Below are 128,607 nucleotides of genomic sequence, written 5' to 3' on the forward strand. Positions count from 1 at the left end.
CGCCCGCCCGCCCGCCCGCCCGCGGGGAGGGCGGCGGGCAGGTGCGCGGCGGCTGCGGCGGCGTGAGCCAGCGTTGGGGCCGCGTCCGCCCGCCACCGCCGCCCCTCCTCGCTGGCTGCTGCTGCCGCCGCCGCCGCCGCCTTCCCGGCGCGAGCACCGGTTCCCTCCCGCCGCTGCGGCTCGCTTTCTCCTCCGTTCCGTCCTCCCAGCGGCTCGGGAAGGCAAAAGCCCCCCGGGGGTGCCCGTCGGTGGGTGCGTGCCCCCCCCCCCCCCAGCCCCTGCGCTCGCCTCCCCACCGCGGCAGCCGTCAGGCAGCAGCCCCGCTTAGCCCGGCCACCATGGCGCGCGGGAGGTAAGCGAGCTCCCTTCACCTCTCCTTCGAAGCGGCGGGGCCGCCGCCGGGTCTCGCCCTCCCGCCGGCGCCGCACCTGCCGGGGCGCGCGCGGGTCCGCCGCCCGCCCCCGAGCGGCGCCGCGGGCGGCTGCGGGGAGGGGGCGGCAGGCGGGTTCTTCCGATGCCGGCGGAAAAGTTGCGCTCGGCGGAGGCGGAGTGGCTCCGCATTGTTGTGTTTGGGCGCGGGTGTTTCCCTGCGGGCGGCGGCGTGGCGGGTGTACTTCCGGGTTCGCACCTTTTTTTCCTTCGCCGCCGCTCTGCGCCCCCTCCTCCGCCGGCTGCCGCTGCCCTCGAGCGGAGCCGGAGCCGTCGCCGCCGGCTCGGCTGTCAGCACCTGAGCCGCGGCTCCCCCCTCCGGGCCGGGCCGGGGGGGGGACGGACACACAGGGGCCGGGCCGCCTCGCACGTCAAACACCGACGACGGCGGCGGTCGCCGTAGAGGAAGGGTGAAGGGACGCAGCCTCCCCCCCGCCGCCCAGCGGGGCGCGGGGCGCAGCGCCCCGCCGAGAGCCGCCAAGGGGCCGAGGGAACGGCCGGGCAGCGGCCGCGGGGACGCTGCGGCAGCCCGACGCCAGGGGGCGGCCCGCGCCCCGCCGCCGCCGGATGGCGGTGACCGCCCGGCGAGCCGCTGCGGCCGGTGGGGAGGGGGGAGCGGCGGCGGCGGCGGGCGGGGACCGGCGCGGGTCGGCCGCGGCCCGGCGGCCCGGGGCGGAAGGGAAGGCCGGGGAGGAGAGCGGACGGACGGCGGCATGGGACCCGGCGGGCGGCGCGTCCGCCGGGGAGCGGAGGCTGGGGGCCGCGGCGGCGCGCCCCGAAGGGCGCGGGGTTTGGCCGCCCTGTGGTAACTACCCGCCGGGGCGGGCGGGGGCGAGGGGCCGGGGCGGGCGGCGCCGCCGGGTGTCACGCGCAGCGCCGTGTGCGCGGTGCGGGGGGTTTAAACGGGAGTGGTGGCGGGGCCGCCATTTTGAATGGTTCCCCGCCGCGCCGCAGGGAGCGCGGGGTCGCGGCCGCCCGCTGCCCGCCCTCGGCGGCGGCCGCCCCCCGGGGCTGCGGGGAGAGGGCCGGGGCGGTGTGGAGGTGCGGGGCCGCGTCCCCGCCGGCGGGGGGACCGGCCGGGCGGGCGGGCGGGCTTTCCAGGTAACGGTCCCATGTAGCCTCACGGCTGGCTCCGCGAGGCGGAGTTGCCGGTGCCGACGGGACGGAGTGCGAGGGAGAACAAATAAAGTGCAGAAGTGCCTCCGAAAAGCCTCGTTTTCTCCGTGTCTGGTTTCCCGCCCGGGGGGAGAGGCGGCGGAGTCGGTTGTGCCGGTGGGCGTAGGCCGGGCGGGCCGGCCGCCGCCGTGCCGAGAGGTACAATGGCATCTCCCCCCCTCCCGCTCCGGGGCTCCGCCGGCGCTGAAGCTCTTGTGGCGGTGCGTCGGTGTGGGTTTGTGGCCGAACGCCGGCAGCTTCCCTCGGCTGCGGTGGCGCGACCGTAGCGCATCCTACGGTGAATCAGACAAACGGCTAGTAAATTAGAGATAAGCAAACAACAGCGGTGCACGTAAGCGTTTTGCCCGAGCTCCTGCGAAGTAAATCGGCGTATCTAAGTAAATCTGAGAAGTCCAGGTTAATTTTAAATCTTTTTGCTCTAACGCGAGGGAACTACCCATTTTAATCTGATCAACATACTACCTAAAGGGATTTGATTCGTTTACTTGTTTCTCTCTTACCAGTTGTTAGCTTGTTAGTGGTTGTGAGTAAATTATGTATGACGTTCTTACAGCAATGGGATGAAATAGTAGTACGCTCTGCCAGTTTGTTTACAGACTTCACGCTTTTTCCTTATATAACTGCACTTGCTGTTCTTTTTAAATAGGCCATGCGCAGGGCTGGGTTTTGCTCCCCATCTAACAGCCTGTTTTGGAATTTCACGTCTTGCATGGAAACACTATTAATAACTGCAAGGACAGAGGAATGTCCTGTTGTGAACAAGTCATCAGATACTAAGAAAATAATTATAGTTAAATTTGGTTGCAGTTCATTTAAATACAGCTGTGTATAGTTTTAGTGGTATCCGGACATAATATTCTACTAAAGTGCAATAGTGCGTGTTTACTCTTAGATCGATACCTGTATGCTGTGCTTTACAAAGCTACAGGTCATTTATTTTTTAAAGCACACTAAAAAAACCTTAAAGCTTCAGAGGAGGCAACACTGACAAGCTTGTTTGGAAAACTATTTATAAGATACGCAACTGAGCTATAGTTCCTTAAAGAGTGATGATTCCCCCCCCCAGTATAGAGTAGTAAGAATCAATATTGAATTAAATTATGACCTTAATTATTAATATAGCAGGAAGCCGAGTTTCCTTTGCTGTAGTGAAATGAATCATGTATGTAATGGCAAAAGCAGTGATTACAGCTGATGTTTGCTCTGCGTAGTAGTTACAAAAATGCAGCTGTAGTAAAAACTCTGCCCATGTGTGTATGACAAATACAGCTGTCTTCTACTCTGTTTTTAAAATATGTTCTGTAAAGGGCATGTGCTGCCATCTCAGTTTTGATGAAACTTTTTTCCTTTTTCTTTTTTTTTTTTTTTTTTCCCCAAATATGAAAATTCATTAGCTGGCATGGATTAAAAATTTCGGAAACTGCATAAACGGTGATCAATAAACGAAGAGGGAAACCCCAAGCCCTCTCCCTCCTGGGCCTGCACGGCTGCCGCCCAAGCCATTGCTAGGATGCAGTGGTGGGTCACGAGCAGTGTTTCAGATTGCACCCGCAGGCACAGCAGTGAGGTTTAAACCCCAAGCGGTGAAAACGCTCGTTCCTCCTCTTTTTCCTTTTTTTTTTTTTTTTTTTTTGTAACAGCGTGGCGGCGTTTCGTCCGCCCCGCGGCGGGCAGGGCGAGGGCCGAGCGGGCGAGCGAGTCTCCCACAGGCGCCGGGAGCAGGGCGCCGGGGCGGGAGGAGGTGGTTTCCGAAGGAACCGCTCCTGCCTCGGTGCGGACCCCCAGCGCCCCGCGTTCCGGGCCCGGTGGGCGGCCCTGCGGCGTGAGGGGGAGCCCGCTGGCCGGGCGGGGCGGCGGCCCCTCGGCGGGCCGCTGGCCGGGGTGCTGAATGCCGCCAGCCATCTTGGGGCCGGCCGCCGCTGCCCGCCCTCCCTCCCGGGGCGGGTCAGGTGTCAGGGGCACGGCTCTTCTCTTCGCCTCGTGTATTTTTTTTGCGTCGTTCTCGAGGGGTCACGGTAGGGAAAGGCTTTCGGCGAAAGGCTGTATGTCACAGGCTGTGTCGCTTCGGTGTTGGGCGCTGGAAGTAAAATCAGGGGCAGAAACACTCTGGCGCTTTCTTCTCTAGGAAAGGAGCCTTCCCGGCGACAAAGATTTTCTGTAGACACCTTGCGAAGCGTAATGTTACCTGTATGAAATGGAAGTGCCGCTGAAACCGGCAACTAGGCAGGAACTCGCTCTCTGCTCTTTTTAACCACAGGTTCGGTTTATGAAAGGGCGGTCTGAAAGCTAGTATCAAAACAGCATGTCATCAGCGAGAACGAAATAACCGCTGATAGTATGGGGAAGGTTCAAGAAAAAACACGTATCCATTAGCAGCAGTACGAACACAGGCATGAGCTTTTTTTCTTTCTTCCTTTCTTTAAGAAAAAACAGTTAAATTTCTAAAGGCGTGCAATCCAGATTTTTTTTTCCTAAACTCACTTTAATGTGCTTCAGCATCTCTAGTACATTAACCAAAAAAAAAAAGAGGCTTTTTTTCACCACAGAGACAAGTGTTCATTTTCTGTAATTGCACACTGAGTGTTTCAAATGCAGTTGCATAATCAAAAGCAAATATGCTACTCTGGTTTGATGCGTAGAGGCTAAAAAAAGACGAAAACAACCTGATGTGTTTCATATGGGAGGATAACAATTTTAAAAATATATAGACTTTTTAAGATTCTGCTTCTAAAAATAGCATGAATTGATATGCAGGGTCTTCAAATTAAAGGTCAGAGGTGACAAACCGGGACAAAGGTCATGCAGCTCATTTTCAAGCAATCAGTTTCTAGTTTTTTCATGGTTGAACAAAAGCTTAATTATACAGAAAAGCGAGGACTGTAATATTTAACTAGTCAATTTTAACAGAGAAACAGAGGTAGTTTCACACAATTCCCTCTGTTCTTGAATGTGGCTGTAATATGGAATTATTTGTGCTACTCTTACTGATATAAAAATGGGTCTGTCTAAATTTAAACATTTAAATTCACTTCTTTATTTAACATTTAATCTAAAATCTGTATTTAGTATTTGTGCTTGAGAACTAAGAGAAGAGAGTGTAGCCATCTTCTGCTTTTTCAGTGATCTCAGCACAAAAAAAGATGTCTATCCTGATGATACATGCTACGATTTCAATAAAGTTAAATCACAGGTCCATGCATTTTGGCATTCATGCACATACTTCTTATTTCAAGCAAAGCACTTTCCTTCCCAAATATCCTACTTCCAGACTGCAGCATTCTCTATGTCACTGTGCAGTAATTACACAGACCTAAAACCTGACCGTTTAACTGGTACGTGTATGTGATTATCATTTTATTATATGCAGTGTAGTATTCTTTCACTAATTAAGATTCAGGGTTCTTAACAATTTGAAGAGATTGTTTCAACGTTTATATTAATAATACCACATTTACACTAAACCATCTTTTCATAAATATTCTATAGATATTTAAAAAAATATTGTATAGGAAACATCTGATACATATTTAGACCACATGCGGTATTGCAACACCCAAGGATAATGCCCAGAAATTATACTGTTAAAATTTGTACGCTCACTAGTATTTCTGTATCGCATAGTAGGTTTTCACTTTTCTTTCAGACACTGTGTCTCCTGTACCTACTTCAAATACTGATGTGTGTACTGGTTTTAAAGATTTTCATCTTTGACTTTAGAGCTTGTGAATTTTTAGTTATATATCACTGATGTTCCTGTGTACTTTTTTGTGGTTTGAATTAATGAACTATCTGCACTAAAGTTTATAAAAAATGACCATTGCATGACTTTATTTGTTCAGTTGTTTTAAACAGTGACTTGGTCAGAAAGTACGATGTACAGGACTGCTGTCCACTTCAGTTAAAATGAGAAAAATGTCATACACCCTGTATTACCCATACTTCTAGGGAAGTAAATATTGGTGTTTAAAATACAGACGCTAATCTGTTGTTTTAGTTTTATAACCTTTGGTTTGATTGTTTTAATCCACAATATCCATAGCAGTATTTGGTGAGTGTGTTATGAAATACAAATGATAAAAAATTTTCCATCTTTATTAACACTCTTGAGTGTTAATTCAGTGATAATTCAGTGATTTAGGGAAAAAAATTCAAGAAAGAAGATTCTGTGTTTTGTAGGTAAATGGCACATACAAATAAAACAAAAATTCTGTGCAAAGGAAAGGATATGTGAAAGATGCATACATTCCATGAAAACAAGACTTAGATTAATGTAAAACATCTCAGAAAGGAGGTCTGAACAAAGTGTACTAAAGTTGGCATAAAACCAAATAAAAATCTATAGAATATATTTTCAAAAATAAAACTTGATGTAGTGCCATCACTTTTGAGGGGATAATGTTAAAGTCTTAATTGGTTAGAGTATTTTTATAACCTAGATGACAGTTGTTGTAAGTCATACCATTTGTTATAGAAGAGTTTTAATCTTGGTTTAATAATGGTTTTAGACTGAGGAAAAAGCATGTACAATTCTGGATTAAAAAAATGTAATGTCTACACTGAATGTGAACAATACACATTCAATTTAGTGTAACCAGGGAGAACGGAAAAAAAATTTCTTTAAACTAAAACCTTAAATATTGAATTCACTTTCTTGCCATAATGCCTCTTTCTTAATTTGGCCTTTAACATGTATCTTTTCAGGGCTTCGTTTGGCATCGTTTTGTTTGCAAATAGTTTTTGAGTGGGAAAATAAAATCTTATTCTCTCTCTCTATATATATAGTTTCTCATAGAAATAAGTACAAAATAAATTGTTGATCAAGCTCTGAAAAAATATGTTGGTCTATCTATGATTTGAGAATTGTGGCTTTTAAAGGTTTTTTCCTTACAAAGTACTGATACTAATTAGTTTAAAAAATACAAAGAAAAGTCCGTCTGAAAACAAATGTAATAAGATCACAAGGTAGTTTTCTTATTGTTTCATTTGTTGTATAGCAAATCAATATGTGGCAATTTCAATATGCGCATGCTAACATTAAACTGGGAACAAAATAGTTTAAATATGAAGGAAGTAGAAAAACAGTAGTAGTAAAGGGTGATGTGTTTTATTTTTAGATTGTGTATTTAAAAAAGTTCATCTTTGAATCTTGCAAAATACTGTTTGAAACATACTTATTTTACATTGCTTTCTATTAAATAATTATTGTAGTTGCTTAATATGTGTACATTCAAATGCAGACTAAATGAAATTGCAGATTATACTAAATCAAATACACTAAATATGAGAATTGTATACACCTAATTTAAATCCTTAAAACAAAAATAATCTTGGTCAGCATGTTCCTTTAGTACGTATTATTGAAGTTTTAAGCTAAATAAATCCTAAATAGTTTTTGATGCCAAAATAATTGTTGATATTAATATAATAATAGTATTTCATTTTGAAGAGAAACTTTGATCCTGTTTAAATAGTTGGCAGGCTTTCATTGCTCCGGTTCTGATACAGTGGGCTTTATGACTCCTTTTGATTGCCCAAAAGAATCAGATTTGTAACAATGGTGGAAGTACATTTTATTTTTCTCTGTTCCTGTTCTTACTGTAGTCAAATGACTTTCTTACAAGTAGTTAAAAGGTGCATAACTGGATGTTTGATCTTCAAAAATATGTACTTCATTTCTTAAAAACTAATGTATGCTTAGCCTTTTTTTTATATCCTAGAAAAGCACAGCTGGACTATTGCCAAGCTATTTTATTTACTTCAGACTGTAATTACCCTCCTTCAGATCAGTGACAAAATGGGGTGAAATTAGTAAAGAAAGACTAAATTTTAATTTGCTAGTTGTTCAACTGATTTTCTTGAATCAGCCTTTTTAAAATGTTTCAGCATCTCACATGCACTTGCTTTTATCTTCACTTGCTAGAAAAATATTGTAATGGTGTAGGAAGAAAAGTATAGAACAAAACCAAAGAAAATTACGGCTAGACTAAGTATAAAAAAAGCTTTGAGCTTTTTTTTTCTCCTGTAACGACATAAGGATGTTGACACCTGAGTGTACATTTTCAGGAAATTATAATTTTTCTTATTTATACATTTCAAACTAACTATATTTTACTGAATGAAACAAAAAGAGAGTTAAAACAATGAAAACATCTCAGGAGGAAATCCATTATTTAGAATTGTACATTAAGGAATCTATGTACATACTCTTAGAACAAGTTAATTCGGAGTGTAAGACAACACTCATTTGTGATGTTTGAAATCAAAATACTCTGTGCATAGTGCTTCTACCAGCAGTCAAGAACTACAAATGAGAATAAAGTGTTAGTTAATTTTTACTGACTGGTTCAAAAGATAGACAGCAGAGTTTGTTAATTAAAAAATGCATTTTCTAAGTTAATGTATCTGACCTCTGGGTGTGTGTATATGTATTTAAAAAGCTGATGGTTTATGCTCTTTCTGTGCTTGGTTTCTGTACATAAGTTTTAAAATTTTGTATATATTTTGCAGCATTCATCCATTTAAGTCTTCACTCCTGATGAGTTAACTAAAAGAGCTCCTTTAACATCAGAATGTTTTCTCCTGTTCCTTTGCATCACTTTCATACTTGTTTGTTACAAAATAAAGTATTGATGGGTTTCGTTTTCAAGTTCTTCTGCACTCCGATTGTACTTACAGTATCCAGCATTCTTTCAAAAAAATACTGCTGGCTTTGCTCTGTGGAAGAAATCAGTCCCCTGGCTGCCACTGACTATGAAAGAAACAGGTTTAACATCTGAATTTTTCTTTTCAACTTATTTTTGGAAATCATGTAACTTATGTAAATGTAGTAACTATGTCTGCTTTACTTTAATCGGAGCAACTTATGTTTCTTTATCTTTTGGCAGGAAACTTGCTTAAGCTAATGAATTCAAAACAATGCTTATCAAAGACAATGATTTTCTTTTTAAATAGGTAAAAGCTTCCTAGTATTTTCCACTGACCAATAAGTTATCAAAAAATAAACTATATAAGCTCTTAAGTAAGTTGAATTACAGAATGGGCTACCTGTAAGGAAAGGTGGACCACCTTTGTTGGATGTCTGTCAGTGTGTCTTTAACTGGTACTACTCTTTTAATGGTATTTCCTATCCTGCAATAATTCCATATGGTGTTCTGTTGCATTATTTTTTGTGCCTACTGTTACAGTATCTTTCCACATGCTGTGAATGCATAGTTAAAAGGACTGCTTTCAAAGCAAGTAACTTTTTCTCTGAAACCGTCTTGCAGCCTAGTACATAATTCCTAAACAGCATTTGCTTGGTTATTTGCAGTTACAGAGTTCATGTAAATGCCAAGATAGTTTCAGACCTAAATTCCAAAGTATTTTTCTGTTTTGTACAGCATAAGGAGGCATAGGAGAGTTCACCATGAGCCATTTCAGAGCCCAAACCTGCTTCCATTTAAGTCAGGGACTGATTTCTTATGGCTTTCAGTAGGATGCAGTAAAATACATGCCAAATAGTTTCTCATTTAAACTATCTGGTTTAAATGAGTTCATGGAATTGGAATGCCCAGGCTTTTCTACATTAACGTCCCTTGTGCCAAGTTTTGTGTGTCATATTGGGAAGCTTTTTATAATAACTATTAAAAAATTACATCTCCTTTTTTCTACTTAGTAATCTGACATTATGTGACACTCTATGTGATGCTTACAAATGTGTTATGAAATGGTGATACTGGAAACAAGAATAACTTGAGCTTGTGCTGTTTTCTGGTACAATTTTTAAGAACTGTACTTTTCCCCTTTGAGTCCTGACACCACTCCCCCAAATATTTATTTTTAATCCCTTCCTAAACTGAAGCAGAGTACATGCCAAAGCCAAGAACGGATCCTTTACTCTATGCTTGCATATTTCATTATGTTGCATAAATAATGCAAGTAAATCCGAAAGACACAAAAGCCACATAGCCACAGGTTGGCAGAACAAAGAACCAGACACAAGAGATTGGGCTTCAGTGCTTGAAGGTGTAAAAGCAGAGCTAGGCAAAAGTCCACACAATTCCAGCAGAAAAATTAGTTACTACAAAAGAAGAGGAACTGAATCAGCTTGCCAGTGGTATTGCACTGAAAAGAAAGATTGTACCATGCCCTTTCTGATTCCTGGTGTTGGAGCGAACTCGGGATAACTGACTGTAGGGGAAAAGAAGTTAGAGAAATTTGATTCCCATTTTGTCTTTGGTCATTCTTCTTCTGGCTTTGCTCACTCCTAGTAGAATATCCCATTTTTTTAGTAAGAGAGCAGGATAACTATCAGGATGTGCTCTTAAACTGGAAAAAGACAAACCTCAGATTTCTCTGAAAGAGAAGAGAATTGGTCTTATATCTGAACAGGAGGATAATGCAATTCCTTGTTTGTTTGGGGTGGGTTTTAGTTAAAGTAGATTATTCAAAAGACAGTAGAGGGTGACAAGAGGACAGGCTTGTAGCAGGTGAGTTTGTGCATGCTCCTATCTAGTCATCTTTCATTTATTAAACAAACTGGACAGCCTAAATAACAAGCTTGCTCCAAAACCGAGGTCTTTTCCTTCATGCTTCCTACCATCTGCGGTACTCATTTTCTGCGTGGTATTTTTGTTGGCATTATACAGAAGTAGCCAGGCCTTGCTCAACTAGATCAAAAATACACCTTTCATGTAGTTTCAATCAATCACATCTGTATTTTTATGACTAATTGTGTTGTTCAGATAGAGGCCTAGAATTGAATGTTATTACGTATTATGTTCTGCAGTTTTATAACTGACATAATTGAAAGCATTTTTCTGTTGATACTCATAAATTGGCATCAAGTTAGAATTTTGACCATGAAAAAATCCCAAATAATATTTTTATTGTTTTTTTTTAATCATACACAAAGTATGACGGTTTAATTTGTACAATTTAAGCGTAGTAAAGACAACTCACTAGTTCTTAGGTTACCTATTGCAATTAAATATTGATAAAGGAAACAAACACCTTCCACTATCCTCCAAATCTGTGTCTTTTCCCTCTGTTGTCATCATCTGCGTAGCTTTCATAGGAGACCAGTGAAAGGGGCAATGCCTTTACAGTTGCTTGAAAAAAAGGAAAAAAAAAGCAACAGGTGATTTTTATCTTATGCCCTGGTTATCTCATTGTGGTTCTGATGAGCTAGGTAAGTCTCAAACAGTTAATAAGTTTACAGGTCACTTCACAGAGTCAATGCCCTGGCATTTTATGGCCTTCTAATGAGCCGTTAAACTGGAGAAGAGGTAATTAAATGTGGTACTCTGGTACAATGTACGCAGTACTGACTCCAGCTCTCTGATTTTAGGTTCCTCAGAAGACGATGAGGTCATTCAAGAAGGTCTCCTCAGGCTCAGGTCAGTCTTCTCTAGCGTCTTACACGGCTGACTTAGTGTCTCTTATTGTAAAACTGAGGTGTCCCCCTGACTCTGATGAACTTAGTTCTTGGGGCGGTGGGGGAGAAATCATTGATTTTGTGCACAAGCCTCAGAGTTCTTGCTTGATTGCAGTTTGAGTGTTCTGCTTCTGTAAGACAAATAAACGATTATATAAGGAAGGTTTATTTACAGTAACCCACCGTCAGGTACCCGGAGTAAATCCTAGGCGCCCGCACGTCCCTAAGAACGCTGCTGGACGGCCACCGCAGCGTACGCGCCGGTGGCCACGCACATCTCGGTTGCTGACTGCACCTCCAACTCCTCGAGTAATTTCCATGCCGCTGTCACGTTATCGCCAGGCAGCCCCCCCCCCCCCCACCCCGATCGCGACGCCGCTTCTCAAGCGCAGCCCAACCGGCAGCGGTGCCCGCCCGTCCCGGGCGGCGGCGGCGGCGGCGCATGCGCGGGGCGGCGGGCAGGGGGCGCGGAGCTCCCCCGCGGAGCGGCGCTGCGTGCCCGCGGGAGGAGGGAGGGCTGGCAAGCCATCCGTGCCCCGGCTCCCCTACAACGGGAAGCGCTCGCTGCGGCGGTGGATAGCCCGGGGCTGGCGCTGGCAGGGGTCGGGTTTTACCTGCGCGCTGGGGCGGGAGGGGCTCCCCGTGTCACCGCCGCAGGCTGCCGTGCGGCGGGCGAGAGCGCCTGGGCTGTTTCGCGGCGGGGAGGATGAGCGCCCCGCCGGGACGCGCACACCGAGCCCGGCGCGGCTGTCCCGGCTGAGGAGACGGGCTGGAGCGAGAGCGCCGGAGGTGCGGCGCCGCCTGCTCGTCCTCCTCCTCCTCCTCCTGCATCGCGGGAGGGGAAGCGGCGAGACCGGGCCGCGGTTACTTGGGGCGGGCAGCCGGTCCCTCCGCAAGGGCCGGTCTTCCCTGCGGGGTTTTAGCCTTGTCAGACGGTCTCCCACGACGACTGGCTAGAGCCTCCTTAAATCCGCAGGGGAAGCGGTCGCTATCAGTTGCAAATCCACAGCTGAGAGACTGTTAATGTACGTGAGACCACATCCTGCGGCAGAGCTCTCCGGGTGGGTGCCTCCCGCGTCCTCCTGCCCTCGGATCACGCGCGGGATTAAGAGCAATTTCCAGTATTTTATACCCACCCCCCTCCCCCGCAAGGCGCCGGCATTGCCGGCAGAGAACCACGGACGGCAGGCTGTGCGGCACCGGTGGCCGCCGCGTTTCATTTCAACAGAAAACGCCAGTAAAGCGCTCGTTGGAAACCACGCTCCGGCCGCCGATTAAAACAGCGGCGCCTGCAAACGGCGGCGGGATCCTTCGGTGAGGGCCGCCCCGTCCCCGTCACGGAGGCAGAGGCGGGCTCCGGGGAGCCGCCCGCGCCCGGCGCCTACCTCAGGTGTAACGGCTGAGGAGCGCCGGGGCAGCCGTTGCGGGGCTCCCGAAACCGAGCTGCAGGCGGGGGGTGAGGCGGGGAGAGGCGCCCGCTGCGCCTAAAAAACGGCGTTTCCCGAAAAGAGCCGTCTTTCGGGACGGGCGCGGTGCGAAGGCACCGTTATAAAACCGGTAACTTCATACGCCGCTGAGGGACGTCGAGCAAATCCCGTCCCTCATCGCCCCTAGCCCGCGGGGAGCGCGCAGCTGGGTCGGAGCTGTGTTTTGTTAAAAAGATATTTTTAAATAATAACCCCGCGGGAACAATACGGAGGGTAATAAGACCCAAGCAGGGAAAAGGGGAGAGCTGGGCGGTGGGGTGGGCACGACCGACCCTGCTCTCCGAAATGCGCGGGAAGGCATGTTCTCCACATTCCCCGGCGGAAAGAAACCGCGTTTTCTGGAAGCGTTAAAGCAAAAGCCCAAAGGCAAAGCCCCGCGCCGGGGGAGGGTTGCGGGGACAGAGCCGCGGGCGCTGACAGAGCGCGGCCGTTGGGCGCCGGAGCCCTCACGCCCGGGCGGGCGCCCGACTTTCCTCGGCATCCCGGCAGGCGACGAACGATTGGAAACGGCCGCCCCCCCCCTCCCACCTACCCCCTCCTCTTCCCAGAGCGAGACGGCCGCTGCCGAAAGGAAAGCCCGCCGGGTGGGTTGGCAACCCCCCGCCCTCAACCCGAGCGCTTCACGGCGGCGGAAAGGGAAGGCGGTTTTGGCGCCCAAACTGTAGGTGAGAGGGTTTTGGCGGGAAGAGCTTAGCACCGGCAGAGACCCTTGGCCTGGGGGTCGGTGCGGCCCCTCAGGGGCCGCACCGACCCCCAGGCCAAGGGTCTCTGCCCTGAGGAAGCGGCCGGAAAGCCCCCCCCCCCTCCCCGCCCTCGTTCGGAAGAACCGGTTTCGATAGATAGGAAACACGACGGGCGTCTTACTCGGTTAAAACATCAGCGGCAGCGTTGCGCGTGGGCCGGCGCTTAGTCGTGCGTGGGGCGGCCGCGGCGCAAAGTAACCGAGCCCACGAAGTGAAGAAGATGGGGGGGGGGGGGGGTAGGGGGTCTCCGGCGCCTTTCCTGCCTGCCCGTCGGCGAGAAATGTTGGCCGTGCTTTGAAATGGGAAGTGGTGGCAGCACCCCGAGCTCTGCTTTCAAGTGTAAAACACGCGTTTTGTTTCAGATGCACGCCGGTCGGTCGTTTGTTCGGCTGCCTTTTTTTTTTTTTTCCCCCTGTTTTGTTTTTTGGAGGTGGGGTCTTTTTTGTTGTTTTGTGGAATAGGAGAAACCAGAGTTAGGACTTTAAAAGTTTTAGGTAGGTGACAAATTGGAAATCCAACACCATTGGTTTTGGTTACATAGTTTCAAGTGAGCTCTTATTGTGCGTTTAGAAAGACAAGGATTCCAGCTTCCTATAGCTGTCTTTACCAAAATTAGCATCTATTTAGCGAAATGTAAAGATAGAAATATATTTTTTAATATGTGAACTATTACCATTAAACTATTTTTTCCACAAACTGGCTTGTTCTGTAGGGGTCCCCCCCGCTTTATCCTCTTGGCTCCCCCCGCCCCCCCCGATTCTTTGCGAATGAATTTTGGAAGGGTGTTAGTGGCTTGGGTTCTTTTTTTTTTTTTTTTTTTCCCCGAGAGTTCCCAGCTGGCAAGAGCTCTCTACCTTCCACGAAACTTGAAAGGCTGATGTCCCTTGCAGGAAATGAATGAGTCGATAACATCTGACACCAGTGACCAGTCCAGTGACCCCAACCTTAATTCCACTAATACTGGAGGCCTGAAAATCTCGGTAAAGACCCTTTGCAAATCCCCCCCTCCATTTTACAAAATCTGCATTTATTTTGCAATGTAAGAAATACTTTGCAGCAAGTATCTTTACATTCATTTATTTACATGTTTTTGTAGTCTTTCATTTATTCATCGAAGAACCTATAGTGAATTTTCTTTTAACTAAAATTTGCTAACAAGACATTTTGTCCATTTAATGAACTCAACCAACTCGTTTGTGTCTGTTTAACCAATATTCTAGCCTCTAAGGAATTTTTATACCAAGTGTCAGTAAAATAAATCAATCTGGAAAAAATAAAGACTTTTAAAACGGTATTAAACAGAAGACTTTCTGTCTTTTAGAAGGGAGGGGCAGAGAGAGCTCGTATTTTATAAATGTGCCATTCTGCTACAAGAAATGTAGTCTTGGGCACTTCAAGTAAGTGGTGTGAGCATTTTTTTTCTTCCAGTAACCTTAATTTCTTGTGCATAGCTGGGGTTTCACATGTGTTAAAATCTCGTACATTTATTATATATTAGACACCGTCCCGGTCATAAGATCCAAGCATATAAAATTACTGGTGATTTAATATTGTAAAATAATAGCTATTGTAAAGGGGGAAGGGAAGTTACGAACAAAAAGAAGTGGTATGTTGCACGAATGCGTAAGGCAGGTCAGTGTAGGAAGTCGACCTCCACTGTTGAAATAACCTATAGGAAATTTACGGTTGAAGACTGCAAAGGAATTTCAGGATTTAAAGCTTCTGCTCCACTTGCCAGGCTGCTTGTATTTGTACACTTTTGCCCACCCTCCCTTCTCTCTAGCAAGCGATCAAACCGAGCACCTTGGTATTTCACACAGAAACGAGGCGCTAGCAGGGGAATTTACGCTTTCCTGAAAGGCAACAAAAGGAGTAAACAGGCCCATCGGGGCAAAGGCGTCCCCCTTAATTGGGCAGACTGATCGACGCCACTTCCCAAACAACAGCAAGTGCTTTGCAAACGCATAAACCCCTTGTATTCAGGTTCTGCACGGATCGGTTTGTTGCTTTGGCTTTTGTTTGTGTGTGTCCTTGGGATAAGAGAGGATGCCGGGGGGGGGGGGGGGGGCGGGGGGAGGAAGGGGTTTTAATAAGAAAGTAATTGAGCCCAGATTTTAACAAGGTATAGGCAACGTTTAAAGGTTATACAATACTGGATGTAAAGTGAGGTTATACGTGAGTAGGTGGTGGCGAGGACTGAAGAGGCAAAATCTGATGTTTTCATACCTTCATCTGTACCTTTACGCTGAAGGAGACAGGACAGATGGAAAATAAAACGGAATCTCACTAATTGGGGGGGGGGGTACGTTTCTAAATTTTTTTTTTTTTTTTAAATAAGCGTTCGGCCGTGAGTGCCCCAATAGCAAGGGCTTGCGAGCACGTAGGTAGCTGTGTACCTGCGGCAGCGAGGGGGAGTGCCTTTGTGAAGGGGCGCGCTCGGGCTGTTACCAAGCCCGTTACACGGAACACATTTCTTTTGCGAGTTGGATCCCCCTCCCGCTGGCAGTGAGGACTTAGAACAGCAGTCCCCGGTCAGCGTTATTGCTCCCCTCTTTGTCTTCTTCCTCTGGCTTTTTTTTTTTTCCTCCGCCTTCCTCCTCTCCAGCAAATCCTTTTCTCTACCAGTCCTCCTCCTCCTCCTCTCCCCCACGCTCCTGGGGAACAATCGCTGCTGATTGAGGTTCACTCCAATACTAGGCTTGAAAACTGGGCTCTTATTTAGGAAGTCATTAATCACATCCCCTCCCCCGGAAAGAGATGGCGGAGAAACCTGTGAAGTGCAATTCCTCGCCCCATCCCCCTCCAGAAATGTTTTGAAACGCTAAACCTCCGCACATTTTGGGCCATATTAAGGTGATACCGCCTTTCCGGCGCGCTCGTAGTTTGAATGCGAAGCGAGTAACGTGCAGCAAAGGCAGGAGCGGCGGAGGCGGCCGGCCGGGAGCCGCGGCACACGCACCCACACCCACGCACACCCTCCCACGCCCACGCACACGCACGGAGAGGCAGATTTCCGCCCCCCCCTTCCCCGGGGCGCTGCGGGGGCTTTGGGCGGCTTTTCTTCAGGTGGAAACGGCGATCCGCTTATACACATGCCCGTATTTTGCGCAGACGGTAACACAGATGCCTCCCAACATACCTAGTGCATGTCTATACACGTGTGTCTCGTCTGTAAGCATCTTGCGTTCGTGCGTGTACGCGTACCCCACCTAGAGCGAGCACAGATACCCTAATAATCTCATCTGCACGTCCGCCTCTGCCTCTATTTGTTGTTCTCTGGGCTGTATCTAGGAACACAGGGATCTTCCTGCGTATTTGTGCATGCACGGCAGCGCAGAAACCCCAGAATAATACGTCATCTCGATTTCCCGTAAAGAAGCGTGCAGATTAGCTGTCGAAAAAAAGACGTGTTGGAAATTTCTTGTTCATTCATAAATTATTTTGGTGGGTCAGCCTAGTTGAAATGGCGATTGGCTACTCCTGCCTCCTGCCAACCCCTTAAGGATCCGATGTGAAATTAGTAGCAAGAAAGCATGTAATTGACCAAGTCACGTGTGCGCAGGGGGCCAGAAACGGAGCGAGAGAGAAGGGGAAAAATCAAAAGAGGGAAAGCACATTAGACCATGCGAGCTAAATTTGCGATCGTTCAAAATCAGGATGTTAGATTAATGCAGAAGACCACTTCGATCCACAGGGAAAGTTTTCATCTCACGAGTTTGGAGCAGAGGGCCCGTGGGGCAACATGGCCGAAGGTTAATTTTCTTTTTCTATTGTTTTACTATGATTTTCGCTCGCTCGCTCGCTCGCTCTCTCCCTCTCTCTCCCCCCCTCTCCCCCCACCCCCCTTTTAACCCAACTATGCATTACCCTTTTTTAGCAGCTCGCGCAAGGGGGCTTTCTCCAAACCCATTGTTACCCAGCTCAGAAACTGTTCCGTACCGCCCACACCGATTCACAACTTGAAAAGCTTTCAGGGGGCTATTGTTTGAATTGTTCCTGTTTGATTAAGCACAGTTGCAGTGGTGGGATGAGAAAACGGCCGTACACCTGTCCCAACTTTAATCGAAAGTTTATTCCAAGGAGGGATGGATACACGTTGGAAAATAGTGGTTTCGGCGCTGCATGTGCAATAACCAGTTGTGCAATCTACCCAATTTTGCTTATTCTCTCTCCTCCACCCCTCCTCGGCCGGCCTCCCCCCTCGCCCCTCGGTCCTGCGCCTTGCGAGGAGAGACTAATTGGGCTGAGAATTTCTGTTGAGAAATGGGATCGGTCTTAAACCAGCAATATTCAAGTAAAGTATCGCGTACCGTGCTGTAATGTGGCTGAAAGATGGAGTTAAATGGAAAAATACACGTATGTTCAGAAACGTGGGCTGCCCTGGGCAAAGAGAGAGGGAGAGCCTCCGTATGCAGTGTTTCCTCTCTGTAACCTCCGGTGATTTTAATTTTTTACGTATTTTGGGGAGAAGGTTGTTTATTTTAGGATTTAGGGAAAAATAAGCTCTTTTCGCCGTTTGCTTTTTGACTTTGTTTTGTTCGCCTTTTTTGCCTGTTTCTTCTGTAGTAACTCCTTTATACAGTGGCAAAAGGATGTTACCAGAATTTAACTCTTTGCTTTGCATCTTGTCCCCCCCTTCCTTCTTTTTCTCCCCCCTTCCCCCCCACTCATTACCCCCACCCCCCACCCCCCCCGCCTTTCCCTCTTCCTCAGCAGGGGCGAGTAAAGGTGGAGACGAGCCCGGGAAGTTGCCGGAGCAGGAAGAAGAGGAGGAATCCCAGGTTTTGCACGGAACCGGCCATTGCAAATGGTTCAATGTGAGAATGGGATTCGGGTTCATCTCCATGAGCAACCGAGAGGGAAGCCCCTTGGAGTCTCCAGTTGATGTCTTTGTACACCAAGTAAGACCCGTTTTTGTCTTCCATCTCAGCCTGCCACATTTGTTTGAGCTCAGTGGGACTCCGGTTTCATGTGAAGTAACCTATTTTTCCTAGGTATTTAGGTACATCTGTAATTAAAAAGTTGCCTTAGGTAGTGGTTTTGTTGGCAGCATACAATTTGAGTAAATAAGGTCGTTAGATTGCGTTTAGTCTCTGTGGCTGGAGATTTGTGCAAAGGGATAATGCTGTTTCTTCCTATCTTCCTCCTTGGTTCGAAACTTCTGCGCGTTTTATTTATTTTCAAATGCCACACTTTTATTTTTAACAAGATTTATCATATGTCGCCAGACTTGCCAGGAGCAGATATGCCTTTCCTTGGAAACTGATTAAAATTAAGCTCGGAAAAGGATAAATAAATGTCGGGTTTCATTCAGATAACGTTTGACTACAATTTTAAACGCTTTTCTTGTAAACCTCGGGTTGCTTTTTAAAAGCTCATCTGAGATTAGTGAGTGAAATTAAGACATAATTATAGTGTTATTTTGCAGTAATTCAGACCTGAGAGTGTCCCTGTGGTGATACGCTGAAGTGTGCATCTGGCTTGGTCGGTTGGTTTTTAAATATTCCTTCCTAGAAAAAAAAAAAGTTACGATTAAGGAATCAGACCAAAAGCAGCGTCTCTGTAAGGCTGGTGGGGACTGAAGGGGCGTGTGGCCGTTGTTTTATTTTTAAGCACAGCAGCGTGAACGGTGTTCATATTTTGAATGTGGAAGCTGGTATGAATGCCTTCACGCAAAGGAGTTTCAGATGGAAGATACGTGCAGAGTGATAAAGTTAAGAGAACTTTTCCCAAGGTCTGTAGCGTGGTTTGTGAAGAAGGAGCATGTGTAGACCTTCCCTGGTCCTTCGGTTAGTCTCCAGTTACAACAACGCTATTTTGAATTTCACCCCTCGTCTCTGTGATCAGAGAACAGAAGAGCGGTATCAGGTAAAGAGACCATTTTGGGTTTGGCTAGGGCCATGTTAGGAAGGCAAAAAGGCATCTTAACTTTTTACGTGGTTGTCCATTTTCTATGACGTTTGCAATGACGGGGCAGGGGGGTGTTCCATGTTTCTGTAGTGATTCCCTTTTAATGTTCCATTTGATGGCCCGGCCTTATTTTGTGGTAACTTTCATCAGGCGTTTTTAAAGAATACACCTTTCATTAGGTTAATAAAAAGGTGACTGAAACTTGGAAAGAATGCTGCTGCTGTGGCATGTTGCCTTGCTCCTTGCAGTGGTGGAGTGGATTGCTGATCCTGCCGTCTTACATGTACCCTACGCCTAAGGGCCTGCATCAATATTAGCTGCTTCTATTTGGAATTATGTACAAAGTGTAGAATCCAATAGTGAACTTACTAAATTTTTACACTTCCTGCTTTGTACTGGCATATGAGGTGCCCCCCTCTTTGCTGCTGCCTTTTCTTTGTAGAACAGAATGAATGAAATACTTAGCAAAGAAGGACCAGTCTTCCTCCTGTTTTTTCCCCCTTTCTTCCCTTCTTTGTACCTTTTTAAGTCACGAAATTGCTCTTTACAGTTCTATAAATTTACTTTATGGATAAACCCCCTTTTTCTTCATCTAATTTTGTGTTAATACATGTCATTCTTTTTGCTTGTCAAATAATAGAAGACAAACATTTGAAGCATAGCAGTGTTGTTAATAAACACCGGATTTGGAAACAAAGATATTCTTAGAGCTGTCGAAATAGAGAAGTGTAGAACTGCATGATAATGTGATACATTTAAGTAATACTAGACAAGGTGTGCTGTTCCATAATGGAAAGTAGTCATAGAAACTAATAAGAAAGTATGTGGTAAGTTTGGAAGTCGCTATTCAGTTGTGTCCCCTAAAGGAGGGGACAAGAAGGAAATGTTAGACATGTTTGTTTACACTTTAATAATCTACAGTTTGCCGATATCCTTAGGTTTCTAAGACATATCACAGTGTCAAATGCAGTGAAAAATAGCATGTTTCATTGCACATAAACTGTGCACCTCAGTCATTTTGAGTATTACTTAGAGATACATCTTACTGAGCAAAGCTACTGGTATTCTGCAATGGATTGTTCTTGCAACAAAGAAAATACGCTTCTTACCTTTTTCTTTCTCATGAAATCTAGGATATACATAAACTTCATAGTGACATGAATCTTCTTTCCATCAGTCAAAAGCAGAATTTTTCTGTTTAATGTAATTTCAGAGTACATTTTAGATAATTTATATTGCTATATAGAATGATCTGTGTTAGCTGACTAGCTGACCAGTGGTAACAACAGCAGCCAGAGCATAAAAATGTCTTTAAATCAGTAATGTTATTTAACAGTGCTGCTAGTACAATGGAGGCTGTTGCCTGGACAGTGATTGGATGCTATTCCTATTAGTTTTATTAATTTGAAAAATTTAGTCATGTGAAAAGGTCTTTTCAAGGCAAAGATGTTAGTTTATTAATCTGTTGAAACAAAATATTGCTGTTCAAAACTGCTTTGAAGACACTTCATAATTTATTTAAGTGCGTGCACATAGTATTGCATGCATTCACTCATTCTGCAATGTTTGTAGCTACTAGTATCATTTTATAGAATCAGTCTAAGCACAGGAAAGAAGCTTCTATCTTACTTAGTCCAAGTCCTTTCAAAGCTAGCTTGAACCCTGCAACAATATTTTTACTTCCTTATCTTTTACCTTTTCTTGGTGAGGTTATGCCCAGTTTATGAGATCTTGCCATGAACAAAAACTTATTGGATGTCAAGTCAAAATTCCTGTAATAGTTTAAGCTCATTATACCTAGACTTTTGAGCTTGCAATGAATAATTTTGCTTTCTTCTTGGAGTTCCCCCTTGGTTGTGTGCAGATTGTAGTCAAGTTTTTATAAAGTCAGTGCTTAGCTAATTGTGTATATTGATATATTTTCAGAGGACGATGCTTTTGTTTGGACTTCTCTTCCCCTTCACCCAGTGAAAGTTCTGTTCTGTTCATGAAACAGCTGCAGTATTGAGTTTTTAACTCTACCTTTTAAGTTCTTCCTTCACTACTAATCATTTTGATTGATCTTCTCTGAACTACCTTCAGGTTGTTGTTACCCTTCTGGTAATGAGGTACCTAGAGCTAGATGCATTATTTAAGGTAGAAACACGTCAGCCATTATATATGTGCATCTGTGTGTGTGTGTACAATGTAAATAGGGTACACATACAAACATCTACACTCTTGTCCTTTTTAGCTTTATTCTGATACAGCTTGTATGTTTAAGTCATGTGTCTTCAGTCATTCAGTGTCATAAAAATTATAAGTCCTAAGAACTATTTAATTTTTCCAAGACAAGCCATGCCCAATGCAGCAATGTGCCTAGTCCACTGTGTTTCTTTTACAAAAAAATGAAGAGTAGCGATGTTAGTCCTTTGTAACTCTGTTAAATCCAAGGAATGTGCACCTTACTGAATTTGGCTCAGTATTGTCATTTGGACTTTTAATAGGTTAGCATGGAATGAATAATAGAGCTTGCTTCTCTTTTATGATGTGAATTCTGCACGTAGTTATATGTGAACAGCTCTTGTTAAATTTTAGAAAAAGATCTATTTGTCAAAGGGTAGAACAGACTGGAGAGGTGGAGTGAAACCTTTTGTGGTGCACATGAAAAAAAGTCTTCATTGCTAAGAACTAAGAAGAGCTCAAGCTTTCATAAAATCGGAGAAAAGGATGATGTTTGTTAAAAATTTTTTGCATGTTCAAAATTGTACACAACACTTAGATACATACAACTTTTTTGGGTGCTGGCAGTAAGGCAAAAATGCTGCGGATTCTTCTTTGCACACGTTTTGTATGGACTGTGTTAGAAACATGTCTATTTTCCTTTGCTGAGTGTGAAGCACAGATGTCACAGATGATAACGAAGGGTAGGGTGCTGGATGTAAATAGATGCAATTAAATACATGTTTGTAAATATCAAGGGTTATAATTTTACGTTCTGTTTCTGAGTAATCTGGTCTTTCAGGATGAGATGGATTGTTCACTTCAGAAAATGTTTGTTGGGACCTGGCTCTGTAGTCCAAAATTCTTAACGTGTTAAGGGTTTGATCCAGGATTTCTGAACTGGGACCTTAAACATGATCCTTCTTTGGGATCCTCTTTTATGAGATGGGGAGAGGAAGGAAGGGAGGAGCAGCATGCAGGAGTTGGTGTATTTTGTTTCCTCATTAAAAGGAACATGGTTGGTCTGAAATTTTTCACTTTCATCTGAACTTTCTTACTGTTACTGCAAGTTACTGCTATTACAAGATTTGATAAAAATGGAAGAGAGCCTTTCTTCTTTTCTCATTGAGTCCTTCTGCACCACAGTATCATTTGTATATTATAAATTTTGCTTTTATTGTTGCAAGTACCTATAACAAAAGAGGGAAGGAAAATTACTGAGACTAGTCAGTTATGACTGTAAACAGAAGAAGAAATGGAAAATTAGACACGTAAACAGCATCTGAAAAGTCTTTTCCCTTAATTTGACTGACCATCCTTTTTGATAATGAATCAGATGCCTATTCTTTAAATTCCTAGTATTTTAGCCACAGATTAACTACTTTTTCTAGAATAAAGTTGTGCATGGCGTGATACACTGAATGTTGACTTTCTTATATTGTGATACATGTGAATCTGCTTTTGCAAGGATGCATTCATTCATCTAGCACATCTTTTCCATTTCTGCATTATTAGGAGCCTGTAAAAAAGCTACTTAATTGCTCAGGGGAACTGGAAGTTCTGGGCAAGCAAGTGGGGTCAATATTATATTGCTCCTTATTGTTAAATATGACATAGCAATGCCCATTTCAAATACAGAAGTCTCCATGCAGAGTATGCTATTACAAACTTGTTATCTTTGACTTCTGCTGAGGACCAGGCAAGCCCAGTCCTAATCAAAACAAAAGTGGCTAGCAGGATTTAGAGAGGGAAGCTGAGGAAGGAAGCGAATGGGGAGTAAACGTGTGTCTGCAGTGAGCATATGTATCAGAGATCCGGCAGAGATCAGACCTGTGCTAAAGATGTGGGTGTCAAAGTCTGCTCAGCAGTCTCAATGCATGTAGAATTTGTAATGGGTAACTGTTGGAGATCTGGAGCCAAGCTTTGGCACTCACCAGTTGTGTTGGAGCATGCAGAGGAAAATGAATTATGGGGATGGTGGATTTGTGGTGTGGAGTGGTACAGCCTTGTTTGGGATTTTTTTTTTTTTTAATTTATTTTGGCTACTAATTAGGCCCAGTCCTGCATTTCAGGTCCTACCTATGGATGCACAGGCAGATGGCAAAATATTTAACTGGGGGCTTGATGGTTTAAGATGGTTGTCTGAAGAAACCTGCAATTTGGTATTTAAGTTATGGAGCCGCCATCTGTGGAAATGCCTTCCAGATTTCATCTGTTTACATCTAAACCCAACATTACAGTGCATTTTTATCAATAGATGTATGTAGTGTTTAAGTGAATGGCAAGTCCCATTAAACCTAAATGGTGTTGAATCAGATCAGATTTTGCTGAAGAAGCTTAAACATTAAATGTTGACAAGCAACAATCACAAGCGGCCCAAAGACAGAGGCCTGCAATAGGACTATTTTGTCTTAAGAGAGATTTCCCTTTTTAGCAGAGCAGTAAGTACACCCTTTCCAGAGCATGCTGTCCTCCTTTTCTCCAAGACTGAGGAAGTTGTGCATAGGGGTTGGGATACTGGAAGGAAGAGGTTATTTTGTCTGGGGCACAAACATAAGATACCAAAGCAGATATATGAACCAAAGCTAAAAGGAAATGAATTGTCAAATTGGGAAAAATGTTGTTGTTGTTGCTTGTCCTGGTTTGCAACTACATTACTGAGGTAGTAACTATATCTAGAGCCATCCAGAGTTTTGTTTCAGATTCTTTACAAAATATACTCCCATGTAAATATTGTTTAATTCATCTTCCCTGTGTAACCCATCTCAGTAAAGGCCTGTCGTCTTTCCCCACTGATTACCAACAGAAGCAAAATTAGGCCCATCAGTTTCTACAAAGGTGTATAAAAGTGACTGTAAAGGTATAATTTAAGTAAGATCCTAGGAACCTAGAAACTGGAGGGTAAAGGCCCTTTATGGTGTTTCTTAAATGAACACAAAGAAATAAGGACATACCATTTACATTTTTCATTCCCTGTATTTAAGGGTGCTTTTTCCCCCCTTTTGTTAAATCGGCTGAAAGTTAGCATGACTGATAGAAAGGTATTATGTGATACTTAGCTTTTTCTAAGGGACAGTTACTCAGGACAGGTCTGGACTAGCTTTTGCTTTGTGGATACCACTGGTGAAAGCAGTGAATCCTTAAATTGTTCTTACATTAGCAGAATATCAGTAAACACCTCTGCATGGAAGGTGGGGAAGTGCTCCTGATTGCTAAAGCATATTTAGTTGAAGAAATTGGTGTCCAGGCTTTTCCTCAGATTATTCTGGCTGGTCCTGACTTAAAATGGGGGGTTAACTCCTTGGGAGATGGCTAGAGTGAATTCCAGATCCCCACTCCAGAGGTGGCTCAGCTGCTTGCAGAGCAGCTGTGGAAACTGCTGCAAGTTTTACAGTCTGCTGTATTAAGGAAAACTGGCACTGATTTTGATTTTTTTCCTAACATGCAAAGCTGTAACATGCAGCAGGTCAGCAGCTGCTCTGCAAGCAGCTGAGTTGGCTTTGCAGTAGCAGTGTGGTGAACAGGTGGAGGTTGAAACTCCTACAGCCACCCTTCTTGGTGGGAGTCCTACAGCCATGATTTTACTTTTATATTTGGCAGGAGTACCGCTGCTTAAGTAAGCTTCAAGAGCTTTTATAGCACTCTCCCTGTTGGGCTAGCATAAGTGCTTGTGAAGCTGCACAGCAAACCCAGCTGGGGAAATTTGGGGGTTTGTATCTGATTTTTATCATTTTTCATATCAGAGAAACCCCATGATCCCCACAAATAAGTATGGGCAGTGTTGGCACCATGCTCAGGGCGGCTGAGGATGCAAACAAGCAGCTGCCAGGGTGAGGTGAAGGTCTCCTCTGATGCAAAACAGCAGAATACTGGCATTACCTTCAGCTGGGGATGGGAAGACAACAAAGTGTTAGTGACTTTTCAAGAAAAAGGGCACTTGTGAGTATTGGAATGAGTACAAGCATCTAAGCTGTCCTTGGAAGTGGATTGTTTTGGGAATCTTTTTTGGGTCAGTCTTATATGTTTCACTTTTTCTTGTTTTATTGATTACAATTAAGCTGTGGCATTGAAATATATTGAATTGCAGTTTTAAAACAGCACTATTTACAAAACAATGAAAAAATTAGGAGGCATTTTCGATTGTCATTTCGATGACAATAACTTGTGTTTCTTCTACAGAAGAGAAGTAAGTATATTTACAGGGCATGTTCATAATAATTTGGATATATCTTTTTAGGAGATAGGTGAGAGAGCTTAGTGAAATTAGTTGATAATCTGAAAAGTATAGCTCCTTAATTATTCCATATGTATAACTTATATATTTGAAAAGTTATTTGTCTGAGAGTGTGTAGAATATCCTTGTTCTATTATCAGTGCAGGAGTTGAGAAAATCACACAGATACTTTCTATTCCAAAATTCTAATCTAGTGCTAGAATTACATTTTCTTGAAGGAGGGAGGCTGAAAGGTTTGTTTTGGTTTTGTTAGCATCACAGGTTAGTATTTTCACCTGTTAAAATTGGTTAGCAGGTAAAATCTGAGTGAATGCATATATAATCAACATTTGGAATATATGAATTTGCCTACAAAATAGAAGTAATATTCCATGACTACTACAGATCTAATGATGCTCTGTTAGAAAATGCTAATGTTGTTATTACATTCATAAGTGTGTACTTCTCATGAACAGAGCTGATAGTGGCTTTTCCATCAAAGATAATCTGTTCCCAGAGAGGCCCTCTTCTAATTAGTCATGGTAATTTATAGGTATGCAGCATAGAGGGATTTTTTTTTTTTCTAGATTGCTTTTATTGTAGTGCCACTTGAGGCTACTTTAACATTTGTGTTATAACTTTCTTTGTTTATGGTCATATAAATACATGCACCAAAATAATCCCTGGGCTGAAATTGAGAGTAAAAGCGATAGTCCTTGTGTACTTTCAGTAGACTAGAATAAGCATGAACTTGCCTTTTTTCAAAGTGCAGGTGTCTTTAAAATCTCTTAATAGTGCACATGCGCTATAATTTAAAAAATGTTTTATTTCATTTTACAACTGTGCTTTGCAAGCTAGTAATCAAAATCTTGGTTGGTTTTATGGGCTGTTTGTAATAATACAATCTTAGTGGAAATATGGGGTTTTAAAAAGCCTCTGCTGACCATGTGTAGTAATTTCTGAATATTCTTAGACTTGTTATATTGGAAATACTAGAAATATATAAAAGTTTTAATATAGGACGTACCTAATAGACCCAAGCTGGCTTCTGTAGACTTTGGATTACACCCTTAACTACTCCCTGTCTCTTACATGAATGCTCTTACTGGAAGTATGTAGTTTACATCCTTTTGGTTTTGTAAGTGTGTAAGTGTGCTTTTTGTGCTCGAAAACTTGAGGGCCGTATTGTGATCTGATTTGTCCCCTGTATAGTGCCTAAAATACAGAGTAGTCAACTAGGGTTTGGGTCAGTGCTGCTAATTAAAAGTTAACTTAAAATGATACAACTTAACGTAATGTGTATGCATGAACTTGACATTTATGAAACTTCTACATACTTTTCACAATATGCTACTTTTTTGTACTGTGAATGTATAATATTCAATGTCTTACCTAAATTGACCTGACCACTAACCTGCCGGTCTGCTTTGACGCAAAGCTCTTGGGCTCATAATGATGTGGGTTTTTTCATCTTCCTGTTGAAAAATGGCTAAGTCCCAAATCATTCCCTCACAGGAGGAAAGAGTGGTAGAAGTAATATGTGAAATGCTCCCAATGCGAAAAAGACCCCTCACCGTGGGTGCAGGCAGGTTGCGTTGAAGGGGACCCAAGCTCACCCTTGCAGTGAAAGCACCTTGGGATCTTGAACAGCAGCTCTTCAGTGCTCTGGAGACAGTTGGGGCCACCTGTACAGGGCCTTTCAGTTCTGGCAGGGGTGGTGGGAGGCGGTAGGTATTGCGAAAACTTCTGAAGAACTTTGTAACTGCAGTATTGTCTGTCTGTGGCAGTATTGTGAGTCTGTGCTCACAAGGGGAGGGATGGGAATCCCCCTGCAGAGTCCTTCACCATGTGCCTTTTTCCCAAGCCCCTGTGTTAGGGAGGTAGAGACCCTACCCAGATACAAGGGGGGTCACTGACTCGTGGGGAGGGGGAAGTAGCTGAACCCTCTGTCCAGGCGGGAGCGGGGGGACAGTTTACAGATTTGGAGGCATAGTATGGTCCTCAAATATTTGTAAATGCGGTTAGTCAAAAAGTTTCCATTTCGCCACAGTGTTTAATAGCTCTCCACTACAGTGATTAAATTCTCATTTGGCTGTGCCAAACCTGCTTGCTTTGTCTGCTTCATTGCTTGTTTTGGGGGGTTTGTGTGTGTCTTAATTAAAGAAAGCATGTTACGTTTGTAATAGTTGTTTTATATGAATCAAAATCACATTTGCTTAATGACTTCGTGTAGCATGTTTTGCAAAAACCTGTTTAATGTATGGGAAATGTAGGGTAGAAGTTAACCCTGTAAGGAATGCGTGGTTTCTTGTATAGGGATCTGTGTGGCTGTAGCATGCACGCCGATTTTAACTAACAGGACATTCAGCAGGGCATCCTGTTCATTGTGTGTGATTCAGGTTTGGAAACTATTGAAACCTAGAAACAAAGAGAAAAGTAAAACAATTTTGAAAAGTGTTTTTAATTGGCTTCAGGAATTAGTGATAATTGTTAAAGATAGACATTACTTGTAAGGTCATTGATCTGGTTGTGAAGCAGATGCATGAACAAACAGTATCAGAAATGAAGAGTTTCTTTATAGAGAACTTCACATGTCACTATCGACTTTAAAGGACTAGTCAAAGAGGACTGTGGGATTGAACTGTAGGTGATAAGAGAGCAAAAGATTTTAGAGGTGCATTGTCAAGATGAAAATCATGTTCAAGATTTTCACGCAGAAACATAGTACATCTGAAGATTAAATCATTGCTTAGACTAGTTGGAATAGGATTTTGTTAGTATTAATTCATGCTTTTGCAAACACTTAATGCAGCAGTAAATACCACATCTTTCACTAAGGAGTGCTTAATTCTCCTGGACTATAGTCCACTAAGAGAGCAGGCTATCAGATTCTCCTCTTAACAATGCCTTCTCTTCCTCAAGAATTAAAAAATTCTACTAAACATTCAAAAATCTGATCTATCAGATTTGAAAATGTTTAAAATCATTTAAATTCAAAATACTCTGGTTGAGAAGGTTCCTTTAAATTTGATCTATGCCTACATTGTCTTCAGTAGAAATTAGCAAAGACCTTTGTAAAAAAAATAAAAATGCTTTTTCCATTTTATATGATGTATTTCCATTTAATGACTACATAACATTTTTGCAAGACAGCAAATACTTTTAAAAATTAATCTGCAGTCTGCTTTGAGCAACAAAATCACTTTATGTTTAATAATGTGATTGGTGGATTCAGTTCCCCCAAAGAATTTTTACATGATTCTTCATTAATTTATTTTCATGAAGCAATTACATATTTTTTTTAATGGGAGGTTATTTTATTTTTGTAATAAAGTAGTTTCTTTATTGATAGTTTATTGGAAAGTGATAGCCCATTCCATGCTTATGTGGGTTTATCCTTAATCTTCTTCACACAGATAGTACCTCTTTCTTGGATGATCATTTCTTTAACTGGTGACAACTGTAAATGGACCAAGATTAGACTGTTAAAATGGCTACAGCTGAAGCATTGTCCTTTTGCCAAAGATTATTTTTAGTGTTCATTATTTGATAGTATAATCAATATTTAACATTATCTGTGATTGCCTACATATTAATAGTTTTTTTCACATAGGAATCAGTAATTTTTAAAAATTATATATAAAGCACTACTATGCTTTTATAGTTATATTTTGTTTTCCTTTTATCCATATGTAATTTAGTATTTATTCTTTATTAATAGTATGTCCATTACAAGGAAGCTAAACCAGCACTGACCACAACAGGTGTCATGAAATGCACCTACTGTATATTATATTCTCTTGAGAAGTATTGAGGTAATTGGCATAAAATGATTGATTTTGCTGTAATGTTTCTGTTTTTAGGATGATGAATATAACCTATTTGTTAAATTATTAAAAACTGGTAAACCTTAGCTTAGTTTCTGCTTTCTTCCTCCATCTGACTCGCATTTTAAAGGTACAGGATATTTTAGCTACACATCAAGGACTAAATGTTACTAAGAGATGAAATGTTGAGCCAGGTGAAATCAGTGAAACAGTTTTCAAGAAGTTTCAATAGGTATGCATGATTTCTCTCAAGGATTTTTTTCTGATAGAGTCATTTAGGAGCTTAGATATTTAAAAAAGAAAAGTTTAAATAAATGCAAGGGGGTTTTGCATGTATAAGCTATCATTCAGTGTGCATGTATAAACTATCATTCAGTGTGCTTGTTTTTACTGTTTGCAAGTGCTTCACAACCTTTAAAATGCCCCCAAAACTAATTATATAACAGTATTATTTGTATGAACTTATCATATTGAATGTTCATCTAAATTTCTTGCAGCACATTCAGCTGTGCCACGTACATCAAGAGAAATGTGACTCCTCTCTACATCTTACGTGGCGGAAAATACTCCATTGGCTTCCTTTGTTCATTTTCACCAGGGTCTTCGTTAGTTTAAGTGTAGCTTTTCCATTTTGCGGACAAAGCTTTTGAAATTCCTGGCATTTCAGGTCTGAAAGAGGACTAACTTGGCAGATAATTATTTACTGATAATATGCAAGAGAATAGAAATGTGTACTGATCTGTGGCTTTCTCCACTTAAGTTATCATGTATAAAGTTTAGTATGGGTTTTTTTGTTGTTGTTTAATTCCAGTGGTTTAGCAAAGTTAATCTGAATTTGTGTGCCTTGCTAGCACATTGTTCTTCTAGGCACACTCGCATCTTGTTACCAAATTTTTAAAGATGATGGACAAAAAAAGCTAATTATCTCCTTTTATTAAATCTGCATGGAACTAAGTTATCAAACAATAAGGGTACATGCTAAATACATATGAAAGACAGTAATCCTTGCTTCCTTTAAGAATTGGTTTGTTGAAAAATACTGATTACATTATTGTAAAATAATTGCAACACATGTACTAGACAAAATATCTTTGTGTCAAAAGCAGATGTGCAGATTCTGAAATGTCTGGTTTCTATGAATTTGACTGATTTTATAAAGAGCTTTCTGGTAACAATGTTGCTATTAAAATGTTACCATTAAAAAGCTACATTCAAGCATTAAGAAATGAAAGTAGCAAAATTAATTTAAATATTATGCAAAAAACCCCACTACACAATATTCATTATTAATTAATACAAGATCTCTTAAATATTTGCATGCAAGCCTTGTTTTCGTCTTCTACAGTGTTCACGCCTATTTCAGGAAAGACATTTAACAATGTAGGTCAGTCTGGATTCTGCTGCATAAAGGAATGGCAGAGACCGATGCTAATTGTAACAGTGGTTTTTATATTTGTCAGTCCCCTTCTGGATCAGTGCATTGCAAATCCATATAATTAGTATCTCGAAGGGGCCAAAAGTAAAGATTCTGGGTCTTAATTTTTTCCGCTTGCCGAAAAGATTTGCCAGTTGGCTGTTGACTTCTCTGCTGTGCTACAGTTGGCGTGGATGGAGGAAAACCTCTGGTCTTGCAAAGAATGAGCTATGATTTTTTTCTTGCATGGATGTTGTATTTATTGCGTGTTCAGTTGGCAATACTCAAGTAGGGCAGGTTGCTTCTAACACAAAAGTTGTCTTGGACTGCTGTGGTAATGAAGGGACTGCAGGATAAATGCTGTCAGTACCTCTCTTCCTTTAAAACGTGCATGAAGGGAATCGGTGCAAATTTTTGTTGTTGTTGTTGTTCTTACGCCTATTTTTATCTACGATCATCACTGTGAACATAAACAACAGCAAAGCATTACCACGACAGGGAGCAAAACACCTGAAATCCCGTTCTCAGTTACAGATTTATATAAAACGCGGGTTAATGGTTTGGCTGATGTGAAGAGGGATGATTCCGTTCTGCTCCTTTCCGTGCCAGTGGCAGAGCAGGCGGGAAGAGTGGTGGTGGTGGTGGAGGGGGGTGGTCTCTTTCTAATGCCGCAGTGTAAACCCACTGCCGGTTTTCACGCCTGGCTGAAGAACTGAGGTAGATGAATTTAGGTAGGCGACTAGGTATTTGCAAGCGAGGTCCACCGCTGCTCCGGGGGTTTCTTTCTCAGCAGGCCGAGTACCTGGGAGGCGGTGGGCCGGCCGGGCCCGAGGGCCGCGCTGAGGGGCCGCCGGGCGGGCGGGAGCCTCCTTAAGGGCGGCAGGAATGCGCGGCCTCCCGGCTCAGGTTGCAGGCCCTCGATCCAAGCGGGGAAGCCAGGGTCAGGGCTATTCATTGCCTATCGCTTCCTCGGGCCGTTTATAACCCAGTCCTCCCCTGGTGGTTAACTGCGGCCCAAGGAAGCGATTGAAGCGAGGGAGTCAAAAAGATTTTCTCCTTGTTGCTCTCGTAATACGGTTTAAATTGTTTTTTAAAAGCAAAGCTAAGGTAGCTCACAGCGCAGAGGCGTGGTTAGCGTCTTTGAGAATCGAAATGAGGATAGATCGAAACAGCCGTCGGAGGGCCCCGGCTGTGGAGGGGCAGCACCTCTGCCGCCCCCGGCCGTAACGCTGCGGCCCGTCTGCGGGGCAGTAACACCCGCGCTTGCCGCCCGCTCCAGTGCTGGCGCGGCGCAGCGGGGACGATCACGGCTTCCCGTGCCGGAGGAGCAGTTTACCGCCAGCCACAGAGCGAATTAACCCGCGGCAAATGCCACTTAACGAACTGGCAAAGGCACGGGTTCTTCCCGGAGGTTTGCCACCGTTCGTGCCGGCGCTTGGCAGCATCTGTTCCTACGGGGGGCTACCGCAGGCACAAACACTGTTAAGCTGAGCCGGCGTTAAGGCGAGCGCCCAACTCTTTCTTGTAGCTCGGCGTCCCACGCAGGAGGCCCGGCCGGGCCCGCGGGGCCACCCGCGCCCGCAGGAGGCGCGGGGGCTGCCCATCAAGATGGCGGCGGGGCCCGGCGGAGGCGCCCCACCTGCGGCCCCGACCATTAGCCGCCTCCCGGGGCCGCTTTACGGCCCGCAGGCCGCACCCCGGGAGGGCGGCGGGCGGCCGATGCCACCCTTTGTTCCGCGGCCGCGAGGTCCTGCCCTTTCCTCCGCCCCACGGGAGGAAAGCGCGCCCGCGGGCGGACGGTAAGGTGGTGTCACACGTGGGCAGCCCGGGAGGCAGCCCGCGGCCAGGGCCCGGCCGCTCGAGGCGCGGTGCCTCGCCCGCACCTCTCGTTTTAACGGGGCTGCAGGCACGAAAGCGCGGAGAAGGTCGCCCTCCCTGCCCCCGTTCTGCGGCGCGGGGGGCCCGGGGGAACGGCGGCCTCTCCCGCCGGGTAGCCGGTCACCTCTGGGGCTCCGGAGGAGGCCCGGGCGGGGGGGGGGGGGAGCTGCCCGGCCAGCCCCTTCCCCGGCCTGGGAGCCCACCCTGCCGGGAACAAGGCGCTGTAACGGAGGGGCTGCAGAGCTTGGGGATGGGGGGCGGTGGGGTCTCCCCCCCCCTTCACATGAAAAACGACTTTGAAAAGAAATGCAGCCTCCTTTTAAGGAGCGTATGAAACCTGAGCTAAGTGTTGCATTTGTTGTTTGCTCCGTTGGTGCTTAGGGGAAAAAGAATACTGGACCGAGAATTAAACGTGGGTATGATAGAAAGTTAGACATCTAGTGACTTTCTTAGACCTCCCAGGAAACAGCCAGGCTTCCCCTCTTGATGACCAAGCCAAACACGCTACCAAATAACACGCTGTGTTGGAGTACTGGTATTTACAGAAATATCTGAGATTTTAAAGCGAATCCATTTTTACCGGCAACGAGTATCTTTTCTTAAACTTGTTAAAGCTTTTCAGTGGCGTTTTACCTCGCGGCTTACAATTTCTCTTTAACTTCGGAGTGTTGTAACGTGACAACACAAAGGCTTTGCAAAATATTCAGCAGAATTATCTGCTTTTGTTTGTTCTGAAGGAGAACACAGTCCTTCATGCTAAAAAGTCATTCGAAAAGATTAATGATTGTAGGATTCCGATCTTGCAAACACTTGTTCTTTAAAGTAAGAACTATTCATGTAAATAAAAGGTTTTAAGATTAGGACCTTAAATATGCGACTTCTATAACTATTCACCCCTTAAAAATTATATTCTGCTTTAGTCTGGCCTTGGGCAAAGTTCCGCATGGAACTCGATGGGATTTTTTTTTTTCTTGTGTGAGAACTATACTTTCACTACTTAAAACACTTTTTTTAATTGAGGAAAAGATAGGTAGTTTATTAGGGTTTTTTCTTCTTAAAACCACAAAAAAGTATGTGCTTATATATACTTTATGTAGTATATATGAAGTGTATGTATTTCTTCCACAACAGTTCTGCTGCAAAGGAAATAAAGCGATCTTTAATAGCGCGGGTTTCAGTATGTTGATTTTTCCATTTATGTGGGTGAGTTGTGTGAAACGGTTCTACAAGGTCTCTGACGGTAGTTTATAATAGTATAATTAAGACCAATATTTTTTACATTTGAAAATATAAAATGCATTTCTACGCTGTAAATGGCGTGTAATGATTCACCCTTCTGGGACAGTCTTTCTTATGGGGATGCCCTTGGTGTAGTGCCATTGACTATGACACATTTGTATCAGTTGCTCCTTCCTCCCCCATCAGCAGCCAGCTCGCTGGAATCTCATGGTTTTTTCTGATAACATTTTTACTTGCAAACCATTTTTTTAGATGCATACGTTATGAAGGGAATTTGTACTGACAAAACCCTAAGGTTGCTTTGGTTGTTTAAAAATAGCGCAGGGATTAAAGGCTGCTTTACTTGTATTGTTAGCTTCAAATAGGTGACACATGCTTTTTGAAAGTGTTTGTCAAGCAGAAGTATTTCACACTTCAAGTACAGATAATTTTGTCTCAGGTTTTCTATAGTTTTAATTAATTAACGTGCTGTCTGGCTGCGGATTTTCAATTGAACATAGGGTTGTTTTACAAAATGTACAGTTTTTTACTGTACGTGTCAGGTAATTGGAATATTTAGATAATGTTTCCTTTGAGGTTGGCAACTTATTTTACCCTTTCTATGTAAATTTATTTGTCTCTTTTTAAGGTTAGAGTGAAGTGTTGCTTTTAAAACTCTAAGTAGTAGAAATACTTTTCTAAAATCACAAATCTCAGAAAGCCCAATAATTGTCATTCCATTACACCAGTGCTTTAGTGTCATTTTGGTTGATGCACACCAAACTTGTCATTGCTGTTCTTGTGAGACCCAGAATTACGCTGCATGGTTATTTTTAAATTAAGTAAGCATCTCTATTAATCTTTTAGGAAAAGTTGTTTGCTGAAGATGTGATATCATGCTAGGCTTTTGTTTTTTCCCTGGACAAAATCCTTGCTTGTTACAACCCTGCAGTTTCATTGTTGCCTTAAGCCACCTAACTAGACTTTTGCTGGAAGAGGCAATCCCACCCCTTCCTCGACCCTGGCCTCCGGTTCCCACCTGGACCCCTGTGTCAATTCTGCTGCCTTGTAGCTGCAGAAGGAATTACAATCCTTTGCTCTTTGAGCTGAAAACTAATAATTTATTTTTCATATTTGAATTTCATTTGTATCAGCAAGCTCATACGACTTTGGTTTTGCTACTTGAAAATTGGAGCTAATTTGAGGAAACCAGTGGAAGTGTGCAGGCTGAGGAAATGCAGAATATGACCCCTCCGTTTGGTGTCAGGACAGTGGTACAGTGTAATTTTCAAGGAACTGAGCCAAAATAAAATGGGAGGTCTGTTCCTGAACTTCTCTTCAATCTCATTGAATTAACTTGCTAGCTGGGAAAAAACATCAGAGTGAGATTTTGCACGACTGCATTTCACAGAACCTTCGTCTTCGTTGGTGTACGTGCATCATGACTGCACCTTGTATCAGTGCTGTGCTTGGTCTGGCATTCTTTTCCTTAGAAAGAGATGTTAACAGTCCAGTCCTGCAAATCGAGGATATGATGTCTATTTCTGTAACTTTTTAAAAAATAGAAGTATATGAGAGTGAGTTTCCCATTGTCATTGTTGACATTTAATTTGTGACTGCCCTGCTGTGTGTAACTAGCAGGTATAATTGAGGCACACCTTCTACTTAATATTACAGGATGATCCCAAGTTAAGCTCCCTTGAAGAGTCTCCATGACTTAAACTTTCTTAGCAGGTCCTACATAATGCATATTATCTGAACTCAGTGGCTACTTTGACTAAGGTTCAGGGCCAACCAGTGCTACATCAAATAAGCCATAAACAGCTTCTCTCCTGGTGCCCAAGCTCTGCTTCGAAACAGGCTGTGGCAGTAATTTTTGTTTCTCTTTCAAGGGCGTTTGAAAAATATTTTCACCAAAATAAACCACTGAAATGTTCTGAATGAACTGAGAAGTGTTTTTAAAGAAATACTTCTTTTCATGCACGTGGATGTGTATGCCATTCATAGTATTAGTTCAGTGCTGCAAAGCACTTGTTACCTGTGCCATACCTATGGGCTGAAGAAGTCAATTGGACTTCATCAGACTTGGCTGATGATGATCGAGGTCCAGAACTGAGCTCTGTGCAGGACTCCCTTGCGCAGCAAGTTGCAGGACGGGCTCTCAATTTGTCTGAGAGCAGGTAGGACTGAATTTTGTCTGTACAGGGTCAATGAAATTATGCCGCGTGCTGCGTACACATAACCTGGGCAGATTTAGTAGATACACTGAGAATGTTGAGGTCTGGGTGCTGCTAATTTAACATAAAGTTAGAAGGATGTTTTAGCTAATAAAAAGCAATAGTGATTATCTTCAGATTGTTTATTGACACAAGTTGTGCTGTGGCTGGTTCAGGTGTACCATACTACGGATACAGTACGTTGCTACTGTACATTAGAGTCCACCCTTCTCCCCGAGGGCTGTTTGGTGAGGAGGTAATACAGATGTACATAAATTGAAGGAGCCTTTATTTATATATGTATATTCTATATATATTATATATAGAATTTCTGTCAAAGGTGAGTGGCCTCAGGCAGCCTAGGATGGACAGGGTAGGAGTGTGAGAGATCTGGCAGCTCTTCAGGGCACTGCTGACAATCTACACTGGGCAGGGTCAGTGTGGTTTGGGAGAAACTGCTTTGTGTGGCTGTTTTTAATTGAGAAAAATGTACGCCCTGAAATTTGGGGAAATATTTCTCTTATACAGATAGATTGCCACTGATGAATGGAGCCTATCCAGTAGGAAAGCTCTATCTTTAACAGCATTTGATCAGGATCATCACAATAAAGTTGTCTTTCATGTATAAAATTATATGTGGTTTGAATTTGTAGCTGCTTTTCTTGTAAATGCATCTAGGTATTTATTTTAGAAAGAAAAATTGCCAAGTGACACTAAAAAAAATTCAGTTCAGCTGCAACATATAACTGTGAGGAAATCATTACACGTTTCAGTAACTTTCATTTATTGCATAGATTAATGGTTCATTAAAGTAACTTGGCACTTTGTCTTGCAAACGATAATTTGTGCACCTTGTGCACTGATATTACATACATGGTCTGAGTGGATCACGGCTATACACAGTTGCCTTAATATAAGACTGACCAAAGTAGGTGTGGCTGTTTCTGGCACACAGATAAGAATAAGGAGGATCTCAATATTGGGTATATTCTAACAAGTAGAATTATTTGGCACATTATTCTAGCAAAGACTGAGTTAAGTTAACAAAACAGCATTTATCTTTATTTGTAGGTTGTTCTTCGGGTCATTATTGATTTCCAAATTTCAGGTAGTTATAATAAGTTACCACGGTGACATTAACAGTAAGCAATTTATCTTTTTTTTTCAGTGGTTGGGGGAGGGTATGTTGCAAACAAATGGAAAATTTAATGTAAGAAAGAATAAGCTGCCGGTGAGAAAATATTTTTAAAGGGAGTATAAGCTGTGAAAGTAATATTTGAAATATTTACAACTATAAAATGTAAATTTAATTTCCATTTAAAGGTATTTGCATAGCACAGGATTTTCTTTATTTTACAAAATGAAACGATATCTAGCTTTTCTGAGCAAAAATATATAAATCTCTAATTTCACAAAGAGGAAACTTTATAAACTTATTTTCTCTCTCCCATCAGCTTAGCAGCATTTTTACCATAAACTCTTGATTTCTTTACAAATAGGATATAACCTATAGTAAATAAATAATTTTAGAATTGCCCCTGGAAATGTGGGGAGGTTGACCAAGGAAGAGTTTTTCTTTAACACCTTTTTTTTTTTATTCTCAAGTAGTGATAAGGAAACACTACTTCGGGAGAGCTGAGCAAAATGCAGTGTACGCTGTAGGCATTTCTGCTGGCTTTCCTTCATCTTCTGCGGGTGCCCCTCCTCCATTTTGTTTTCCTTTTTCACTGGTTTTCTGGTTGTGCTCTCTCTTGACCCCACTGTGTGAGCTTGTAGCCACACAGGACACTGGTAAGATCAGAGAATACTACTGTTGGATTAAAACAAGAGTGCGTGAGTCAGGAAAAAGACTGGAAAGGCAGCAAGAGAAAAGTGAAGGTCTACTGTTTTATCTATAAATTAATGCAGTAGTCTTAAGCCAGGACTTGAGGTTTTGTACAGATTGTTTGACATTTAATATTGAAAGATAGCACAGCTATTTGTAAAAAATCCCTAAATAGATTTTGTTAAGATCTGGTTTTCTTGTGATTTGTTATCACAATTCAGAAAAACAAGAATAGTTAAAAGCACTCTCAGTCTAAAAAGGCAAGCAAGTGCCAAATAGAATGATGATTTCCTTTCCAATTTTCTGCATTTCAAACAAGTTTCCCTAAGATAAACCCTTGAAAACCATGTAACACCATTGAAATATTAATCGGTCCTTATGAATGAATGCCTTTTATTTATTCCTAAGAAATGACACCTCTGATCTGTGCATAAATATACTTTTTTCATTCAGAAGTTGACCTTAACTTAGTATTTTGTAATAATGATATTTTAAAACCTTATATTAACATATTTAACCTATTTCTTAGAATTAGTATTCTAGGTTCAGTGTTCAGTAGAACAGTGCATTCATCTACAGAATATAAGCAGAAAATACTTGTACTTTTGTGGTAAAGTATGCTTATACCTGGCTAGTTGAGTAGATGATGAAGCTATTTAATAGCGTTTTAGAAAGTGCTTCTTTAGACAAACATAAGAAACCTACATTCCTCTTGTCCTTACGCCTCGGAAGTAATATCCATCTTTAGTTTGATTTTCATCTTTCCTTTGATAGGAGTTTAGCACTACCATTTGTTAACCATGTCATACACCTGAACACCAGGGAACGTATTCTCCAGTCAGTATTACATTTCCATGTTTATCAGTCATCATACTCCACGTACAACGAGGGGAGGCATTCACAAGTCTTGTGAAATAGGTACAGTATCTGATTATAGAATCTCCTGAATACTCTGTTCAGTAACTTTAAACAGTCTTTAAAGAGAAAATACGTGTTGCATTAGTTTGCTATTTTTCTGTACCTGTGAGTCTGCTTTTCACATGTCTGACTATGGATTGAGTTTCTTGGCAACTACTGCTTGATTATATTAAAAAGTTGTGCAGAGACTTCTGTCAGGATCTGGAGATGAGAGAGGATGGCTGCTGAGCCGTGCTCACAGATACCAGGATACAGGTTCTTGCTTAAATTAAGGCATGGGCCAGCTTAAACACAATTGCTGCAAACACCTGCCTGCCTCATCAGTAGCAGAAAGTCTCCCTTACTAACCACACTGGTTTTACTCACTTTGTGGGCTTTAAGACTGCATATAGTGATAAATAAACCAGGATCAGGAGCCAGCTGAAGCAGTGGAGCGTGATCCTCTGTGCAGTGTAAGAGGTAGCACGTTGTTCCCTATCGTTTTTTTCTCCCCACAGCAACTGCTACTGCATCTGGCACATCTGGCAGAAGAGTGCGTGCCTGGTGGCATCGCTCTGGTCAGCAGTCTGAGGACAGCAACCCTGTCTTTTGGGAATAGGGCAGAAATGGGAAAGGAAAGAATTTTGCCAGATGAATGCTAAATTGTGCTGTGCCACCTTCCTTCAGAGCCAGGGAATGATGCCCGAGCTGTTTAATTAGCAACATATATGTAGTCTGAGACACAGGGGGATGGAGAGGCAGGAGAGACTTTGAAATGGGTGCATATGTGGCTGCCAGCAGATGTAGTCAGGAGCCTATGAATCACAATTTTTGTGGTAACGGTAAAATTTTTGTAGCCCACACAGTTTTGTTGAATTTTTTTTATTTATTATTTTTCATTTTCTCCTCACCTTTCTGTTTAATAATAACAGATTGTAAAGATGGGTATTTCTGTTCCCTTTCCAAAAGGATTAGGACATAGTAAATTTTAAGAGATGAGAGGCCCTATAGTGGGTAGGTAAACCCACACAGAGGTTAGTTTGTACCTAGTTAAGGACAGCTTTGCAATAGATCTACCCCGTGCAAGTGGGATGGAGGCATTTGGCAGCAGTGTGGTTTCATGTTGGCTTGAACCACAGGTGAAAGTGTCCTGAGCTGCGTACTGTTTAATGTGATTGAGTGAACTACTTGTGCCATGTGGGAGGTAACAGCACACGTGCAAATGCCATGTGTGGATGCACTGACTCATGTTAATGTAATTACCTCACTGTAATTGAGTTAAGTACAATTGATTTAACAGTAGTGAAGATGAGCCCACAGTTACAGTCTAAAATGTGAGTTCATATTTGATTGTCAGGGTTACTGATTCTTGCAGGAGGCTGAAAATTTTCTTCATAATACAGTGAATGAAGAATATGCTTAACTTCAGCCACATCCACAGTCCAAGTGGAACTTACCCAGATTGGTAGTTTTTGTTTCCTTGTATATATTTTCCAAATACGGTGTGAGCTATTGATAATACACCTTTTGCAGAGTGGGAGTTATCAGCACTTTGTGCACAGCACCGTTTTATTTGATTAGCTGTTCTGTAGGCTGAGTTCCGATACTGAGGTAGAATCATCTTTTCTTGTCACTTAATTGCTTTTTTGGGGATCTTATGGCAATAATTTCTAAAGCCCTGTGGTTCATTCACTGCTCTGCAAGCTTGATCTTTTCTCAGAAATGTTTTTAATTCCTGCTTTATATTAGTTCCCAGTTACTAAGAGGCTCAGCTATTTACCCAGACTTACTCCAACAGTAGTTGCCATCTCTAATTCAGTATGTTAGCATTTACTAATCCGTGATTTTGGAGGCAATGGATCTGTGAAGATGGTATGAGAAAGGTCTTGAAAAAAATTATCTTGATTGGCTCATCAGCTAAAGAGCTTATCAGACATGAGTTGTATAGATTTGGTATATTATGTTAATACAAATAGATCTGCTTCCCAGTGGTTTTTTCAATTAAGAATTTTTTTCTCTTTTGTGTAGAGGTCTGTACTGGTCTTTGTAGTTATTGATAGTAAGGTTTTGTTACAAATTCCAAATTTTCCAGAGGAGTTCATCTGTGTCCCTCTGAGTTCTGACCATAGCATGTGACTACTTTAATGAAACATCCCACAAAAATATTTTGACATTACTATTATTTACTAAACTTTGTTTATCTTTTAAAGGTTTAGGTGACTGGTACTCTCAGGGTCTGATTTGACATTGCAGTTTAGCCCATTTAGGTTAGCTGCATGGGAAGGAGCAGTCTTACCTGCTTTGCTCTTTCTGCACTGGCCCAGGCTACAACTTGAGTCAGTTCAGCAAGGTAAACCTGTTTTAAAAACAAAACAAACACACATACACCCACCCGCCGCCCCCCCCCCCCCCCCCCAAAAAAAAAACAACAAACAAAAACAAAATCCCAAAACCAAAACAAACAAACAACCACCCTTTTTTTGTAGAATTAATTTTGTGCTGGCATTGCTACCCAAACTAGTGATGACCCAGATGAATGCCAAGCCTGGTACATGAGGTGGAGGAAGGAATCTGCATCCGCAGCTGGGAGGAGGAGAAGAGAGCTGTTCCCTTTTCCTGAAAAGGCCATTGTTTAAATTAAAAATGACAGTAATGAGTTTATATGAGTAATTCTAACGTTTTAGTTTTGTTGTCATTCCAGAAGTACTCGGTTTCTGAAAAGAGGATACTCCGTATATATCTACATAGAGATACCCATATCCCTGTCTTTGTCCACACTTATTCTTTGGAATTTAGTAAGATATTGTAGATTCAAACTGCTGTTTAAAGAGCCAGGTATTTTTATTTTATTAACAGTTCATTTGTAATGTTTTGGTTGGTTGGTTGGTTTTGGTTTTAGGAACGAAAATGTCATATTTGGCCAAAAAACTTGCCTGGATGGCTTCTCGTATTAAGTGAAATGGAGCAGAAAACAACAGGGACAAAACCAAAATATTACATGCAATTGTGAGTACAGGTTGTTACAGCATAAAACACAGCAAGAATACGTTACAAATCTAAGCACATGATTAAGCATATATTACCATTTCTTTATTAGAAATTCCAGTTAAGCCCTGAAGTTGAAGCATGTTAAGGAAGCTAAAAATATTCCTGATGTTTTGATAGCGTATGATTGTGTCAGAAGGTTTTCAAGACTTGGGGGCAGGCTGTATCAGGAACGATGCAGTATTACTATTTGATCTAGAAAAAGGAACACAAAACAGATGGAACAAATGTTTTTATATATAATGAGTCATTAATAATGCATCGTGATGGGGGAGAGTTTTTCAGATTTCAGAAAAACGTCATGATGGCCATCTATCTAGTAGTGATAGTTTAAACTTTGAGATTTGGTGGGTGAAGCTCCTGTTGCCTCAGCTTGAGTTTTATCCTGGTTGGAAGCAGGAGGCATTTTGACCAGTGAAAAAATTAGCTATTCCTATGAAGTCAAGGGCTTGGACACCTATGGTTGTTCAAACATCAGCAACCGTAATTGAGACCAAGCCTTGTCTGAATCTTTGTATAGACAAACCCAATGTTTCTGCCTTTATGTCTTATTCTTGGGACAGGGTGGTGTGAGGCAAAAACCCAAAGGGACCAGTGCAAGGAGGGGGACTCTGTGTTGAAATAAACTAGTGACATTTGCAGTGCAAGCAATCCAGACCTCTGGCAGGCAAGCTCTGGGCTCTGTATGTACGGAAACTTTTAAAAATACTCAAAACCCTGTCCTCCTAGCAAAATTCTTGCTCCCAAAACAAGGAAGCATCACGTGTTACAAGCACTGAGGCAAGCTGCCTTGCTAGCCCGCGCCAGCCTCTCCAGGCTGAAGCCACAACCCAGCTGCCTCCTGGCCCCGAGTCATCCTTGTAAAAGGATCCTGTGATGCTCCTGCTCAGTGTCAATCCCAGCAAGTACAACTCGGCTTACAGGCTGCCATTTTATTCCCTTAAGAGCAGTGATGTGGTAATCCGTGACCAGAAAGTATAACAAACTTCAAATAGAAGTACAATTTTTATAGAACAAAAAGCAACAGAGAGAAAAGGATCTTAAAATCCATAAGCCAGAGAGCATGTGAATGAAGTGGTATGCTATGTAATTTCCTGGGCTAAGTAACACCCAGTTTCTCTATACGGCTGTGGTGGGGTCCCTTTGGGCCAGTCCATCTTTCTAGTTTCTGAACAGTGACCCTGCCCTTTCCATTGAGAAGGGCCTTTCTAACTCTTCAGTGTCTGTAATTTCCAAGCGGAATATCCATGTTACTTCATCCTGGATCCTAGCATTTGTCCAGATTGTTACTTGCTGCTTTGCTGGGCTGTTCTTATGTGGAGCACTGCTGGAAAGCTTTCTGTCACTGCCCTGGCCATGTGCTTATTTGACTGATCATATGTAGCTGGTTCTCTGTTCCTTTCACCAGACAACAAATGACTTTGCTATGGGTTTTGATTTTATATGTGATAGGCCTTCATTCTGTATCATATCAGGCAATGAAAAATGGATTGGATAACTGTGTTATTTCCCAGGTGAGATAACTGTGGCTTAGGTGTCTGCGAGTACATTCAAAGTATATGTTTTCTTTGATGAGAAATAAAAGGGTTTAGATGCCCATTTTCCTTCTGCGCCCTTTGGAAGACAGGGCAGAGGGATTGTTAGTTTTTAAAAGCTGCATCCAGGGGACAGAAGTCAATCCTCATTTCTACTCTCTAAGAAAGCTTTTCATTCACTTTAGGTTATGTCATTTGAGGAAAAAAAACAGGTCTTAAGCAGTGCTGGGGTATCTGTTTGGTGGTTTACATTTCTTTAACCCTCTTCTAAATCAACAGCTGAACTGAAAATACAAACGTTTTACTGATACAAGACTAATTCTTGCATCTTCAGCTGTTCCTAGTTTTAGTTGCTTACAGGAGGGAAGCCTGAGGTCTTGAGTCTGTGGAGAACCATGCATCTCCCAGCTCTGTATCTGTTTTTATGGTGTCTCTTTTCTATGCATTTAAATGTCCTAACTCTGCCAGGAGCTGTCCCCTCCCTCTCTTTCAAGTTTCTCATGCTTGTTAGCCTCAGGGGCTTGATTCTTTGGAAACACCGAGGGGTGATTAATCAAGCTAATTCATGTTGACTTTAAAAAAACCAAACAATCTGACTTTAATTTTGTGTCGTCCTGACGTTCTGTTTTCTTGTTAACATTTTTTTTAAATTTCTTATCTCAAAAATATCTTGCTGGTCTACATAACAGACAATTTATACACCTGATTACTCAGAAGAATATTCCTGTGTCCACAGAACAAAGCCAGCCATAAGAAATCCCATATGGTATATGAACTGCAGAAACTTCACAGGTGACTAATCATGAACATAATCTTACGTTTTCCTTGCATTCTTAAAATAATTATTCACATGACATAGTGGTCATGTCTAAGTGGTCTGGGAGGTGCAGAAGTACTGTGTAGCTATAAAGAAAAAAGCTGGTTTACTAGTTTGTCCTTAAGATCCATTGAATTGAAGGAGTATGCGTTTAAGAAAGTGAGATAGATTCTGTAGGATTGGCTTCAGAATGATTCACATGTGTTCACCTGAACAGATGTAGGAAAGTCTCCTAAGTTTTGGGTTGGCTGGTTTGGTTTTTTTTTTCCCCTGTCTCTCTGTCCATGAGCACATTTTGCTCATGAGCAGAATGTTTTGTTTACCAAGCCTGCGTGGTCCTGTCGACCATGTTACTTACCTGTCTCTTGGAAGAGGCGGTTGTTCATCTGTCATAACTGTCCTATGCGAGTTTTTCCCTGGGGTGTGGAAGTGCACTTCAAGCTCATGGTGTCCAGTCTCCTGACCAGCTGTGATCGTGTCACGGTGCCTGCTGGGTGTGTTGCTGCACAGCTTGCCAAATTTTCATGCAGAGCTTTATGCAGCCTCATATCCAGACTTAGATAATCATTGTGTCCTCTGACACTGAAAAGGTGGTCCAAAAGCTTTGTCATCTTCTCCCTGCTGCGTAAGGCAGTGATCAGCTTCTGGAATTAGTGCACTGCTTCTTTGTGGATACAGCCATTAGTAGTGTATTTTTTGAACCTGCAGAATACCAAACAAGCAGATTTATCAGGTTAAATTTGTCAGCATAGTGAACAGAAGTGCAAGAGTTCTGTGACAGAACATTTTCTTAGACCATGCCTGTCTAATTAGAGACATATTTATTGCGTTATCCAAAATTGCTGGAACTTTTTTCCCCAGAGGAGGTCTTAGCCTCGCTTGGGTATCAATAACTTCTTTGTCCTTCCGTCAATGAAATTCTTATCTGCTCATCTATTTATGCCTTTAATCCTACATGTGTTTTATAAGAGAAAACGAGACTCTCCATTGTTCATGTTTCCATCTGGCTGAGGCAGGCAGGTCTGCTCCCCGGCTCATCCCTGTGCACCCGCTGTACAACCCCAGGGGTCTCGGGCCTCCTCTCTCAGGGCAGGAGGGGGATGTGCAATCCAAATCTCTTATTTCCTCCCTGTCATTGTATGGAGCCTGGATGACTATTAACAACCGGTAGATCCTGCTCGTCCCCTTTCTTATCTGTAGCAGTTTTGAGTCTCCACCTGAAGATGGAGATAGTTTTTGACTAAATGCGCAAAATTTGACTCTGCTTTAGAAGTGAGCATGTTCTCCAGCTATCCAAGCCTGGTGGAAATAGAGCACAGCATCTACTCTGTCTTCTCACCACTGGTACTTATATTGTTTCTAATTCTATTGCAGTACTTTCAGGGGTCTAATTAAGGTGGAACATGAGAGGCCTTTCAGGTGGGACTGCCATTCGTGTTGATGATGGCCTGCTTGCTTCTACTATATTTTTGGGACTGCAGAGGACAGTAGTAACAAATCTTCCCTGAGGATTCACTGTGTTCCTACTCAAGATTTTCAAGTTATTTCACATAACAATTTCATCTACCATCTTCCAAACACGCATGTACCAAAAACTTGAGTCATTCCCACACATAGGTAGTTTTTCCTAGTAAGTTTTCTTCACTGCATCTCCAACTTCACTGCATCTCCACAGCTATTTGTAGCTATAACTGAGAGTCAAGGACTGCCCAAACAGGTGTTGACCCATGCTCAGGTGAATCTACTGGTAATCAGTGGAGTTCATTTAACCACAGCTTGAGCAATTGCTCAGTAGCCTTCCTTCTCCTGTACCTCTGCCGAATTCTGCTCATTTGCTGTCCCAACGGGCAATCTCTGTGGAAGCTGCTGGTGCAAGAACTGCTGGGCATATGCATCCTGTGTAGGTAGTCCCTGGATTAAAAAAAAGCCTTTGTGGTTAAATACTGCAAAATACCTGTTTCCCTCCGTAGCTTAACGTGTACAAGAGGTGTTTGCAGAACTCAAGTTACTGGCAAGTAATTTTTTCAGTCAGCAAGGGCTTTCTAGCTAACCTTTTATTATACTTTGTAATGGGCACCTTGTGTGGCCTAGTGTTTCATTTGGCCTCTGATTTATCTATTTGATCAAGCTAGGTTTTGGAGTTGGCTTTAAATTACACATGCATTTGCACGTGCACACATGCACATAGACGTGTATATAAACTGTGATACGAGAAAATCAAGTTTGTACAGTCAAGGAGGAAAAAACTTAGAAAATACTGAAGCTGAAGTTGCAAGTCTAACCCCTTTTAATTTCTCTCCTTTAATTTGTACTTACTTGATTTTATGATCACCTACTACCTCCCCTCCCATAAAGTGTTGTGCTTTCAGATACAAATGGCTGCATCTTACATAGTAGCCAGAAAATAAGTGTTGGTGTGATTATGGTCATAAGATATGTCACTGAAAGGAGTCTAAATAAAGAAACAATACACAGAATTTATTGTTTCCCACAACTCAGCTGTGTTTCTTGCATTGTAGTTATTATGTGATGTACCTCTGATTTTAGCCTTTGGAGCTTACTCTTTCAAACAGTCCAATAAAAACAGAGCCTGGAATTTGTTTACTTCTGGTATTAAAAGCAAATAGCTCAGGGAGCAGGCCACTTTTATTGGACCTGTAAAGGAGTAATACAGATGGTAGAGATTTTGGGCTGTATTTTGTTTATCATGGGTTTCAGTTTTTCGGGGGTACTGAGATATTGGCGTGTGGAGGGTTGGCAGCTTTCACTGATGTTAGGCAGTCTGTGAGACCAGACCATTGCATTAATGCAGCAAAAAGACTGAGTGGAAACATAAATATGTAGTAGTGAAAAGACTTCAGTTTCTATACAGTTCTGGGTTTTGTCCCATATGAAGTGTAATGTTATGAGGAGGAAAAGTCTTTGGCCAGAACTGAGAGGAATAAAATCATTATGCAGAGGACTGTTTTAATGTTATTACAGATGGGTACAATAGAAATAAACTTATTGGAAGTTTAGAAAACATAATTACTGCAAACCCAGTGTCCCTGGTCTTGCGATGCCTTTGCCTGGAAAGGGTATTTGGAAGAGAACATACTCACTCGTCATTTTGTGTTCCCTTTGGCAGCCAGGATCTGTACCCTTGACAGGCAGAGGAAATCTGAGCGTGCCGCATAGACCTCCTGTGCCCTGTGAAACAATGTGCTTTTAGTATTGAAGGAAGGACAGGGGAGAGTCTACAGCTCAAGTCATGGTGTTGAAAGGATATTACTAGGTGATGCAGCTAAACCATAAATGTGTGTTTGGAAGGATTTCTCCTGTGGAATGTTTGCCTTATAACTGCATCAGAACTAGTCACCTGCCTGCATTTCATAATGAGATGTGTCTGGCATGTCTGAAGTGTAAGCAACCCACAAAAGCAAACAAATTCAGAATTGGCAGGCTGATACTTTCTGGGTCTGCTCTCCCCCATGAGTGTTGATGGGAGCTGTGTCAGCAGATTGTAAGAGGAAAGACTTGTCCTTAAGGAACCCCTTTGTGTCTTCCTGCTGCAGCTGGTCTGACCCTCTTTCAGGAGGCCTTGGGAAACATTTACATTCTTTGGCAGAGCATGCTAAAATTAGGGCATAAAAATGACAGATTCAATATTGGAGTCTTAAATAATATTTAAGTAGTCTTGCATTGTGTAATCTGAGCAGAAGCCAACGTTACTGTCATTTGATTAATGCAGTTGTATGTATGATATTCCAGTTTCACAATTACTTTCTCAATAAATATAATCATAACTACAGTAATAAGATACTATTTTAAAAGTAAAGTTTTTCAAGTATTTCTGAGTACTTCCCCAATACCTATGATAATAAATTTAAATAGTTTACCTTTTACAGTTAAAATCCTTTGTCCTCATCCATAAAAATCACTGTAATCTGCCTCCCATTTACTTTAGAAGGGTTTTGCCTTAAATGCTGTTTTCTCATTTGTATCACTGTAAATTCAGAGGTGTTTCATTGAAACAGGGGACGTGTCCTTTGTAACAGAATATAGCTTATGCTTTGATAACAGAAGTGGCTCTGAACCAACCATTTCTGTCAGCTTTTAAAATGCAGCTGTTTAGAGAACTAGTTCACAGTAAAGTTACGAATTAAATACTCTCCCAAATAATAATTTAAAGGTGCTGCTAAGTTCAAGTTACTTTTCCAATCATCAACGCTATCTTCTTCTACTGCTGTGTATATCTAAAAAATAATTTAATTTGAAGTTACCTGCTCATTTCCTGTTATGTCCAGACTGTGTTTGACATATATTACTAGTTTCACTGCTTTCTAGTACCTTAACTGTCATGTATTTAGATGATCTGCCACTCCCTTCCCTCCAAAAAAAGTGATAAAGGTTTGAAGTATAAAATAACCTTGTGCTCATTCTTCCTCCAAGACAAAAGTGTTCTTTTATTCAAATATCTGAATATCTAATCAATATTTTTAATTCTGATAAAATTGTATCTAATTAAGATATAGCTGACTATAACTTTAAGTTGGTAGAACTGATGGGATACTAGATTATCTCGTACTAGATTTAAAACCTCGAAAAATTAGTAAACATATAATCTGCTGTACAAGAATAGCTAAGGAAGATTAACCATAATAAAAAAGCCATAGAAATACTAAAGAACTTGAATCATAAATCAGGAATTGTTAATACAGTATAAATATTGCTGTTTAATTTTGCTCTTAAGGAAAAAGTGTTTTGGTTTTACAGTATAGATAATGTTGTGAAAATAACTACAACTTAAAAATAAACCAGCCCCAATAAAAAATTCAGCCTATTTATCACTTCTTTGCTTTACAAACAATGACATTTGAATCCCCCCAATTTTGTCAGATATTCTTGTCTTATTTTTGTGCACGTGGTGACTTGTATTTTAGTAAACAAATATTCTAACCAGTATTTTATTTTTGTGTTTCACTTACATATTGGCATTTTAAATGAATTAAATTAAAAAATAAATAGCAAATGTAGGTTCTGACCGCCAAATGATTTAGCAGCATTAGTGTATTGCCTATTGATAAACTATGCTTTCTTGTGTCATTTGTGGAGGACCTTGCACATTGCAACGTGCCTGTACCATAAAAGTAAAAACAATATTTGCCCAAAAGTTTGAGAGTAGTTCGAGAGGTTCCTGTTTACAAGATAATGGATTTTTAACTTAGGATTGCTTAGGGCGTAGTTCCTCCCAGTTGGCTAGATTACCATCCGTGCTTGCTTACTCCCTCACTCCCTGGCTCGCAGTAGCTTTCAAGCAGATAGCTTGCTTCTCTCTGAAGAATTAGCAGAGGTCATTGAAGCATGGAGAGGCTTTGCACTAATGCAGCTGATGGTAGTTCTCAGAAAGCATCCTCCACAGCAGGGCTCTCGCGTTTCTGAGGCGAGGACCCGTGAGGTTGCAGTGGTGGCACTGCGTGGGGCTCGGTTTCTCAGAGAGGTGGTGGTGGAGTGAGGACAGTTCTTCAGGCTCCAGCCTATAGGTAGCTGGGACTAACCGGAGGAGAAGGAGAAAGAAAAGGAGGTGGTGGCAGGGGTGGACTGCTAGCACAGTCCAAGTCAGGATTGGGCTGTAAACCCTCGTTCTGCTTCCAGGACTTGAGCTGCTCCTGTGCCTTTGCAGCCTGGGAAGAGAGGGGAGTTGGCTCTCCTGAGGCTTTGAGAAAACCTGTAGCCCCTTCTTTTCTACAGACCAGTTTTAGCTTCAATCGTCAGCCAGCCCGTTGCCCCAGACAGTTCCTTGATGGCTACCACCCCAGTCTTTCTGCTACCACCACCATCCTCTCTCTTACCTCCATCCTTCGCACTCCACAGTACTGCTCACGAGTAAGATCCTTTCTGTCCTGGGTATGTGTTAGACTGTATCTACCAACACAACCCAGCTACCCTCACACTAACCTGCTCTTCCCCTGTTGGTCTGCAGAGTTGTTGGTAGCTACCTCTTAGGTCATGCTTCAGGAAGAGGCAGGTCAGTATAATGGGGATATATTATGCCATGAGAATAGGGTGAGCTGAACTGTCTTAACAGGCTCAGGACTCCCTCTGTACTGCTGACTTGCTGAATCATTTTGTATGAAATGCCTTTTTTCAGCGTCAGCCTGTGGCTTCTGTAGCTGCCCACGGTGTTAGCCATTCTTCTGTTTACCGGTGAGATGTGAACTGCTCAATTTTCTCATGTAAAGCTGGGATGCAAAAAGGTAGTTGAACTGCTTTCTCAGTTTTTTCCTGGTACTGTTTTTCACTACTGGTGTCCAATTTAAAGCTTAAGAAGAGCTTCCCAGAGATGGATATTAAGAGTCTGCAGTGAGAAAACATGACTCTCTCTCAGGCCACTTTTATGCAAGGGAAGGGAAAGGTGCATGTGCAGAGAGAGATCCTGCTACACCTGAATTAGCAGAGCACAAGCTGGGCCTAATTTCTTTTTAATTATATGCAGTCTCTTGAGATGGTAGGAGGTGGTGAGGGAGGTGGATAGGAAACCTATATATAGCTAAAATGTCTCCTGGTATAGGGGATTGTCGTTCCTAAGCATGGGGGTGTATAGAGGAGCACAGAAACGAGGCTTATAGACATTGAAGGGCAGGTGTGGAAAATAGAGGTGCTGCAGTTGTTTCTGAAAATGTGGTTAACGACAGCAGAAGGTGTAGTAAATCTGGAGGAAATTGTGGTTTAGTTTTAGGTGAAATAACTTTACCATTGAGTTAAGTCTGTGCTTTCTACTGGAGTACATTTTCAGTACTTGAAAAATGCAGCAAACTGTGTGGGTTGTACATTGCGCCTTCCTGTGCTTTCGCACTTCCACCTGTGTTTATGGGATGATCTACATTGAAATTGGCTGATTTTTAGATCTGTTAGAGAACTGTCTTCCAGTACTGTCAGTGTGCTTTTTAAAATGAGTGAATCATAGCCATACTGTGTTCTGTCCTCACCATTAAACTCATAGGAAAGGTGCCAGACAGGAGACAGCTCAGCCACGTCCCTCACTCAGGTTTCAGTGTATTTGTATCCCTTGTGGAAGAAATGAGACAACTGGACTCGGTGGCATTCATGGATTTTCTGGTGGCCCATGCTTTCTTCCTTTTTTTTCTTTTTTTTTTTTTTTTTTTTTTTTGGTCCTTTTTTCCCAGAAGCAGCAAAAAAAAAAAAAAGGTCTAGGACTCTGTGTGGCACCTCCTTTCTTCAGGTAATAGTAGACAAGCTGCAAGAATGGCTTGTTTTGACCTCTGCTTTGGAGGTGTGGGTTTTTAACAGATAGGAGGCTTGAGAAATACTCTGCCTAGGTGGACACTACAAAAGTACACAGCTCACCGTTGTCATGAATTTTTCAGTGTACGGCATGTCATCAGGGGAAGAGGTACGCTGTGCCCACAGTCATGCTAGTTTTTTACTTTGTTGGGAAGTTTTGCACTTGATGCTTCACTAAAATGAAGTGAAGGTCAGGGTGCCATGGAGAGCCTGTTCACCTGGGCCTCAGGCCCTTGTCTCATGAAAGAAGAAAAAATGGGGGAAAAAGTGCCTCCTCCCAATGAAAACAGAGGATAATCTGCCCAATTTATTGACTGCGTAAAAGGTCATGTTTGTTTGTTCCTAATTTTTGTAGAAAGAGCTTTCGGGTTTCTGCAAAACTGTCTTACGGCAGATGAGTATTTGGAACAGAAAATGAGGTGGTTTCAAGCTTGCTGAAGTGACTGTGCTTGCCTGAGGGTGGAATAGCTTAGTGGAAAGTGAAGGAAAGGACAGGCCTCCATCCTGGGGGGATCTGTGGGGCTCCCCACGGCAGTGTGGTCAGGCAGCGAGGGAGCACCGAGGTGTTCGGCCACTGGGAGACTGCCAAGAGAAGAAGATGCTTCTCAGTGGGTGGACTTCAGAGGGTATTATAAACTGTGTCTGGGATTAACGGCATGGTTTCAGGAGATCACCGAGGCAGTGTAAGTGGTAAGTTGGCGAGGTGCTGCACAGGACAGCCTTACCTGCCATGGCTGCACACTCACGTGGCTTCTTTCGAGGTGTGCTGGTGGTTTTTTTGACTCTGTGTGGAACTGATTCAGGGAGCAGAAACATAGCAGAAAACCTAACATTACCAAGAAGAGGTAAACGGTTTTCTTCCTGAGTCAATGTGAGACTGAGGTGGGGGAAGAGGAACCATCCCTTTGAATTGACTGAACTGAGTCCTAAAATTCTATCTTGTACCTAGAATGACCGATGAGAAAATACTTAAACTAAGAAATGGGACAAGAGGCTGGCTTGATTTTCATGCCTGGTATTAAAGCACAGAAGAAGGAAAATTGGGTAAATGAGAATTGCACATGCAGTAACACAAATGGTCTATGCAAAGCAGCAAAGGAAGGGTGAAAACTGGTAGTAGAAGCCTAGTCATGTAGGTGCTACACTAACAAAAAAAATACACTTACTGTAGTGAGAAAAGACAGTAAGGTCAGGGAGGAAAAGCGAATGAGATGTTTATTATGCAGGTTCTTTTCGTTAGTATAGAAAACTAGAACAGCTGGTGCTGAATGTGTAACCAGATACAGAGGCAGCGGAAACATGGTCAAATAGAATAGCATTCATGGCTTGAACACAAATACCGAAAATTATGCAGAAAATTAGTAAGGTGTCGTGAATGAAGTGGCACCATGTAAAGAAACAAACAGTAGCATGGACACAGTAGAATCTGTTTTGTCAAAATCACTTTGGGAAGGAATTATGAAAGACCTGTTGTAGACCTCTAGCTTAGGATTTATATACAGACAGTGTAATAACAATATTCTGAGAGAGGAGTACGAATAAGAATAATAACATTATAGGTAGGCTATATAGTGTGCCAGATCTATAATTAAGCACAAATGATATTATAATCATGCGATATTTCTGTACATGACAGTCAATAGTTTTCTTACCAAAACAGTAATTCAGAATAGACCTTTTGCTATTTTGGACTAGGAAGGAATTGCTGACCTTATAGAAAACCTGATTGTTTAAACCAAATTAACGCAGTTCATGTTTTGTCTTCATTTTTTAAGTTAAATGGGATGATACAAAGTCAGTAACAATTTTTTTTAAGGTGAAGATTTGTTAAATTAGGAGAACTGGTTAGAGAACATCATGAGCTGAAGTACTGAAGCCTTAAATGGAGAGAAGGTTCAACATGAATCCCAAGTAAAGGAAAAGGAGAATCATGGGAAATTACCTAATCCTTCTAGCAGAGAACCTTCTCCTGGGAGGGTTATTGGTAGAGAAAAGGTAAGGCAAAAGGAAGGAGGAGTAGATTATCAAAGGAAGTCACTTGGAAGTTGTGGTGGAACAAGAACTGAAAGTATTAAGCTGAGTTAGAATTTACTTGAAGTTCTTAAGAGTTAAATCAGTTAGTAAAAGTTTCTTTAGATATATAAATTGATAAAGAAAAAATCCTTCTGTTATATAGGGAGGGTGGTTTTGAGTTAGAGAGCGCCTTTTGTTCAAAAGCTAAATAAATACCTTCTCAGTAAGAAGAGTAACAGTGTGGGGACAGCGACAGGATGATGAATGGAAACAAGGTTATGAACATGACTATGGTTGAAGTGGAAATTCAAGACAGAAACAAATTCCAAGTAAATAAGGATGTGAAATTGCGGTGTACCAGCTGCACTGAGGTTACTGCCTATGTACCAGTTCTTTCCCCACTGTAAAGTTACTTGCAATAGCTCACCCTATCTGATCAATGTTGTATACAGGTAGCGTACGTGGCTCTTCATTGCCTAAAAGCTGAAGTGCAAATTGAGAAATAAAGTGGTTTATAGCTTTATTTTTAAAGTTAATTTGTATTATGTTGAGCTTTTAAAAAAAATTGTAATACTGTAAATTTTTCTTTTTTACATAAAATATTAAGGAACACATTCTCATCTCAAAAGTTGCTGTTTCCAATGTGTGTGCCCTGGAGATGGTTGAACCTCTCTGTGAGCAGACTTAGCTCACTAGAAAAACAAAAATCTATCCCCGTTTCCTCTTCCTCTTATCCCCCCCCTTAAAGTGAGTTTGTTTCCTGTCAGATTAGTGAGTTAAATTGGCTTGTGGGGAGGACAGAGAAGTGCCAGATTGGGTGCAAGATAAGCCTCTAGGAGCAGGAAAAAGCCCTTGAGGTCAGCGGGAGCAATGGCAAGTTGTCTGTGGGTGCCTGGCCTTTGAATTCTGTGTTAGGGCAGCAGAGCTGTGCATTGCTCTTGGAGGGGCTGTTGTTCATTGTAGTGGATTTTTTATTTGTTTTAGCATTCTGCCTGCAAAAATACATGATCTTCACAAACCTCCTAAAGCGAACTTTCGGTGGACAGCAAAAGTCCTTGCAGCAGGACTTGTATCATGGAACTGATACTACTTTGCAGCGCTTCCCTTAACATTTGCAGTATACAACAGTTAAATTCTGGTTTTGACCTAATGCAGGTAAGCGCACTATTACAGATCCAGTGTAAATTGTTTTACTTCTGTATCCTCTTACTCTTTACTCAAAGGTTGCTGGCAGTTTTGACAGAACTGTATGAGGGTGTTTTGGAGAGAATTTCTAATGATCTTCTGTGCGGTTGAGCTTCAGGATATGCTTTCCTTCATGTCTGGATTTAATTGTAGATAATATTGGACAGAAAACCATTTTCTTACTTCGGGAAACCCGGCATACTGGTGGCATCTGGTCATTGTACCAAGCAATCAATCAATCACTAGATTAAAAGGGGCAGAAATGAGAGATACAGAAAATAAACAATCTAAGCAGAATGCCACCGAATAACCCCCCCCTCCCCCCCCAAAGAATTTAATGTCTGCAACATCCCCTCCTCTAAAGAATTTAATGTCTGTGACAGCAGTTGTTCACAGCCCTGACTAGAAATGGCAAAGTTGTGAGGTGGTGCTTACTGGGACCCTGTTCTCCCTTCCCCTCCCACACGTTAATAAAAGTAATGCACATGTATCAGAGGTGATCAGGCCCCTGTAATGAGCCTTAATTCCAAACTTCCTTTCTTTTGTAGAGCCCAGTGAGAGTTGCAAGCACTCCCTGACACTGCCCAGGAAATGGTACTTTTCTTTGGGACCATCTTGCTAATATAGTTTTTATTTGTTATGTTTCAATTTTTGTTTCATAGTAGGGAATGCTTTCCAAGAACTTGTGATCATGGATTTTTCCAGTTATTTTTTGTTGTTGCTAATACTCTTATGAAATTGCCAACATTTTGCACCAAGCTGTTGCTTGTGACAGAGATGTGTGAGACTTTACATTATAGGCTGAAATACAAAGCAATAATAGGATACCTAAAAAAAAAAAAAAAAAAAAAAATGGCCCTGTCAAGTTAAAAAAGAAAAAGAAAAAAAGCACTAGTCTGAAATAACTGTATTGACTGCTTGTAAAAATAAGAGCAGCCTCTGACAGCTGAAAAAGAGAGAAAGGAGGAAAAGCATGTTGCTTTTAAGTTTTTTCCCTTTGTTCATTGGCGGTGTGCCCGTACACCCCATTCAGGGCTCTAGAAATGGTTCACTGACTTGAAACTTTGGCTGCTTTTAATTGTATGGGTTTTATTTGTTTAAGTAATGTGAGGAAAATACTGAGCTAGGTCTTTCAACATTAAATTATCAACTTTACAGACAGTTTTTGTCCAACTCTTCACACAAGTTAAGAGGGATTCAGGTTTTAGATTTGTTTTGCTGGTTTCCAAAAGCCATTTTTTCACTATGGTTTTGAATTGTTATTACACCCTCAGAGAATCTCACCATGAGCTGGCTGACAGTGTAGTATACATTTGCACAGTAAGTCAGACGGCACCAAATCCATCTATAACATTGAAAAGCTGTTGAGATATATTCAAGGAGAGTACTGTGCAAGTCATTTGGAGTGGTTTTTTTCAACATTTTCTGTTGTTAAAAGTGCTTGAAAAAACAAACATGCGAAAAAATGTACACCTGTGTAATGATTTATGAAAGCATAATTGTTTCATTACTTTGGCTTTTAAATACATTAAAAAATTCCTCTTGTAAATATAGTGCTTTGTTTGGAAATAAAAGTTCTGTTGCCAGAAGTTAAATGAGAAAAATAAAAACATTTTGGAGTACTAATAATGTCCTGGTTTAGGTTGCATTTTAAATAAGTATTTCTCTCGTTTGAAGTAAAGTAGAAGACATAATGTTATGTGCATATCAGATGTCAACCTTTTGGCATTTGTTTTATAACAGTGAAACTCAGAAAGGAAAAACGCGTAAGTCTTGCTGAGACTTAACTGTATCTTCATTAAGTTGTAATTAAACAAAAAGACAAAAGCATCCATGCTGTGTTCAGTATTGCTGAGAAATAAGGGCTTACGTTTATGTGCTTGAGGTTCCCCTTGTGTGTTGTCATGATTGTCTAGTTTTGGAACATTTAACTATATGTTTTAGTTTGGGACAAAATACATGTTGTTCAGTTTTTTCCTTTTAACAAGATTTTCTCTGGTGGCTGCTGAAGACTGAAGAGGTGAGGATGGACCTGAGGATGTATTCACGCCACAGGCAGAATCTGTTGTTTCAGTTAATGGGGGTGGTGTCTTTGGATGTATTCTGAACTTGGATGTTTCTTCGTTGTGACAAAGATCCCCTTGCTGCTATACAGACATTTCAAAGTGAAGGGCTTGCTTGAAAAAATATTGCCTTCCTGGATGGTTTGTTTCATTGGTTTATATAGAATTACTGTCTTCCAGTTGTATTAGTGAGAAAATTTGCATATTTCTTTTTTCATACCTTATATTTTCATTTAAAAAAAAGAGCCAAGCTTATGATTCAGGGAACAGATATTATATATTTATTCTTTCATGTGTTGTGTGTGTGTGCCCCCATACTGTTGTCATCCTGTCCCCGTCCCCCCTTTTTAAATAGTGCTCAACCTCTCACCTAGAAAGTCAACTGTTTGTCTCGTGCTTCACACTGTTACAACATTCGGTGGGAGAGCCACGTGTACTAGAGCTGCACAACTGGCTAAGCAAAAACAGCCTTCCTCCTAACCAGTGGAGCCATGTTCTTGCTTACTTCTGGCTGCTGGAAAAATCATAAGCACCTGAGTCCCTCGGGCAGACTGGCATCGGTAGTGTCTTGTTCATTATGAATGGTTGCTGCTGGGTAGGCTGAGTGTGAGAGCTCAGCTGGTCCGGTACTTGGGGTTTCTGGAAGCAGAGGTGTGAGTGCTCTCACACAGTTTCATTAAAATAAATATTCCCAATTATTTTATAATTTTTAACTTAGTCTATTAGTGCTGTGGGAAATGGACTTTGCAGTGGTGTCCCTTTTTAGAAAGACAGGGAGAAATTAAGTGACACAGGTCCCCTGAGGTAACTCTCCTGCAGAACCAGGAACTGGAATCCTGTTTTCCAGTCTCGCTGGGTGTGATTCAGTTCCAGATTAAAACAGCTGAAGCACAGAAGAGTCTAGGTTTGAAGGGAATTCTGGAGATCATCCAGTCCAACCCTTCACCAAAAACAGGGCCTTGGATTAGGTTGTTCAGTGCCCTGTTAAGCTGAGTCTTAACTATTTCCAGCAAAGGGAACTATACTGCTTCTCTGGGCTTCTCTGTTTAATTCTTCTCATAGTCAGCAACTTCTCCTAGTGTCTGGATGGAGTTTCCCCTGAAGCAGCTCAAGCCTGTTGCCTCCTGTCCTGTTCTCCTGTTCTCTCCTTGTGAAGAGACCGGCTCCCTCTTTGTGTACAACTATGACCTCTGTAGGTGTCAGTTCTTGTGCTCTGCTAAAATAGTGTCTTGGTGCTGCAGACCTCCCATACCATGACTACAGGGAACCCATATCAGGGGTTGCCATCTGATTTGAACATGCTCCCTGGTTGCACTTGTCGGGTAGTAGGTGTGACTTACAGAGTTGAGTGTCGCTCGGCTCTTTTTGACATATGACTGCATGGGATGGCACCTGCAGTGAAGATTCCCGTCTTGACTCCATGGTTCTGCCAAGTGAATGCTGCAGAACGGAGTAAGAATCAGTCAGGATACGTTTTTCTCTTTGCTGTGAAGAGTTCGAGAGCAAAAGAAGAAAACGTGTTTCATAACTCTTCTGCAAAAACTACAAGTGTTTGCAAATTGACAGGTTTTGTAATATTCTCTGTGAGTCCAATTGATCTCATTCATGTAATGTGTAACTTCTAAAATAAACGTTTAGTGCAACGAGTATCTAATATTTTGTCTTCCTTCCCCCAAAAAAAGTCTCAGTTAACTTGATGATCATTTCATATAAGTTTGATTCATCAGATTTGTCCTGGGATATAGACTCAGTATTGTACATAATTTATTAGGAATTGAGACAAAAATTTTCATTGCATCAAAATCAATGGTGAGCTCCTGTTGACTTCCAAGCTTTTGCCGCTACAGTGTAATATCAAAAGTTTTATCAGTATTTATTTCACTTGCCCTGATGATAATAATTTCCTTTTCTGTGAATGAAAATACAAATCCATACCTAAATCATGCTAACCAGATAAGATTTTGGGGGTAGTGAACAGAAATTTAGCAGCTCACTAGGGATATTTGAATTGCCTATTTCAGTGGACTTTGTTCAGAGTTCCTTCCTCCTGCCTCTCATGCTCATTGTATCTTTGATTCATTTTCAGAGCAGAAGAGCCATGTCCCAGATACAAGGAATACAAATTATGATAATTTTGATCACAAACAAATTAGCTCTGAGGTGAACATTTGTTCTCTTTCCATTTTGTTAGAAAAAGTCTTTCCAGTTCCTGATGCCTGTTAGACAGGGCGGTTAAGAATACAGCGTTTTTCTCTGCTTCTTACATCTATAGCATTCATCACAGAAAAGGAAAATGTTATTTCAGTTTTGCTGATACTGAAAAGTGGTTCTTGTTACTTGTTTAGTGTTGAATAGTGTTTTCAGTGTATCCAGGACTATAATTTGTAGTATCTTCTGCTATAGTTCATGCAGAGGAAACTGTTACTCAACCTGTATGTGTTCTAGGATAGTAGACAGGATAATTTGTCCTGTTGATTGTGAATGTAAATATTGTTTTTAAGGCAATAGTAACCAAGAATATTTTTCCTATTTACAGAGCAAGCTTTACATGGAAGGATTTAGAAGCCTAAAAGAAGGAGAACCAGTGGAATTTACTTTTAAGAAATCTTCCAAAGGCCTTGAATCAATACGGGTAACAGGCCCTGGTGGGAGCCCCTGTTTAGGAAGTGAAAGACGACCCAAAGGGAAGACAGTACAAAAAAGAAAACCAAAGGGAGATAGGTAATTACCTTACTTTGCTATTCCCCACCTTTTTTTTCTTTGCAAGTTTTTCTTGATATTATGTTTTCAGCATTAATTCATTTGTGAAAGGAAGCCCTTCTATGTAAATTTGACTTTTACATGTAGCCTAGTAATTTGATTAAACTTACTAAGCTCTACCTATACAACTGCATAAATCACCCACTTGATTGGTTTTACCTGATAAGATTTTATTGAATTAGAGGGAGCCTACAAAGGAATGTAATAGAATTTTTAAAATATTGCTATTAGACTGAGAAGAGAGGTCAGTCTGAATGCAGGTGAAATAATGTCATGTTTAGGCGAGTATTGTGTATGCTAAAGAGACTATTGTGTGCAGTGAGGTTTTAAATTGTGCATCAGTAGTTTTATACAGAAGAAAGTGTAGGTGGTGCAGTCAGGGTTGAGATGTACATAATTTGATCAATTATATTTTTACTTAGTGAAGAGAGTATCAGGTGTTTCCAAAGGTTTTAATGCCTGGTGGTCTGAAGAACTGTTGTAATAGTATTTTACAAATTTCAGGTTAGTCTTGAGAGCTGCACTTCTTTATACATATGTGCAGCAGTCTGACTTGCACTGTTTTACTTTACTTTCTGCCTCTGATGGCTTGAAGAAATTCTGTAATCCTCTTCACTGCAAAGCCACCTGTACCTAGTTCCCCAAGGACAGCCTTCCTGCCCAAAAGCTCTTGTATTTAGGTGAATCTCTCTTTTTTTTTTTTTCCTCATGGCATTGCCCAGCCCAGTAGCTGTAATGACTGAGATCAAGAAGGATACATAGTTTGTGAAGGATCCTAGTAAGAATATCCAAACAGCGAAGTTTTACCTGCAGCATTTGATGTATGGCATGACTGAGAGGTGGCTCTCTTCCATTGCAAATTCTGAAGCGAAGAGTAGCTTGGGAAAGAGGGGGTCACCTGGAAAGGCAGTGTAGCCCAGGGATCGAAAGCCTTTGCTGGCTATAGATGAACTCTACTTGTCCCCACCTCTGTCAAAAGGCTTCTTTTTTTTTTTCCCTCTGTCTTTTTTTTTCCTTTTTTTTAATTAAGGACTGGAGACAACATGATAGTTGTCCCTCTTTCACCTTCTTTATAAAAGCTAAAGGCCATGAACAAAATTTATTGCTGCTGTAACAGATCAGAGTCCATAACCACAACAAGGAGAGACTTTGTAAGCCAGACAAAGCTTTCTTTTTGATTGCTCACCATATCTGGCCTTTCAGAGCTGTGTTGCATGCAATGGCTGTGAAAAATCTTGGGGGTTTTTTTTTGGTTTGTTTGGGTTTTTTTTGAGCTAGGCTTCCAATATAGTTCTTATTTAAACCATTGGTTCTCCATGGACTGTAATTACTAATCTGTTTAGGGTATTAGCATTACCATTGTTATTGATGTTTCATACTCTGGCAGAAAATAAAGGCCACAGTCATGCAGTCATGATACTGTTGTCCTGTTTGTTGCGAATGTATATGAAGGAAGACTTGCTTCAAAAACCTTGAAATTTAAAGGGACAGGTTGTAAGTAGACAGGAAAAACTTCATATTGAAGGAGGCAGGGTTTTGAACAAATACAGATATCTACAGTGCACAGTGTAGTTAATGCAGAGGAAGCAGTACTTTCAGAGTGCAATTCATCTCATCCTAGGGAAGCATCTAAAACATTGGGGATGAATCTTGCCTTGTGGCTGTTTTTCTTCAGGGGCTACAAAAGGACCCTAGCACCAGTGCTGTAGATACTTCCCTTATAAGTCTCTAAATTTAGTTAGGTGAGATGAATCCTACTTTCAGTGATGTTTTTTCGTAGCTAAAGCATAGAAAAAATTGAACAGATATACCCTGAAAAACAGTGTGGAGGGGTGATTTATGAGACAGTGTACTCTTTAATGTTCGCTTGCCTTTAAAGAAGGAAAAATTAAAAATTAAATTGAATTTTAATATGAAAATGTGGGCAAAAACATCTACCCAGTTCTATCTCAAAAGTCTTACGCTTAAGTCATAAGACACCAAAAAAGTCTGAAATTTGAAATGTTTGAAGTAGCATTGACATTACCACTCAGTGAGGAGCAGTGTCTTTCCTTGAAGGAAAATTAGTTTTGATTGAACGCCTAGCCAATAAAAAAAGTGCGTTTCCAACATGCATAGTGGAAATTTTTTTAAAGATTGCTGTTGTACTGTGAGAACTGCCTCCATTTATGAAAGCTAATTCCAACTTCTTGTGTTTATCTCTTTTCTCTGTTATTGGTGTAACGGTGTGAGGGCCCAGCCTCAGTGCATGTTTTACAAGGATCCCATTTCTCTGTTAATGGTGTATTAAGGCAGAAGGAAAGACTGACAGAAGGAGTTAGAAATAGCAAAGATGGGAAAAAGAAAGGGAAAAGCAGCAATATGTACAGAGAGGGAGAAAAAAAGTCATGACACTGAGGTTAACAATACTGATGCTTGTTGGTAGATTTTGTGGGGCTTCCACAATAGACTCAGAGTCTCTGTAATTTGCAGAGTGTTGTTGCTGTGGGGACCTTGCTGTGATAATATTTCCCCTTCAGCATTACTGTGGACCACATTAATTTTATAACATAGGTGGGAAGCATTTGTAATTGTTGTCAGTGCATTGGCCACTTCAGCATCTTTCTCAGCCAGCATGTTAGCGCATGCCAGTACGAGGAAGGGAAAGTCTTTTGTGGTCCATGTGAAATGAAGCTGTGGCTATCGGCAGCCTGCAGGCTTTAGGTTCCCAGACCTTACTTTAAGCTATTGTAATATCCGTGTGTCTTATGTATGTATTTTTTCACCGTGTCTAGAGTAATGTGGGCTAGAGGGGAGGTTTCTAAATGAGACTCAGCTGGGATTTGCATCTGACAAGTGCTGGGTTCAGAAGTGGTGTTTTACGGCAGAGATGCACTGGCAGGGCTGGTCTTTACCTGAGTAAACCAGGGGATGAATTTGCAACGTGTTACACTGCGGCAGGTTGCGGCTCCCTTCATAGGAGCTCTTAACACATGCCGAACACAGCGTGTTTTGCTCAACTTTGACACTGAGCTGACACAAAAGCATGCTATGCTGCTCTCTAGGAATGACCTCAGGGAGCTGATGCAGAAAAAGATAAAGTACTCTGAATTCACACCTTAATCATCTGCTCAGTAACTTGTAGACAAGTCTGTGAATCTTGATTTAGAGTAGAATAAATGAAATCAGAACCTAGCCCACCATCTCAGAATGAAGTTTGGAGGAGGAAAAAGGAAGGAAAAAAAAAATTATGCGCTTTTTTTTTTTTTAATTAAACAAGCACTCCTAGTGTTTGTATGTGACCTAAAATTAAACCAGGTAAAGGACCATTTTATCAGTTGTAATTTTTATTTAAGATTATATTTATAAATTTATATAGCTGGGAAAATCTTCTTTAGTGCAGGGTATATTTAAATAAATTTGACCTACAGACCTTTGGCACAATATTAACAAAGAAGATGCATGATGCTCACAGGACTAGAAGCTAGAGTTATCTTTGGGACCTAGATGTATTATCCAGTATCTGTAAATACTCCTAGTAGGGGCTCAAAGTTGGATACTTTTTCAGCAGAGTGTCTGTAGTGCTGAATCAGCTCAGCTTGGCACTTCCTTCACATGGAACGTTTTGGGAGGGATGGGGAGGATGACAACATTTTTTTTTCTTTTTTGGTTTTGAAGTATTTACACCAAAATGGAAGCAATAAAGTAAAGCAAGAAGGAAGGGGCAAGGAAGAAATAATTAAGGGTACAGCTCCATGTCCCAGTTCTAATTTATGATATTTCAGTCCTACACTACCCTCTGCTAACATCACACTTGTGGCAGGGAAGCCTTCTAGCACAGGTGACCTGTATCAGTAAGTGGTTTGGATTTAAACATGTAATAAATAAGCAGTATGTTGTGAGATTTTGGGTTTGACATGAAACTTTTCACTAACGTGGTTTATAGCACAGCCCTGCAAGTAAACTATGAGGGAGGGAGTTGGGAGCTGCTGGAAATGAGGGAGCTTAATGAAGCATTGCCACTGGATAACGGGTGATGGTGAATTATGTCCTGGGAATATGGCTAGTGAAATAGCTGTGTACTTCTAGCTCAGTTGGCTAAACAGTAATGAGCACTGCAGCGTTGATGTAACACTTCAGAAACCTTTTTCCGATGTAGACATCTACGAAGGAGAGACAACTAGAAAAGAAGTGGTTTTGTGTTAAGATGTAATAAATGGTGTTTGCCAGTAACTCTTGGACATGGCCAAAAGCATAATTTTAAAATTAAGAAAAACATATTTCTAAACCACCAATTGGGTGGAAATACAGCCACTTAGGGAAGAGGGGCTGTAATTAAATAATGTAATACTTCCCTGATGAACTGTCACTTAAGATTAGTTTGTGTCTGAGTCAGAAAAGTGCTTTAATATCTGTAGACATTCTGTAGATGATCTGAAGTCAGACTATAATAAGAAAATCTTAAAAGTCTTCTTTAAAAGCTCGTGATCTGCACAAACAGCCGCTAAACTGGTGTGATGCAGGCAGAGATGACAGGATGGTGGAGTGCTGTGGAGGACATTTGGATTGAACTTAACAGGACTAGGAGAGCTAGTTTAGGACAGCAAAGTTACGTGATACAAAGTCACTTCTTAAAGCTTTGAGTCACAACTCAAAGTTGAGATTAGATCAACTCCATCTCTACTGACTGAATTGCACTCATATGTATAGTTTAATTTTCATAGAAAAGCCTCCTATGGCTCGAGCCGAGCAGATTTTTCTGAAGGGGACATGGATAATGGGAGTGGTACGGGCTGGGAAGGAGAAGCCCTGAGGTAGTACCAAAATGGGAAAAGCTCGTATGTGCTTAACAGACAGATGGGGCGGAGGCGGATGGAGAAAGCCTGTCAGAGTCCCTTCGCGCAAGAGCTGGGAGGCAAAACCAGGCTGGTGGTCACCGCACACAGCTACGATACAGGGGGCACGTCCGCTCCTGCCCTCAGCCAGCCCTGGGGACCTTCTTTGGGCAGGTCCTGAACAGCGCCAGGGTGAAACGGGGGCAGACAAAGCAAGAGTGCCCAGCCGACCAGAGAAGAGATAAAAAGTTCAGGGAGTTGTAGCCTTTGGCACAAAATGGTGTCAGGATGTCACTGTCAAAGGATTGAATTTTCCTACTCCTCTCCAAGGTAGATCGCATTCACAGTTCTGCCATTTTCTAAAGAGGAAGCTGGCACAGAAGTAATGCAGAAGTTGCATGGCTTTTACACAGACATCTTAAAAATACAGCCTTGCAAAAGGATGTTACTCGAGGGTGGTGTTTAAGAAATTAAAACGTGAACACCTCCTCCTTCTCCCTGACTCTCTTTCACCTGGTTTTAGATGGTAAGAATTCCTTTCTTTCCAGTTTTCATTCTTGCTTTTCCCATTTTTCAAGCGTAGGGCATTTTCTTGGCTGTTGGCTTTTTTCCTGCTTCACAGTGGTTCTGTTGGGTGTTCAGTTTCTCTTTCCAGCGATGTTTGAGACCCCTCTTAGGCTTACGCACTGCAAAGACCACCATAGTTTTGTTCTCTTACATGAAAACTGCCATGTGAAATGAGGTCCCTCTGGCCTATCCTCATTCCAACAGGAGCATGTGTTTAAGGAGAGACTGTAAGAAATAGGGAGTTATAGCTTTCCATCTCTGGCAATTGGTGGTTTAGGCATTTCCTCAGTATCAACACCTAATCTGCAAAAGGCAATTAGATGATGTGTTAAGTACCAAGTTGCTGGGTGCAACTTCCTCTTGGATCCTCAAGCAAAATTTGAGATTATTTGTGCAGAGTTTTATATCGTTAGTAATTTGCACACTTAGACAATGGGGATCAACACGCTCTGAGATGTGCTTTCTTACATGGTCTTATTATTGATATTTGCTGACTGTGCCATAATAAGCCACTAAACTAGTATGAACTGTTCATAACAGGAGCAGCAGAATGCTGCTACATTTAAAAAAAAAAAAAAAAAAAAGGGCAGCAGCAAAAAACCAAAAAGCCTGAGAGCTTTGCACTACTCCAGTACTTCAAGAAGGTTCTGTCTTTGCTGGACTGCAATCATTAGGGACAAAATTTTCCCTACTTGTTCTTTTTTTCTGACTGACAACTTCTTGGAAAGTTTAGCAACAGTTCAGGGTTTTCCAAGAGTGGGATAAAACCAGAGGGCTTATTAATATGCTTAAAAAATAGGTAACTTTTAAAAATAGCTGCCACTTGGTGCTGTGGATCAGAGGCTTGAAAGCTGGCAAGCTGGCTTGGAGATGGATCTCTAGGGCAGCGGGTTAATCTTTCCTTGTCTTTGTGCAGACCCATCCAAGTCTATGTTAGAAGCCTCTGAAAAGTATTACTGCATGTATTCATTAGACAGCCCTTGGTAAAATCTACATCATCCATCTGTGTTTAAGGGAGCTTAGCAGCCACAGCCTTCCTGCATACCAAACACACGGTGTGCTTCCAGGACTTGGTCTGTGCAGCCTGATGAGAATAGAATCAGATCTCCAAGACCAAGTATTTTCTTCACGAAAAGATGAAAGGAAGGTGGCTTAAGGGAGGAAAGACAAAACAACTGCCACTGACTGGTGTGTATAGCGACCAGTATCTATGGACCGTACACTATTTGGCATGATTCCATCTCCAGCCTAGGGTGTAGCTAAACTTCATTCTTCTGGAAATGCCGGGTGTAGAGCTACGGTAGAGTGAGTGCCCCAGAGTGAGAGCACAAGCAGGAAAGTGTCACCTCTCAGAAGACAGCAAGCCGTGGCTGGCCTAGCTTCTGCCCCCAGATCCAGCCCACAGCATCGGGAGTTGCCTTCCTCAAGAGATAATGGATTTCTCTTCCTGCCTATTTCCATAGCTCTAACAGTCAGGAGCCAGGATGCAGAGCTGAAAGATCAGTACTTGAATGTTGGAGCTAGGTATAGAAATGGTTACAGTTGTGCATAACAATATGTATATTATTAGAAAAAAAGGTTTTATCTTTCAGAAGACATGGAAGAAATCCCATTCCAGATTTTAAATGTAGAGAACATTGTTTAATTTGCAGATCCAAGTGCCCATAGTTAGATGCAGGCTACAAAGCTTAATTTGATCCCTTAACAGCTGCAGTGCTTCTGAAACCGAGGTCAGTTAGAGTTATTTTGGGGGTACCCCGGCACACTGTAATGTGCTGGGTGGTAATACAGGCAATTCCTTGTTCATTTGAAAGGCCGTTTTCTAGTTTTGCATGATTTAGCTACCAATTTCATCACAAGGCAACTTGAAAGTAAGGGCTTTTTTCAGATCCTGCGTTGCTGTTGAATTTGCAAGACCATGCGGTGTTTCAGCCTGCTCGCTCAGGTGTGGGTGGGAATTGGGCTTTGCACTTAGGTGTACAAATCAACAAAACACACAAAACCGTGTGCTTCCTTTCCATCAGATGTGCCTTCTGATAAGGCTATTCATGTGCTTCAACTGAATGCAAATTTCTGTGCTAAAGCAAGACCTGGGAAACTGGTGGCAGTGATACCACTAATTGATATCCAAGCCTAATTTTCTTCATTACAAGCTTGTATTAAGAAGAGAGTAGAGCCTGAATAAAGTTGTCTTTGGTATCTGTTTATATGCGTGTACAGTTAAGAAGAGATAGCCCCCAAATTTTTCATAGTGTTTATAATAAATCCAAATTTGATGCTAAAGTAAGTAGATACAATTCTGAAAATGTACAAGGAACAGATGAAGTGAGTAGGAAGGTGTCGTTTTATGCAGCCTCATGTAGAGTAAAGCTGTCCCTGCACAGCAGATGGGTTTCTCAAGTAAATACACTGGTTTTGGAATGCGGAATATTCTTCTTTAATCGGATGTCTTCTCATGTTTTCTGAGCGTTTCACCCTCTCATCAAGGGATGAGCTCCCTCATTTACAGTAAAGTACCAGCATATATTCAGGCCTTTGCTATGGTGTAATGATTCCCCATATCTGAAGGAATTTAGAAGTAAGAAAGAATTGAGAACTTCGCTCAATTTAAGAGATTATGCATAACTTCAGTAGAGTGTATGTTAAAAGTATTTTAGTAAGTAATTTACAAAACACCATTTCTGTTTCTAAACATTTTCCTAGTATAACTGGCATCTTCTTTCTTAATTCAAATTTATCCCTTGCTGTTTAATTTCTTACTACTATACTAATATACTACTTTGAAGGAGACAAGAATAAACAAAAATGTGCATACATTTTCAGGGCCCAACTCAATAAATACTTAAGCCCATGCTTTGAAAGTAGTAGAGAAGAGGGGATTATTTGAAAATATTTCCCCGATCGTGGAAATTCTTTTTAAGTTGATGTTGACCCTGACTACAGACTGTGCTGCTTTTTGCTCATGTGATGTGCTGTAGCTATCAATGAACTGGGAACAGAACTGCTCACAGGATGAACTGTCTTTTAAATAGATGCACACAGTCTGTGCTATATTTTACCACAAATATATTCAGTGTGAATAATTAAAACCCAAATCCTTTTTATTTTAGGAAAACAGTTGCATTTCCTTGCTTTTCTTGATGTGTTGCACTCCAGCATCACCTAGCAAACATACTCAAAGCACATAATAAATATATAACACTAAGGAAAGATTATAATGGTGATTTCAGATGATGGAAAAACTTGCCATATATCTTGGCCTGTTGAAAAAGACACCAAGAACTTGAAAGTTGGAGAAAACTGAATTATAGCATAGCTGCTAAATCAGATATTCCCAAAATGTTGCCTTTGATTTATTGCTGTTGATGAATCTGAAGCTCTTCAGAAGGAATAAACGTTCTGGAGCCCTTTAACTTCAAATTAATAAAGTCTGTGCAGTAATATAATTCCAAATCACTACAGCTCTTTCTTTTATTAGCTGTGGCTTCATGTTTCTGTCCTTGACACTTAAAGATCAAACCTACTTAAATATGAATCATTTGAAAATCTGAATTTACTTTAATATCTTATTTTGTCAAGAAGCTCAGCAGCTCATTATATAAGAGGAATGTGTCACAGAGATAGTCATCTCTGTAGTGGTGGTGCAGGCATGCTACTGCTATTCCCACTGTGACACCCCACACCCCCCAAGTGCACCTACAGTGTGCTAGAGCGCTTCTTAAGCAGGTAGGAAGACACAGGCTATGTCCTGAAAGAAATCATGGGTTTAAGAGCATATTTACACCAGGAAAGGTAGTTTATTTTGGAAAAAAAGTACCCGTTTAAGCCGCCTCTGCATAGCGATGTGGCATCCTCCATCCAGAAGTAGCAGGACTGAGTGGGACTTTGCAGTTGCTTGTTCAGGGAAGAGACAGTGGAGCCTAAATAGAAATGGCCCTGTGATGTCCATGATCCCTCAGGCAGGGTGACAGGAAGATATTTCAAGGGCAGGGATAGGGAGAAGATTAGGAAGGAGCACAAATGTGAAAACACAAACACGGGAGATGAGGAAGGAGAGGGAAGAGAAGGGCTTGGGGCGGGGAGGACAGGCTGTTAAAAATGATATCAGTATGAGAAGCACAGAGTTTTCCCAATCTCCAAATGATCACCTCAAAGCTGGTAGTTCAGGCGCTCTGCAGGGAGTGCAGAGAAGCCTGAATCCTCTCGGGCACAACCAGGGATTGAATCAAAGTTTCCTCCATTTTGAAATGTTGCTGCGAGTCAAGAGCTAATGCACAAGGAGCTGAGGTGTAGGTGGGATGTAAGGTCCTGCTTTGCAGCCCTGTGAAGGCTGAGGTGACTCTAGCAGATCTGGGAGGGTTGATCTGAAATGGGACTTTTTGCAGTACTTTGCTTATTGTGTGTTCCTCGTTTACCAGGTGACAAACGTGACACATTTGGAGTTTGTTTTGCAGAACCACCAAATGCTCCCAGCTGTAACAGTTGCTCAGTTTGAGCTTTGCCCTAAACATACCAGGTGCTATAAAACAGTAAGTGCTCTATGGGTGCTAATATTTCAAATAGGGCACCTAGAATAAGGCTCCTCTGGAAAATTATTTTGGCTTTTTTCTTCTGCTCCAGAATCCTATGTATTTCATTGAGACCAATTAAACCACACAGTTTCATAGAGCCATTGCAAAGTAATTAATATTTGTTATGTATGAAGAGATCTTAGTGAGATCCCCAAAGTCGGTACTTCTGTATTGTGTTCAAGATTTAGCTGGATTTAGTGGTGAGTCTAAGCATTGAATTGAGTAGGCTAAAAAAGAAGTATACGATAACTATCTTATATTTTGTGCAGCAAATGAGAAAAAGCTGTGTAGGAGAACTCACATGTTGATTCGCAGGCTGTTACTACAGTGTAGATTGTTTCCTTCTCTTTTGAATGCTGAATTTGTAGGTAATGGGTAGAAGTTAGCCTGAGCGCTCCTCTGACTAGCAACTAGGCTTGGGGATTTGGACTGGTTTTTCTTTGAAACTGTACTGTGTCATTGTAGGATGATGAGGAAGAGACTGGTTTCACGGAAGAAACTGCACATACAGGTGCAAGAGACAACAAAGGTGGCCGAGCTGGAGGAATAGTGAGCCGAGGCCAGCGTTATTGATGGAGTAGAGGGAGCTGGGTTTGCTCAGTAACAGACCCGTGGAATGGTGAAGGAGGAAAGAGTTGTGAAGGGTCACTATGAAATATGGGACTGAGCTAAACAATTTCTTTTCTTTGATCTCTGTTCATTTATAATCTTATTGGTGTTGAGTCTCCTGGCACTAGAGCTTTTACAATGAATAGTTGAAAGTATAAAAATTGATTTAAATTGCACTGGTCTTGTGCTGAATAGCTTTCTTTAGCCTAGAAGTTACTTGGAGTTTTACTCTTTTAGCTGTTGGACAGTTTAAATACTAAGCATTTAATTTACGTCAGACAGCTCTGAAAACAATAGCAAACTACAGACTGCTCTTATTTCATTGTCTGCAATTAATGTTGCAACAGCCTTTGCATCAAAGTTTAACCAGAATGCTTTGATTTCCTCAATGATAAATGGATATCTTTTGACCAATATAAAAAGCTGAAATAGTTCAATGTTTCAAATTCAGCTTCAGATTTGCTAGTGTTTAAAATTAGTACCTCTTCCTTTTTGTTGTGCTAAACTAATAATGTAAAACAAAACAATAGAGTGTGTCAGTCTGTGTCTGCATAATGAGACGAGTTGTTCTATAAAATTATGCAGTGTTACTTCTTTCATCAATGGGAGGGAATCATCAGTAGTTGGCAATAGGATTAGAAATTGTATATAGCTCAGATGTAAGCCTATTTATTTACCTTTTTAAAGATTTAAATTTATTTACATTCTTTTTTCCTGAGTTAGTTGTTGTAAATCACTTCTTTCTAGTAAGTATGTGAAAAATCTTTAATATCCTGTTGATCAGGCTCATTTTTCCATGTTTTTGTGCTTTGATATATTTTTTGAGAATCATGGTTAGCTGCTCACGTAATAATTGCTAGGACTATGTGCCTACATCTCCTTTTAATAATTACTTAAATTGTGCTAAGCACTTTAGTTTTCTAAGTCAAAAAAGAATCCACGGAGTGTTTTAATTTACTTTTTGTTAAATAGTTCAATGGGATTTTATGTTGTTAAATGTGGGACTGTCATTAGTCACTTCACCTTTAGAATTTTTTTCCTTATGTACATTGTGTAATGTACAAATTTTACTTGGAGCTCAGAAATAATTTTATCAAATGGTTCATTCTTGTTATCTCTGTATTTCTAACTTAGTGGAGCCTCATGAAGTTATCTTTCTCCTTTACAATCTATACATTTCATTTATGCATAGAAAAGAAACATCTGGCATTTTTTTAATGAGAGCTGTACGCTCATTGACCAAACAAGCAGCAAGGAATCTGTTGTATGGCTGATTATGGCAAGAAAATGAGGTAGTAGTCTCACTAGTAATCAGTAAAATTTGTATAAACTGGTGCTGCTTCATTTTCTGAGTTAGCTAATCTCATACTTTCACCCTTACAAGAAAACAAATCATGTTTAAAAATGCCTGGTGTGGAAAAATGCTACTTTCAAATTTAGAGATTAGAAACATTTGAAACATACATATCTGTGGTTAAAGATGCCAACTCTTAATTCTCTCCTGTCTAGAGCTTTCCTTTTTTATCTTTGAAGTTCAGTCATTATTCCATGTCGATGCCATTGGTTTTATTTATTTTTGTATCCTACAGAAATTAATTCATACTGTTTAGATCCAATCTTTTTAGAATATTTTTGAATGTAACATATCAACAAGTTTATACTTTATGCAGCCTGTGGAGCTGGATTTTGGAATTTGCTTTTTTAGTGGTTCTTTTGTGGAAGAGAAATCTTTCAGGCATGAATTGATAGTCCAGATCTTTTGAGGTCTGTCTGTGCTAACCTATGACCTCTGTTCTTAGGAGGTCAACATCTGAGGGCAGGAGATTAAGGCAGTTAAAAGACTGGAATGGGAACTGGAATGGAAAAATTAGCCAGCACATTTTGGGTGGAAAACATCAAAGTCATCAAACAATTTGCTTATTTTAAACTCAGTTTAAGGGTAACAAGCTAATTGTACTGTGTTTGTTGATGCAAGCAATTTATATTATTTGAGGATATTAACACTGAAGAATTTTTTTTTAATTGTAGAAACATAATGCCTGTTCAGTATAAACGCACTATGTATTTTGTATACTAAATGCTTTTGTGTAACATTTTTTAGGATAATAATTCAGAATCTGATCGTACAGTCTGTATGCACTTAATTAGCTCTGTTTCTTACAAACAGCAATAGTAAGTGTTGTGGAACCTGAATCTTGCTTGTGGTCTTCTGAAGATACCTTGCTCTCACTGGACAATACAGGTGCTCTCAGTACATGGGAAAAAATATTCCCATATTAAAATTTCCTGACTGTGATGCTTAAAAACATTTGTAAGCCTCTCTTTTTGTTACAGCTTTTCAAATGTGAATTCCTTTCCAATGCAAACTTGTCACCAAGGAATATTCTTTCATAGATTGTAAGTTGATTTACAAGAAAACACAGCACTATCTGTTTGTTCTTGTCTGTCATAGGTTGAAATTCATTAGTAGGTGTTTTTAGAAGAATGAGGACTTCATCTTTTATCTGTAGAATCGATTTCAAAGATGATATCATCTAGAAAAAGACATCTTTCCACACTGAAAATTATGCAAGTTCAAGGATTTGTGTAAGCAATCACGTTTGTGTCTTGCTTGTTTAAAGTGCACATAAAGGTGGTTTCAGTATCACGTGCAAAAGCCAGACTAGTGTTTTCAGCATGCAAACACACCTAGAAGGAAATAAAAAGTTACGGATATCTCACAGCTCAGCCTCTGACTAACAGTGCATGGATTATGGTACTTCTTCTATAGGTATGGCTACTAATTAAATTAAAGTACTATAAAATACAGCTACACTCAAGCAGACAGCCATCTGTAAGCCTCAGTCTAACTTCCATATGTTATTATTGTTCCTTTGATAGTGAAGGGTATGAGATTTAAACCCCTTTGCAAGCTTGTAACTTTCCAAACTATTCCTCTGAAGGCTAAAACCTTTTTGCAGCTTTTAGCCCTGACTTGCACCTGAGGGAAAATTGAGCAAAATGATCACCATCATTTCTTCCCCCTTCATGGAAGGAAAAGAAGGCAGGGAAAGCAGGAGGAGCTGTTGTGGACTGCAGCAGCCCGTGGACCGTTCCCACGGACACAGCCACTGCTTTGTTTCCTTCCTGCCATTTCAGTGGGGTGGCCGGAGAAGCTCTGCCAGCTGGAGGGGCTGCCAGGGCCGGCTGTGCCTTGTGACCCCAGCGGTACTGCCACGAACCGGTGTGCCCTGCGTCCCCGGCGGTACTGCCACAGCCGACTGTGGCCCACATCCCCGGGAGTACCGCAGGCGTAGGGGAAACAGGGAGCATTTGAAGGGGCAGGACCCACCCTGAAGGCTGTTGTGTCTTGGAGATCTGTTCCCCACTTGAATTCTTGGGATAAAATGGGGTAGCTTCTGATCAGCCATTTTGTGATTCTTGCTTGCCGGCCCTCTCTGTGGTTAAATAAATCGGTAGGATTGATGGATGGAGAGCTAATTCTGTTTTACAGAACGGCTTTGGTTACCCACTTGTGAGAACATGTGAATCATTGTGAAGGAACAGAGGACTTGTTAATTAATAAAGGAAAAAAGCTAAGCAACTACAAAGATAGTATGCCTGACATGACTTAAGATAACTTTCTTGTTTGCCTAAGCCCTTTCTGTACCTTCCCTCTGTTCTGTCTGTTTAGATAGTAAAGTCTTCAATGCAGAATTGTTTTCCTTCTTAGTCGGTACAATACTTAAAACCACTGCTGTTTGTAATTACAATAGTAATTGTGATTCTTGGCTATTTGAAGAGCAGTGATACACACATTTTTTAATCTGGAAGACCTGCTCCCCAGGATTTGTGTTGGATGTGTGTATCCTCTTGTTTCATGATGTTTGATGATTTGAACATCCTGTCCACAAGCCTGCTTTTCTTAGCTATCTTTTGCCCACCCTTTAAAAGTAGTCTATAGATACTTGAGATCTATGGATCAAAAAGCACTCTAGTGCAGAGCAGGGTGCTGGAGTTTTTTCATCCCTTAGTTACTGTTGCATTAGTTCTGAATGTAGGAAGAACTGCCTCCAAGTTTTCCATGCAGCAGCTTGCAAGGCAGAGTGGACTGCTTGCTGAGTTTGCGGCTGGGGTAATTCAAAACTGAAATAAGTTATAATACAATTTTTGAATTAATTAGAAATTATATTTGACTTTTTATGATGAAACCCTGCTTTGGTTTTGCTTGATCTGTGTGAGGAGTAGGTAGAGAATATATCCTCAGTTCCCTCACATGTTCTTTTCACAACAAAAAATTGCTGCAGAGCTAGACAAAACTGGTTAGAATTACTGCAAGTAGTATTTTCAGGCTTATGTGCTTCTGAAGGTTGAAATTTTTGGCAGTACAGCTGTGCCAGATTTCTGACTGCAGCCCCCAGTGCTCTCAGAATCAGTGTCTCCAAATGGGCTCTGTAATTTGCCTCAGCTGAGTCACTTCCTTACCATGAACTGCCATAAAGGGATGATTTCTTCTGCTTTGCTTTCTAGGGTTTAGCCTGCACTGCCCCCCGCCTTTTCAAAACAAGAACTCATCAGAAAATACCTTTTGTAGTAATGCAGTTGAGTTCAGAGAGTTTCAGAAACCTGGATTATTGGTGGCCTTTTTTGTTGAATGGACTACTGGGTTTTGTGTTCCTCATCTGTTACTAGCTGCTAATTTGAATGACAAGCCAGCAAATGCACATGTTGGTTTTCTTTGTAAGTAGTGGTTATAGTTGTTCCCAACTGCCAGGTGAACGTGAATGTCTATGAGATACTTTAGGTGATAGCTTTCCAAAAAATACTTAGAAGTGTATCTTAAATATCTAAGCTGTTATATCTCATTTTTCTTAATGACCCACATTTCTTGCTTAATTCTTGCATAAAAATATGAATGAGTCAAATTTTAAAGCTTTTGAATTTGCCAGATTAATAATAGTCTTTAGTGTAATGTTAAGATGCATTTTATAGAAGATTGACTCTAATTGTGAAGAGCCAAAAAAAAATTTATTAAATCTGTTGTGTACATATGTGTTGTGTACACATATATAGTATACGCATAAATGAATATACAATAGATTTATGAAAGGTTGCCTCAGCTGTATTGAAGAAAGTGGGTATCAAAAGGAAGATGACTTAATAAGAGATCACTTCAGAATGAGATGTATGTGTTGATGACCTCATTGATTAAAAAAAAAAACAAACCAAAAAAAACCAAAAATAATAAAAAAAAAACAACGAACCAAACGTTTTTATAGTTGCAAGGTAAAACTGACAGGAACTGAATAGCACTTCTTTCTTATGCTGACAGTGATGCTCGCTTTCTATTCCAAACTTCCACCAGGTGAGCTTGGTACAGGTAGTCATGTAACATGGCAAATCCTGGCTTTGTAACACATTTTAGTTTATTGCAGCCACTGGTAGCTAAGAGGCTGCGTGACTGGATGCTTCTAAAAGATGCTGCATGTGTTGCATTAGTAGGACATCTTCCTCAGACCAGATGACAGTCCCCAGTCTATGTCTGTGTAGTCAGCATGGCCACAGGATGTGCTCCTTTCTCTGGGTTCTCTCTGCTGGTGCATCCTAGAGTGCGTTGTTTTACATTACTCACCTTTTGCAGTATGAGGTATTAAATAAAATGAAGCTATACCAATAGAGCTGTGTTATCTTGCTCTCATTAGGCCAGGTAATGACAGAAGTAACAATGTCACAACATGCCCTTTTTGCATCTGCGGTGTTACCCATGTAAGAAGGTCAGTTGAGAGTTTTCACAAACCTGCAAAAAATTCTTGAATTACAGATTATGGTTGAGACTGTAAGTGAAAAAGTATATGAATTGTAAGGTAGTATTAGTACTGGAAATTAATCATGACGCTGTATGCACACTAATCACTGTAGTGGAAACATGCGGCTGCTATAATGAGATGCTGTGTTGGGAACAGGATACCACCATGTCCCCTTTCTGTGGTAGCAGGTGGTAAATTTGCTTAAGCTTGCATATTTTGTTACACTGTAGAGACTACAGTTTATATGTGACATATAAATCCATTTTCATTTAACTTGGAATTGTTTTCTTAAAGCAGATTCTCATTTAGTTAAAGAAAAAACAAGATTCCACAGGGACAGGTGTGTGAAGACTTGGAACAAAACTGTTTTTCTTAAAAAAAAAAAAAGGCAGTGCTTTATTAAATGGTAGTTAAGTTTGTCAGTTTAAAAATCCTTGTTTTCTTGAAGTATCCAGCTGTGACCTCTGAAATAGTTCATGCGTATCAGTATGTAAAAGCTAAATGTGACGATTAGGAGCAGAATTGGGATGGAAGTGAAGATGGGGGTGTGAAGAACTGGAGATGAGGAGGAAACGTGATAAAAGGGATTGCTGGATATGAACTAGGTAGTTTGTGGGACTGGGGCTGACTGGATTAAAGAGAAGTGGTGGGTGGGCAGTGCTCACCTCTCCACAGCAGACAGAGGCACGGCTGCTTTCGACCTGATGCTTTCTGTGGACTGATGATTTCCAGTGGCTGTAGACAGGTCTTCAGCATACTTCTGTCCCAAATGAGGCAGGCTGTAGTGCTCACCTTTCTTTTTCCCCTATTTTCCCCCCAGAAAAGGTGAGGAATAGTTAGAGAAGCCTCTTTAATGGTCATATTTCACATGATTCAGAGGAAGTGGAGTGCCAAAATGGGTCAGCTGTGAGCTGACCAAGGGACAGAGAACACCACGGGTCATAGCTGTGTGCATTGCACTCGTGGTCCAGGGTGCAAGACTGGCCAGGGCTCTGCCCGGCTGGGATGCAGCTCTCTGCCAGTGCAGGCTGGGTGCTCACCCTGTTGTAGCTGCCCAGGGGCCCCAGGGTCTGCGTGCGTGGGGTGTGCATTATCTGCGAAAGCCAGCACAAACGAAGACGTGTGCCGCAGCTGTGGTTGCGCTGAAGTCTGTTGGGGGAATGGCTTGGTGTGCTGTGGCTGGTGTGTAGCCCTGGGCAGCGGGAGGGCTGTTTTTCCTGGCTGTGCGTGGACCGTTTGAGGAAGGAGGCCAAGCGCGTGGTCTGAAGGTAGGGGTTCTGCTGCTGCCGGGTGGGATGTGGATGAGCAGGCTCGGGTGTCCCAGGGTGGCCCCTCCTGGGAGAGGAAGGGCTGCAGGGTGCTCGCTGTAAAAAGACAGGCGCTTGTAAAATTCCCCTCTTGGTATTTCAGACAAGCAGGGCTCGTGACACTGCCAAATGCACCCACAGGCTGAGACTGCTGAGATGGTGAAGTAGCGTGGCCAGGAGAGTTCTCCTGAGGATGCTGTAATAGATGCAGCCCTAGAGACCTGTTTGGCAGAACATGCCAATAACTTAATTCTGCCTATGCTGCAGTCTCTTTCTACAGAGGAAAAGAGCCTCTCTGGAGGAAAGATGAAGTCTGCAGTCTGGTCAGGTCAGCATTCCCCTACCAAGTGCAGTTGGATTGGTATGTACTCCCCAGTGGATGGGTAAGATACAGAGATGGCCTTGGCCCAATCCCAGGCTATACCTTTTCTCAGGAGGAATTCAGGACAGATTCCTTCAGATTTGGAGGTTAACTTAAAATTTCTTGCGTGATTAATGGTGTTCTTAAATACACAGTACTTGTGTACATTTATGTTATTGTCAATGTAGGCATTGAACCTTCCGAGATTTATTTTTTTTCCTTTGTATGTGCTTGTAAATCATGTATGCTGAATATCAAGAGCATAAAGGCTGGTTCTGTATCTCATGCCTGTGTCCATTAATACGTAGCCAGGTCTTGGGACTCTTCACACGCTGACATCTGGGGACACACAGCTAGTGTTCAACTACATCTGGTCCAGGCTTGCCAAAACTCTCCCCAACAGTCACTCCAAAACTCTGCAGCCAAAGACTCAGACAGCTATGCTTCACAATCCAACTGATTTTTTTTGTGTGTGTGGCTGACAAATGATGCCTTTCAGGGTGTTTTTCCTTGTTAGAGAGGCACTATTGAGTTGAAAATACTGTAAATTTCAGAAATCGATACTGCACTAGTTTTAAGTATAAAGCATAGTAGGTTTTTCTGTTGTTGACCTTTTCTGCACTATGCCATACAAGCTGAAGAAACAGGAATCTCCCAGGTACTGGACAGCGTTAACAGATTGAATCCCCATTTGTTACTTTTCCTGTAGGGGAACTGTGACTTGAAAAGAAATGGATGCTGCCCCTGGCTCTGTAAGCCAGGTCTCTGCCAGGGTGCAATCTCACATTGTCGGGGGCCAGCTGGCTGCCGTGGCCCCCTGGCACCACCAGCCAGCATTGTGGTCCTCTCCCCACAGGGTCGCTGGTGCTGATCTAATCCCAGAGAGAGGCAGTTCAGGGAGCGTAGCTGAGAGAAAATAATCCTGAAAAAAAACAAAAAGGTACCGGCGAGCCAACGGTTAGAGTGGTAGTGGAGCGGGGGATGCCTCTTGGTAACAGCTCCGCATTCGGTGAGTTTATCTGGAGTATGAAACCCTACGGGCAGCTTGACATGAAACATGCTGTGCTCTCCACTTGGCATGGCAGAGACGTTCCCCGCAACGTGGCAGCGGCTTTGTGGCTCCAGTAGTAGGAGCAATGCAAGGTCTGCCCTTGTTGGTGGCAGGTGGTGATTTAAGAGCCGGTGGGGTTCACTGGAGGAAAGCGTCAGGAGCACAAAACCCAGCAGGGAATTGGGTTTGGCCTCCAAAAGGCCAGAGGTGTAAATAGGCATCGGCAAAACCTCGCAAAGGGCTTGGGGGGTTGTCCCAGGCAAGTTTCTATTCGAGCTTCCCCTGTTGGACTGCCACACAGATCTGAAGTACCAGATCCCACTGCACACCAGTTCCCCACAAGAGCGATGGTCTGTGCTTTTAGCAGGGCTGCAGCTTGTGGGTTTTCCTGGCCAGGGAAAGAAAAAGGGATGAGAAAAGCAAATCTTAGCTGTTTTAGATGCTTTGGTACCACCACACCATTAACTTGTCTATTAAACTGTACAGTACCAGGAAGTTGGCGACTGACTGGGAAGGTAGCAGCATTCCTCAGCTCTGTGCCCGACGTCCCTGTGGGGCTGAAAAGCAACCTTTAAAAGCTGCAGTGATCAGGCTTAATTCACTGTTAACTTCTAGTTTGGCATTTTAGTATAGCAGAGCAGCGCATATGCAGTGGTCATTTCTCAGTTCCCTTCCTGCCTGTCAGCAGCTGCTCCTCAAAACTTGCAAAATGCGAGTGGTAGGCTTGGAGGAGTGCAGTGTGTGGTGTAATTACAGCTCTTCCTTCCCTGCCAGCTTCCTCTAAGCAATCTGTTTAATTTTTTTTCTGCTTCTGTTGCATTCATTTGAACTGCTGTCAATGATGTGAAGACAATTGGAGGTGCATACTAAAACTAGCGTTTCCTATGTGCTATTTCACATCCATCATATTATCTTAAGTGTGTTACTGTTTCAGAGTTTTACTTTGGAACTTAAATGTACTAACCTGCCTTCTTCGTGACAAGCAAAATATAACATAAATTTCACACACAGTAGCAGAAACCATATTCTTTCCATCTAATTTTACTACATGCATCAATTATAGAGTGTTTCTGTGTAATACACAAGAAGTTAATGTTCTTCAGAGGATATTTTCTCACTGAATGGAAAGAAAGTATTATATACAATCAGCACTTAAAGCTAGTAGTACTGTAATGCTGAAAAGTACACATAAGTGTCAGTAACCTTGTGAAACTCAGTATATAATCCATTCAATGTTGTGTTTTCCAGGCTTCCAAAAAAGGAAAACTTATATTCTCTGATATTTCTGGACATGCATATTTTCCTAGTCTTTGCTAGGAACCAGTGAGTTTTCAAAGCATTCATAAATACTGATCAAGTATAAAGGCATGTTATAAAATGCTAATTTGCGATGTTGAGATAGCAAACTAGTTTTACTGAAAACCTTGCAATTACCCTCAGTTACCAGAAAATTAAGCAAGTACCTTAAAAACCAACCAACCAACCAAACAAAAACCAACCCAAAAAAGCCCAGTTCATTTTTTAAAAAATAATTTATGATAAAGCTCTACAGTGATATTAATGTTATTCAGAGTTCCTTTTGTACAAAGAGTGTGTTATTGGCACCTAAAGTCCTGATTTATTGGTGATTCCCCTTTCTATAAAACAGCTTAAGGTTTTCTTGTTGTCGTCATCATCATCAGAGGAAAGTTACCAGCTGAACTAATTCATTCTACAAGATTTCATAGGGAAAATAATTTTGCAGCTATTTTTTCTAACTGATACACATGTGAGTTTAACTCTGGTGGCAAGAGGCAGGGTAAGGTATGGAAATGCAGACAGCTGCCTCTGAAAGAAACAAAGCTTCAAGGAAGCTTAACATGCTGAAATCAAGGGGGGCTTATAATCTCCATCCTAGAGTGCTAAAGTACCGAGCGTCACATCAGTCCAGGATTATTAACAGCTTTTGCTTTGGGATATGGACTTAGGGCTAAAGAGTGCTCATGAAAAAAGGACATAAAAACTGCAGGTGACAGCAATCAAGCCAGTCCGATCTCAAAATATGCATGACAGCCTTGCATCCTACTAATAGAGAAGACCTGGAAAAATCAGAAAAAGTGGCTGAAGTGCAATGTTAGTTTATCAGTTGCAAATCATGCCTTACCTTTATTATTGTACCTTACCTAGCATTTCTATTTTGTTAACTAGATTATTTTCTTAGACAATGGAAATGTACTAAAGGTAATCTGGCCTTCAGAAAGGATCTGTTACAGTGTGCAAGGGAAGATAATCAGTTAAAATAAGGTTTACCACATGAACTCTGAAATGGGTAAAAAATTGTTTACTGAGCCCAAGACCTTCACTTGTTTTTGAACCTCCCATGCTCCCCTGTGATTTATGGTTTGGAATTAGAAATGTTTTTAACAACACAGTGAGTATAAAACTGCTGTGCCTTGTGCAGTGTATCCCACTGAGCCACCTCGTAGCATCTAGGCAGTCTTTAAGGACAACCATATTAGAGAAATATTGAAGTTAAAAATAACTTTCTCAGTTGCACCCTACTATGTATGTAAAAGATAAAGGGGTGAGGGGCAGAATTTAAACTGACCTTCTTCCTGTGGGGAGAAAGTAGAGGTTATCATGTCCTGCCTTTCCTGCCAGTGTGTCCTTCCTGTGGTTCCCCAGTTCATTGGTCTTCCCCTTTGGTAGCCAGCCATAGTTGCCCCAAAGCTTTTACGTCAGGTTATAGGAACCCCAGGAAGGAGTTTGGCTGGCATTTTTCTGCTTTTGGGGAGCATGTAGGAAGGGGGAAGCTGCTCTTCCCAATGGTGTCTAGAGCAGCTTGGGGAAAGAAAAGAAGAGAAACAATAAGGTCCTTGATTCCCTACTCCAGTTCACACTAGAGCAGGCTCAGCGCTGCTGAGCTTCACATGTCTCCTGGCTCCTCTTCCTAAAGGCACATAGGCCAGCTGGGAACGCCAGGAATAGGATATATTTCAATGAGTAGTGCGTCTCCTACACCAGATGAGGCACTGACCCGGGGATCTGGTAGTGGGATTTCCTTCCTTACTCTGCCAGTGTAGTGCAAGTCACTTTGAACAGGTCACAGAATTTGCTCTAAAGTATTGATTATGGTTTCTCAGCCCTTTTTAATAACCTGACCAGCCCCAGTGTTGCAAAAGCCTCTGTGTAGTTTCTGTAACAACAGATAATCTTTGGCAGCATCCCTCTAATATAATTCACAGGTTGTGCTAACTGCATTGTCTTTAGGAGCAGTGTGTCCAAGTCCTCTTGCAGAGAGGCAGACACATTATTTGGGGCTTGGTGTGCAATTCACTCATTTCTGGCTGCAGTCTTCTTCTTGTGAGGTGCAGTTTGCTTTTCTGATGGCAGGCCCACTGGGGAGGAAGGGCTGGAGGGATGGCTTCGTGCTTTTCTCATCCCGTTCAGAACAGTATGCGCCACAGCTGGAGTAAACGGGGAGAACAGTACTCCCCTCTCCCAACCTTATGATATCTCGTGCCACAGCTGGAAATCTGCTAGGCAGCCAGCAGGAGTCTTGTGGGGTTTCCACTACCTCTGTTACATTGTGTGTTGCAGCTTTTCATCAGCAAATGTCTGACGTTGCTGCATCATGGCACAGGTGTTGTGAGATGTTATCTTCTACATCACAAGCACTGTACAGATGGGTCTTGGCGTGAAACAATTTGCAAGCTTCCCCTTATTTCTCAGCCTGAGGAGTTTGCTGTGGGCTATCTTTACTCAAAACTCCTCTTGCTTCCATTTTCATCTTAAAGGCACAAAAGATGTCAGGACAGGGAAATTTGACCAAATATTCAGAAGACGATGATCACTAACAAAAATTATACAGGCACAGGTTACCTGGGTTTGGTAGGAAAGAATTTATGACCTGACTGTTGATGAAGTCAGTGATGACTATTTGTGTGATTAAGAACCGCTGGGGCAGGGTCTGAGGCTTCAAGGGAGGGAGAATCTGAGACTTTTTGATGAATATTTGGGGTAATGAACCTAAGGTAATGTATGATGTGCTACACAGGAGAGAGTTAAGGTTTGGTTTCACTCAAGAACCGACAGATCAGGATTTTAAGAAGGGCAGGGGAAGAATGGGGGAGTAGAATGGACCTGCTGCTGCTGCTAACAACCATTAAAAAAAATACAAAGCCAGCTGCTCTCAGAGCAGAGCTTGATCCTTTCAGTGCCTTTAACAGCACAGTATATATTCAGAGGAGGGGAATTCATGAGGCCCTTTGGACCTACACCATGGCATTACACAAAAATGCAGACCCGAACAATGGGTGGCCTCAGCGGTTCCATCTGGCTCGCCATTAACAAGGTTAAAGTAAAGTGGGTTTCCTTGGCTGTGTCACACACAATTTACACTTCAGATGCTTTAACTTTGGAGCCAGACCGGAGGGAGCATCGCTCTAAACGCACGTGGCAAGGGTCTCCTAACATGTGTGGTAAGCGCGTTTGGTATTGATGCTCTTTGAAAGATACATAGTAGCATTTAGAGAATTTGTAGGTAGTATTTGGAAAGTGCAGATTTTTTGGCTAAATCATTTAAAAAAAAAATCCTGTCAACAAATAAGAATTACAGTCAAATATTGTTTACTCAAAATGTTTTAAGGACATTATAATATTAGTGGCCGGATTCAGCTAACAGCAGAAATTATCAGAGGCCTGAGAAATGTTACCGCCAGCATTTCTCATACAGTAACCTGAAAACTCCAAACCACTTTTAAGCTAAAAGAGATACTGATACACAGAAATGTATTCTGTTGTAAAGCATGTTGCTTTCAGAGCCACCAAAATACTCTAGATAATAGCATAGTGAAACATGGCAAATAATGACCTTTAAAAAATTTTAGCTGTAGAGAGCCAGTGGTATATCAACAGGTATGTTGGCCTGTTAATTTCTATGCCATTGAGTGTAACAGAGCATTGGAATTATCACAGCATTTTGCAAAAATCTTGCTCTTTGTCTCAGCTTTGAGGTGCTTCAAGGAAACCTGACTGTCCTACAGGCTGTCCCATTCTTGAATAAAAATTCAGTCGTTATTGAATTAATTTCAAAGTTGATAATTCAGTTGTGAAGCTGTTTTATGATCTATAAGACAAGCATTTGAGCAGTTAACTCTGTGGTAAAGATCTAGGGTAATTTCCAGAGAGAATACATCTATTGTTGCTGCAGAGGTGTTCGAGGCATTCCACAGAGCAGGGTGAGTGTTGCACTGGATGACAAATACTACAAGAAACCTAGCCATCTCAGCTGCCTTTGACCATAAATCATGAGTTCAGTAATGGAGCAGAACTTTATACTCCTCCTGAAGTTAAACAATTAAAATTGCATAGCATAAAACCAGCTGACGTTGTTGACTAACAGTTATCCCAGCGACATCAGTAGTCTTGCGTAGGAAGGCCCTGAGTAAGCATCCTGCCGTGCCGAGCTTCCCCCTCGGTGAGCTGTGCAGTATCACTGCAGCGGGGCGCGCTTCCTCTCGAGCGTGCTGCTGAAAGGTTCGCTTTGGCATCACCATCACTGAACAGCTCTGCAGTTGCTTCGTGCCTTCCAGGCTTTGCCAGCAGGTGAGCCAGTGTTACTGATGATGGCTTCCATTACGTGCTATTAATAGAGGGGTTGGTGTGGATAGCCCTGTGCTTGTTTATCCCTTTTTCAGTTGTCTGTTGTCCAACTCTCTGACCCACCCTCGTGGCTCCTCTGTGCTGCCCTTTCATATCTCTTACAAAGACAGGAATATCCTTAAACACTACACTTTCGTTTCTGACTGTATGCAGCAGTCCTGATTATTACAAGATGTCATTTGACAGGCATGTCAAAGTTGCCAGGCTCCTCTCAAAGGCTTCCTGCCCACTGCATTTGAGGTAACTACAAGCAAAGTAAATGGAGCTGAGAAGTCATCTCATGACTAATTGGTCACAAACCTTTGACAATCCCTTCTCTTCTCCCTTTTTAGCTACCAGACTGCTCTCTGTCCATAAGCAGCAGCTTTTTACTCAAGCCCTATCTTTGCAATAGCCTTAGAGAGAAAATAGTCAGAGAGCTATTCTTGCTGAGTCCTGACAGGTGGAATGCTTCCACACCAAGCGTTGCAGTGGAGGGGAAATGAAGAAAGAAGAATGCAGTAAGGCAGAACCTGTGGAAGTACATTGGAATAGTCTGCCCAGGGAAGTGGTTGAGTCACCATCCCTGGAGGTATTCAAAAAGCAAGTAGACGGGGTACTTAAGGACATGGCTTAGTGGGCATGGTTGATGGTTGGACTCGATGATCTTGAAGGTCTTTTCCAACCTAAATGATTCTATGATTCTATGAGGTAGAAGGGAAATTGTCCAGCTGCAAGTAGCACTTGTGTGAGCGTAAGGTGGGAAATGCCCCAGCTATGCTATGCATGAGTAGAGGGAGAGTTCACAAAAAAAGCATTAGTTAACCTGAAATAAGGATGGTTGATTTTATGGGGAATATGTAAAAGAATGGTGTAAAGACATATTTACTTAGAGGAGGGAAAATAAGCATCTCTCTCTGCTGTATTTAGCATGTATTTAACTCAAAGCACGCTTTGCAGCCAACTTGGCTACTTTTTTTGTCAGTTAAATTCTTTTCCAGCTCATTGTCTGTAACTGAAAGGGAATTCAGCCACAGCCACTCTGTTTACAAAACCTAAGTTCAACATCTGCATCTTGTTCCTGGACTTCCAATGCTTGATTCTTCAATCCATCCTTCACATACACACTCCTATTGGTATAGATCAGATAAATGAAATACTATAATTGACATATTCATGAACCCGGGTAGAAATCCAGTACATTTGTGTAAAGGCCGTGTGTGTGCTGTGACCAGGCATAAGTCCCAGATACAGGATGCGGTTCCACATTGCAGCTCCTCTGGCAAGAGCGTTTGAGGACGATGGGAATCTCACTGCTTAATCTACTCCCTCCCACCTCCTGCCAGTGTTTATCACACCCACAGTTGTGCCAATGCAATGGTTTATGATTTTTGTTTCAAAACTGGAGGTGTGATGTGAACCAAGCTAAACAAACACTACAAACTGAAAAAAGTAGATGAATTAAGTGAAAACTTTTGCTGTTGAGAATTGGCTAGCAGTTTTAGTTACTGCATGGATCATCCTCGGGAGTTTTTTTGAAAGCAGATCATATGTCTTTGGAAGTATTCTTCTTGAAAAGGGGGCTTTTTACTGAATGATTATCTTCCATTTATTTTCACATTACCACAGAAAAGCTATGAATGAAATGCGAAGTAGTTGAGCTGGAGTCCTGGTCACTGCTTATGGTTCTGGATGGGTTGCAGCATTCAAGCAGGATCCCTGGCAGTTCCCTGCATTCTGCCTGGCAGAGCATACTGTTGCTGGCTTGTTTCACAGTATGGAGTGTGAAAACAGAAAGGCAACCCAGGAGCTGTCACTGATGCTGCCAAGATAGCAAGCAGCAGTGGCACTGGCTGTGCAAAGCTTCACAGGAAACGGGGATGAAAGCTAAGCACAGTAGTTTGTTGAAGACATTCTGGTTCAGACTTTTGCACCATGTAGAAAGTGTGTGTTTTCTGCATCTAATTCTCTTTTTTGTGCTTCCTGCCAACAGGGAATGAAAAAGACTTGTGGAGGGTTTTTCTGTGTTTGTGCAAAGTCTGATTAAGCTCGCTCAATAGCCCTCATTTTCTGTGTAATGTTTGGATTGTAGACATAAGTGAAATAACTTTTCATAACACATCTATGACTTTTCATCCCAGTAGTTGGACAGCAGTGAAATAGCCAGAACAAAGATGACAATTTTAAAATCGGGTATTTCATGCATTGTCCAGGATGTGCTAGATTCCTGCTCTAGTTCAGTGAATGCCAATTAATTTGTGGCCTGATCACTGTACGGTTGTACTCTGTTGTACCATAACGGTTTTTTTCTTTGCTTTACCAGATAGAATCCCGAGGGGCACAGACTGAGATTCTCAAAGTTATGAGGATCTTGCTTGCCTCTGAAGTCAGTGGGACTTAGGCATTTAAATACCTGTAAATGTTTGATTATACACAACAGGGTCACACAGGCTGCCTGTGACAGAGAAAGAAAGTAATGCCACGCTCTCCATCACCAGCTTCTGAGCCTGGGAAGGGTAGTACCTTTCATGAGGGAAATTTGTGAGCTGTGCTTGAGGTCGAGAGTCCTGGGTGGGGGACACAGTCTCCCTCCACTCTGTGGTTATTTGGAATTGGGTATTTCCAGGTGTTTGGATATTTAGAATTAGAAGGTTTGTAAGGAGGAGGGCCAAAGGGATCTTGATTTAGGAGCAAAGCTTTCTGGCCTTCCAGGTTTTCAAGAGTCTGGTTTGTTCCTGGAAGTATCCAGGAGTAGTGTAGGAAGTGCCAGACTTTTAAAGGTCCGGGCCCTCGTCTTCTATGGCTAGAACTGTTCAGGTATTATGATTTTTGACCACACAGAAGGTGTTGGGTTCCTAGATTTAATGTTTGGGTACTGCCAAGAGCCTCAAAACCCAAATTTTCTTGCTGTCTGTGTCTTGTGTAAGTTGGGGTTTCTACTGGACAGCCAGCAAATCAGTGTTCTAGCTTACAGCTGAGCCCCACAAAATTATCAGGTTGGCTCCTGAGCCCTCCCCTTCACCTGTATGGCCCAAGCCAGTGAGCACACTTTAACCTACACGAAAGGTCCCCGAGAGTTCACCACTCGGCATGAAAGACATGTTTGGATTCAAGTCTTCCCTCCATCAGGAGGTCGCTGTGATCTCCAGATGGTCGTTGTTCAGCCTTTTTGAAGAAGGATTAGTAGATTGTAGGTAAGAGACAGGGCTTTCTCATCTTCACTTTCTGGGGAGCAGGGGTCACTGACCAGCTGCAGGAGGATTACGCCCGGTGGTGGAAGCAGCACCAGGAGGTGTGGGGGGAGACACTGCCTGAAGAGGGCAGCCAGCGATGGAGGCTCTGGGTGGTACAGGGTGAAGAGTTCAGCTGAAAAGCATGCGGCAGCTCCTAAGGCTGGTGGTGTGGTTTTTACAATGGTGCAGTAACACAGATACCTCACCCTGACACCCGACAGAATTTGTTATTGCACAGGTGGAGGGTTGTGGCACCCGTATGTCAGTCCTCAGGAGTGGCTGTGAGGAAGGGTTCCCGCAAATGGAGGATGCTGACTGGGGGTAGGGGTCCTGCTCCAGCCTGCTCCAGGGATGCTGGGCAGCCGGGCTCCCTCACTCTGCCTGCCAGCGAACTCCGTGCTCCTTCTACCCAGCAATGGGCATTTATCCAGAATGGGAAAAAAAAAGATCCGATTCTCTGTCTAGCTCTGAGTTCAAATCCACTGCTTCACCTGGTTGAGCTGCAATATTTTAAGGTCTTGTGGGAGAAGGATACTTTCAGTTTTTCTTGTGGAAGATCTATCACTGGAATAATTAATTGCTCAATGAATAGTAAGAGTTGTCTCCATAACCTCGCAGCAGTACGGCCAATAATCACTAAACCAGGAAGAAACTGGGTTTCAGTCAGGGCTAATGAAATCTTACGGATTCCTATGGATTTGACATGTTACATGTTCCATTCCTAGCCACTGCAGTATGTCCAGTCACCTTTCTGTGTCTTCTAACCTGCCCCCACAGCCTGGGATCAGAGGAGAGCAGACAGGCTACTAGCATAACTGAGTATTCCTTTTTTTTGCCAGAAGTTGGGATTTGCACTCCAAACCGGAAGAATTCATAACCATTTCCCCTACAGAAATTCAGTACCTTGCTGGCCTGCGTACACTTTGCTTAAGAGGCTGCAGAGACATACATGCCTTCTTCCACCCCAGCCAGAGGTCAGATTCATCCCTAGCAACTTCAGGGCTTGCATTAGAAATGTGTTGCCCTTTCTGCCTCCGTGTGCTTCCAGTCTTAACATACAGTTTTCCTGCCTTGCACAGTGAATGCTACTGATAACTGGAAGGTGGTTTGGTTTAGAGTATAGATCCATTGTTAAGGCACAGACACGATGCTGGCATTAATCACTCTTCTGGTTTCTGACTGCTTTCAAAATTGTAAATTCAGGGCTTCCATAATTGAAGTTGCAGCTTGGGTATGAATTTCTGATCAAAAGTACAGATAGCTGGTTGCGCTGTGCTCGGTGAGCATATCCATAGCGTTTTTCTTTGGCCAGTGCACTCAGTGTCCAACTTGTAATCAGCTGTCCCCTTGCATTGATCACGACTGGGGTGCCCTTATCTGAATTATTCTTTGCTTTCAAATATTTTATTTAAGTCTAGGGTTCCTATTTTATCTAAATCTCTTGATGCAGAGTTCATCAGTCATGCCAGGAAAATTGATCCTTGGCCTGTAAACATCCTTACTTTTGAAATCATTCATTCATTCTTTCTTAACCTGAAAGGCTGAGCATAAATGGGCAGAAGAATCAAACACATCACTCTTCCACCTTGGCTATAATTCTTTGGTTTTCTTTTTTCAACTTTGTGATTTATGGTGCGTTATGCTTTCAAGTGTTACATCAACCAGCAAACACAGATTTACAGGTGAAACTGAGGGGCTTTAGCCTGCATTGCTGCGTTGCCTCACAGCTTCTATCAGCCTGACCTCTGCAACTAGCCTTGGCTACTGCAATGTGACTTTTCAGTATTTATACACAGTGGGAAATTCTTTTCTCAATTACACTATTAAAGTTAATGGAGAATAAGCTCAGTGTAGTCACCAAAATTGCTCTGGATTTATACCCATGTGACTGAGAGCATAATTAAGACCATTAACTTGCTCTGTTTCTGGGAAGATGCAATTTTTTAAAAAAGTTTTATTAACTTTATTGTTACAATTGTACTGGAGTGATACCACTTAATCTACATAATCACAACCAAGAGGGATAAAGTGATCTACTTTACCACATACAGTGAAATGCTTTCAGTTATGTTTCATTATTTTTAACCATACACAGAATTAACAGAATTCAGAGAAAGAAGTATTAAACTCAAACCTGTGCGTGAGATTTGCCATCCTGAGGCCAAACTAAGAAAAAGGAAATGCCAAATTTTGAATTAACAATGTTGGTTTTATGTGCACAAGTGTGTATTTGATGTACACAATTATAGAGAGAATTAACAACAAAGATATAGCTGGTGGTGAGATAGGGCGGAATAGTAGAAAATGGCATTATTTCACTTTTAATTCTTAGGGATCAGGCAGTGTGGGACAACAGAAATACCTGCCTCAGGTGGGAATTAAAAGCTTTAACATATGAGGCTTAATCCTGTTGCAGCTGAAATCCTCTTTTCATGCTTTACTGTTGCTTCTGCATTTTGATGTGAAAAGTTTCAAAATTAATTTCTTTCTTTAAGATGTTGAAAGCGTCTTAAAAATGTCTTACAGAAAATGCTGAACACAACCATTTAGTAATGATGTCTATATATGGAGCTAGTCCGTTTTAGACAGCTTAAGATGGAAAAGTGAATTAGGAACTGACTGCTTGTATTCTCAGTCAGTGCATCAGAGTGATATAGATTTCCCTTATCAGTAAAATGTGGCTATAGATCATCTGAATGGCTTAGTTGTTCTTGCAGGTATTGAACATGTGAACTTACGGGTATTTCAAGGAAAACCAACCACCATGTTTGATGTCCTTTTGTTACACAGTTGGGAAAGGAAGCCCTGCGTGTATTTCATGTAACATGACTTTTATCAATTCCATGAGCTCTGGAAGGAACCCCTACAGAGATAGCTGGCATGGCCTTCTCCTAGTGAGCATGTCAGACAGTAACTGTCCCCTTATTTCTGATAAGCAAAATGAAGATGTGAGTTGCTGGTCAAATCCTGCAATCCTTAAGACTTGTGAAGCCTATATTCATGCAAGTCATCTAATTCAGTGAATGTAATAGGAAAATCCATTTCAAGGCTAGGATCTAAGTCAGTCCGTACTCCTGTTGCCAGATTTATCTGAAACTTTGTGCATGATACCGATTTATAAGTGATACCTAAAGTCATATGACACTAATATGGTATTTGGGGAAGAACAATAGGTTATGAACTTCCAGAGCAGCCACCCTCCTCCTCCTCCTTTTCCTCTACCCCTACTCGCTTCAGTGCTCCAACCTACTGCCAGGATGCCATTTGCCGTTTCCTGCTGCTGTGATGAGTTAGTGTTACTTGTATTTGCTGCTAACATTAGTGATAAAATAAGGAACCAAAGGGAAGTGGCAATTTTAAACAACTAATTCCCAGTTACCTACTACCCTTTTATCTCATCTGTGGATTAGCTGATCAGTGGATGTAGAAACCCTGGAACCAGCTCTGCTGAGAGACAGATAAGGTCAGGCATGCCTCTCAGCTCATGAACAGCACCTCACTGACCCAGAAAGAGTTGAGCCGGTTTTATGCAGCATGCACCCTTACCCGCATGGCCGGGAGGCTCAAGCGACCTCTGTAAAGACTTCTGGTGTTACTGAACTATGCTGCTGTTAACAGGGGCACCGAGGAGTGGTTTCAAACTCAGCCCGCCAAAGTTTACTTAGTTCTGGCCACCTCCACTCCCGCCCAGTGCTGCATGCCAGCTAACTTTGGCAATAGGCTGCAAGCATGGGTACGCACTGCAGTGATACCCAGAGCAAATCCATATGGCAGCCTTTCCACCAATGTGAACTACGGAAAATACTGTTTTTAAAAGTACTGCATATAGAACTGTTTTAATTTAAAATACCCTTTCTTTTATTATTCCCACAGAAATTAAGGCTTACAAGGGAAATTTGTGGTTGAGAACACTTGTGTGTGTGGTTTCATAATGCAAAAAGATTAACAGTAGTAGACTTATTTGAAATCGCAGTATAACATTTCATGTTTGAAATGCATGATATACGACTGTTTAAAACATAACTTACTTAAACCGTCACTGATCTTGTATCTGCTCTATCTGGATGGGTTAAAGCCATTAAAATATACACATTCTTTCCACGCTATATTGATACTATTGGAGGAAAACCATCTTTCATGTTATTTAGAAAAAAGACCTTGCTTTGTAAATTGTTATTTCAGGAGTTCTTAACTCTCAATGTAAAGAAAACCCTTTTGTTGTAACAAATGAAAGTACATCCAAAGCATTCCTCTGTGAGGATGCATTTCATAAGGATTTTTATGTGATTATGTGAAAAATAATTTTCCTCCATGCCTGTAAAGAGGGCTGAGTGGATAGCAGAGATAAGGTTTCATGGAAGGGAAGAAAGAATGGAAATGACATCGTCGAGGTTATTTTTTAAGAGCTGCTGTCCGTGTAGTCCTTTCCATTTTTGTGCAGAAAAAGACTGCATTTTGTGCATTTTGAACCACCTTTCTGTTTCATTGTTGTTCTTGGTTCTCAAAAAAAAAAAGAAAAAAATCCACCTTCCCATAAAATTGTATTAGCAGATTTAAAGCAAATTCATTTCCTCACGAACTTAAGCTAAATTGTATCCCGACAGGCCTGATTTATCAGGCAAATGCCCCGTGTTGTTTGTCAGCTTCTTTGTTGGGGGGTGAGGGGGAGGGGAAACCCCAGCAACAAAAGACCGTAACCTATTGATATTATTTCTGCAATACACCAGGGAAAATAGATTGATTTACAACTAACCACTGAAAACTAGTCGATCTGATGAGTTTACAATGGAGCATTTTTATTTATTTATTTGTAACGAGTAAACATCATCAATATTCGACCCTGTGTTATTGGAAGCCTTGCAGACAGTGGGTTTGTGTCAGCATGCTGGGGCTATCTGTAAGATGAAAGAAGGCAAGCTTAAAAAAATGAAGGGACCTTGTTTTTCTCACAAAATTGAGTGTCTCCTATTTCTGGTACTTTATCATGTGTTGTAGGATTTGGAGAAGCAGATAGATGAGCATTTTTATTTTATTTCATCTTTACTTCTTTAGGAAGTTACCTTTTTTCTTAGAAAATGATATTTCTGTTAATCTTAAAAAGCTAGTAAAGCACAGGAAATTTTCAAACTGAATTTTACTGAAGAACAACAGCCTGCAATTAACTTTCCCAGCATGCTGCCTCTGCACAGTGTTTTGTATGAAGGAGGGGTTCAGGGTAGCAAACACTCGCAGAATCAACACAAATCTAAATGTGGCTCCGATGTGCTGCTTTCTGAATTGGTGATACACCATTTTCCAACATACTTTGCTAAAAATAATTACAGTTTTAAAATAAAACTGATTTTTTTTTTTTTTAATGGATTGATAAATGAGGGTGCTAGTGAAGTTTTCTGCCTTAGTGTGACCCTGCTTGCTGGACATGCCATAAATGCTCTGATGGAGATGCTAAATGCTCCATTCTCTATTTAACAAGATAATTTCACTTGACCTTAAATGATTTTTTCAGTATTATTTCAGTATTCAATATTTTGAATACCAATACCTTATTAGAGCGTTTTCAAAGCTTCCTGTATTCGCTCCTGCATTTGGCTACAGCTTAAGAATTAAAGGTTGATAAACTAAATGGCATAAAACCCAGCAACATGCATGTGAGCAGAAACATTCCAGCAATTTCCTTCTCGTAGGGCACAGGCAGAGTGTGTGCCGTGTGTCTTGTGTATGTCTCGTTGACTCACGGGTGGTTTTCATCCTTTAAAAACAAAAAGCTGGGCCACGTTTCTGCGTGTTAATTCCCTGCTGGGTGCAGGGAGTGGGGCAGCTGTGGGGCACAGCTCCGCAGCGAGGGAGTGCAGCGAGGCTCCCTCCTGCACTCCATGATTTTTTAAAAAACACGGGCCGGCTTTATTTCTCCGGGGATTTAATGCTGCTTAAAAGGTTCTGGGGAAGGGAGAAATGTCCTGAAACAATGTCTGCAAGGGAATCCCCCTGTAAAAGCAGCGGAGGAAGAAGTGAAATGCCAGAGGAGCTGGTGACCAGTGCGGGGCTGCCACTAGGCACTGGCTGCCGGTCAGGGTGCACAGTGGTCCCCACCACACCTCCCGCTCCTCCCTTGCCATGCACTCCTGCTCCTGCAGCTTGTAGCCCTGGCAGCCGACCAAACTTTTATTTTCCAAGGACAGTTGCTGCCTGTTTTGAAGCTGCAGTGACTGCAGCCTCATACTTAGTTTCAGCATTTCTTGCTCTAAAAGGATGAGGTCTGCATGTGCTATCTGTTTTAAGGCGTAAGGGTAATGCCCTATTTCAAAAAAATACTCAAACTGTTTTTTCAATTTTAAGTGTAGGCTTCTCAGCAAGAAGGATTTTGGTGTTACACCGGTATTAAGTAAAAGTGGTTAGTCCTTTTATAATACAGTAACATACAAGAGGTGTCTGTTTAGCAGCAATCCCCTGTGGTCCTGTCAGTCTTTGGAGTGATGCTGTGACAGATTTGATATCCAGGATTTGGTTACTGGAATATTTAAGTAATCTGTTAAAATGTACTTGTATTTTATCTCAAAGACAATTTTAAATTAGCAGATCCTCGACAGTCCAGAAGACTCTTTCAGTCCTGTGGAGGTGTTAGAGGTGTTTCTCACTTGTCCCAGGTGGTGCCTGAGCAAACACATGCCTCCCCGAGCTTTTCTAGGTGTTCACATCCACCAGCAAGAATTGTCCCCTTGCACTGCCCCACGGCCTGATTCTCAAGACAAGTCACTGAAGCCATTGAAGAGTAAAACATCTTAGTTTTGTCTAAGACCCATATTTCTGTTAGAGCATGGATAGTTTGACCTCAGTTTACAGCAAAATAGGGTAGTTCAAGCGATCTGCTGCATGTTCTGTCTGCAGGAACCGGCCTTTCTTTAGGTATGTTGTGAAAGTAATTACTAAAAAAGACAGCACATTTAGGTACGATTCTAAACATTTCCTTTATGCTTTAACTGCTTAGTTGGCATTCAGTGTATTGTAAAAAATCTCACTTGCACATGCCATTTTTCAAAGCATTAATATTGCTACATGGAGCGTTGTTAGCCAAGATGCAGTTTTTCATTGTCTGATAGCATTCAAAAAGGAAAAACAAAGGAGGATTTGGCGTAGGGAATATATTGGTGAATTATTTTAGTCTTTCTATCCCTTTTTAGTCTTGCTATCCCTGTTAGATGTTAACCCCTCTCCTTCCCTCCTCCAAGAAAAAGTCAGTCATCGGCGTAATTTTAAAGCTTTTTCTCTCAACAGATAATAGTGTGGAGCCACACAAATGATTGTCTACTTGTCATATATATTGGATTAGCATCTAAATCATATTATAAAGCAGCATGAAGAAGCAAGCAGTTGCACTTACCCTCCTTACAGCTTAGCTCAGTTGAGCTGTTACTGTGGCAAACGTCTTTGCAAGGCAGGGGTATTGTCATTTTAAAAGGGATAGGGATAGGGTGTGCTTCCTAAGGAGGAGTTGACTGCCAGGACAAGGAAAAAAGCCGAAAACTAGAGAGTATTTTATTTTGCATTTGCACTTGGTTGTGAAGTTGAGTATTTCTAATGAATTTCAATCATCAGCTTATTGCAATTAATACAACATAGTTTATGTTGGAATCTGTATGCTTTTTGCTTTTTTGTGTTTTCTTTAATCTGTAGAGTTCTGTGCAATCACAAATCCATAGTGAAGGAGAATTTAGAAGTGTTTTTTAACCTTGCTATATGCTCTCTTCTTTCTTCGTTAGCAGGTATTAATGTTACTGTTTTCTTGAGAATGTTGAAATACAATGCTAGACAAGTTCCTCAAGGTGTTCCTTTATTAAAATATTCACCTTTTTTATATTAAAAAAAACCACCCTGATTCACCTCCTGTCAGTGCTGTAGTGAAGAAAGGATTCCCTGTTAGGATAATTGCTATCTCTTTATTTACTCTGTTCCATTATTTTCTGAGCCTGAAGCTACCTAGTAAATCATGGGAGCCTACTGTGAGAAAGACAGTCCTATTCTAACAAATCCTTCTTGCTGTTGCTTTTTTGTAAGGGTTACTTCTACTATAATTGCACTTTTAAGGGCTTTTTGTGGTTTATTCATCTCATGATGCAATTTACATATAAACTTTTATGTTGTGTTTAAGCTAACATACATTATTTCCATGGTGCTTCTGAAGTGAAGAAATGCTTGTTATGGTTGTACTAATCTAGAGTTTCTGAGAACATACTCAAATGAGAATTTGCTAATTTTCTTGGCAGGAGCCAGCTTGTATATTGTTCTATATATTTATGTATATAGAGATGTGGATGTATAAGCTTACATGCGCGTATCATACGCTATCAGGTTTCATTATGTTGCAAGTATATACAGCAGAGAGGAGCAAAGAGTCGAAGCATTTTGGACAAAAGGGTTAATACCATACCTTAATACGTGTGGATGATGCCATGTGGTATCATTTGTGAGCTCTGAGGTGGCTGGCCATTTCCATTTTGGTGTAAATCCCTTGAGAAGGAAGGCATTTCAGAGCGGGGTGTGATCTGTTCTCCTGGTAAGAGTGATTGACAAGGAATGAATAAATAGTTAAAAGAACTGAATAAATACCACCCTCCTGTTTAAGTCCAGGCACACCCCGGCTGGCACTTATATATTCTAATGCGACACTTTAGCCAGATGCTTGAGTTGGTAATAAAAAACATTCCTGAAAAGCCAAATCATAGTTTAATCATAACTGCTTCTGATAGAGTTTTCTTTTATGGTGACATTTTAGAGGTGATTTAAATAAATGCAGGGAATTACAATATTTGCAAATAGGATGTATTGATAAATATATATGCAAAAGGTGATGGAGGCCTCTTCAGTGAAAGCAGGGGCCTTGACAGCAGGTTCTTGGTCAATTGGTGAGGTGAAATGGTTCACTGAATTGGATAACACAGTGCATACCATAGTGACTGATTAAATTGATTTGTCCATGGCTACTGCCTACCCTGCTACTGAGGGAGGCCCTTTAACCTATTTTCAAACTTTTTCTTTTTAACCATTCTAAATACATGAGATATTAAGGGAAAGAAGCAAGTGCAAATGTATTCACAGCTATAAAATTCTGTGTTCTTAATTAAGATAAAATGCACAACTCCCAGAATTTCTGCACACTCCCATGTTATACTGTATTATACTATACTTAGCCCAGGAACAAGTACACTGCTAGAAATCGATGAAGAAGACAATAATAAACATCACTTCAATATAACCTAAACTATAATAAATACCACATTTGTGAATTCTTAGATTGTATTTATTGGAGAGGGAGAAGGTAAACACTTAAGGGTTTTTGTTGTTGCTGTTCTTTTGTTTCTCTAAGTGCAAGTTTTACTTCCTTATTATTTTATCCAGAAGGTGTTTAGAAAGCTTGCCAGGGAAACATAGCTGAATACCAGTTAAGAAGACTGAATGCTGCTGTTAAGTGGTAATTTGAAAATACCTGCAATGATTTGGGAAAAAACAGTCAGAGGAGTCTTGTTTAATAACTTACAACTTTTTTAAATTATAGGGAGATAAAAGCTCGGTGTTTTGGTTGTAGATCAGAACGTTTGTATTTTACAACACATTTAGTATGTCCTTTCCCTTCCTGTGCTAGGGAAATCAATACTAAATGACAGTGGGGCTTGTACATGTCATTTTCTTCTTGATTCAAAGGAAGTTTTATATTCTGTGTCTCTCCATGGGTTATTCTGTAGTATATGCAGACAGACTAGTGTAAACATAGTCTTCAAATTCCAGTGGTGACATAAAAATGGAACCAGTTCACCTAAAATACATTATTGCAATTGTCATAGAAGTACAGAGTTCAGTATAATGGGTTCGGTTTCTTATTAACTTTTAGGGAAGATACAACAATTTAATTATGATGTTTTCTGAAAGGATAATGAAGTTCTGTTCATCGTTTAACTTCTCTAAATTACAGGTCAGTCTTGTAGGGCACAACAGCATGCCATGGGCAACTTGGCTGTTTTTTCATTTGTCTGTTAAAGCTATGGTTAGTATCTTGCTAATAGCAAAGAAGAGATATGAAGAGGAAGGTGCTGAGACATTGTTTCCTGGAGTGGGTTTGCAAATGTTAAAAGCCATTTTGCAATCTTTTTAAAAATTACGCAGGTTTTATCAATAGCAATTCTTTGGAAGGTGAATTCTGTAGGTGAGATTCCAGCTGTACATACAGCTTTGCATGGACTAAACTTCTTGAGTTTGTATAGACTAGTAGTGATGACTAAATAGTAGCTAAAACAGTGCCTTGCTACTTACCAGGAATCTGAAAATTTAAAATATTTTGATGTGGGCTCAAGCCAGAACACGTTGCACTATTTTGTACATACAGTTACTTATAGTTACAGTCTTTTTTAATCCTTCAGTTGATTCCACCAGCCCTAAGTATTTGTGCAGTTGTTTTTTAAATTAGTTGACAGTTAAGGGAAAGCAAAAAAAGTTATTGGTTTAGTTCTCTCCAGTAGCATGTAAGATTATAATAAATCAAATGTCTATGCGTTCAGTGCAAGTTTTATAAAACAAAGAAACAGAAACCATACAAAAATAGCCAAAATAGAAAGCTCAGTGGTGAACACGACCAGCATAGGCATGTAATTATTTCTTTGTATCGTGTTAGAATAATGTAACCCAAGGACTGGCATTCTTGGTGTGTGTTGCAAAGCGAGAGGATTCTGTAAGGAATTGCTGGAGAGTTCCTCAGGACTCCCCTGGCTAGCAAGGTTAATAGGAGAGGAACTGTGGGGTTTAGCCATTTTTGAGAACTGGGGAGGAGGCCTTGGCCGTGCAGCGTGGAGGCGGCGCTCTGCGCCCATCGGCTCCTGGTGAAGATGGCACCCTGGGTCACAACCGCTTGCACGCAGCTTGGGAACTCGGGGAGAACAGAAACAAACCCCTGTTTTATGACTCCTGCTGGGGCTTTGTTTATTTTCTTTTGAATTGAAACCATAAATGCCATTACAGACCCTCTGCACTGCAGAAGTCTGGCCCGGACCCTAGCCTCGCCGTGCGTTGGCTGAGCCGGAGGGGGCAAGGGGCCGGGCCCTGGGCGAGAGCCCGGCTAGTGACGGGGCACCGCGACCCTCCTCCAGGTCCGGGTTTCCCTGGCTGAAAGCAGCGTGTCCATTAGGACGCGGTGACCGCTGAGGCCGAGGATCTCCTCTCGGCACGTTCCCTGACGGGCCCTCGCGGGGTGAAGCGGCGCCTCAGGCTGAGGCAACCTCGGCGGGTGGCCGCCTCGCCCCCTCTCCTCGCCCCGCTTTGCGATGTCCGTCCTCCGAGGCGCTGAAGCGCCGGCGCTCGCAGGCGTTTAATGCCGTAAATCCCTGGGTAAAGGGAGGAGAACGCTGTAAATCCCTGGGAGAGGGACGGAGAGGGGTGCTGGGGATACCTGGGGAGGGAGAGGCGGCGGCGGCGGCGGGATGCTCGGCTGTCTGGCGCCCTCTAGCGGGGGCCGAGTGCCGGGGGGCCGCGCCCCGGCGACCGCCCTGTGAGGAGAGCGGCGGCGGCGGCGGGCTGCCGCCCCCGGTACGGGTCCCGGTCACAAGGACGGGGTGGGTTCGGGTCCCGGTCACAAGGACGGGGTGGGTTTTGGCACCGGCGCGAAAAAGGGGCACCGTCCCCGGGGCTTGGAAAGCAAAACCGAAAGGCACGGCAGCCGGGTATGGGTGCAGAAGCCGCCGCCGTTTCACCGGCAGACCTGGCGCACGCTCGCGCCGAGCTTACCTGGCGCGGAGAGTCTTGCCGTTCGACGCTGCGTTTTGTAACTAGCTGTCTCTCTTTGGTTTTAGATGCTACAACTGTGGTGGTCTCGACCACCACGCTAAAGAATGTAGTCTACCTCCGCAGCCAAAGAAGTGCCATTACTGTCAGAGCATCATGCACATGGTGGCTAACTGCCCCCATAAAACTGTCTCGCAGCAGCCCGCTAGTTCTCAGGGAAGACACGAAGCTGAACCGCAGCCTTCCACTTCTGCTTTCCTGAGAGAAGGGGGAGGAACGCACGGCTACTCGTCTCCATCGTACTCTCAGGAGGGCAGGTCGGAGATCTCGGAGCGCTCGGGCAGGTCACCGCAGGAAGCTTCGTCAAGTAAGTTGTCTGCATCGCCCGAAGAACCGAGCAGAAAGGGGCCTTCTGTTCAGAAGAGGAAAAAGACTTAAATCATTTGTCATAACTTTCCCTTTTCTTTATCCTCTTGGGATGTCTACCTCATGCAAGTACAGGGGAAATAATTTCATTATCAGTAGCTGACCTGGAATTTTAACTACTGTTGAGGAACTGTGAATTTTTTTCTTTAACAGACAAATCACTCCAAGCAAAATACATTTGAGCAGGGTGCATTACGTTTTACCTTCTGTATGTGTGTGTATGAGTGTGCACGCGCGTGTGTGTATGTGTACATATCTATAAATATATATTTTTTTCTATCAGACCACTCTCCCACAAGACATTACTGTGAAGCGGTAGGCGCAGTATCCACAAATGTTCCCGAACTCATTCCTAGAACCTGTTTCCAAACGTGTTTGAAAAACAAACAAGAAAACCCAAAAAATCTCACTCAGAAACAAACCAAACCTGATAAACCACACACAGAACTGAGATCAAGACTGTTTCTTCTCTTGTGAACCAAAGGATACTTTCATATTTTAAAGCTGCCATATGGTACTAAAGATACTAAGACATCCCCCGTAGCATCAATTTGAGTTATCTTCTTTCTCATCTCCAAACTAGCAAAAGCCCTCCCCTCCCTGTGCCGGTGCAGGGCAGTGTCATGACTCAACACAGCTCTCATTGCCACCATCCTTTGTTGGTGAGGAGTTTAAAGCTCAAAAAAAGACAATGAATGTGTAGTTTCTGTGCTGGTTTCTCAAAATGTTTTGTTAAATTAATATGGTTGTAACTGTAATTTACATGACTTGCGTAGGGGAGAATGTATAAGTTTTTACGGAACAGACCCTTTTGAGTGGTATCAGGATACCATCCTGTTTAACCCTTTGTATTCTGTGAACATTCAGGGGACCTTGATGGTAGTATTAGCAGCAGCAGCAGCAACTTCTCTTGGTCCCAAGTAATATCCCTCAATTTGAAGGGACTTCCCCCTTGTTTTCTTTTGAAATGCTGTGGAAAGAACTCCCTAGGGATTTTTGTTGTTCGTGTCTGTTTTGGTTTTAAAGAAAACAAAATGCAAAGCTAATGAGATCCTGGGATAAATAAATAGTTTAAGAATAAAGGTAGATGGGTACTTGCGGTTGCTCAGCCAGCCTCCCTTGCTGATGATACAGCATGTGTACAGTCAAGAAGGACAGGTGTCTGCTGCAGACAAGCCTGAGTGAAGGGACCTGAAAATTTGTCAGAAGCCCTGGCCATCATCTACTTCTTGTGAACTGGAGGCTGTTGCTGACCAGCCTTGGTCCAGAGTGCGCTGGGACCACACACTTCTGCATTAAAGAGGAGAAAGATTGGTGGCCTCAGAGTGAGACTCCCTGGGCTGCAGCCCTTGCTCGGGGTTAATAGAGTTGGAGCCTATCAAAACTTCAAGTCGCTTTCCATTTGTAACTTCTGAATTACCAAGTCATACGTAAGATAACATACTTTGACAAATCCCATTGCGGATGTAAGTTAATTAGAGAAACCTGTATAATCCTTAACATTGGCAATAAACACAGGCTGTTAACGCTTGAAAGAGTCGGGTAGGTTTAAGCTCGGATAATCAAACTAAAGAAACAGCCTGCGTGAAAGGCTACAACGAGCCAAAGTCCTACCCGTGGTAACTCTTTTGCAGCCGATAGTTACAACAGGTATGCAGCTGGCTCATTATGTGGCCTTCCCTTCCCACTTGTCCTGCCAGATGAGACTTTTACTGTTGCTGCTGCTGCTGCTTCAGTAAACAGGTAGTAATCAAACACCTCAGTGAAGGGCACAATTTCAAGCAAATTATTTTACGTGAATTCCTTGCCAGCGTTTGCGACGAATCTTGATGGTTTATACTGAAGTTCTCAGTGTGCTAATGCAAAGCTTACCTTTGACGATATTGAATGTGATATATCTATAGAGAAGAACTTCCTTGCCTTACGTAAGGATAGTAAACTTATTTAAATTATGTAGACAAATCAAAGTGGCATTGCTTAACCTTCTAGCCGGTGTAAAAACCAGGTTAAACAGCAAAGATGCAAAACTTAGGTCACTTTGAAAATTTAAACCAAAGTTCCTTATAGAAATAGGCAATTGTGGATTTGAAAACTGGTCATTCCCTGTTTATATGTAAGAAGTTCAGAGCTGAGATAAGGAAATATTTTCAACATGCAGATTTTTATTGGTGCTGTTTGAAATCACTGTGCGCACCAAAGTCAGACTGAACTGCTAAGAGCACATACCAAACCCTATCTTATTGTTGAAAGCTTAAGGTTTTATTTTTATATATTAGAATGTTATCACTATTACATAACATACTCAGGACAAAGAACTTTGCTCAGGGAATATACCATGTAATGTTGTTTTTTCTTTACAGAGTAGTCTACAGACCTGCTTACTCAGAACAAACCAAATAGTCTTAGACCTTTTTATCTCTATATAAGTATTATGTACTGATAATAGTAACTACCTCTGAGTTGTCATAGACCTACATTTCTGATAATCAGATCTCAGCATTTTGTATTATAAGTTCCTGTGAAATGATAAAGTGGTATTCTGTACTGGTTGCTTATGTGAGCATTTGTGTCTTTACATTCACAGGGTCTGAGTTTCCAGAGATGCTGGGCAACCACAGCTCCCACTGACTTCCAGTTGGAGTTACTGGTGCTTAGCTTTTCTAGGAGGGGAGGGATGGGGGACGGGGGGTGGTGGGGGAAGAATAAAAACACAAAAGCATCAAGCCCACTTTGTTTACATAGGTGACAATAAAATTATTATTCTGTTTACAGCAAAAGGCTACCTCATATTTACTGCATAAACACACCTTTGTGCTGCTCTAGCCTTAAAGGTGGCTGTTGATCTATGGTACATACTTTTTATCTGTACTAAATATGTAACTGATGGTTCACCACTGCATACATGATGGCAAATACTTGTTTAAGATGAAGCATCCACTTGAAATTATGAGACGTTTCCAAACATTTCTTTGAAAGTTTTTATTTTTCTGTCTAAAGGATTACGGGCACTGTTGACGAAAATTAATACATCTCCAGAAGAGACAAAAATGTACATGCCTAAGTTAAAAATTCAGCAGCACAAGCTGCGGCAGGTAACTACTTAGCACTGGGCTGCAGTAGAAAAAAAAATCTAGTTATACTCCTTCAATAGGCTTCTCCAAATAAGCAAAGAACCTTTTAAAGGAGGAGGCACAGACTGAGTTTGGGATTCTTCCTCCATGTCTAAGGACAAAATTAATATTCTGCAGCATTGGCTCAGCCTAGATTTCCCCTATTCACCTGCCTGTCCTTGCCAGAATGCTTCACAATAAAATTCGTTTGAGTAGAAATAGATCAAATATCTGCTCAGAGAAATGTATTTTTCTCCTAACAATAGTGGAAATAAGGTTAAACCTGGAACAAGGATATCTCTCTCTTCCATTCCCCCACCCCAAAATACTTGATTTGATTTAATCATAAGGGACCTTGTGAAGTATTTTTTTTACTCACCCCCAAGGAGAGGTCACGGTATTTACAAGCTACAAAAGTTAGGCCATGAGGAAGACTTGTGTTTGGAGGAGGAGCCAAATAACTTTTTGCTGCAGTTGATGGTAAATCTGGCATTGGAATACCATCTGCAATATTTTGCTTTTAGCCAGCTTTCAGGGAGTGCCAAACACCACATTTGGATCCTACCTCTTCCCTTTGCAGGCCACCTCTTTCAGCCCAGTTTTACTCTGCACCAGTGTTACCCTGGAGTTCCTGCTTAGTCATACTTAGTTTTGTGAATAGAGCCCCATAAAAAGTGTTTATAGATCTTGTAACATTCTTTGTAAGAGGAATTATAAAAGAACATGGGAAATCTCATCAAGTCTTAAATTTAATTTAATTAATTTATCTGTAAGAAATGTTTATCATAAAAAAATATATATGTATTCCCCTGTGCTAGATATAAAAGTAATTGGGAAGATATGTACATGTGCAGATGCACTGATTTTAATTTTCTAGAAGTCTTAATGAGATTTGAGTATTGTTTTAGAAACAAGCAGAGCCTTGTTAAATGCATCGATCTTATTTTGCTTACTATATCAACAGCCTCTTCTTTAAGATCCGTTGATTGCGTTACCCCTGTTACAACCGTTGACTGAAAACAAGAGGTTGATCTATGAACACATGTGTTTTTTTTTTTAATATACTAAACCGGTGCTGTATATTAGCAGCTTCGGCAGTGTTTTTATGAGAATGTTGAAAAGTACCAAGGTATTTGCTACCATTGTCATTGAACCAAACGTAAGAGCAACCATCTTTACAAAGGATAATGGTTTTGACTACCTCTTGGATTACTAAGTTAAGCAACAACTGGCTGACAAACATCACCAGACTGGCTTAAACTAGTATGTGTTGCTTGTGGTAATAATAACAATAACCATACTAGAGACCAAAGTGAACACTGATTTCTATATGTCTTTAATACTGTGTCTTATCTAGTGTTTTTAAATTATCTTCTGTAGTATAGATTACCTCATTGTCCATTTTGACTTGTATGTTGTTTACAAGGTGAAATAAAAGAAAAATCACTTGAATTTTATGTTTTAAGAAAAAGACAGTGAGTTGAAGTTTTGAAGGTCATTTCACCTGTTTACTGTCTTGAGGGACTAAAGCACTGATTGCCTTTCTACATATCATGTATTTTATATTCTCATTTCATGCCTAATGTCTTTTTTTCCTGTCAGTCATGGATATTGTGAGGTTTAAAAGAATTACTTGATTAAAAATAAAACATATAACGTTGGCATTTACAGCAAGCCTTTGAGATTTTCTTTATTTGCATGATAAAAAAGCACTGTACAGTCACTTGGCAGACTTTTCATATGAACTTATGTTCACTTAGTTTTAGATTATTATCTTCAGAAAAGATAATTTTAGCTATATAAGCTGTTGTTGGGGGGAAGGAGAAATAAATGAGTAACACGTACCTGGATCATACTAGCAATGCTGCAGAAATTGCACCCCAAACCCTATTCAGCTACTGAAATTAAACTGCAAGATTATAGCTTTTGGTACTTGCTCTCTAAGAATACACTGGTTGTTAAAGTTATCAGACATTTGGGTTATTCTATGGGATGAAAAGCTTTTGGTATCTAAGTCTCATCCCATCTTTATTACTTCTTCCATAATCTGTAAGCTTGTACATGTCTATTACATGCTAATTTAAAATTATTTGAAGAGTTGGTTCTTTTAGAAATGAAAGTGCTGTCATCTACCATTACCTGGAAATGCCATCTCTAAATTACATGAAGTGTATTAGTGAATTGGGTAGCATTAGCTCATCATTCTGTATTAAAATATTTGAGGGCTTGTATATACTAGCTCCAGTGCCTCTGTTTCAATACAGGGCTCTACATATAGATAATTAATAGCAAAATTGAACAGTCTCTACTAAATGCAAGACAGAAAAGGGTTTGTACAAATAGAAAAAATGTCTGCATGAAGGGTTACCATCTACTCACTCCATCATCTACTCTTCTAGTCACAGAAAACTTCATTTACTGCCCCCCCCGCCCCCCCAGTTCACAGCCTCAGAAAAGAGTGAGCTACAAACTTTTGTCCCAAACACGTGTCCCATCACATCCACTCCTGTCCCCACCCCACTCCCAACCTGTAGCCAAATGGTTTCATCACTTTCCTGGAAATCCCCTTGGTTACGACCTCCCACACGTCCCACTTCTTGGGTCAGTCGCGAGGAGCAAGGCTTTCTTTAAAACATCTTGCAAGTGTGTTCTTTGAAGAACGCAGTTCACACCGGGTTGTTACACATGGTCCTGGCCTGCCTGACCCCAGTGTTTTGGGGAATGGGAGGGGACACCCTGGGCACGCCACCGTCTAACTTCTGCACCACCCCGCAAGATGACACAGGCAGGAGCAAGCCACCTCGGGGAGCTGTGAGCAGCTCTGGACACGCACAGATGTCAGAAGCCCTTGGAACAAGTAAAACAGAAAAACCTCCCCTCCAGCGGTGCCTAATAGTGGCTGAAACCAAAGCGCCTGGACAAGCAGCAACACCTAATTCTTCCTATCTAGTCCCTGACGTGTGCATGCCACCCTCCCAGAGCATCTAGAAGTCAGTGGTCTTTATCCTTTCAGCAGCTCCCCCAGGCAGTTAAGAACTATTATCTTCATGTTAAAGGCAGGAAGTCATGTCTTGTGCACTAGTCAAAGACAGGTCATCCGGAGTACCTGAATCCACTGCTGCAAGCAAGCCCCCCAGTCCTAACCTTGCAGAGACGACGTAACTGCCACATAACATTAGCAATATTAACAACATGCCAACGAGAAGAAATTATTGGGTTGAAGCTTCTGAATTAGTCAACAAAGTAATATAAAGATCACAGCAGCCCTTTGAAATAATTATAAAAGCAGCATGTTCATTTGCTTCCCTGTTCTGTAGATCTTAGGATGCGTGCTTCCAAGCTATTTCCAGTCTTTCTGTAACCCTAAGTGCCAAAACAAATTTAGCCTTTTTTGAAAGAATTGTATTTTTCCTGCAATCTGTTGCAACCAGGAGCTGCTTACACAAGCCAGTCATTTCAAAATTACTCTTAATTCATGAAAAGCTCTTTCCCTCCACACCAGTCATCTTTTCCCTGATAATAAAAATATCCCAGCTGCAGATAATTTCATGTACTTGCATGTTGCTCTACATACTTAACACTCTCCTTTCCTGTATACTTGCACAGATGGAAACTCTGTGGTGAAGAGGAGGGAGTTCATTCTGTGGATGTCCTCCGCCCATTTATTAGTAACATTTAGGTGGTGGCCTGATTAATTAAAGACCTTTTCAGCAAAGCACTCTGGTGTGCCCAGTGGCATCTGCTGCCTGCAATGCTGTTGACCTCCAGGAGAACCAGTCCCCTCGAGAGCAGGTTACTCTGCACCCGTTATTTTTTTGCAAGTGTTGCCCACTGCATGATTGCAGAGTAGTTGCCATCAAGCCCAGGGCACATTTTCAGGCTGCTGATGCTCAGTTAACATGCAGCTGGTCAATTTTTGTTTCCTGACCGTTCAATATTTGCCCCTGGGTGTTACTTGCTGTCCAGCACTTTTAGCCTAGATATTTAGGGCTGGAGCAGCCAAACGGTTCATAAACCAACACAGATGAACTGGTGTCATTACTCCGATTTTACCAACCAGGAGAAGGTGAACTAGGCAGAAAGAGAAACAAGTACTGAGCTTAGGTATCCATCCAGCTTTAGATGCTTGCAACCCATTTTTTTCTAAATAATCCAAAATTCAAGGCCAGAAAGCATCAGTTGTTTATCTAGTTTGACCTGCTGCATGACACAGGCTATTAAATTCAGGGCAGTTACTATTGTATTGAATTTTAGCACTCAGCTTTAACTGGAGCCTTGTTTGCTTGGCTGCTTTAAGCATATTTTCCAGCTGGGCTTCAGATCAGGCCTGAATGCTTTTGAGAAAAAAGAGATGCTCTGCTCCGTGACAGCTTGTTTTAATCACCTGCTGCTAACAAGTAGTGCCTCATTTCCAGTTCCTCTGGCCTCAACTTCCAGCTCTTTGTCTTTGTCCACTAGAGTAGAAAGTCCCTTCGGGCACCAGTAAGAAAACGTAAAACCCTTTCTTCTTTTAATATGACAGACAAGACCCAATATCTATTTTTTTTTATGAGGAGTTGCCTCCTCCTTTATTATCATTTTGAGAAACTTGCTACTCTCCTCCTCCGGAGTCCTTCAACTTTGATGCTGGAATAGTGTATCCAGCTCTGACTTTAAAACCAGCCTCCTGTCTTTAGTCAGGCAGACTCTGGTTCAAAGGCTGCGTTACCCAGAACAGACACTAGCCAAACAATGTAGCCCTACTAGCCATGGCGATATGGCATTTACTGGGCCACTGCTGGAAGCTGAATACTGCCTTCCTCCCTGCAGGAGAAAGGCAAAATCACCAGCCAGAAGTAAGTAGACATTTCCAGTAGTGGAGATAATTAACCGGCAGAACAATACACGCACGCACACCCCCAAGGCATGGGGCAGACTGCATTGGACTGCGATTTCTTTCGTTTGATGCCTTCAAGACTAAATATCTAGAGATGGTTTGTAGCTGAAAAGAACTGATGGAGTCATCTTGGCCATTGCTAAGTAAACATGTTACTGGCAGTACTAAAGGAAAGTCAGTTTTTTCAGTCATTCTGGCCTACTGCACAGATTTATATGGCAGGTGGTTGCACTGCCACACTCTTGGTCTTCAATATTATAGGAGACCAGTTCTTTTGTCTTCCTTCCCTTTTAGAAATGTGCTGAATTATCATGCCCTAGGTTCTTTAAAGCAATTAGCTAAAAAAATCCCCCACCAAACCCAAACAAAACAACACAAAAAATTAAAAAACCCTTTAGTTGGAGCATCCAGAATATTTGAGGCAATTAGACCAACTAGACATTTTGGAAAACACTAGCTGAAAGTTACTGGAGAAACAAAATAAGTTAAATTTGGAAGTATTTTGGAAGCTGCCTGTGAAAGAAAGCAGAAATGCTCCTTCTCCCCCAAGGCAGCACAGCAAGGGCAGGGGCTCGAAGCGCAGCAAGTTCCTTTCCATCCAGCCCCCATTTCTTTCATCTCTCCTTGACCTACGCTGACAGCTGTGACAAAAAGTCACACTCAAGCCTGCTGAACCGTAACTTCTGTGGAGTTTCAAGCCTGAGAGTTTCTGAAAAGCAGTTGTCTGGCACAAAGCTGTGCAGAGAAGAGCGGAGGCTCCCCTCACAGAGACAGCCGCAGCGTGGGAGGGTAAAGGGGCAGGCGCAAGTGCCACCCCAACGTTCCCTGAGCCCTGGGATCCCTTTCTGTGTTAGCAAAAGCCATGGGGAATTAAGGCAAAAGAACTGCAGGACTAGGCATATGGTTACAGCACCAGGTGATTTTTTTTTTTTTTTAAAAAAAAAGGAACATAAAAAAGAGGGTGAGGTTTTCTAGCCCTTCTGACCAAAGAATCTGGAAAAAATAGGATTACTGGCAGCTCCTGGAGTCTAGGAACAGCCTATGAGTGGCTTTCAAGGAGCAGCTATAGGCTCAGCTCCCCTTCCACTCGTTGCGGTAATGCTCCATTTCCAGACCAGGGATTGGGGTTGCTTCTCGGAATGACTCATGAAGAGGTGATGGCCCTGAACTGACCCCTATGCTAAAAGCTACAGCCTTGTTCCCCTGAAGTCATCTTAGCTGAGCTCTTAGTCATTCTCAGCCAACACCAGAGAGTACCATTAACCACACCAGCAGATTTGGAAGTGACTTAACATACACGCTTACATGCTAAAGAGAGCACAGGTATCAGGACAAGCATTTAGACTATCTCCCCGAGGCGTTTCACTCTCATCTCCTGAAACCCCTGGACAGGATAGTTAGACTGTGGGAACTTTGCTGTGGACAGGTACAGCTTCCCGAGTGACACAAATGTTTTTGCTAGCACATTTGGGAAGGGAAAAGCTGATTCTCCTTTCCACCAGCTTGGCTGTCACCCTTTTGGTTTTGGGTTGGTTTTTTTGCTAGCATTTCTCAGCATGGCACTGTTGGATGAAACAGAAAAAAACCCAAACCAACCCTGAAATGAGCAATAAATTTGCAGAAGAATTTGTCACACAATTAAGAAAATTCCATATAGATGTTAAAGCAAGATACAAACTATGTTAGAAGCATCAGGTACATTGTTACCAATCAAATCTCACTGTTATTATTGAAGTCACCTCACTGTTCTGAGTGCTAACGAGACCTAGGCACTTAGGACTGAAAATGTCTTTCCCTGTTGAGGCCAGCTCTATGGATTCAGGCCAACCCCACACCAGGCAGCAGTATGTACAAAGCAGAACACATCCTGGTCTTTCTCTTAACACTCCTTCAGCGGACATTTAGGTACCACGCATTCCCCCACATGCAATTTCCTTCCCCACTTCCCTATATTCTGCTTAACTCTTTCCTTGGGAGCTTGAATGCTTTTCACATCACACCTGCCTTGGAGCATGTGCTGTAGGTGTTCCCTAGAGCACTTCACATTGCTAGGTTTTATTTTGCACCTTCGATGTCTGTGTATGTTGGACTCATACTGTGTGTACATGCACTGCCATATGTGCTATGCTGTATTTGCAGACCATTAACTAGAGCAGCTCCAAACCCAGGGAATATCATTACCCAGACTTTCCCCTGCAGAGCTATGCAATTACTACCTACAAGGACAGAATAGTGCCTACAGCTGAACTTAGACCAGAACTAACCCACCTTGGCACAAAGAACATGAAACCCGTTAAAGCCTCCCTCCCCTCCCAGTGGATCCACCAGCATCTCCTTCTGACTTCATCTAGGCTTTGGTAAGAGCATCAAAGACAAGAGCATCTGTAAGATGCAGCTTTGGTAAGAGCAGCTGTGTCAGATTCCTGTTTGGGGCTATGAGGCAGCTGAAGGGCAGCTTAAAACCTATGAGCTTTTGGCACCAAAGCAGCAGGTGGGTTCTGTGCACCATCTGGTTTTATTTCAAAAGTTTCTCCAGCATGTGTGGCTTCCAAATGGGTGAGCACAGCATCACATGCCAGCTGGTACCATGTGCTTTAGCACCAATAACTGATCCCTGCCTGTACTGGGTATGTGTGGCAAGGTTTTGGTAGCGCGGGGGTTACAGGGGTGGCTTCTGTGAGAAGCTGCTGGAAGCTTCCCCCATGTCCGACAGAGCCAGTTCCAGCCGGCTCCAAGACGGACCCGCCACTGGCCAAGGCCGAGCCCATCAACAATGGTGGTAGTGCCTCTGGGAGAACAGATTTAAGAAGGGGGGAAAAACCCCCAGCAACTGCACAATGGCAGCCAGAGAGAGGAGTGAGAAGATGTGAGAGCACCAGCCCTGCAGACCCCCAGGTCAGTGCAGAAGGAGGGGAGGAGATGCTCCAGGCGCCGGAGCAGAAATTCCCCTGCAGCCCGTGGTGATGAAGACCACGGTGAGGCAGGCTGTCCCCCTGCAGCCCAGGGAGGTCCACGGGGGAGCAGATCTCCACCTGCAGCCTGGGGAGGACCCCACGCCGGAGCAGGGGGATGCCCGAAGGAGGCTGTGACCCCGTGGGAAGCCCGTGCTGGAGCAGGGTCCCAGCAGGACCTGTGGATCTGTGGAGAGAGGAGCCCACGCTGGAGCAGGTTTTCTGGCAGGACTTGTGACCCCATGGGCAACCCATGCTGGAGCAGTCTGTGCCTAAAAAACTGCAGCCCGTGGAAAGGACCCACACTGGAGCAGTTTGTGGAGGACTGTCTCCCGTGGGAGTGACCCCACGCTGGAGCAGGGGAAGAGTGAGGAGTCCTCCTCCTGAGGAGGAAGGAGCAGCAGAGACAACGTGTGATGAACTGACCCCAACCCCCATTCCCTGTCCCTGTGCCCTACTGCGGGGGGAGGAGGTAGAGAATTTGGGAGTGAAGTTGTGCCTGGGAAGAAGGGAGGGGTGGGGGGAAGGTGTTTTAAGTTTGGTTTTATTTCTAATTATCCTGTTTTGATCTGATTGGTAATAAATTAAACTAATTTTCCCCAAGTCGAGTCTGGTTTGCCTGTGACAGTAACTGGTGAGTGATCTCTCCTGTCCTTATCTCAACCTACGAGCCTTTTGTTGTATTTTCTCTCCCCTGTCCAGCTGAGGCGCAGAGTGATAGAGCAGCTTTGGTGGGATCCTGGCATCTGCCCAGGGTCAACCCACCACACTGCCCAAAGTCAAGAGAGGCTAAGAGTATTTCACTTTGAGCCAGGACTACTGAGCGACCACCACCTCTGCAGAATACCCTTCCTCTGGGTGCTGAGCTCTGCATCAGAGCTCACCACTATGCCAGCTGGAGAAAGGCTGTGCATTGCAAAGAGGAAGGTAAAAACCTTTTCCTAGAAACCTCCACTGATCCTCCCACAGATCCCAGAAAGCAGCAAGGGAGGGGTTGGAATTCCAGTTCCTGCCTCTAGCTGACAGACCAGACAGCAGCATCTCTATAGGTAATGACATAAAACCTCCCATATTTTATCTACTCTCAATTTCCTGCTGCTCAACTTGACAAGGTGGCAAAGCTGGGCCTAGGGTTCTTCCCAACTTGGCTGCAATATAAACCTTTTCTGAGCACTCTGGCAACTGGTAAGTTTTGGGGGCTGGGAACGACAGTAGGCTGATCTATCTCTGAGGCTTAAACAGGTATTTTTCTCTATAAGCACAGGAAGTTCCTCAAATCAGCAGCATTGACAGTGCTTTCCAGAGCAGGGATTAGGACTGATTTCCAGGTGAAATATTCCAAAGAAAAAAGCCTACCTGCCTCTTTTTACATGGGTACACAGATATGAGGAGCTACAACTAGACAGTTTCACAACAGGAACAGGGAAGGTAATGGAGGAAAATACACTGATCGGCCCAGATCTTGAGCCCCTAAGTAGCACAAGGTATTTATTATCTTGCAGCTAAGAGCCTCAGGCAGTTACCAGAAAAACCTTGTCACCCCTGTGAGTCACACAAGAACATGCTATACTCGCTCAAAATAAAAAACAAAATCATCTATTTCCTGGAACACTACCACCACAAAGCGTAAGACAGAAAGTGAAGTGACAGGGTACGAGAAGAAAGGCCTGGCAGGAGAATAAAGAAGGTCAAGAGTCTCTTTCAATTGGTTCCCTCCGGCTGCAGAGAGGCGCCGGCAGGTCCCAAGGGCCACGGGGCTCCTGGGGTCACCCGGAGCCCCCCCCGAGCTTCCCAGGCCCGTGCCGGCACCACCAGGATCCACCCGCGCTCATCACCCAGCACCACTTAAGTGTCCATCTAACCTATGCCAGTGGGGCTTCTGAGCCTGGTTTTGTCCCCACTGAGTCAAAGGGGGAAGGATTTGGGTCACTGTGAGCTTTTGTCAGAAAGGTTCCCTAAATTAGCTCCTCTGTTTGAGATAAAAGGAAGAAAGAGGTCCATCTTTATTTTCCCCATTCACCCGCCGTAATTACTCCGTCTCATCCCTGTCTGCTATTCACTGGCTCTCAGCAAGGCCCCGGCAGCCAGGTCACAGGTCAGCATGGAGGACAAGCCTCCGCTTCCCTGAAAAGGATTGAAATGTCTGAAGTGCAGCTTCAGCAGCGTCCAGAAAGTGCCCATCCCTTATGAAAAAGCGGGCTGGGTGAACGGCACCAGCAGTGACATGGTGAGGAGACCAGGGGCCTGGAAATCACTGCTCCTGCACTTTGTTCTCTGGATATCGCTTGGTTTGTTCAGAGTCTCAGCAAGACAGTTATGTACCCCAAATGTCTTTGTAGTGCACTGCTTTATTCCTCCTGATTATATAGCAAGGTATTTCCTTGAGAATTTTCAGATCTACTCATCTGCCTCCTCTGTATCTTTATTTTTAATTCAATGCATAATTTTGCTGCTGTTGTTATTAATGGTCACGGGGCAACTGTCCTTTCCTCTAAGACCTGGGAGAAGATCTTACCTGTACATTTCATATTAGAGCTAGTGCTTGATAGGTGTACAGATGTCTCCTAACTCTAACTTCTTACAATATGTGTTTTTCTATTGTAAAGTCTTTTACACAGAAAGGATATCCTGAAACAACTAACTTTAACAATTATAAAAATACTTGGTCTTGAATTCATATATAGTAGTAGCTGCACCAGAAGCCCCAAATTACGCTCAGCCAGCCAAAAAGAACGTGTTTTATTATTCCTGCGTTGAGTCACCATCTCCGGGTTTGGATACCCACTGTGAAGAACCAGGAAAACCAGACTATCCACATAAAGTATTTGTAATAAACTTTGCCAGTAGCCAACAAGTTTGGACACATCAAAACCAGGCTACCAAACGGTCCACAATAGAGGTGACATGTGAATCAACAGCTGAGAGCTATTAACCCAGGTGTTCTTGGGACATGAGAAAGAACGGGAAATGTGCGGTTATCCCAGTGCCCGAGATGGGGGCTCTGGCAGAGAGAGATGCCAACATCAGGGCTGCTCATCACCACCTCCAGCTAACAAGGTGGTGGGCCGGCGTCACCAGGACTGCAAACCAAAAGCAGAACAGACTTACCAAGCCATTAAGCCACCTCTGCTCTTAGAACATCCACCTTGTCCCTTCCCCAAGGCAGTGGCTGCCCCCTCAACTCTCGGGTGGCAGCCGTAAACCTAAGGTTCACAGGGCTAGTCCAACTGCTGGTAGCAGCTAACTTTCCCTTGGCGTTCTCGCTCCTGCTGCCACCACCCTCACTATCTCCAAACATCAGCTTTCACACCTGCTGATTCCGTTTTGGAAACCCAGGAGGTGGTCTGCAGAGGTGCCCGGTGTTCAGAGCAGCACTTAAAGCTGCTGGGCATCCCTAGGACCACTGCCTGCGGGACTGGCACCACACGGCTTTGCCGTGTTCACAGATCTTTACAAGTAATGGAGTTAGAAGGTCCCACTTGAAGTTATCTCACACAGATCATCAGAAAAACTGCCTTGCATACACACAAATAGATATGGGGGGAATCTCAGCTAACCAAAAGAAAATGGCAGCGGGGGTTTCCAAGTATAACATATTGCCCTTTAGCTTGTAAGGCTTGAGCCAGAATTCACTGAAGCAAAGAAAGCTCCTGGTGATATTATTGGACAGCACAGATAAGGCCATATGAGAAAACATGACTTTGAACTATACATGACTGAAACTTTCAGAAATACCTGGGTGTATTCATGCCCTGGTTTTTTCCCCATTAAAAAAAAAAAATTAAATAGGCAAAGAAAGCAGTGACATGATTCTTACTCAGACAGGAACAGGCTTCAGTCCTAATACAAGGCCGTCTGCTTGAGGGAGATATTTTTTTATACATAGTTTAAGCTCAAAGCAAGAGGAGAATATCACACTATCCAACCCCTGGCGCACACTTGCCTCACTCAGGATTTTGTGAGGCTCTGTTGAATTTATTCTACGTAAAACCTGTTTGCTGCCCTGTGCAAAGATGCTTATTTCGGAGGTGTGCCTCTACATACACCTCTAGACCCACCTCACAGGATCCCCTGAGTGCGGGATGCCCACACACCTTACGCATGCATTCAAAAGGAATCTGAGGACACAGAGCTGCAGGTTGCTGTTATGAGCATTGTTAATGCAGATCAGCAGCCCATACAAGTACATGTTGCTTACATGAGGAATTGTCCCCAAAAAGAAGCATAACCCCCTGGATGGATGTTCCTGGGAAAGTATAAAGACTCATAACTTTAAGCTCAAGTAGAATTGGGACCACAAAGGTTATATGTTGCAAAATTACATCCCACATATGATTTTGAACAACTCCTCCTCAGCCTGTGAGACGATCTTACAATTCCCAGGGCTCCAAGTCAATTTTTGTCTGCCAGCACCAGCAGGATTATTTCCCTCCTTCCTGCGCTCAGCTTGCTCCTGCCAGACAGGAGCGTCTGACACCCCGAAATCTCTGCTGTTACTCTTATTGCCAGCTAAGACAAGACAAGCCCAGCTGCCTCAAGGCACAGCTCTATGAAAAGGCACGAGGGGAAGATGTAAGCAACTTTCCCAGCTGCCCCTGGCTGACACTGCATCACACTGGTGCCAGAGCAAGTGCCCGGCCACTGCTTTCAGCCCTGTGCTTGCCAAGGCAATGCAGAGTTGCAGCTAATGTCCCCATAGGATAAGCTCTTATTATTTTTCTCTTCTTTCTACAGTGCCGTCATCCTTATCTCTGCTCAAAATCAGCAATAGATGAAAGAGGAAAATCAGTGGTTTCCCTCATGTTTTCATGTAATTACTAATATTAGAAGTCCTGTATATTTTTGTATCACTCTTCCAGATAGCTCTTCTCTTGACCTATGTCCAGATAGATCTCCACATCAGTTGAAGTTCAGGATGTGTTTTCAGCATTGAAAATGCCCTGTGCTGGTTTTGGCTGGGATAGAGTTTAGAGTTAATTTTCTTCATAGTAGCTAGTATGGTGCTATGTTTTGGATTTGTGCTGAAAATAACGTTGATAACACAGGGATGTTTTCGTTGCTGCCGAGCAGTGCTTGCACAGAGCTTCTGCTTCTCCCCCCACCCCACCAGCGAGCAGGCTGGGGGGGCACAAGGAGTTGGGAGGGGACACAGCCGGGACAGCTGACCCCGACTGACCAAAGGGGTATTCCAGACCATAGGACGTCATGTTCAGCAATAAAAGCTGGGGGAAGAAGAAGGAAGAGGAGATGTTTGGAGTGATGGTGTTTGTCTTCCCAAGTCACCGTTAGGCGTAATGACGGAGCCCTGCTGTCCTGGAGATGGCTGAACAGCTGCCTGCCCAGGGGAAGGGGTGAATGAATTCCTTGTTTTGCTTTGCTTGCGCACGTGGCTTTTGCTTCACCTATTAAACTGTCTTTATCTCAGCCCATGAGTTTTCTCACTTCTACCCTTCTGATTGTCTCCCCCATCCCACCGGGGGGCGGAATGAGCGAGCAGCTGGGGGGGCTGAGCTGCCGGCTGGGGTTAAACCATGACATGCCCTAATGGGGCTGAGTCTCACCTGCAGTAGTTACCCCAGTGACCTTCCTTCTCTGAAAGGGAACCTAAAGCCACAGTCACAGGTCCAGCCCTGTTCAATGCTCTCAGCACTAACGGGGGAATAGAAAGTGCCCTCAGATGGCAGGCAGCTAAAAGGGATGACTGCAGGCACTGTAGAGGACAGGGTTAGAGGAAAAACATACACATTTAGTGGGGTGGATTTCAATAGTGCCAAGCAGGGTGCAGTACCTTTCTAGAGGACACAGTGTACCTGTGGATTATTTGGCAGCACTGGAAGAAAAAACCAGAAAAATTGCGACAGGCCAGCTACTGAATGTGTATCAACAACACGTAATTGTTGCTGAAAGAAGTTTTTTTGAGAAGATACACATCAAAACATCATATAAGCAAACACCTGAGGAAATTGACTCTGTTCTGGCATCAGAGCTGAGGACCCAGCTGGAGCAGCTTTTCTAGTTGAAGGTACCACACCATAAGGTGACAGCTTCTGGTACAAGCAATAAATGCAAAGATGCCAGCTATGAGGGTAGGCTGAAAGAAGCAGATGTTGTCATCTCTCTTTTAGCAGCCTCCTTTTACAGGGAAAGCTGGCTCAAAGGAACTAACAGTTGTTCTCCAAGTCCAAAGGGGGGGGGGGAACCCCAAAACACTAAACCCACTTTCCTGTTGCGGCAGTTTTAAAGAGGTCAGCAGTAGGCAAGTACTGAACACCCACATATCTGACCTTACGAGGTGGGGATTCCCAGGTCGAGCAGACAAGCCCAGGAGAAGCAGGTTCATCTCTCCTTCCCCCACTCTATTCTGAAGGGGTAGGGGCCATCAGAGAAGTGGCAGAGCAGCTAGCTGGGATCTTGAATGCCTTAGGACTGCCACAGCATTAGCTGCCAAAATTAATCTGCTGCTTCTCTGCTATGCTGCACAATATACCAAAATCGTAACAAGGCAGGCTGTAACGAGAAATATCTCATTTACCTGGCCATGATGGCAACACTCACTCTGCAAGAGCCATACTGCAGATGCCAAAAATTCCTTTAATAACAGCTCAGTAGATGTTATCTTTTTCTCTTCATAGTACAAGCTGAGCTGGGCTTGGATATTAGTGCATTAATGTTAATATACATAGCATTCAGTCAACAGAGCTGGTAAGAAAAACAAAAAGAGCGTAAGGAAGCACGTAAGAGTATTTGATTTTCCAAACTGAAGTTTAGTTTAGTGCTGGAAACTGCCAGATGACAGTAGAAGTTTTTCAGAAACATTTCCCTCTTTGGAAAAGAAAAATTATTTTTTCCCCACTCTAGAAGCCATTAAAATATTTCCTGTACTGTTTATGTACATCATCTCCTTTCTTCAGATTGACTCTACTGGGATTTCCATTACTTTCAGCAGTCAGCACTTTTTAGTGCCTCCAAATGCACTGTATAGCATGATAAATATGATGCTGGACAAGAGCAGAACTTGGATCCACTGCTTCAAGACACAAATAACTTAGTGATCATTCTTTCCATGATTAAGTTACTACACAATTGATTTTTCCCTTGTCTTTCTTCAGTAGGCTCTACTGCATCTAACTCAGAGAGGTGGAGAAAGCATCTCCACGAGGAAGACAGAAATCAGGAAGAGAGATGGGAGATTTAAATTGCACTGTCACCTGTGGTGCACTGTTGTAGCTATTTGCTTCTTTAATGGGAATAGCTATCTGGTGAAGTTGTGCAGGGGCAGCCTACAGATCTACCAATTATCAAAACAATTTTGTTCATTTTAGTAGTTTTCCCCAAAAGTTTATGAACAGAACTATACTTATTCACCCCAGCCTAGAGAAATGTTACCTCCGTCACCTACTTTGGGCACCGTGAGACATAGTGTAAGCTCATCTGGCTCATCGCCAAGCCTGAAGCTTGCCTGCACTTCCACAGTCTTTGCCAAATCAATGTCCTTCCAATTAACTGAATTTTTTTGGCTTCCTACTGATATCAACAGCATTTGCACAAAGCATGGGAGGTTTCTCCCCAGTAGAGGCTGCTGTTTGTCTGCATTCTTGTCTTACAACATGAGCAATTTTCAGATTTCTCCTCTGCTGAGCAAACCAGCACAAGTTCCAGGGTGCTCTCACACATAACTCATTTCTGTTACAGCATCCGACAGTCGATCAGAGCTCAGCTGCAGCCTGATGGCATGACTGCAGCTGAGCACAATCTAGAAGCGGATCAGGAACAGGCTTGGCCATAACACTGCCTCCCAGCTCCACCTTCCCTGACCCTGACCAGGTACCTGCAGCAGAGAAGAGTTACCAATTCAGTTCTCTTTGCTGCTTCCATTTTTAAGCTAACATTCAGAAAGCAATTGGTCTTCTGAGATACTTATGATGAGTAGAGATAAGATCTAAAATTTAGCAGAGTCTCCATCTACTAAGACAGTCAATATAAAAATAAACTGGTTTGAGCTGAATGCAATGTACGCAACCTGTAGACAAACTGTAATTAGCTCCAACTGACTGATTTAAATGAATATAACAGAAAAATTCCATGGATACATACCACCTATGTATTCACATGCCATTTAGGACAAAAACTAAATATGTTGAACCCAAACTCTTGTCTGTTCTGTGATGAAAACCAGGGTTCTCAGCCCACTAAAACAAAACATAAAAATAAACCCCACTCATCTTGTTACAGGTTTGCTTTAAAAGGTTATTTAGGGGTCTTTATTTGTCCGTTGGCTTTTCACCTGTAAAGGCTCAGACCCCCTATTTCTAGGACAAGGCAGCAGACGTCTGCTGCTGAGTATGGAGAAGAATCCCAAGTTCTCCAGGAATCACACATTAAAAATGCATTTTCTTGGTCTTTTACTTCTCCTTCCCTCCTCAAAAAGAGCTCATAGTACTAGGTTTATACAATTAAAGGATGTCCGAGACACACCAGGGGAGGTTTTTTTTGCGGGGGAAAAAACCCCAAAAACCCAAAACTTTAAAACTCCACTTTTTTATATTGAGGTAATAGGATTTCCCTTTTGACAGTTAAGTAAGGATATGTATTTAAAAATTTCACATTTTATAAGGTGTTTTACAAACTGATGCATGCAGAAAATATTTTCTATTCAATACACTTTAAGTCAAAAGAAGTAGTAATCTATTAGACAGTTATTCCTCCAAATATAATGCTAACTTATGCCAACACAAGGGTTTTTTTGCTGTTGCTAATTATACAGTTTAGTAGCGACCATATAAATGTCTACAAATGAGTATAATAAAGTTTCCTTCGATAACTGTCCCTAATTCCAGGTTTGGTTCAAAGAAGGAAAGAGGGAAGGGAACAGGAAAGAGACAGGTAGCCAGACAAGCCCAACAAGACTTGTGCGAGCTTCATTTCTCTATAGGGTTTCCAGAAGAGCAACTCAAATTTCCCATCCTCACCACCAAGCATCTTTTGATTTTAGACAATTCCTCCTTACAATTGCAAAGATGAAATACCAGCTCAAACACAGGACTAAATCTGGCCTTATTTCTAAGAAGGACAAACCCCTGTGGAGGGATAAGCTGCAGGGACTACACAGACTCTTTGCCCTAGTGCTCAGCATCACTCACCTCTCCCCAGCTCGCAGGTAACAACCACCACAGACGTGCACCACCCACCGCAGCAGCAGTTTAAACCTACCTCACAAACACATCTTCAGTGGATTTTCCCAAGCACAGAGGATGATTCAGCTCAGCTCCAAGAAGACAGAGATCACCTCTACCGCACCCACGTGCTGATTTGCTCCTGCTGCCTCGCCTCGCTCGTCTCTCCTCATACCCAGCCAAATGAATCAGCCATCTCCACCTGGGCTTCCCCGTTGCCCCTGGTCCTAGTGCAATCCCCACGCTGAGATAAAAACCCTGTTTCCCCCAGCCCACAGCTCAGTCCCAGCTGTGCTTTGGCACAGGCCAATGGTTGTGTGCTCCAGGAAAAGGAAACAGTGGTGGAGATGTGATGGGAAAATGTCAGCAGAACAATAATGCTGTGATTGTTACGTTTGACTAATGTTTAAAAAGTTCTCTTTAAAGTCCTGTCTCTGAGCAGTGCAAAGGGTTTCTGTCTCATTCCCCTGGAAGTGGCTGTATGCACCACACCTCCACACTTGCCCCAAAGCCCTTAGAAATCAGGGCCGTACCCCCTTCATATCCCATTTAGCCAGGAGCAGGTATGCTACGTGCCCTTTCTAAGTCCGAGCTAACTACTCAGCTGAAGAGCAGTGTCACCTGCCAGCTCTCTCGAGTACTCCTGCATGGAGAAGTAGCCTAAGGGAACAGGTTGTGGACTAGAAAATCAAATTCGCAGCCTTTTGAAAGGGATACCCTCCTCCCTGTTTTGGGTTTGTGTGGCCGGGTTTTGGAAGTGGAGTAGGGGCTGCAGGGCCGGCTCCTGTGAGAAGCTGCTCGAAGCTTCCCCAGCTCCAGGTCAGACCCACCTCTGGCCCAGGCCGAGCCCATCAGCGACGGCGGTAGCGCCTCTGGGAGAACGGATTTGAGAAGGGGAACCTGCAGCAGAGAGGGGATTGGAATGTGAGAGGAACCCCTCTGGAGACACCGAGGTCGGTGAAGAAGGAGGGGGAGGAGGAGCACCGGAGGAGGGGCTGCCCCCGCAGCCCGCGGTGAGGCGGCAGGCTGTCCCCCCCAGCCCACGGAGGGGGGAGCAGATGCCCACCTGCAGCCCGGGGAGAGAGGAGCCCACGCCGGAGCAGGGGGATGGATGCCCCCCAAGATGGCCGCCGCTCCGTGGGGAAGCCCGCGCTGGGGCAGGCTGGGACTGAAGGACTGCAGCCCGTGGAAGGGACCCGCGCTGGAGCAGTTCGTGAAGAACTGCAGCCCGTGGGAAGGACTCATGTTGGAGAAGTTCATGAAGGACTGTCTGCCATGGGAGGGACCCCACACTGGAGCAGGGGAAGAGTGTGAGGAGTCCTCTCCCTGAGGAGGAAGGAGCAGCAGAGACGAGGTGTGACGAACTGACCGCAACCCCATTCCCTGTCCCCCTGTGCTGCTGGGGTGAGGAGAGAGAGAAGATTGGGAGTGAAGTGGAGCCGGGAAGGAGTGAGGGGTAGGAGGAAGGTGGTTTAAGATTTGGTTTTACTTCTCAGTATCCTTATTTTTATTTGATCTATAGTAAATTAAATTGATTTTGTTTTTTCCCCAGGTTGAGTCTGGCTTTTGCCCATGACCATAACTGGTGAGTGATCCCTCTCTCTCCTTGTCTGCACCCACAAGCTTTTCTTTATATTTTCTCATCATCATCCCACTGGGGTGGAGGTTTGAACAACCAGCTTCGTGGTGTTTTGTTACCAGCTGGGCTTAAAGCATGACATTCCCTTATCCCCTCTTCATAGTCCTGTGATGGCTTTTGAAAAATTATATGAGGAGGAAATGGTGGAGAGATAAACACAGATAGGTGTTTGGTTTTCTAAGTCAGCTTTCAGTAAGCAGTAGTCCTCAGAAAGTCCTCCTAGAAAGCCAAAGTAACTATTTGCAGACACTTCTTTTTTATAGAAAAATCTTTTCATAACAATTTTTCTTGAAAAACTTTTCATAAAAACATTGCTTATGAAACCAAGCTGGAAAAGGAGTACAGAAAAGGTCTGGCTAAATGGTGAAAACAGATGAAAATGAGAAAAGGAATGAGATTACAGGAAAAACAATGAAAAAAGCATTGAAAGACCCTGGATCCATCTTCTTTATTCCCTCCCATCAGGTATTTATACATATTGATAAGATCCCCCCGAGCCTTTTCTTCTCCAGGCTGAACAGTCCCAGCTCTCTCAGCCTCTCCTTGTCAGACAGATGCTCCAGTCCCTTCATCATCTTTGTGGCCCTTCACTGGACTTGGTCTGATATGTCCATATCTCTGTTGTACTGGGGAGCCCACAACTGGACCCAGCACTCCAGATGTGTCTCACCAGCACTAAGTAGAGGGGAAGGATCATCCCCACCTTGACCTGCTGGCAATACTCATTCTAAAGCAGCACAGGATACTGTTGGCCCTCTTTGCTGCAAGGACACATTGCTGGCTCATGTTCAACTTGGTGTCCACCAGGACCCTCAGGTTCTTTTCTGCAAAGCTGCTTTCCAGCGGGTTGCCTCCCAGCATGTACTGGTACATGGGATTGTTCCTCCTCAGGTGCAGGACTTTGCACTTCTCTTTATGGAACTTAGGAGATCCCTGTTGGCCCATGCAGCCTGTGCAGGTTTCTCTGAACAGCAGCACAAACATCTGGTCTATTGGCTACCCCTTGCAATTTTGTATTGTCTGAAGGGTTGTTGAGGGTGTGCACTGTCCCATCATCCAGGTCATTAATGAAGATGTTAAACGGTATTGCCTCTGGCATTGACTCTAAGGTTACTCCATTAGTGACTGGCAACCATCACAACCCTTCTGAGCCCGAGCTGACAGTTTTCAGTCCACTGCTGTCCACTTATGTAGCCCATATTTCATCAGCTTGTTTGTGACGATGTTACAGCAGACAGGGTCAACAGTCTTGCTAAAATCAAGATAAACAACATCTACTGCTCTTCCCTCATCCACTAAGCCAGTCCACTCTAGGCCATGAGGTTGGTCGAAGGATTTCCTTTTCATAAATCCATCTTGATCACTCCCAATCACATTCTTGACCTTAATGTTTGGAAATTGTTTCCAGGATTATCCACTCCATCCCCTTCCCAGGAATTAAGCTGAGGCTGACGAGTCTGGAGTTCCTCAGGTCCTCCTTCTTGTAGATAGGACTGACATCTGCTTTCTTCCACTCAGGAACCCATTGCCAGCAGGTTGAGGGAGGCGATCCTTCCCCTCCATTCAGCACTGCTGAGGCCACACGTGGAGTACTGTGCCCAGGTCCGGGCTCCTCATTACAAGAAGGACATGGGACCTGTCTGCCTTGGCAGACTCTCCCCAGTGTCCTAGAGCTCAGCCCCCAGCAAGCAGGTCAGGTTGGCAGCTGAGGGTCTACTAGAAATAGAAATCCATGTTCTGAAACTATAGTGATTTTTTTTGTGTAGCAAACACAAGTTAGTAAAGTGGAAAAAAAAGAAAAAAAAAAGGGAGGATTAGTTTGTGTTTAGCAACACCTGCATTAGGGCTGGTTCTCACCCTTTTGCCATTTATATGAACCTCTGCAGTAAGTGAACCTGCCCAGTCTGAGCAACTGCAATCAGATAGCTGCCCAGATTTTCTTTACTTCTATCTACCTGTCATCTTAAGTCACCTCCACATGAATGGAATAAGAACAGAAATGTGTTTTCATTGTGTTAGAGAATTTTATATACTATCAGTTTTGTTTCATCCCTTCACCATAAGCCATTTTGCCTGCTGCTGTGTGTTTCACATCATTTGGAGAGAAGCCCAAGTACACTGAGCAATAAAAAAAGCACAAAATAAAACTCCAGAGGGTGGTGTGATCAGGGAAATTACTTTTAAAAACATTGAAGAAGAGCATACTTTCTTCAGAATTTAAAAGCTTAGAAGATCCATATTTCTTCACAGTATTTTGGCAGACAGTGTCTATAGTATTAAATTCCTTAGTTTTCTGGAACAGAAAAGAGCACTGAGTAGCAGTGAACACTACAGTATTGATGGAATAGCATACAAGTGGATGCATGTCAAGAGGCATTGCTTTTGATCTGTTCTTTGCTACAAAGGATGACGGGGAATTGTTATCCCAAAAGCACTTTGCACAGGAAATCAGGATGTGGCTGTAACAGATATTAATCCCCCAGGAGAAAGTTAAGGAGGAATTCAAGTACGGTAAATTGCAGTGGCTGGACAGTATTTATTTGAGGTATCGGGTAGCTACAGTAGGTGTCTGGAGATTGTAACACAACTTACATCCATCCCTGTGCAAAGCCCTGATTTCTACTCAAGCTCTGACTTATGGGTCTTAAAGAGATTTCTGGAAAAGCAAGCTCTCAGGCTTCTAGAGGTATTTAGCAAACACACAGGCATGGCATGGAATGGCTGTAACTTAGATTTGTAACTTAATTTATGTTCAGTAAGTGCTAAGTAAATATTCTTGTGAACTAAAATTCAGCTAATATTTAAGCTCACTGAAGATGCTTTATTCTACCTGTAGTCATAATAACTTTATCAACTGAAAAGCAGTTTGCTCTGTTAAATAGCCCAACAAGAGCCCATCAACTTTTGCCACATTGTGGAGCCACTCTGCAGTGCTCTCTTTATTGGAAAAAGTATAGATACTATATTGCAATCAATACTGAATGATCCTGCAACTTTTGCTTTTGTATTGCCTCTCTGCACTCTCTAATGAGTCTCATATTATCATCATCATGCTCTCAGGAAGTTTAAATGTCAGGACTAATTAATTAAGATGGTTTGTCTTCTCTTATTAATCCCTTAGGTACTGAGAACCCATTCCCTTTAATCAGAAGCAGCTGTGACCAACATGGCACGAGAGACAGAAAAACATTTTACTCCCAGGTACTTCCTATAATTACATTTCTGAAACAATAATTAAAGTAACTGTTGCTGTAATTCCAGTAATAAGGTAAAAATGTGTCACTACAATTTCACTTCCCAAAATTCCATCCAAATGATTTGTGAATGTATCTGTGACAGCCTATCATGTGCAATGTTGCTCAAGAAATTGGTGCCTTCCGCACGTGATGATAATTTCTGAGTCTCTACTTTTGCAATAGGCTCTAGCTAGATGCCAAAAATTTACCGAAGAACCAATCCCTTCCCTTTTAACTATATGACCATTGCTACTCTTTCATTTTTTTTACTGAAGCACCTCTTTTGTTAGATCTGTGTTTTGCTTTCTAATGCATATATCAAATAAAGTTGCCTATTTTCCGTAAAAAGATTATAATTCAGTTGCACTTATTTCTTAAAGGGAAATAGTGTAGGAAAAAAATAAAGCATTTAGTATTTGCATACCAGTTCGACACTTTTTTTTTTTTTTTTAATTTAAATACATTGGGCTTGTTTATAAAGTGACCATTTAAATGACAGGGTTATCTAAACTACATTCATATTATTGAAATAGTTTTGATCACTGAATTGACCTGTTCTAAACTTGCTATTTACTGCAAATATCCATCCACTAGAATCTGACAGCTGGTCTTCAGTCTGTAGAAATGCGATGTGGGTAGTGACCAGCACCTCACTTTATGTTAATGAAGGTCTAGAGGTTCACCAGCTCCGCAGCTGGAGCATTTTTTACATACCTGATTTCCCAAGCGCTGGGCTACAGCTGATTTTCTGAATCCTCTCTAAATGCCCAAACTCATTTTTTCAAGCTTTGGACAGTTTCTTCAAAGCAGATTTACCTCCTGGGGTAGGAGTATGCAAGCTCCCATGCCTCTGAGTTACAGCTGAAGAGACGCTGGGTCAGCTCCACGTGAAGTTCATTCCACCCAATTTAAGAGCGAGACAAACAGTGCTTTGCTATGAGAGCAGGACAGAGCCTGAAATCAATCTTTAAGACAATTCTTGATAGAGCTAACTGACATCTTTTAATTCAGTCTCCCTGACAAACATGGCACTTGGTATGTGTTTTACTATATTTACATAAATGCACTGAAATCACAGAATTCTTGAAAAAAAGTTATAAAAAATACATTTTGATGAAGTACCTTCCTTTTTTTCCCCCCAGGTATTTTGGTTAGTAAAAAGAACTATTTGTTAGTATAATTCACACCTGCTGAGTAGTTACAGTTATGACCAACAGAACATGATGTTATGATTTTAAAACATATGTTGTTTTATTTTGATTTACTAATCACACCTTGAAATGAGCTAACAATGGGTTTACAGCCCATTGTCTCTCTACTCAGGCACACAAACACTCTCCTTTAAATTTGAATTATTACAGGATGCTTTTCCTTACCTTCTGCAACAGCAATAGAAAGGGATGCCTCATGCACTACAGAAAAGCAGGCCAGTCTATTTCAACTTCTGTTGTCTCAGAAACAACTCTATTTGAGACAACAGGAACAGAGATAAATAGACTTTGCAAGTTGTGTTTATCAAGTAAACTTACTATTAATTTTACCCATTCATCAGGAATTTTAAAATTTCCAGTTACGTACTTTTAGGTAATAAAATGTATTGCTTCCAGTAGATTAACACAGTTATTTATCATTATTTGCAGTGTTGCTGCTGTAGTATCCTTAGCATGGGTGATGCTTGCAGGTGTAAAGATGACTTGGTTCTTGTTCCCAGACAGCAGACAAGAGTTTATGGACCTGAGGCTGGGATACGCAACAGGTACGCAGAGCTCTGCTCCTGCAGGGCCTCCCTGATTTTAAAGACAAATTCTGTTCAGGAGATGTAATCTCTCCAGGCATTGAATATTGCTTGAATTGATAATAATACATGAGAAATTATTCTGCTGGAGAGGGAAGAAGAAAGGAAACAGCTATTTTTATTTCATTCACTCTGGGTTTTCTGGTCATTGCTAACTGGATGAGCTCTATTCCAACAGCTTGGTTTTCCTCTTTAAAGGAGTTTGAAAACTGGCAGAAGTTTGGGGAAATTGTATCAGGACAAACACATGGCTCTCTGTATCTCCTCATAAGTAAAATAATTCCCATTTCCTCTCTTACTCTCCCAGTAGCCAAAAGGCAACCTCAGAGAGATGGCCACTGGCCCTGAGACATTGAACCAATGATGCACTTGCTCCCTATGTGAAAAAGATCTTTTGTTTGTAATCCAGGGAGAAGGAGAGGGGTTTCTGCATATTTTCAGCATGGTCAAATGAGTTTGTTACATGATTTTTTTTAGTCCTAACCACTAAAAATCATGTGTCAGCATCCTTCTTTTGACTGACATGTTTTATCCACAGGGATCATTTTCTCTGGGAGTAAAACGTCACTTCTTACACAGAGCTTGACGCTGCTGCTGGAAGGAAGAAAGCCTTCACCCACCGATCTGTGAGTCTCTCACCATGGTGTTACTGACACAGCTTGAGATGGTCAACTACTTGGAACAGCTTTTGTACAACCTGCAAAAATACACAGAATTGTTTTATTTATAAAGTCTGGCTGTGTTGTAATCCAGAAGGAAGATAAGCATTTTGGACATATGATCCTCACACCTAGCCATTTTCCTGTAACAGCACTTGTTAGTATTTTTGTCTCCATCATTACAGTATTTCCACTCATTTGGAAGTTGACCCTGCCTTAGCAGAAGGCTAGATCAGATGACCTGCAGAGGTCTCAACCTAAGTAAGTCTGTATTTCTATCATTTATCCTATTGAAAAGTTCTGCAATATTCTTCTTTTTATTAAAAGAAACACAACATCCAAAACCTCAAACAAGTTCACAACTTTACACCGAGCAGTCGCTGGAGTTATGAGGATATGTATTTCTCCTTTAGTATGCATTTTATTGCATGGAGAATGTTTCATGTTTTTATAATATATTAAGTTTTCCTGTCTACTGTATTGTTGTTCATGGTGTAATCTGTTCAGTTGCTAGTATTTGACAGTCAGCGACTAAAAATGTGGTATAATTTTAAATATACATTTGTTTTAGTTGCTGAATCCCAGTCGTACCCCAGTAGACTTGCAAGAGATCCTACTTATCATTTTGTTTTATCAAACCAGTGGTTCTGAAAGCTGTTCCAACTAACACTTGTGCATAAGTTACAACAGCTGTGAGAAGACTTCCTAATTTTTACCTACAAAGACTTTCCTAACATTAAATCAGACTTAGATGATAAACTACATCAACACCGACAGAAGCCAAAGGTGCTGTCTTTTGCATGTGTGGCTTAAAGATATTTTATATCTATTTACACAAATTGGTAAGTATGTCTCACCTCAGTGCAACATTTTTAATAATGCAAAACTGACTGAACCACAAGCCATATTGATGTAATATTAAACACTGGATTTAAATTCACAGAAGCAGGAATGCTGACAACACAGGTCAAACTTCCAATCATTTAACTGTGTGTTTTGATATTGCATAAGCTTTTGAGGAAGGAATAAGTGGGTTATATAACTCAGATTCAAGGATGTTCGGTCAGGATAAATTTTAGAAATAAAATGGAATGACACAAACCAGCAAAACCCAGACTGACACCTCTACTTGAGAGTTTATGCCAAACTTCTATTATTGTATGTAGTGGAGTTTTATCCAATTCAATAAATAGAATAGTATCTATTTTATGTTATGATTAGTTAAAATATACTATTTGTTGCTTAACAAGTTTCAAGCATTGTCAAAGCACAGAAGTACAGCTACCATCTACATGTCTCCACGTGTCACAGACAGGACTGCTACAAGTGCCTCTTATAAAGGCTTCCCAACACCTCCCATTATGAGACTTCTACTGTACTTGCAGCTACCCAGTTTTGAGGTTTGAACTGAATTTCCTATATCAAGTGTTATTTGTACCTCACATATTGCTGTGTGGAAAGGTTAATCCAGAACAGCTCAATCACTCCATGCATAAGACGAGGGAA

General features: G+C 42.3%; 1 protein-coding gene across 1 annotated transcript; it reads left to right on the forward strand.

The window, feature by feature from the left end:
- Positions 1-10,948: 10,948 nt before the first annotated feature.
- LIN28B (lin-28 homolog B) lies at positions 10,949-99,674 on the forward strand. Its single transcript, XM_075046378.1, has 4 exons — positions 10,949-10,982; positions 17,964-18,151; positions 59,329-59,513; positions 99,305-99,674. Exons 1-4 carry the CDS (start codon positions 10,949-10,951, stop codon positions 99,672-99,674), a joined length of 777 nt encoding a protein of 258 aa, XP_074902479.1.
- Positions 99,675-128,607: the final 28,933 nt, after the last annotated feature.

Source organism: Buteo buteo, chromosome 15 (genome assembly GCF_964188355.1).
Source record: "Buteo buteo chromosome 15, bButBut1.hap1.1, whole genome shotgun sequence".
Classification (NCBI taxonomy): domain Eukaryota; kingdom Metazoa; phylum Chordata; class Aves; order Accipitriformes; family Accipitridae; genus Buteo; species Buteo buteo.

Excerpts from the sequence above, each read along its gene's own strand:
- LIN28B (XM_075046378.1), top strand. The coding sequence starts at position 10,949 with ATGAGGTCATTCAAGAAGGTCTCCTCAGGCTCAG. Across the intron at positions 18,152-59,328 it reads TTGATGTCTTTGTACACCAA|AGCAAGCTTTACATGGAAGG; the intron begins GTAAGACCCGTT and ends TCCTATTTACAG. Across the intron at positions 59,514-99,304 it reads AGAAAACCAAAGGGAGATAG|ATGCTACAACTGTGGTGGTC; the intron begins GTAATTACCTTA and ends CTTTGGTTTTAG.